Source organism: Erpetoichthys calabaricus, chromosome 17, assembly GCF_900747795.2.
Source record: "Erpetoichthys calabaricus chromosome 17, fErpCal1.3, whole genome shotgun sequence".
NCBI classification, from domain to species: Eukaryota; Metazoa; Chordata; class Cladistia; order Polypteriformes; family Polypteridae; genus Erpetoichthys; species Erpetoichthys calabaricus.
The window spans coordinates 18,221,830-18,365,850 of NC_041410.2; the positions used below are offsets into that span (position 1 = coordinate 18,221,830).

The window sequence follows — 144,021 nt, forward strand, 5'->3', positions numbered from 1 at the left end:
AATAATAATAAGTGTAAAACGAGGTAGTATAAAAAAACAGGGATTGTAACAAGTACAAGGTACAGCAAAAAAGCCTAATAAAGTTAATATATTAAATGATATTCCAAAAACTATGCAAATAAACGTATTGTTCTGAAAAAAAAAAACATATTGCTTTACTTCAATTCAATATTCAAAAAATCAAGGTACAGGTATATCTGGGACTAAATGTTTCTGAAAGCAAAAAACATTTTTTTTTTTCTTCATAAGTTGAAAACAACAAATTGGTGAACGGAATTTCTTCTATTGACAGACACAACTATTAAAGTGTCTTTTTCTAGAATGTTAGCCACATATAAAAAGATGTTATTAATTTGCTCTCAATGTTTTTATTTGAGAAAATAAAATGTAGTAATTTAATGTTCAGCTGCATTGTTTCACTATGAAGGCACTGGTGCTGTTGTCATTGACATTGTTTTGTAATGTTTTAATGTCTGAAATGAAATCAACTTAATTATTGTGAACTTTTTTTGTTGTGCTCAAATACATTTCAATTCTTGAATTCTTTAATTTTAGATTATGGATAACATATAAATTGATGACTTAATTTGATTATGTCACAGCAATCTTGACCCATCTTATTTCTGTCTTAAGTGAGCAGTTTAGATTGGAGCCTGACAAATAAAGCAGGGCCAAGATTACTAGCAATTTTGTTTAAAGATAAATTAACTTATGGCAGGTGGATGATAACTGGAGTGTATGGAGACACATTCAGGACAAGCAAAGGCCAATATATAGCAAATTGAAAATAAACAATAAGAAGAAGGGGCAGGTTAGAGTGAAGTCAAAAAATAAAATAAGGAAGAATGAAGACAGACAATACACAAATAGACAGAACATAAAAAGAATAGGCTCAAAAAACAAACTACAAACAAGGAAATCTGACCTCAAAAAACATAAAAGGTTAAGTGCAAGAACCCCTAGAATGGAAAGAAAGTAACAGGCCTTTAGAAGGAGTCTCCTGGTGTGTATGTGGCCTGAAACATGGAGTGTCATGAGGGGCTGCACTCCAATATGTTTTGTGTCCCATACAATGTTTATATATATATATGTATAGAAAAAATGTACAATTCTTACATTAGCTGCCATACGTTAAATATAAGATACATCACACTGTTAATATTACGTATGAATTTAAAATGTTATTAAAACTCAGATATATGTTACTTGAAAAAAATTAAATACTGCACTTTTTGCTGTACCTGTACAATCCCTAATTTCAACAACATAATACTAGGACACTCACACACAAAAAACTATTAAAAACAAACAAAAAAAAAGACACTGCTATGATGAGATATCTGCTATTACGTAGCTGAAGTTGACTACTAACACAAAGAGGTACTTATAGTTGTTAAATATATCGTGGGTGTTTACCAGTAGGTAAACTGAGGTAGATATTTAGCAGAAAGGATTCGTAACAGGGTCCCTCTTGCTCCAGTGACAAACAATTAAATAAAGTCAGAAATGTAACAGTCCATTTCACATTTTTGACATTCTTTGGTAACATTCAAGGTGGGTGATATTACACTAAGAAAATAAAAAAAGAAAACATTCAAAGTGAAGATACCCAATGGCCTAGCAGCCAACCTCACATGGATTCCAGGCTTTCTGAATATTTTTCTTTGTTTCACTGCTCATTGTCCTTATGAACAGACAAGACTTGGATGCCGATGGCTACTGGAGTTAAAGGCGGCATGCAGGTGGAGTACACATTTGGTTTGGTGCTTCCAAGGTACAGGATGATGGAACTTCAAGTGCAAAGTGAGGCGAGTCTGAGACAGGGCTTGGCTCATATTCTATGAAAGGCTTCAGTGATGGGGGCTCGCTGCTAGCACTGCTGCTGACTGATGACAAGTGAGTCATTTCTGTTTCATCATGGGAATATCTCCCTGAGTCTCCAGTCTCGTGGCTGCCTTCACTGTTGTTTGAATGCTCAGAATCTCCAATGGGACCAAACAAAATCTGGAGAGAAGGTTGGTGAGGAGACATAGGGGACTCTTTCTCATAGGTCAGCACAGTGTTTCCCGGCTGGTAGGCACATGTTGCGTGCAAGCTCTGCTGAGTCTGTAGATAGAAAAATAAAACATTAATAAAACTATAATCGAGAATATAAGAAAAATATATACTGTATGTCAACAAAAATGGTCCTAAAATGTGGTTTGGATTTTAACCAAATTTACAGCCAGAGTGATTTGCCTTTGTTTTGATGGGTAAACAGGAGCTTTACCCTATTACTCCCTTAACCCTAGATTTTTTTTTAAATCCATGTACTGCAATGTATAATTTATCACTAAATTTAGCAATTATAATTATACACCATCTTTGGAAGTTTTATGAATCTTTGCAAATTTTTGACATTTCATTAAATCAGGGTCAGAATTTATCTTAGCGGCACTGACTGCTCAATAGACAGGAAGCTACTAACACAGCCAAACTAACAAATTCTGGGCCAAGTTAGGGTCACCAACCTATATCTGTATTCATCTATCTATATTTACACATACAGACTTTTTAAAGTTTTTGCTTAAGGCTGATAGTAATAGATAAGTAAACCAGAATGTGGAGAAAAAAAAATTTAGAAGCCCGCAGTCATGTTTGATTTATCATTTTTTAATCCTAATAATATATGGCAGACATCTGTGTGACCAAATAACACCAGATTTTGATATTTATTTACTTCTGCAATATCCATGCAATGTTTATGGTATGTGTCAACAAGAAATTACCTTTTTATATTCAATAATTGGTTTCCCCATCTTTAATTATAAAAACTGCCACCAACTGCCTTTTGCAGTTATTGATCAATGTCTTCTGGTGAAGACATTTTGTCCCTCCACTGTGACCTGCTACACTTCAGTAAGATTTGAGGGTCTAGTATAAATCTACCAGCTTTTTAAATATTGTTTGATTTGTAATAGTCTTAAGTGTAGTAATTACTGAGGAAAATAGGTGTCAGAACCGAATGCATGAGACAGGATTTTTGAAAGCAGTACAGCCCTAAATCATTAAAGTAACACTGGTTATGTAAACCAAAACACTCCTTGCTGCATACACAAAAGGGGTCACATTACTTTTTTGTGCTATGTTCAATTTGTACTCAAAGGCAGTAATGCCATTAACATAATGTATAAGAATGCACAAAAGCGATTGCCTCTTGAAGTCAGCACTAGATGTGCAATGTGAAAGTCTTGTGTGTCCCACTGAATGTCCTCTTACCTTGCTTTTATTTGCATTTTTTCTGACTTTATAGTTGAAAGGCCACCATTTCTTTTTGGTTTGCTTATTTTGTTTGATTGGCCCAAAGCTATTGATAATCAGATGTGTCCCTCCCTAAATGATAAAAAACACAAATATATATAATTAATTAATGTTATTATCAAGCATACATGGCTGTTTACCATTAGCTTACTCTTTGCAAGACAATACTTGATGTCAGTTTCATTCTGGCTAAAATAATATTTTATTTCCTAAAAATATTGCAGGCTTTCAGATGTGAGAGAGAACAAATATGGAAGAAATAATATTAAGAACTCTAAATTGGTATATAGATCAAGTTGAATATCATCATTTTTTCCTGTGTTTTGCAACTTTAGCACTTTCAGAACCACAGGCTCCAAAGAGTGCACCCAAGCAGCAAACTTCCTAAGCTAAAAAGCATGCAAGACTACAAACAGCTCTTCTGTTATCTTTGTATCAACTTCCAGATCTGTTGCAAATGCAAAGCAGAATTTCTAATGGAGCTCAAGTAACAAGGTATGGCATTTGATGGCAGACTACTGTAATTAATAATATGTTACAAACATATTGGTACTTAGCATTGTAAACATTTCTCTGTATAAAACTGAATTTCAACAGCTCAAATCTTAGGCAGCTAAAATTCTACCATACATGGTAGACACTATACCTATAGAAGTAGATTCTAGGACCAAGGTGAAAAGAAAGCATATTTTTATAGAACTAGGGTGCTCTGCCCCCTGCTCACTTCGCTCGCCCACCCCCAGGTTTGGTTTACCGGTTATACAATTTAAAGAGACTGTTATTTTCATGGGAATTGTTACATATGCATTATTTTCACTTTTGCTTGTTCTTTATTACCGGCCCCAGGCATGGTTAAATGTCTTTCTCGCAGGACGTACAACGCTGCTCGCATTGTGAAGGGGGGGGGGCGGCTGAACGCACGCTAAGGAGAAGCGGTCGGATCATCTGCTGGCGCGCTGCATGTTGTGCTTATCATGCTGCACATTGATCATTTAAAAGCCTGTACAGCAGCTGTCCTTTTGCCACATCGTGTCTCTGCCACTCGCGTTGTGAATGGGTCAGTTTAACGCATGCTAAGGAGAAGCGGTGCCCAGGATTGGTTAAATCTCTTTCTCGCAGGACGTATAACGCTGTTCACGTTGTCAACGGGGGGCGGCTGAACGCACGCTAAGGAGAAGCGGTCGGATCATCTGCTGGCTTGTTGCTGCTGGCGCACTGCGCGTTGATCACTTAAAACCCTGTACAGCAGCTGTCCTTTTGCCACTTTGCGTCTCTACCACTCGCGTTGTGAAGGGCTTGGGGTTGAACGCACGATAAAAAGAAGCGGTCGGATCATCTGCTGTCTTGCTGCCGCTGGCGAGCTACGTGTTCTGCTTGTCGTTGTTTTAAGAGCTGGGAGCACATGAAGCGTGTCTGCCAAATGCATTCCAACAACTGCTAGGTTAGATGTCCGTGAACTTGTTTAAAATGTGTCTCACTGCCTTGTCTCGTGTGACGTTAAAGTGTCTCTAGCAGGACGTCAAATTGTCTTACAAGATCTTGTCTCCCTCCCAAGATTTTTTTTATAATAGAGTGATAACAATATTAATTTTGGTGTGGAATGACTCTTGTTCACTGTCCTGTGCTTGGTGGTCACCTATTTTATTCGCTTCTAGCCTGTAATGTGTTCAATCTAAAGACATTACAGATCTCCATGTTGGTGGTGTGCTCGTGTGTTTTGAACTAAGGCAACACCTTATTTTTTGTATACAAATTGGAAATGTTGCTAAGGGCTGCCTACACAAATTCCCTTGTCTTTCAGCTATATCCAATCCTGAGATCATGCTTCATAATCTCACAGGAATTCAGACAGCATCTCCAGGCTACACAAAAAACTTAAGGAACTTCCTCCTTGTTGGTCGGGGATGGTGGTGACAATGGGAAAAGGCTGCATTTCAAAGAAAGAAAAGAGTTTGGGATACACTAATACCACATAATGTACACAAAGATTCTTCTTAACTGGAAGAATGCCAATCCACCATCCGTAACTCAGTTAGAAAGTAATATTTTTTACTACTTCAAACTGTTCTTTTTATGAGCATCTGTTTAGAGTATTTTTCAGATTTTGGCAAGAAGTAAATGTAATTCTAAATATGCTAGGCATGTGCGCAACTTTATCTTATTAGCTGATGCATTATACAGCATGTAAAAAAATCGTTTTAGATAAGGTTAGTTAACCAAATAGCTCTCTTCATTGGGTGGGGGTTGATTGCTGACTTACATGGAGTATCTCTGGGACATAATGTTGTACTTTCTATGTTGTTTTCACTTGATTGAAGTGTATTTTATAATAATGGTTTGGTTCCTTAAATAAAAAAAGCTAAATTTATAGCTAAAGCCATATTTCTGGAATGTAATCTCTTAGAAATGTAAACTACATACATCAACTGCAACTACATTTAATTTGCTTCTTTTTCACCTGGCAATCCTTTCAACCAGATTATTATTAGCCCACAAAATTTGTTATTTCTAGAACTTACTTTGGTATCAACAAAATTTGGTGTCATCATTGGGGTCAGTGTCTCTGCATTTTCAGATGGAATTCTGTCCAAATGACTATTACTGCGCTGGATTGCTTTAATAGCAGATGATTTCCTATAAAAAAGACACAGGCATAAGAACAGCGACTCACTGATCCTTGACATTTTTTGAGGTTGAAGGACTCTAAAGAAAATGTAGTCCAACATTTTTAACTGTAGAAAATCCATAGTGACTGATGCTTTCCAAACTAAGATAAAATGTTCTGGTAAACTGTGGTAAATATATAAAGGGAATCTCAGGTAAACTCAGGTAACAGGTAAAAAGGGTAAACCAAGGTAATGGCTTTTGTACTTGTATGTATATGTAGATGTCCATAGTTAAGCTACAACCCAACTATTCACATGAGTTGTCTTGTTGGACTAGAATGTCAGATTTATTGAAATATGCTTTCCTGTTATTAAGACAGATAACTAAAATATTGTAGCTTCTTTGCAAAAGTAAGCATTAAAGTCAACAGCGGCTTTCCAGTTAGAAACTGTTCGATGAATTTTACTGTGCCAAATTGAAATAAACAGGGATAGCAATGTCAATTAGGCCCTCTTCATTGAATATTTACTGTAAAATACATTATCTAAAATGTTGTCTTTAATTTTGGTTCCCTTTGAATAACGCAGATAATGCATTGCATGCATAATTCTACAAATGCTTGACAGCAACCATTTTCATACCTGGCTTTACTTCGGAAGATCAAGATGAGGGCACAGATGAGGATACATGTTAGGGCAATGCAAACTCCAACAATAATTCCTGTCATGGACTTCTGATCCAAATGGTAAAAACCTTCAAAGTAAGCTAAATATATAATGAGACACAAATTGGGTTACTTCATCAAAGAAGGAATGAAGATAAACATTTAAAAAAGTGTGTCCACAACTTGTTTTAGAACACTGTCCAACCATCAAGGTAAGCATGTGCTACTCTAAAAATAAGTGGAAAACGGATAAAGTCTATTGTATCTGAAAGCACTCCAGGAAGCAATTAAATGTTGATTGGACAGACAAATGAAAGTGCAGGAAAGCTCTAGAGTTAAATTAAATTGCTGTTTTATACTGCAAACAGCTTTCAGGAAAGATTTTTGCCTGCTTACTGACCTTTAGCCTCTGTGCTGCCATCTGGGTGTTTAACCTTCGAATTGGCGGTTTCCCCCTTCAACAAAACTGGAAGTTCCACAGCACTGGAAAATGGCCCATCTCCTACTTCATTAGAGGCAGATATCTTGATAAGATAGACATTTCCTGGAAGAAGGTTTTCTAGCAAGGCCATGGTTAGTGTTCCTACAAAAAATAGCAAAGGTTATAATATAAACTATGTTCAATCTGCAAAAAGAAAGAACAATTTTATATAAATTAGTAAAATAATGCATTAGTGTAAGGATTTTCATATTATGGTTTACTATGCAAGAAAAAATAAATACATTTCCCTAATCTCAAAAACAGGGTAGTCAGACTGTTCAAACCTCATAAAATTTTTAAAGCTACGACTCAAAAAAGCAATAACAACTCCCTTAGAAATACAAATTAAAAATATTATCAATATTGTCCTAATTGTTGTGGTAATGACACTAAAACTAAAGTGAATTTTAACAAAAAAGTTCAAGATTCTTTAAAAATAAAACAGCAAATAGAATAACTAGCCTCAAGTCTGAAAGAAAAATTAAGTCACCCTGCATTGGACTACGTTTTTCTTGATGCCTTACAGAAAGGTTTAGAGTAATGTCCCACTAGGAGAATGTTTGAGATTTCTCATTATTATGTTTTGTAGCTTTACCATTCCTAAACGTTGAGATTCCTAAAATTTAGTTGTGCTACATGTACTACTTTTGCAACAGATCTTTAATTGGACTTAAAAATTTCAACATTTCTAAACTGTATATTTTTCATTTTACTTTTTTTTTTTTAGAAAACTATTTGTGATTTTTAAACTGTAATTGTCACTTTCCCCATGAGACATGTTCTCATTTACCATGTTTTTTTTTTTATCATTTTACTCTTCATATGAGGGAGTTTTTGATTGCTACAACAATTCATTTTTCAGTTCACTTTACTTCTGGTAGTATTGAAATTTTGTGCACTCAACATGTTACTTTTGCTATGAGACAAATTCAGGTTTCTTAACTATATAAATTATTTATTTTACCCAGTGTATAAGTAATTTAACATTTTAAAATTCCTGTGTTGGAAACTTTACTTTTTAAATGGCAAATTAAGATTTGTAAACTGTGCATTTATTAGTATTGTTGCACTTTGCTATGCACAGTTCCTCTTGCAACACTATGATGAATTCTGTTTCTAGGTTACTATTTTTTGTGTAACTGACCATCCACTGAAATTCAAGTTTGGGTTATCAAGTTTAGATACCAATATAGTTTCATAACAGTGTGACTGAGAATACTTTAATCACTCTAATGTTGGTTGGAATACTGTTAAAAAAACTACCAGAAGTGAAACACGGAAATCCAATAAGGATATGTCGCTCTTCTAATTCTTTTTTGCAGGTCTAAAAGAATTCCCATGACATTAAAAACATGATTTATTGCCAAAGGAAAATACTATGTAGAATATTTTTGGTAAAATCAGAAATGCAATAAAAAACATTGTACTGTGCAATTTATATATCAGCAGAAGCAAATAATATGAAAAGTAAAATGAGTGTAAATAATAATCAAATGCATCATTGTAAAATGTAAATAAATATGATGACCCCTCCATTTAAGAAATATATTAGTAAAGTAGACAAAAGATTGTAAACAAATTCGAGAAGATACATATTATTATTCTTTACTTATTAAGCAACCAAGGAAACTTAAGAAAATAGGGTACATACATTCTTTCATACACTCCCTTTCAAACCCACTTATTCCACTGCAGGATCATGTGGGGCCAGGGTATTCTCCAATAGCATTACGCAAAAGATACAAACAACCCTTGGTATAGTGCCAGTACATTGCAAGGGACACACTCACATATAAATACACGTACAATATGAATGGGCACCGCTTCTTGTCAAGCATAGAAGAATTACAAAAACCTACATTGATTTAATAAAAATGGATTTATAATGTACAGGAAGGTCAAAAATTATATAAAAACATACTAACATCTGTTTTGGAGATATAGTGTCAAGATTATCTTTAATTCAGATACCTTTTAAAACAATTGCGTATGATCATTTGTAAACAAAGGGAGACATTCAGTAAAATGCAGATCGTTTCAGTTGTTGTATGCCAATTCTTAAACTGTCATAGGCTTTGCTATTACATTGCTTAGGCTCATCCATTTTTGTACATTTAGTGTTTTGCATGGGCTAAATGAAGAGTATCTGAATTTTTTCTGCAAATTTAGTTTATTTAGTCTATCCTTAATACCATCCATCCATCCATTGTCTCCCCGCTTATCCGAGGTCGGGTCGCGGGGGGCAGCAGCTTGAGCAGAGATGCCCCAGACTTCCCTCTCCCCGGCCACTTCTTCTAGCTCTTCCGGGAGAATCCCAAGGCGTTCCAGGCCAGTCGAGAGACATAGTCCCTCCAGCATGTCCTGGGTCTTCCCCGGGGCCTCCTCCCGGTTGGACGTGCCCGGAACACCTCACCAGGGAGGCGTCCAGGAGGCATCCTGATCAGATGCCCGAGCCACCTCATCTGACTCCTCTCGATGCGGAGGAGCAGCGGCTCTACTCTGAGCCCCTACCGGATGACTGAGCTTCTCACCCTATCTTTAAGGGAAAGCCCAGACACCCAGCGGAGGAAACTCATTTCAGCCGCTTGTATTCGCGATCTCGTTCTTTCGGTCACTACCCATAGCTCATGACCATAGGTGAGGGTAGGAACATAGATCGACTGGTAAATTGAGAGCTTCGCCTTGCGGCTCAGCTCCTTTTTCACCACGACAGACCGATGCAATGCCCGCATTACTGCGATGCCGCACCGATCCGCCTGTCGATCTCACGCTCCATTCTTCCCTCACTCGTGAACAAGACCCCGAGATACTTGAACTCCTCCACTTGGGGCAGGATCTCGCTACCAACCCTGAGAGGGCACTCCACCCTTTTCCGGCTGAGGACCATGGTCTCGGATTTGGAGGTGCTGATTCTCATCCCAGCCGCTTCACACTCGGCTGCGAACCGATCCAGAGAGAGCTGAAGATCACGGCCTGATGAAGCAAACAGGACAACATCATCTGCAAAAAGCAGTGACCCAATCCTGAGCCCACCAAACTGGACCCCCTCAACACCCTGGCTGCGCCTAGAAATTCTGTCCATAAAAGTTATGAACAGAATCGGTGACAAAGGGCAGCCCTGGCGGTGTCCAACTCTCACTGGAAACGGGTTCGACTTACTGCCGGCAATGCGGACCAAGCTCTGGCACCGATCGTACAGGGACTGAACAGCCCTTATCAGGGGGGCCGGTACCCCATACTCTCGGAGTACCCCCCACAGGATTCCCCGAGGGACACGGTCGAATGCCTTTTCTAAGTCCACAAAACACATGTAGACTGGTTGGGCAAACTCCCATGCACCCTCCAGGACCTGCTAAGGGTATAGAGCTGGTCCACTGTTCCGCGACCAGGACGAAAACCACACTGTTCCTCCTGAATCCGAGGCTCGACTATCCGACGGACCCTCCTCTCCAGGACCCCCTGAATAGACTTTTCCAGGGAGGCTGAGGAGTGTGATCCCTCTGTAGTTGGAACACACCCTCCGATCCCCCTTCTTAAAGAGGGGGACCACCACCCCGGTCTGCCAATCCAGAGGCACTGTCCCTGATGTCCATGCGATGTTGCAGAGGCGTGTCAGCCAAGACAGTCCTACAACATCCAGAGCCTTGAGGAACTCCGGGCGTATCTCATCCACCCCCGGGGCCCCTGCCACCAAGGAGTTTTTTGACCACCTCGGTGACCTCAGTCCCCAGAGATGGGGGAGCCCACCTCTGAGTCCCCAGGCTCTGCTTCCTCATTGGAAGGCATGTTAATGGGATTGAGGAGGTCTTCGAAGTATTCCCCCCACCGACCCACAACGTCCCGAGTCGAGGTCAGCAGCGCACCATCCCCACCATATACAGTGTTGACACTGCACTGCTTCCCCTTCCTGAGACGCCGGATGGTGGACCAGAATCTCCTCGAAGCCGTCCGAAAGTCATTCTCCATGGCCTCCCCAAACTCCTCCCACGCCCGAGTTTTTGCCTCAGCAACCACCAAAGCCGCATTGCGCTTGGCCTGCCGGTACCTATCAGCTGCCTCCGGGGTCCCACAGGACAAAAGGGTCCTGTAGGACTCCTTCTTCAGCTTGACGGCATCCTTCACCGCCGGTGTCCACCAGCGGGTTCGGGGATTGCCGCCACGACAGGCACCGACCACCTTACGGCCACAGCTCCGGTCAGCTGCCTCAACAATAGAGGCACGGAACATGGCCCATTCGGACTCAATGTCCCTCACCTCCCTCGGGATGTGGTCGAAGTTCTGCCGGAGGTGGGAGTTGAAGCTACTTCTGACAGGGGGCTCTGCCAGACGTTCCCAGCAGACCCTCACAACACGTTTGGGCCTACCACGCCTGACCGGCATCCTCCCCCACCATCGAAGCCAACTCACCACCAGGTGGTGATCAGTTGACAGCTCCGCCCCTCTCTTCACCCGAGTGTCCAAGACATGTGGCCGCAAGTCCGACGACACGACCACAAAGTCGATCAATCGAACTGAGGCCTAGGGTGTCCTGGTGCCAAGTGCACATATGAACACCCCTATGCTTGAACATGGTGTTCGTTATGGACAATCCGTGACGAGCACAGAAGTCCAATAACAAAACACCGCTCGGGTTCAGATCAGGGGGGCCATTCCTCCCAATCACGCCCTTCCAGGTCTCACTGTCATTGCCCACGTGAGCATTGAAGTCTCCCAGCAGAACGAGGGAGTCCCCAGAAGGTATGCCCTCTAGCACCCCCTCCAGGGACTCCAAAAAGGGTGGGTACTCCGAACTGCTGTTCGGTGCATACGCACAAACAACAGTTAGGACCCGTCCCCCCACCCGAAGGCGAAGGGAGGCTACCCTCTCGTCCACCGGGGTAAACCCCAATGTACAGGCTCCCAAGTTGGGGGGCAATAAGTATACCCACACCTGCTCGGCGCCTCTCACCGGGGGCAACTCCAGAGTGGTAGAGAGTCCAGCCCCTCTCAAGGAGATTGGTTCCAGAGTCCCAAGCTGTGCGTCGAGGTGAGTCCGACTATATCTAGCCGGAACCTCTCAACTTCGCGCACTAGCTCAGGCTCCTTCCCCTTCAGAGAGGTGACCATTCCACGTCCCAAGAGCCAGTTTCTGTAGCCGAGGATCGGACCGCCAAGGTCCCCGCCTTCGGCCACCACCCAACTCACACTGCACCCGACCTCCTTGGCCCCCTCCCATAGGTGGTGAGCCCATGGGAAGGGGGACCCACGTTGCCTCTTCGGGCTGTGCCCGGCCGAGCCCCATGGGTGCAGGCCCGGCCACCAGGCGCTCGCCATCGAGCCCCCACCTCCAGGCCTGGCTCCAGAGTGGGGCCCCAGTGACCCGCGTCCGGGCAAGGGAAAAACGCCGTCCAAAATTGTTTTTCTTCATAGGAGGTTTGTTTAACCGCTCTTTTGTCTCATCCCTCACCTAGGACCAGTTTGCCTTGGGTGGCCCTACCAGGGGCATAAAGCCCCGGACAACAGAGCTCCTAGGGATCATTGGGACACGCAAACCCCTCCACCACGATAAGGTGACGGTTAAAGGAGGGGTATCCTTAATACACTATTTTTAATTGTTAGAACAAGTGTAATTACAAACTGGCTTGACTCTACACTGCAATTTGTGGAAATAAGTGAAGCTCAGATTTCAGAAGTCTGTTTATGCAATAATGTACCCTATAAAAAGCATGCGAGGAGAGAGGCTGTAATTGGGCTTCACATGCTACACAGCCGCACATCTGGAATCAATTATCATACAGCCCTGAAGACCCTTAGATGACAGAAAAATAGAGAAGTCCATTGAATGTGTCAATTTTACATGTGACTTGCCTTCTGATGCGTTTTGTTAGACATCAAGATGCATTGCCTTTGCAATAAATATAACAGCACTAGAGAATGCAGACTCTGCCAGTTCCAATTAATTTAAATTGGGTCATACCACTCAGCTATATCTTTCTGTATCTAACAATGTAGCCTAAAAGGGGAAGATAATTTGTTGGACAATGGTGGATCAAGGTTACTACAAATTTTACAGATCTGATGTTACATGCATGGTAATGGAATGTTCCACAAAAATCAGATTAAAAACAAGCAGTCATATTTAAGACCATTGATTATGAAATAAAACAATGAATATATCTTTTTTGTGTATTTCTGCAAAGTGTAGATTTAGCCAGGGCTTGGCATCCATATGATCAACTCAAAGAATAACAGCAAGCTATTAAAAAATATTATAAAAAAAAAACTTGTTGTAACATTTTATTTATATATGCACAATTAGCAAATAACGTAAACGCACATTTTTGCTGCCATATGGCATAAAAGCAGCTTGTAAGACCCTAAAATTCACTCTTGTCAGGAATCTAGCAGAAGAGATATAGAATCACTAAGAAAAGCAGTCAGCTAATGATAAAGGTGGATATAAATTTTGGGGTTTGTTTTAAGATTCTCAAAATAAGCTCAATGTGAGAAATGAGAAAGCAAAAACATAGGAGGAACTTCACTGTTAAGGTTTGGGGTGACTGAGTAGAGACATAAAAAAGTGGTGAAAGATGAAGTGATTATGACAACTCAGAGCCATGAAGCAGCAGTGCGAAAAATGCCGCAAATGGAGAATGTAAGTGAAGGAAGGCTCATCTGACATATCACGACTCCTCTACTGTAAATATACACTAACAGATATATTGAGTGTCTTCCACTCTTCATGCTAAATATGATAACATCCTTTACAAAAATGTCAATCAACTACTCACATTCTTCTACAGATATGCTAAGGGTTTGGAGGGCTGCAGTGTCCAATGTTTTATTCTATTCAATTCCTGCCTCTAAAATTAGCTTGCTTTTCAGTTAGATGGGCTGTTATTTCACATTCAAAAGTCGGTTCCATTTTTGTCATTCATTTATCTCAGATGGACTGTGACCCAGAACTGGATTAATTAGGATTAATAGTGGTTGGATAGATGGACGTTTCAATCTACAAATTACCAATAGTGTTTTATCGGATGTTTCCTAATTTTACTTGTTTATGATCTTGCTTTTTTATTTTCTCTAAAAGGTCTTGACAATTAAAGAATCTGACTTCTAAAGACTACACAAGTAAAAGTAACCCTAAAGTAGTTAATAGTCTTCAGAATGTATTATCGTATGCACCTGTATCTGCTGTTTGTTATTATTCAAAATATAGATAGTTATTGATTACATTTCTTGCTTGATTAGCTGTCCCTTCTCTTCTTGCATTCTACAGTCAAAACGATACTGAAATATGTGTTTTACTTTTGATCATTTAGTGTAACCTTGAGCTTAATATTCACAATTTCAAGAAAAGGTTTGTGACCCATTTGAAATTTCTGAATTATTTATTCATTACAACATGGTCCAATCTTCACTTAAGTTACAAAAAACAAACACAAACTGCTTACACTTATAACACACAAACAACTGTACTTTTTCATCTCTGTTCATTGATATTTCTGGGATTCCTTGTATGAAAAGCACTCCTCAGGTCATACCACAGCATCTCATTTGAGTAAATGTCTGAACTCTGAAATTGTATTTCTGGAGAAGTTCAGATTCTACAATAACCAAACTTTGTATACATTTTTTATGGGGCAGGGCACTTCCATCCCACACCTCCAATTGCATATCCTTAATTGAATACTTTCATTTTCATTCATTAGCCTTAAGTTTCACATGCTTTTAACAACCTGGGCAAAAAGAAGTATAATTGCTTGTGTGTTATTAGTTTAAATTAATATTATTAAGTCACCCTCTACCGATGATGTCCTTAATGGCGTCACTACTGTTTCAGAAAACTCTGCTTAATGAAAAAGTGTCACTCCTTACATGATGTTGTTGGTGTGTGAGGGTTCTGGATGTGGTGAGTTATTAAGTCCCCTTTAAAAGTGTGGGCTACATGTGGCTACATTTTTATTTCTCTTAATTCACAGACCTAAGACACATTATACAACATGTTAGGGCAATAATATGAAGACTTTGTTTTATTAATTTTCAGTATCATGGTGAATATTCATGTATTCATTGTACTCTGTTATCTCCATGTAATTCAAGGCCAATCTCCTGAACATGTGGAATAAGAAACTGTTCATTAAGTATGGAAACACTACTGTGCAGATGTACTGGGCTTCAAGACCCTATATGCCTCTCATTTACCTGACAGGTTCCACCTTGTAGCCTGTATATGTGTCACCAATGTAGCTACATTTACAACTATTGCCTCACAGTGCATGATTTTTCATTCTTGTTTCCTTTCATGAAGGTTTTTACCTAATTCATTTCTGTTAAAAAGGACGGATTATATCTTCTAAGGGTGTGACAGCAAGCAAGAGTAGGCGCTTGGGACAATGCCCTGCATTCGAATATAATTATTTTAAGACCTTCACCCTTAGATGCTGAATACCCTTGCACATGTTGAAAATAAACATTAAAAAAAGTAAACAAATCACCTTCTCTTTGAAGGACTTTCCATTCTCCAGCAATCCAAGCTTTTCTGGAGGCATAGAGTATGGTGTAGTGAGAGACGACGACATTGGGATCTTCTGGTTGTTTCCAAGAAACCAAAGCAGTGTCATCTTCTATTAGGGTCACCTTAATACCAATGGGAGGACCTGATGGAACTGGGACAAAAAAGAAAGCAGAACTAAAGGCCTTGATCAAGTACTTGATACTAAACGTTCCTCACTTGGTGGTTCCTAATAACCTTAAGTAAACTAGGCAATCATTTCTATCACATTCCTGGCTCAATCCATGTGCCTTCTTTACAGCATGGATCTAAGAGTGTTGCTTCACATTCCTGAGTTCTAGTGGAACAGAAATGGAGGTAACGGTTACATATATTTTAAGGGACACTGTTCATTATGAAGGCTTTCTGTACAGTACTTTATCACTATAATGCTAACTTTGTAATTTCAGTATATAGAAAAATAATTTTTTGTGTCAGTAAAATGCCTTGGAACAATGTTCACCATAAAAGATATTACACCAGTAGGAACACTATGGGTTTAACAACTATTTGTAGGACCTTGATTCTTTAAATTGGAATTTGGGATCAATTTAAATGTTGTTTGGTGACTTGTTTTTGTTTCATTTGTGAAGCACATTGACTCCTGCAAAACAAAAATCAGGCAAATGTGTGTTTGGAATATAGTGTCTTGTCTATTATGATGCATTTAACAAAGTCATATTTCATCTCAAAAGTCATAAAACATGAGTAAGCAAGGAAAAAGTATTAGAAAAAATGTGGGCAGAAGAGCATGACTGGATGAACTTGTGTTTTGTGTTTTATCTAAATAAAATCCTTTATCTGTGCTTTCTAGATCATAGTGTTTCTTTTGTACGTTTGTGTCAGTTTATCATCTTACCTTCTGGGAGCGTTGTATGATATACCACCGGGCTCCAGGGACTGGAAAGCTGGTCAACATGCAGACGGACGGCAAACTCATATTTTGTGAAAGGCTGCAGATCCTGCACAAGCATGTGTGCTTCAGACCTAAAGAAACATAAGGTAATTAATAGAGGAAATTCTACATCTGATGTACACTTTTTTAGAACTCTATGCCAATAAATGTGGCCAACCAGTAATATCTTTAAATTTTATACATTTTGTAACAAATAATGTTTTCCATCTATCCATTTATGATTGAATACACCTAATCCACCAATGCCTAACCCAACAGCATCAGTTCAAAGGCAGTTAAATAGAGTGCAAGGATAAAAGAAAAAAAATGTTAAAGCTCATCAGTTATTCAGCCAAACAACATTTTATACAGTGGTTTCTTTCATAGTTAGCAGTAGTATTTTTGAACGCAATTCACTTTTAATGTATATTAAAATGAGTTAAATATTTGATGACATCATAAAATCAAATATCCCCACAACCAGGTGTTGTCAGTCAGTCATTATCCAACCCGCTATATCCTAACCCAGGGGCACGGCAGTCTGCTGGAGCCAATCCCAGCCAACACAGGGCGCAAAGCAGAAACAAATCCCCAAAGCAGGGCACATGCACCCACACACTAGGGACAATTTAGGATCGCCAATTCACCTAACCTGCATGTCTTTTGACTGTGGGAGGAAACCGGAGTACCAGAAGGAAACCCACGCAGACATGAGGAGAACATGCAAACTCCACACCGGAAGGACCCGGGAAGAGAACCCAGGTCTCCTAACTGCAAGGCAGCAGTGCTACCATGTGTTGTGGGTTTGAAAAATTAAAGAAATATTAATATCATTATATGCAGTGTCATATAATGAGCTGTTCTATGAACCTCATTAAAGAAAAATCAACAATGCATTAAAAATTTACTATTCAAACAAAAATGTTTTTATTCTGTTTTATACAATGTCTTTCACAGTTATTACTCTCAAAAAAGCACTTTACAGAGCAATAAATATTAGAAAATGTTAGAAACTACTTGGGTGACAAAATATATTTTTAATCAGTTGTTCTGTCTTCATTTTAGTTCTATAAAGAACAGAATCACTTTAAAGTGCAGTTTATATTATACTAGTGTAAAAAGATTCAATTATAATGGTTTAATATTCTTTGTGTAATGCTGTTGTCCAATCTTTATTTTTTATAGCATGTTTTAAAGTCAGCACTATTAAACAGAGCTCTGAAGGGTGCAAACTTTAATACCTGCTAGCAAAACTGCATTAAAAATGGTATGCATTGTTCTACCAACAGTGACAACCTAACATTCAAAAATAAGAAAAGTGTCTTGTGGGATGTCAATATGAAGCTGACTTCCATGGTATGAAGTCTCTGGAAGGCTACTTACGTTTGAAGATAAAGAACCAGGGAAGCATTCTGAAGGCCAACAGGATTACAACGAACAGTATAGTTTACCACCTGCCCAGATGAGAATGCAGGTCTTCCCCAGTGTAGGTAGACTGATGACGAGCTGTTAGCTTTTGCATAGAGGTGGTGAGGGGGTGGTGGAGGTGGTACCATTCGGTCTCGGACAGCTATAGTGAAAGAAAGTTGATAGAAAAAAATGAATTGTCAAAGAAATGTATGGCTTATGCCATTCAAAAGAAAGTCACTGTGAAAGTATAACTATTTCTATGATAGTTTGAATATGGAAGACATTTACCTGTCCCTCAATTTGGCACATTTACAATTTAATTGACTTGAATTGAAGAAGAATAAGAAATAATACAGATAAACTAACAATAAACTTCTTTTTTTTTCACTACTAAAAACACAAGATGTCTTTAGTCTGAACAAGGTGAACTGTAATATGCATGTTTAAATTCCTGAAAATGGCATACCTTTAAATAAAATAAAGTTAAGAGTTTTTAGCACTTTTCTCAGTACTTACAGACACATCCTGGTGTGCTGACTGTTTGATCGGCTTGATAGCCTTCACCTATATAGCTGTAAGCCAAAAGTTTCACATGATACTTCCTTCTGGGGTCTAGGAGTTAAAAAAAAAAAATTACTAAGTATGAAGAAACAAAGTACATTGAAGAAAATAAAAAAAAAATCAAATTAGAATACAAAAAAGGTAAACAAGTATAATAAATCATAAAATATAACAGAAAATGGAAGTAGAAGGAGCTACAAAAGCCATGGTAATACTGAAAAAAAATCCTAAATCAAACATGGCAAGGCAACTTGCAAAATTAAGCAATTGTACATAAACTATAAAAATGCATATTTTCAAGTGTGTCACAGCAATAAGCACAAAGTCAGTACCATGGAAGCATCACTTGGGAGAGAAACAAAAAAGTTTTTAAATCAATTTTGCAAAAAAGACTAAACATATTAAATCAGTCATATAGCATGCTGACACATTCATCCACATTTACACCAAGCCAGTCTACATTTGTCAATTAAACTAACAAAATGAAATTCACAAAATGGTATGGTAAATCATCAAAAGTAACACAGCAATGTGTAAGAAAAACGAATCACTGAAAAATCAACATGAAAAAAAAAACCAAAAATGTATTCAGCGATAAGTGTAACATAATAATAGCAACAAAAAAAAAAAAGCACAGAGAACATTTGAAATAAATTCAATGTATTTTTGTACAATGTTCTTTACTGGGTGCAGGATTAAAGGACTGCAACAAGTTTATGGCCAAAATGCAATTGCAAACTTTATAACTTACATTATGTACACATATAAAAATATGCACTAGTTTAAATGTGCAGTGAAAAAAAGCAATTGCATGCTGACTGATATGAAAAGATAAATCAGAAAAAAAGAAATTGTAAATCAAGCTTACAGAAAAATGAATCAAAGGGAATATGAAAATAATAAATGTATTTTATCTACAAGTTAGCTAGGTTTGTCAAGTAAAAAGAAACAGAAGGATTAATGCAAATAAACACTGCATAATATGTATTTTATTAGTATTTCAATATCAGGTATAGACATTTTACTTAATCAGAATTGTTACCATTTACAAGCTGGTAACAATTTACAGATCTCCTTACGTGTAAATTTAAAAGATGATAATGAAAATTTAGCTCCCATGATAAAGCCACTTTATGACAAATCTTATGAATAAATGAAACTATTGCAGTTGGTTGCAAACCACTAAAAAACAAAAACTGAATAATAACAAGCTGTCAAAAGTACGTACAAGTAATTACTACCAAAAACAGATATGTAATTGATAGTTGTAATTATTAAAAACAATCTACTCCTGGTAATGTCCTAATATGTTTTTCATAATATTCACAATTTAATGCAGAACCTTGCAAAGCTGTACCATTTAATTATGTTTATAGCTTATAGTAGACATGTATGATGTAACAAAATGATTCCATGAAGTATATTGCAGGAATATTGATTTGCTATTAAACTTGAAAACCCTTGGATGCAGCGAAACACTTTATGTAGGTCTCTCCTTTATGATAAACAAGGAACCAGAAAAAAGTTCACAGCAAATCTCTCTTTTGAATACAGAAAACAATCGTGACCTCAAGCAGAACAAGACTTCTAGCCATCCTACTACTCACTTCCCAATAGTACTTTTTATGTATTTCCACCAGGGGACACTACAGGCTGTGGTGTGGCAGTCCCTGCCACTTTTCATTTATTAAATTTATTTAATATCTTTTCTACTCTTGTATTTCTTATACATAATAAGTATCTGTGCTTAATACATACCAATATAGAAAGCTGCAGGTGTTAATTTTACATGGCATATTTTATTGTAGACAAATGGTTACAAAAGCGGATATCTCTAGACTGTAGCAGGGAACAGACAGAGGTAGCAGTGTTCATGATAAAAGGCAAAAATAAAAGACGGGAATGGTGAGGACCTCAAAGAGTCGGGGCTCATGTTGCCTTTTTTTTGGAAATGAGAATGTACACTTGGACATCAAATTAAAAACAGATGCCTTCAGGGTCTTCACATCTTTATGGGCTTACTTCTCAGGTAACAAGTTGCCCGCACACACACTGATTTCTCCCCAACCTCAGACACCCCTCGTTATACACAAACTGAGAGATGTGCTCCGCCTTCTGAGAGGTACATTTCAAGTCCAAGTGGATAAAACCTCACTCTACTGACATGTTCTTGGAAAAGGTTAGGCCTCAAGAGGGTTATTTACTGGAGGAATGAGTCTAGTATCTGGATATCTTGTGTTTGGGATCAGTTCCCTTGTTTTCGAGAGAAGCTGCTTCACATTGAGAAAACAGACGGCAGTGGCCCACAATTATTGTGTGCGGCAAAAAAAGATTCCTTACAGTAAACAAACATTGAAGGTCTAATGAATTAATATAGAAACCTTGTTATTTCACATAACATTTAGATTAATCTGAAATCATATTTGCTAACTGTCAAAGTAAATAAAATCAAGGCTTATTCAACAGTATCATAATAGTCAACTGGTGCTCACCAAGTTCACATACAAATAAATATTAGTTTAATGCAATATATCTGTATTGTTCCATATGAAAGGCATTATATAAAACAATATATATTGTTATATATATATATGATTGAATGACTACAACTCAGTAAAATGTTGGTAATAATTTTAATAATTAATTATGCAAATCCTGTATTGAGTGGGTTCTGTAAACCAAGAAATTAATGATTAAACATTATTCCTGGCTTATTTTTAATAATCTGTTTCTAATAAGCTGTAATATTCTCTCTCTTTCTTTCTTTCTTTCTTTCTTTTTCTTTCTTTCTTTCTTTCTTTCTTTCTTTCTTTCTTTCTTTCTTTCTTTCATAACCTCTTGGCCTTCTGCCTACATTCTTATCTATTGTTGCACTCTGCCTGTCTTCCTTCCCACTTCCCTTACTTATCTTTCCGATCCTTTATTTTCTTAGTTCCTTCTCTTATTGCTTTTCAGCTTTCCTTCATTCTTTCCTACTTTTCATACTTTAAATATTGGTTTCTCTTTTACTCCTTGCATTTCCTCCTCTTCCCTTTTTCCACCACCTCCTAAATACCTCTTATTCATTTTGATTTCCTCCTCTTCTTTCTCCACCCTTCCACCCCATCTTATTTGCCCATCTTTCTCCTCTTCCTTGCTCTTACTAAAATGTGTTTCTCTCAATCCTTATCTTTCTATTCCCAGCTGTTTTCTTTTTTACCTTCTATCTCCTCTTAACCTTTTTCATTTCCTTCACGTTTCTAATCTTTTTCCTCTCACACTGCTATTTCTCATTTTCTTTACCTCTTCACATCATTAATTTTATATTCACCTCTAAATTCCTCCTCACCCTTCTTCTTGCTTTATCTCCTCTTCCACCATTTTTAAACCCTGGCCACTTTATTCCGTTTCCTTATCTGTCCCCTGTTCTCCTTTTTCTAGTTTGATTCTTATATTTCTGCTTTTTCTCCCAGTCTCGATCCTATCTTCATTCCTTATTCTTACCACCCTCTTTTTTTCACTTCTTCTTCACTTTTCCATTCTCCCTATCCACACCTTTCTCTTATTTTTCCCATTTCCATTTCTCTTCCTTCTGTTTTTAAGTTTGATTCTTGCTTTTTCTAAATTTATAAATTATTATCTCTCCAACTCCACTTCTTTTTCATGTTTATCTTTTTTCTCTTCCTCCTCTTCATGCTGCTTCTCCTATATAATTCTGTCTCCCCTTTACTCCTCCTCCTGGTGGCATTAATTATTCCACACAATTCAATGACTCTGCTAGAGACAATTGCAGCAGTTTTCATTCAAAGATACAAGTCTGCCAAACTCAGTTAGGTGTTTTTAGGCAACGTGTGCAAGTTTGAACATTATTTTTCTTTCATTTCCACCCTGAGCAGGATTCTTTTTTATTTCTCACTAAATATGAAAATGCACATTAAGTACTATGAAAAATCTTAATGGGATATGAGAATGTCAGATTCTTTTGGTTGTCTTAAGTCTGGGCTTAGGGCAGTAGGTCAGGGCTAGAAAATCTGAAACTGACCTGCACCCCTCCCCCAGGTTGTCTCCACACTGCCCCTCCAAGCCCCCCACCATTTAGAAAATACTTTTGAAAGGCAGATCAAAAAAATCTAAAGGAAGGTCTCCTCTGGGGCCTTACTATCTATCAGTTAGAGTTAACAAAAGAGAGACAAAAAGTCTCTTTGTCAAAGTCACATGTTCATCTTTTGCTCTCCAGTTGTATTTAGCCTTTCAAAGGCCACAGGGAAAAATAAAAAGTAAAACCCATCGTTATTCACATAGCTTCTGTCCCACTTGTAAATAACCTTTTAATTAGTAGTATAAGTTGCATCATCTTCTTAAAGCAAAATATTATAGGAATATTGTTTTTATCAAAAGCATTATGCCTGAAATATTAAAAGGTTGAATTTATTTTATTCATTTCAGCTTACAGGCACAACCTTTCTTTCATTCATAATATTAATTGCACTATACTGTTCATAAAAATTATGCTGAATTATGTCCTTTACAAAAGACACTAAGTATAAAAAATTGCAGAGATGTATCCATCCATTAATTGCCAGCACCACCTTATGCAATTCAAGGTTCTGGGGTGCAAGACAGAAATCAGCCTTGGGCAGGGCACTAGTCTATTGTATAGGAGGCTAACTCTCACACCCACACTCACATAGTGTCAAATTTAGACTCAAACACTAACATAATACACATCTTTGGGATATTTTAACAATATTGAAGTATAAGGAACCAAAAAAAAACAAAAAAAAACACATTAAATATGGAAAGAATGTGCAAACACCACACACACAGTATATCTACACCCTGAACACCGTACCTTTTCAGGTGGTAGCATGCCATTAAAGTAGTAATTTCGATTTAGACAATTCAAATGAAAAGTATAGCAGCACTGTGCTGCAGTGGTTAGTGGTTGACACTGCAGCCTTAAAGCTCCATGTCTTGAATTTGAATCCCAGTACTGACTCTGTCTATATGGAGTTTTGCGTGTTCTCCCAATGTCAGAATGTTGTTTTTTTTTTTTTTTTTTTGAGTACTTACTTCTTAATTCCACATCACAAAAAATCTACTTGTTATGATGAATAGTCACTCTAAATTGACTTCAATGCAAGTGAACATGTGTGAGTGTGTGAACGTGAGTGTGCTGTGCAATGGGCACCCCCCCACACACCCAAACCCCACCATATGGTTTGCTCCTACCTTGCACCAATACTACTATAGCAGGCTCTGTTTCCCATGACCTGAACTAGATCAATGAAAGTATGGATGGATAGAATTGAATGTAACTCTATTTTACTGTTTATTTAGTGAAATAATTGCATTATTCTGTTCATGTAAAATAATTTAGTAATGTGTTGGCACTGAAAGCCACTATAAATAAAATATTGCACTAGATTTATTACACCACTTGATTCTGATCTTTTTTCTTTGCCCTTCTACTATCTAAAAACATTAAGTTTTAGAAAGGTGTAATTGCTCATGAGATCTGATACAGATGTTCATCTTTCTCACTCGCCTTCTGTCCACTTTTGCTCTTCACTCCCAACCCCCTCACCAGGGTTTTGTGTCTAGCAGTCCAGTTGAACAGATCACTGGTCTCGTCTTTCCAGGATAAATGCACCCCCCCCCCATGCACCCCACCCCCTCCATTGCCACAGTACAATGGCCTTGCAGTAATTATGCAGGAAAGAGGCCAAGAGTACAGGGTGGATTTGACATGTGGGCCATGACCTCTGACATAGAATTTGGGCAGGTTAAACCTTACTTGAAATGAATGAGATTTGAGGGGGGTGGGGTGGGGAGAGCTTTTAGGGGCCCAAAACAAGCTGCAAGGAAAGGCAGTGTTTGTTTCAGCATCCATGCTTATGGAAACTGCTGAAAATTGCCTTGTCTCCTGTCAGATCCTATCACAGAATTTAAGGAGAATTGTTAATTAAAGTGAAGGAGGAGTCAGCAGTGGGTTCATTTACCATAACCCAAAAAGATTTACTTAACACAACGAGTTTCCTTTCTGCCTAATGGGATAGCTGTGCATACAAAGTATTAGGGCACAAGTCAGCTGTACACACAGAAACGAGTAGATGCTTGGATAATTACCTTTACTTAACTAGAACTTTTATTCTAACTATTCTCTAAATTAGAATAGAACAACAAATTTAACATTGAAAAATCTGGAACCATAGCAGATTTTTTTTCAGATTACACACTCAGTTCCTGGTGGGGACTGAACTGCTAATCTTGTGGTCTACAGTACAACACTCTGACCTCTAGAGGGCCACATAGTCTTATTTCACATAGGTATGCCCTCTAGAGGGCCTCGACTAATTAAACAAACGAGGTCTTCAAAGGATGGATATATAAAGTTGGGCTCCTAGGTTAAACATGCACAACAACTTCACACTGACTTGAACTTTATTTTTAAGTGGGCTCTAACAGCTAAAAATCACTCCGTATGTACATCAGAAGTGCCATTGCCTAAGCGACTGTTAACATTTCTTTCTTTTTGCTATATAAATAACTGAAAAATGTGGAAAAAACAAGTATGTGATAATTCTGTGAGCAGAAAATAAAAAGGAACTGTATAGATGAAAAGAAAAACTGAAGTCATCCATACAATTGTTTGAATTATATTAATCTATACATGCTTTTTCTATATAAAGCAGGAAAATATATGAAAGAATGTCAATGTGGTATCTGAAAATACCCTGCAAAAGACTGGTACTCAAGCCTTAAATAAACAAGAGAAGATGAAGACTAGACTTAGGGTGATTTTGTGACAGGACTGAGAACCAGCTTGTGTTTTTTTGTATTTTAATTTGCATGTTCCCATTGATGTCATTTTACCATCCAAAGACATACTGTGGGATAGACTGGTGACTAATTTGGTCCCTACATCCGTGCCCTGTGATGGACATTTGCTCTTACTGCTCCATATGAGCTTATCCTATAGGTTGGTGCTGAAAAGACTACTTTTAGACTGAAACATTATTTGCTGAGCTGAATGCTGCTGCACAGCACCAGAATCCGCAATTCAAATGTAAGATTTTGGCATGGTCACTGCCTGTATGGTGTTTACACAATTACCTCATGCCGGTGTGGTTGAATAAGAGTGTTCTGCACTTTGGCACCCCATCCAGGGTTAGCACCTATCTTGCACTCATTGTTTTTAGTCACCTTTATTTTTTGAGCATGTTCTCTATTTACTTGCTATTTGCAGCCCCAAACTGACTTTGCCCCCACCATTTTTTTCAACTATATTTTGTATTTTTACAAGTGTCCAGCAATCTGTAGAGTGATGGGAAACAGTTAAGATGTTAAACATGCCCTGCTTAACAGGTACTGTATATTACTTGTGGAGCACTGGTTCTTGCTAAATTATCTATTTATTTAGTATGCCATCTGTGTGGTTCAAAAAGAATATTTATTTTTATTTATCCTTTATTAAACTGGGTAATACCACATGATAATAAAGTATAAAGTGAATACCGACATGGTTAGAGTGACATACAATGGATGGAAAGTCATGATTTGCTGTAATACCTTAATTGTTAAAACATGTTCACCAGTTTACCCAGAAAAGGGTTAATGGCAGCTTTGCTTTCACCTTCACCGACAAAATGCCAAGAGCCAAAACAGGCTATAAATTTAGAGGATCACATTCTCTCTCTCTCTTTCTAGTATGGAGAATTCTTTAGGTATTTGTGGTCACCTGATTTATATGGTCTATTGACGTATCCCGTTTGACTCTGGGTCTTTGTTCTCCCCCACAAGGCCTCTGACCAAAGAAAACTGCCTGGGCCCTGGCAATAAATGTCAGTTCATTTGTTGACAAAAAAAAAAGCATAAATGGCAGCTTATCAGATTTGCTAGAGAGAATGGAATCCAAGGTTTTTGGCCATTAAAAGCTGAGCAGTTTTTTGTTCAAAAGTTGGAACATTCAATGTCCTGGAAACACCCAGCCCTTTGACATGGAGTTCAATATATTTTGGTACCAGTCCCTTAAACTGTATTTCATGAATTTGAATTAATCCAAATTAGCCTTGTGTAACTTACAGTGTCTACTGCATTTCATGAAAATCACAATCATCTTGCATTACACATCTACAGATGAAGCTTCCTTTAAAACATACATTACACAGATACTGCATTATCCATCAGTTTTCTATACTTTACATAGTCTGTTGGATTCACAGTTATTTAATATTATGTATGAGCTCAGCATGTACAGAGTGCTTGTGCAAGACACAGCAGGTTTGCACACACAAACACATGCCAAGATAAATTGGCCATTTTATCAGCATGTCAGTGAACAGTAGCAAGAAGCCTAGGCCACCAGAGAAAAACTACAAGAGTGTTACAATTACATACAGACAGAACACAGAAAGCACTCTGAACTGCCTGGGGGGTATAGAAATATGCAACTTTGGTTTCTTCCCACAACACTTTCTCATCCATTTTACAAACCTGCTTAAATATGTAAACCTATGAGAAGCACACAGCAATGCAGCTGACACACAATCTTACAAACAGGGAACAATAATCTGGCTTCATGTCATACATCCCAATTTGCCCAAAGTGAAGCAGTTTTTCTAGAAGACACTTCTTTCTGTTTCCCAATCATAAATACAGCTGGCACTTCATCCTTCATGTAGATGGAATAAATAAGTTATCCTATTTTCAGAGTTGCGGTTGTTATTCTGTAAAACATGTAGCCAAATCAGTTTTACATATTACTGCTAAATTTAAGTTCAAGGACCATTCCTTCTCATATTCCTACAATAGATATCTTTAACAAGATAACAAAATAACAATTTTCCCAAGATTAACACGAGTAAGAGCTTGTCATAAAAGTACTGTATCTGCTGTATCAGTGGCAGTATCCATATAGTACAATGTATAATTATGATGCAAGGGGAAAGAGAACTGTCTTCAGACTGGTTTCTTTTTTTCTAATGTAGCAGTGATAACTAGTTTTTGCTTGGGCTCATAATGACATAAAAACATGCAGCATATAGACTTATAATCTTATCAAACCCACTTAATCTAATTCTGGGTCATGGTATACTTGAACCTATATCTGGCATCAATGAGCACAAAGCAGGAACCAGGAGATTCATACATATCTTATTAGTTTAAAGTCACCAGTTACCCTAACCTACATATCTTTGTGTTATTAAAACTAGTGTAATCTAAAGAAAAATACATTTGTACATGAGAGGAATGTGCAGACTAACAGAAGTTAGACAGAGATTCGACCAGGACTGGAAACTCCGCAGTTGGTCTAACCATTGCCCCACTATGCCTCCCTATGCTACTATGCCACTTAGCATACTGCACATTATTTTTTGTTTTTGAGTACTATGGTATTTATTTTACATATTCAGCCACAATGGCACATTGGTTAGCATTTTTACCTTACAACACCAAGGACCTTCCAAAACCTATCCCATTTACTGTCTATGTAACATTAGCATGTTCTTTCTTTCTTCACGGGTTTGCAACAGTATTTTAGTTTTCTTTTATATCGCTCGCCAAATACTAGTGATACTAAACTGGCTCATTATACATGTATTTACCTAGCAAATAACTGGTTTCAAATGTTGCTAAGATAAGCTTTGGTTTCCGGAGTCCTTATTATAAAAATAAAAAATACACATAAAAAATCTGATCGACATACTGTTCATGTATCGTGGTAAGATGAGGAAATGAAAAGTCTTGCCAGCTTCAAGGCAGATTTGATATCAAAACATCTATTATTCATTTCAACCCTAGTGACATGGACCTTGGGATGTATCTTGATGGCCTGCTGTATATAGGAAGGACTGCATAGGGTGGCCTTCTGTGGGTGAATGGAAGACAGTTCCTGAGATTGAGGACACCCATACATGCCTTAGCCAATTGACATAATTTTTATTTTACTTTTGGGGCTGCTCAGCTTGTGTTCACCTAACTAATTAAATGTGTAGATCACTTAAAATAAACCAAACTTCAAGAAATTAACTGTTGCTACAGATAGACCTTGCATCAAACCTAACTAAACATGGGGCTCATTAGGTTTGAGGAAACTGAAATGACTATAGGCAATGAGAGAGAGAAAGAAACATCTTTGAGTTCAAAGTCTCCTATTGAGGTCTACCACAAGATTAAAATCTTTATTGACAAAATAGCCCAAAGCCTGGAGTCGGCAGACAGGTTACAAACACTTAATGCCACTATAGTCTCTCAATCTGTCTGTCAGCACGCCATCTGAAAGTTACTACATCAAGTTGTCATGAGAGATGCCTTCTTAAAATAAACTCACTTGACTTATTTCTCTTCATTGCTGGTAATGTATCTTGGAAACAGTTTAATGGAAGTGATTTATGTTAATTAACTGACATTACCTAGATTGTCCTAATAAACCTTCCACAATTGTTAATCTGATACCCATAAGTCACTTAAAAGAATGGAGAACAATAAAACTTTACTAAGCATAGTATGGGTCAGGCTAGACAACTACCGATTACTCCCTTTGACTAAGGAATAGATGTCTTGTACAACACTCCATTTTCTCCCTACGGCTGGCTCTCTTTCAAAAAAGCAAGCATTGGTTTCAGATCTCCCAGAAATTCTCACCTGTTTTGAAAAATGCAAGAACTCATCAAATTGCTGGTGAGAAGACATGTACACTTATGTCAAGTGTACACTGATTCTGCCTTTGCTGTTTATAAATTTGCAACATGCAGCACTGATATGCCTCTGGCAAATGCAATAACACTAAAGAGAATGTTTCATTAATCCTATTTAAAATGATTTTTATTTTACTATTACACAAATAAAAAATTATTGTACAAATAAATAACATTTTTATAATGTATTTAAGCTGAAAAACAATAATCTGGTATTGTACATAATTTTATACTGTACTATTAACATTTAATTTAAAATGTTTTAATTATAATCATGATTTGTAAATTAAAATATTTGCAATGTGAATAAAAACATAAAATGGATCAGTGCTAAGTACAACTGAAAGAATTGTACCTTAAGATAACTGTATATTGTATGCCAAGTGTTAGCTAGGATGCACCCTGATTTATTTGACAAAGAGGTAAGAGAATAAGGATATAGTAAATATGTTTGTGTGTTTGTCAATATTGTCAACATGAAAAAAATAAAACAAAAAAGAGGTTTTCTACAACCACTGTTGCCACATCATCCCACAGTCACATATCTATGTAATCCATCAGGCTGACGACTTGACTTCTCAAAGATCAATGATATGGTCTCTAGAATATTCATTCAATTGTTCATAATATTGATGAACATATCACTGTGTTCTGTATATAGTGTATATACAGTACTGCAGTGACAGTGCAAGTACCCCCAAATCAGCAAGAACTGATGTTTTCAACTTTTTATGGTGAGCATGATGTACTACTATCTAGTCATGAACATAACAGATATTCAGACCTAATCATCTGCATACCTGTTTATGCTGACCCCTGAAGTTTACAAGTAAACTGGACAACTGCATTTAGATGCAACTATTTGTTGTCATATATATCTTGCATATAAATATCCCAATTACTGATCACTATTTATATGTATCAATTTATATTGTAATTACTGTTTTTGTTATTATTTTACATGCACAAATCCCTTGTTTAAAGCTGCAAAAGGATGCAATGTAGCTCTCAACAAAACACACAACTTTGTTAGCTATAATGTTTGCTTTGGGAGCTCTGTGCACTGCAGCCTGCAGGTATAGTGATGTGACCCTCTGTTGTATTGCTTAGAAATAACTCTAGTTGACAATTTTAGTAAAATTTTACAAATATGACATGATGGCTGAGAATTTAAAGTTTATTTACATGTGTAAGCTGGCAGCAATGGGCATTAAGTGAATTGGGAAAACTAGCTCAGGAGGATCATGGACATAGGAATGGCAGAGACAGAAAAGAAGAGTCCCCTCCACTAAATGTCAGTATGAACAAAGAGCTGCCACTCCAAGGTAAAGACCCTGGAAATTTTTGCAATTGTTACCTGGGAATAAAGGCTTTTCAATTTGATCCCTGTATCCTTAAAAGGATAAAACAGTAGCTACCCCATTTATTTTTTTAATCTTTAACATGCATCCCACAATGATTTAAAACAAGTGCTGGAGAGACTTTTCTTTAAATACACTTCACTTTACAGTTTTTGTATTTTTGGACCCCATTACAGTAGGTGTTTTTTGAAGTTAAAGGCAAGAAGAAAGAAAATGCCAGGACTGCAGACAAAGAATCGAAAGATCATTGTCCATTTATAAGCAGAGAGCAGAATTTTATTGACACCTCTTCAATAAATCATTTTGCTCCACTCCAGAAAGGGCCACAATAAGTTCCTTTGAAGTCAAGAAAGGGATTTAACTGATCTCTCCACACAAGTAATACAACTTCCATAAATCCCCTGAAAACACACATAAAAACGTTTTGCTTATTTTTGAAAATAAAGTTACACAATTCATTTATTGAGCCACCACCATGAAGATTCTAGAGATCACAGCAATGGAAAAATGTGTGTGGCTTTGGAAGGGGTTATTCTATTTAAGTTATCACTTTTGTTCTGCTGGTTGAAATATACTGTAAGTCAACTAAGAATTTATTTTATGAGGTACTTTTCATATTGTGACTCACTGTGAGGGCGGCACGGTGGCACAGTGGGTAGCGCTGCTGCCTCGCAGTTGGGAGATCTGGGGACCTGGGTTCGCTTCCTGGGTCCTCCCTGCGTGGAGTTTGCATGTTCTCCCCGTGTCTGCGTGGGTTTCCTCCGGGCGCTCCGGTTTCCTCCCACAGTCCAAAGACATGCAGGTTAGGTGGATTGGCGATTCTAAATTGGCCCTAGTGTGTGCTTGGTGTGTGGGTGTGTTTGTGTGTGTCCTGCGGTGGGTTGGCACCCTGCCCAGGATTGGTTCCCTGCCTTGTGCCCTGTGTTGGCTGGGATTGGCTCCAGCAGACCCCCGTGACCCTGTGTTCGGATTCAGCGGGTTGGAAAATGGATGGATGGATGGACTCACTGTGATGGCCTCCCCACCAATTTATTGTTCATGAAACTTGATAAAAGAGAACCAAATATGATGGGGTCTTTTCTGGTTTAATGCATTTGTCAGATTTTCATATAGCAAAAACACCATTTTTAGAGAATCACATTTGTAAGACGTAAAAGCAGACAGTTTAAACAAATGAATCTTTGTCACACAGTTAACCAAGTATAGGATTTGAACCCAAGACCTGCTGGATGATAGTCCACCTCTTTAGTCCAGAAAGTCACACAGCTCATATGCAATGTAATGAATAGACTTCTGATACCTAAATGAAAATAGGGGATCTATCTGACTGGGTCAGTTTTTCCTCCTTTAATTGCAACAAACAAGAGTTCACTTTCATGCGTTCTGAGGAATGCTGGTTATAATGTAAATTAAGAGCTCACTTCTGTGCATTCAGAGGACAGCTCTTCATAAAAAATATACTCTGCTGCACATGATGTGAATTTACACCAGTAAAAAAACAGATATCACATTGTTCTTTTAGATTAATATTCAGTTTGAAATATCAATAATTGGGTTCTCATCAAGCTCTTTATTTACAGTTAGAGGTCAAATAAAGCCCAAGTCTGGCCTGGGTTAAATTATTTCCTTTTATTTGATTAGTGTGCAGTTTTCCACCTCTCCTGAAGAACAAGGTACTGCAGACAATGAGTAAAATTAAGTAAGAAAGAAAAGTCTATAAAATAATGCTATTTTCAATTTTTTCTTTAAACTCTGTATGTCTCACAAGCTTATTTTTAAGGAAGTGAGTTATATATAAAGAATTAGTATTACTAATTTGGCTATACTGTATTTGCATTTAGTTTTTATATCTATAACCTTCACAATCAATTTTGAGGCTAATTCTATTGCTATGGCAAAAAGCTACATTAAATGTTAAAGTAAATGAAATACTGTAGTTGCAATGGTTTAAAATTCAGTGACTCCTTAATCATTTTTGTTTTCACATCCAGAATATACACACATTCACAGCCCTAGAGTATTTTCATGATTCTTGCATCCTGAATCAAATATAAGGTACTGGCCACCTGCCTTGAGGGAAATGACTACAGATGGTCAATTGTCCACTCAGAGTAGCCAACTTGTCTGATGCCCCTTAACCTTGCAGCCCATGAATCTGTTCCAAAGGCCACAAAGCTCAACTGCTCTCTTCATTTAAATATCAGTAAGGGGATAGCTGGTGACAGATGACCTAAGGTCAAACTCGAGTTCTGGTTCACACCAGTTCTTAGGCTTAAAGGTGTCCACTGCAGCCAGCATAAGAAATTAGCCCAATTAATCACTCTCCAGCCTTTCTGTCGATATCTGGTTGTCTGGCCATTTGCTTATTGTCCTGCATGGCCAAAAAGCATTGAGATCCTCTTAAAAGATGAATGACCGCCAAGACAAAGGATACCAATTCTCCCTTTTACTCATTCTTTCCCTTACCCTCAGGCTTATTATTGGCTCTCATTTTTTAAATTTATGTGCTCATTACTAACTTAAAAATAAAAATAAAACTTGTTTTCTTTAATTTTACATTTTGACATATATGTAAGGTGGAGAACTCAGTTTAATTCTTTTAAAACTATAACTTTAAACTATAATATTTTTACTCAATAACTGCTGTTCAAAAACCAGAACAGAATAAATGCCATATATTTACCCACCTAGACCACCAATAGTATGGTGTGAATCTTTAGCTCGTAGCTCGATGGGTGCTCTCTCCTGTTGACTCTCCTCTCTGTAGAACAGCTTATAACCCTGAATGCTGGCTCTGTTAACTGGGGAAGGCTGCCACCTCACCAAGATGGTTGTGCAATTTAATGGTTCCAAATGAAGTTCTGGTGCCAAAGGAACTGTAAGAAAAAGTCAAAAGAATTATATAAATGTACTCTTAAAATACAAACATTTTAAAGGAAATGTGTTTTTGTTTTGACTTTTGAAACACATCCATTTGTCATATTTTTTGCTAGATAACACAAGTTCAGTGTGCTGAGGGTATCTTTTTACAATAGTGTGAAAAAAAATCTTACATTAAGAAAATATATTAGTCAAAATCCTATTTCTTAAATCTTATTGACTTTTCATTTTTTTTGTTAGCCCAGCTCATTGTGTTGTTAGGGTAAATTAGTTTGAGTAAACCCACCTAATTTAAAGCACATGATGGACAGAGAGCTCAAGATGGCAAATGCCTGAACTATATTTGACACATTTTTTCACATAAATGCTGTGTAACATTTTAATAAAATATTCCATGTTAGATAATCGTCAGACTTAATCTCTGGGAGCCCAGTTATGTGCGTTGCTAAAATAAAATCAAATTGAATTCAACTGAAGATTTTTTCTCATTTCTGATGATGTTGTTTGGTTAGGAAAATGTGATTGCCAATAGCACTTGTGCCGAGTAACTTTTCTAGCATGACATGCAAAGTCTACATACAACAATGACAGTTATGGAGTGCAGGAGTAACTGCTGTTTTTTTTTTTTTTTTTGTAATTGGAAAGCAAGTCTGACAGGGATCTATTTCGAACTCTATCACATTCTTTATAACCATGCTGATTGCTTATATTAAAAACATTACAACACAGAAGCATAACATCATGTTGCCTGTCCTTGTTTAAAGGCCTTACGATTGTTCTTCTAACTCAAAACCTAAGTTCCCCCACCACCCTTGTCCTCCTCCTGCTTCTCTCCTCCTCCCATGACCCATGACCTAGGCTATTCTGCTGTTGCTAGCAGCTGGGGAGCAAAGGGCACAGTAGTAACCAAACTCAATTTCTTAACAAGGTTATGAAAGTGATTTCTTCTTCGCAGATTTTCCATATCTGGATTGTCCTTTCAATTAACGGACAATACACAAGACCCAGAAAAAGTACATTCAACTTTACAAACTTAAAGACAAGGGGAACATTTAGTCAGAACCCTGTAGAGTAAGCTACAGGGTGAAATGTAGTGCAAATGTACATGGGTACTTGCCAGAAAACAGTTGGTTACAAATTTATTTTGCCATCTGTATTAAATACAATGTAATTCTTATTCATTTTCATTTTTTGGTAATAAATAACAACAAAAAAGCAGTATTTGTTATGATTCTTGTTTCTTTTTATATTTTTGCTAGCATATTTGTTTGCTAATTTATGTTTTTTATGCTATCATTTGTCTTTTGTTATGGAGAATTAATTTTTAGCATTAGCATTGGTGTCATTTTAATTGCTAATTTTCATTAAACATTTCTTTTTCTCTTTGTTAATGCAACACCATTTTCATGTGAATGCAATCGTCATCTCTGATGACATCATTGTATGCGACAGTATACAAATGGCAATGATTGCACACTGTGTTATACCTCAGGGTTTAAAACTTTGTTGCAATCTTCATTTAACTTAGCCTTTCAAAACCACTAGTGAGGTTAATGTTGGGCTCTGACTTTAGTTTTGTTAATAAAACTCCTTTTTGGGTTCTCAGCATAACTTTGATGCTCAGTTCTGGCAGTATTTTGATTTTGACCCTTGCCAATCTGACAGCGTTTTGTTTTTTTTTTTTCAGTCCTTTGCTTATGAGTTGGGTGTGGCAACACATTTTATCAGTGCATGCTCCCAACCTCTCTCTTCACTTAGCAACACCTGACCTGTTTCTCACTCACAATAACCTTTAGGTACTCTCTCATACCTTAACAGTATTAAGGTAAAAATGATGTTTAAGAAGGAAAATATAAAAAGACCATATAAGCCCATAATATACAATAATCTATATATATAAAAATGGAATGGGTGGGTCGTCGGGTGGGCCTTTTTTTCATTCCGTCGTTTTTTCGACGTTTTGAAAATGTAGAATGATTATTTGATTTTTTTGTTTTTATTTGATCGTGTCTATGTAGCCGCCGTCGTAATAAAGTATCGCTAAAATCGTCATTTATCGTAATTTATTTTTGACGTATAACGTCGCCGTCGTCGAGGTCAGTGATACCAGTGCAAAAAATCTGCTTACGGTTGAAAGACACGCCCTACTCACTGGACAGTTAAAAACACCAATCAAACTAACGATGACATCAAGTATTACCCAATCAAAAGTAGGAAAGGAGGCATCTTCATAAAATGCGTGTGGGATGATTTGCATGAGACGCTGCTTTAAAAAAAAATTGATAAAAAAAATACGGGATAAATCCCGTCCAGTATTGATTCAAAACGGGACGCGCAATTTCATTCTCAAACGCGGCACGATTCCGTATTTTAAAGGACGGGTGGCAACCCTACAGTGCCAGGTAACCACCCATACAATCACATTGTGATTCAGACTAGGAATGCAATGAATGTAATTACCCCGATCTACATACAAGGAGAAAGTCTTGCAACATTCAAAGATGATGGTTTGGGATAAGTACACCATACAACATAAAAGAGCTTATGAAGCCTTGAACCGAAAAAAGCAACATCTCAGAGATCGTAAAAAAAAAAATAGGAGCTAATGTCGTTTTACTCGCTGTAGATTTTAGTCAAACATTACCAGTTATTTCACGAGGGAGACCAGCACATCAACTGAACGCGTGTTTAAAATCCATGCTTCTCCCACGCTCGGTTATATGTCGCGTGTTCTCGGGTAGGTGCACCAAAAAATGTATACATTTAAGCATGTAATGGGCAAACAAAAAATGAGGTATACCTGAAGGCACAGCAGTAGTACTTAATGTAACTTTACTTCTTAAATGTTAATGTTTTACTGTTTAATAATTTATACGCTTCTTATATGTTGTTCAAATTCTTTTATCAAAATACCACTGACAGCGCAATGCACGATAACATCGAGTGAATACACCATACGCATCCGCCCACGGCTGCCCTGCTGTGCGCAGATAGGACTTGATTGTACAATAAAATAAAATAAAGATAAAAAGACTAAAACAATCATCACCCATAAAGCGGATAGTAGACGTGACGTACTATATGTGTACCACATTTCAAGTGTATAGGTGCAACGGTTTGCGAGCTACACGTCATTTAAAATCCTGGACAGACACACAAATTGCCACGGTAGCAAATTACAGAAGAAGATTTTACTGTTTAATAATTTATATTTATATGAAATGTGCTTCTTATATATTACTTCATATTCTCATATGATAATGATGTTAATGTTTATATTGATTTCTGTGTTATTAAAACTGCATGTATGTGTGTATATGTATATATATATATATATATATATATATATATATATATATATATATATATACTAGCAAAATACCCGCGCTTCACAGCGGAGAAGTAGTGTGTTAAAGAGGTTATGAAAAAAAAAGGAAACATTTTAAAAATAACGTAACATGATTGTCAATGAAAGCCCGTTTCACTCAGTAAGTCTTATGTGTGTGTTTATGTATGTGTGTGTATATATATGTACATGTGTATATGTAGATATGTATATATATGTATATGTATATAAATGTTTATGTGTGTGTGTATATTATATATATAATATATATAATATATATATATATATATATATATATAATATATATATATATATATATATATATATATATATATATATATATATATATATATATATATATATATATATATATATATAAAAGACAGCAACAGTTATAACAATGACAACACAATTACATTGACAATCATGTTACGTTATTTTTAAAATGTTTCCTTTTTTTTTCATAACCTCTTTAACACACTACTTCTCCGCTGCGAAGCGCGGGTATTTTGCTATATATATACCCGGCGTTGCCCGGGGCAGAAGTAACCTAATCGGTCAAACACTTACATATATACCAAAGTAAACGTAATCGGTCAAACAGTTACATATATAAAAAAAGCGAACCTAATCGGATAAACAGCTTCATATATACAGAAGCGAACCTAATCGGACAAACAGCTAATCTATATACATAAGCAAACCTAATTGGTCAAACAGTTACATAAATACAAAAGCAAACCTAATCGATGAAACAGCTTCATATATACAGAAGCGAACCTAATTGGTCAAACAGTTATGCATGTGCAGAATAATTTTACAAAGATTATGCGTGTTAACAATCATTAAAAAGAAAAGATTGAGGAACTCTTCTTCTATATGTGATGAAGCTGGATGAAGCTGACTTGACGAAGACGTAGGTGGCATAGATTGGTTTTTCTAAAACAGAAGAAAAAAATGAGTATCTATTATTATTTTAAATTACAATCAAAATGAGAACCTTGATTAGAGATAGATTATCCATATTAAAATATGTGCATGAATAAACTTTTGCTAACTCTCTAGCAAAAGTTTATTCATACAAATTGGCATGGGATGGCTTTGTGAAAAAGTAAAAATTAGATAAAAATAAATTGAGAATGCGTACTTCGATTTGACTGAGATTATCTGTAATGATGAAAAAAAAGTTTAGTATGTTTTTTTTTCCATACGGGAAGGATGTAAAACCTTACATAGGCACCCTTCAGCCCGTACTGAAGGGTAGTGTCAGATTCTTACTGACTAAAAAACACCCTTTTTATTCCACAGCTACCCCAAAAACCACTATTACGCATTACTTTCGGGTGGCAGTAGTTTAGTTATGAAACAGCTGGGTCCTGAAAAAAATCTGTCTTATTAGTGGCTTCATCACATATAGAAGAACAGTTCCTCAATCTTTTCTTTTTAATGATTGTTAACATGCATAATGTTTGTAAAATCATTCTGCACATGCATAACTGTTTGACCAATTAGGTTCGCTTCTGTATATATGAAGCTGTTTGATCGATTAGGTTTGCTTTTGTATTTATGTAACTGTTTGACCAATTAGGTTTGCTTATGTATATAGATTAGCTGTTTGTCCGATTAGGTTCGCTTCTGTATATATGAAGCTGTTTGTCCGATTAGGTTCGGTTTTTTTATATATGTAACTGTTTGACCGATTACGTTTACTTTGGTATATATGTAAGTGTTTGACCGATTAGGTTACTTCTGCCCCGGGCAACGCCGGGTATATACAGCTCGTCCTTTATACAACATATGGTACAGGGAAAATAAATGTACTCAACCAGGCATAAATCCATTCTTAATACAACATTAAACAGCAGAATAATATGCAAAAAGTATTGTATTAAGCAATTTTAGCATGAAAGCGCACACTTGTGTCTCTGTCAGTATGGAGTCAATGTAGTTAGTTGAAGCTGGCATAGGGAATAAGAAGGTAATAAGAGATTTCTGTAAGACAAGTAGCAAACATTCCCTGATTTTAAAGTTTTTTTTTGAAAGAGCTGTTTATGAAAGAAGTAATATGTTTATAGAAAGAAAAGAGTAAGCATCATCACTAGTGGTCAGTCAGAGAGAATGACATCCTTATAATGTATTTTTAAAACCTCATATGACAAAGGAGGGCAGCACTTGAACCAGTGTTTTTCACACAATGGCAGTAGGGTTTTTTTTTTGGAGCATCCAATGCAGATCTGGGTTCTCCTCCCTTTCCATTAATCCTCATTTTTTGTCAGCCTCATCAGAGAGACAGACATCCTTAAAGCAAATTACTAATTGATAAATTATATAAACATATACAGAATGCTCTAAATCTACTTCTTCTAATGTTGATCTGGCATTATGCATGTTAGGACTTGCAGGTATCTTTGAAGTACTTCCTCTGTCTATCCTCAGGTTCTTTGACCTTAGATAAACTTGGAATATAGGACTTACTGAAGGAATGGCCTGACCAGAGAAATGGAATCTGCAGGATCATGGCTATAATGATGCTCACATTTTCCTTGTTGAGGATGCTCGAATTGGTGCAGCAAATAACTCAGTTAATGCGAAGAATCTTCCAGAGGGAATGTGCTGGAATCTCTCAAGAGTTTTCAGGTGGTAAGTGTAGGTGACCAAAGTAGGTAAAAGTTTCTTTGATCACCAGAGCATTTTGGACTTTCTTTCCAATGACCAAGCTCAAATGGCTCGAACTTCTCTTCAATTTCAAGATATATCTCTCCTGAAAGATGATGCCGCCTTATTGCAATGCTTAAAACAGCACTTAAATCAACCGCTAAACTACAGATCTACTGTGACAGATCATGCCATTCAGCCATTTCCTCCATGTCCAGAAAGCACATTAAATATAGCAAGACATGATACAAGGTGTGATGCTTGTTTGTCATCCTCATAGAAGTATTCAAAATTGGTTGTAAAGGACTTAGATGCAAGTTACAAGATATGACTAGCAACACTTGGAACAAAGAAGAAATCCTACCAGAGTCGTAAATTCTAACACTGTCATCGTCTTCAAGAAGGACAACAAATCTACGAATGGAAATTACTATGGCATCACCGGTTCTAAATTTGAAAAATCTTCATATGTAAGTTGTCAGCATCCACTTGCTAAGGAAACCCTTCCCCAGTCTCAGTGTGGCTTCAGACCACAATGTGATACTACCAATACAATATCTAGGCCTTTCAAATCCAAATTAAAAGCTGAGAACAGTGGAAAAAGCTGTACACGACTTTCATGTACTTAACAAAGGTTATAGAGAACATCAGTTAAGAAGCACTCGTGAAAAACACGTCAAGACTTGGATGTCCTATCAAATTCATCACTATTATAACGCTGTTGAACAAGAAGATGACAAATAGATACAGACTGACATCATTACAATTATATTTTTATATTTGAACTCTATTTCCTAAATCTTCTGTCTTTTTCTTGTCAAGAAATATCCCCCTTTTTTAATTTATTTCCGTGTCCTTGTCAGTTTTTGAGGGACATAGTGGCCTAATATTCATTAGCAAGAAAAGTATACTGAATTTCCACTCACATCTTAGGGTTTTGTGGAATGCAAATATTTAGGTCCTATAAGCACACCAATTTATGAGGGTTACATGAAAAGTAAACTGATGATCAATTTTATAATGGCAGGAATATCACAAAATTAGTATTCAGTCACAAAATTCCTATGAAATAAAACTTTAAGTTCTAGGAAACTCAATGGGGATGGCTAGTACTGTGTTGCCTTACCAGGATACTCAGTTCAAATCCTGTCTTGGGTATTACTAGTGTAGCATTTTCACATTTTCTCCATATGAGTGTTCTCTGGGTGTTCAAGTTTTCCTCTCACATCCCAAAGGTATGTGTGTTAAATTGGCCCAGTAGAAGTAAGTATGGGTTTATGTGATGGACAGATAGCTTGTCCAGGTCTGGTTTCTACCTTGCTCTTGATGCTCCAGGAAAAGTCTCTGCGTCCCCCCCAACCCTAATAAGCATTAAGATGGAAATAAAATAAATGTATTTCTTAATGGATAAGCACACAAACAAAAATAGCAGAATGTACCTTTAATGTTGGATGCTTTAGGAGTTCGGTGGGATGTCCAGGCAGACTGCTCTCCCCATCCAACCCTTGTGGCAGCAGCTATGCGGACTAGGTATATGGTGTCTGGAATCAGAGATTCAATCAGGTATTCAGACATGCTTCCTGGGAGTTCTAGCGTGTTAATAGCATTCTCTGTGCTGGTACGAAAAGAGAGGCGAATTGCCACAATGCGGCCCCGTCTGAACTTTGCTGGAATAGGCTGCCATGAAACTACAATGTCAGTGGGACTGCGACTCGTCAAGCTGATCTCAGGGGCACGAAGAGGAACTGAAAAAAGAAAAAAAGAAAAAAAAAAAAAAAAGTAAAACTGGATTGTTAGAGCAAAATTTCACACATCACACAGGTGTAGATCCAGAATTGTACATTAGACTTGTTCAACTTTAAAATGACATTGGAAACATTGCCTAAGCGCAGAAATATAAACTATAAGAATGCGTATTTTGTCCTTATCACTGACCCACTGTATGATGCTGGCTTAATAACTTAATTAGCCAGCACCATACAACATATAAATATACAAAAATGTATACTATTAATATGTGACTTGTAAATAATAAAGTACATAATCTCACCAGTAACACGAAGTATTGCCATCTATTAGTCAATATGTTAGAATGTAAAACAAAATGTTTAACCATTAGCCCTGCAAAGCTCACAAGATAGTGTTCATAATGGATACCATACATAAAATGTTAATTAAGGAGGATTGGTCTGAAAGCTATTTTATTTAAAATAGTGATCCTTAACATTTGTGCTTTGAAGCACAGCAAAGCTTTTAAAAAGAAATAAGGCAGTACATAAGCAAAAAAAAAAAAAAATACAGAAAACATCTTTTGCCTCTTATTTCTGATATTTTGACTTATCTGGCAATAATAATGTTTACTATCTGGCTTCTGTTAATTTTTGTTTTGACTCTAAGCCTAAATAGGTATAACATGTTACATAACCACTGTAGCATAAAATCAAATTGAAAACAGCAACATAAAAATCTACAGTATTGACTGTTAACAATGGATCAAAATTTTTGACATTACTGCTTCAAATGAAAAGAAAACTCTATGTCCTTTCCCGGAATGAAATTTTAAAAATGAATAATGCAATTATTTGCCTTTCTACTTCTAGAACTGATCCAAAATTTTATACACAGGCATGAAAAGTTTCTCTTCATTATCAGAGAAACAGTAGGACAGCTACACTTGTGACATTCTGTGGCACATCAAAACATGGCATCTTTGTTAATCTTTTTTTTTTTAATTTTATTTATTAATATTATTGTAATCATTCCATACAAATACATCAATTTATACAAAAAACAACTGAAGACAAATGAAACCCCACCCTTGAGAAGGAGAGCATGGCCAAAGAAGAATTGCTTAGGGCTTTTTAATAGGGCAAAAATAAACAAAAGAAAGGAAAATAAATATATATATATATATATATATATATATATATATATATAAAATGGAGAAGGGTAAGAAATGCGGAAATAAATATTTCTTCTTATTCTAAAATATTATTGATTAGATCCTGCCAGGTTTTGAAAAAATTCTGTACAGATCCTCTAACTGATAATTAGATTTTTTCCAATTTCAAATAATATAAAATATCGGTTTCCCACTGACTTATCAGAGGAGAGTTAGGATTCTTCCAATTTAACAAAATAAGTCTGCGTGCCAAAAGTGTAGTGAATGCAATCACAGTTTGCTTGTCCTCTTCATTTCAAGTCCGTCTGGAAGAACACCGAACACAGCTATTAATGGGTTAGGAGGGAGTGTGACACCAAGGCTGTCTGAAAGGCACTTAAAAATTTTGGTCCAAAATGATGTTAATTTGGTGCATGCCCAAAACATGTGACCCAGTGAGGCAGGAGCTTGGTTGCACCGTTCGCAGGTTGGATCTTGCCCTGGAAATATTTTGGACAGTTTTAAGCGAGACAGATGAGCTTAATATATAATTTTTAGTTGAATAATTCTATTTGCGCATATGGAGCTCGAGTGAATTCTTTGCAATGCTACCTTCCACTCCTTTTCTGATATATTAATTAAGAGATCTTTTTCCCATTGTTCTCTTGGATCTTTGAAAGGAAGGGACTCTAAAAAAATTTTATATAATGCGGAAATAGTGTCTAATTCCTCGAAACTGAGCAGTATTTTTTCCAGCATGGTGGAAGGTACAAGATGAGGAAAATCGGACAGTTTCTGTTTAACAAAGTTTCTAATTTGAAGATAGTGAAAGAAATGTGTAGCTGAATTTGGAACGTAATTGTTCAAAGGATGCAAAGATATTGTCTATATAAAGATCTCTGAGCAATTTAATCCCAAATCTTTTCCAAGTATTAAAAACTGGATATATTTGCGAGGGTTGAAAGTGGTGGTTCTCCTGCAGGGGTGCAACAGATAAAAGATTTTCCATCTTAAATTGCTTTCTAAATTGGTTCCATATTCTGAGTGAGTAAAGCACAATTGGGTTATTAGTATATTTGCGATAACTTGCATTTATTGGAGCGCAGAGCAGGGAATATAAAGAAGTACTGCGGGATTTTACTTCTATTGCAGACCAAGCCTGTGTATTCTCATCTATTTGTATCCAGGTTTTTATGGCTTGTATGTTTGCTGCCCAGTAATAAAACTGAAAATTAGGTAAAGCCATGCCACCTTCTGCCTGAGGTATTTGTAGGGTCGCTCTTCGGATACGTGAGTGTTTTGAGTTCCAAATAAATGAGGTTATAGTTGAATCTAATTGCTTAAAAAATGATTTATTGATATATATTGGAATGTTTTGAAATACAAAAAAGAAGTTTAGGAAGGGGCAGCACGGTGGCGCAGTGGGTAGCGCTGCTGCCTCGCAGTTGGGTGATCTGGGGACCTGGGTTCGATTCCCGGGTCCTCCCTGCGTGGAGTTTGCATGTTCTCCCCGTGTCTGCATGGGTTTCCTCCGGGCGCTCCGGTTTCCTCCCACAGTCCAAAGACATGCAGGTTAGGTGGATTGGCGATTCTAAATTGGCCCTAGTGTGTGCTTGGTGTGTGGGTGTGTTTGTGTGTGTCCTGCGGTAGGTTGGCACCCTGCCCGGGATTGGTTCCTGCCTTGTGCCCTGTGTTGGCTGGGATTGGCTCCAGCAGACCCCCGTGACCCTGTGTTCGGATTCAGCGGGTTGGGAAATGGATGGATGGATGGAAGTTTAGGAAGGATATTCATCTTAACAACGTTAATTCTTCCGGCTAGAGTGAGATGAAGGGTTGACCATCTATGCAAGTCTTGCTTAAATTTTTTCCATACAGACGGCAAAATTTTGTTGATAAAGAGCTTTATGTTTACTTGTGATATTTACCCCTATGGTATTTAAACTGTTCTGCTATGCTAAAAGGCAGGGTGTCCAATCTAATATTATATGCTTGTAAATTCACTGGAAAGAGTATACTTTTATTCAGATTAATTCTGAGACCAGATATCTTTTGAAATTCTGTAAGTGCTGTTAAAACTGCAGGCACAGTGTATTCTGGGTCTGATATATATAAAACCATATCATCTGCATATTGAGAAATTTTCTGTTCCAGTCCTTCTCTGATACTCCCCTTTATCTGATAAGAATTTCGACAGTGAACCGCCAGTGGTTCATTGGCAATTGCAAACAGCAGTGGTGACAAGGGGCATCCTTGTCTGGTGCCACGTTCTAGCTTAAAGTAGTCTGAACAAATGTTGTTAATATAAACTGAAGCTTCTGGATTGGTATACAGTAGTTTGATCCATTCACAAATATTCGGGCCAAACCCAAATTTCTCCAATGCAGTGAAAAGGTAGTTCCATTCAATCATATCAAATGCTTTTTCTGCATCTAATGATAATAATATCTCTGGGGTGTTTGACTTTGCTGGTGAATATATTACATTAAACAGGTGTCGGAGATTGGAAGATAAGTGTCAGCCTTTAATAAATCCAGTTTGATCCTGTCATATTACCGAGGGCAGCACTTTCTCCATCCTTCTAGCTATAATTTTTGACAGTATCTTAACATCATTATTCAGGAGTGAAATTGGTCTGTATGATGCACATTGTAACAAGTCCTTATTTTGTTTAGGAAAGACTGTGACTAATGCTTGACGAAAAGTTTGAGGTAGAATTTGATTGTCTCTAGCTTCTGTAAATGTTGCCAATAAGAGGGGAGCTAGCTGAGTGGAGAATTTCTTATAAAATTCTACGGGGTAACCATCAGGGCCTGCTGATTTCCCGCTTTGAAGTGACTTTATAGCATCTAGTAATTCTGATAGGGTCAGAGGTTTATCCAGTTCCTCAGCACTTAAAGCATCTATTTGTGGTGTCTGTAATGTATCCAGAAATGCACTCGATTGTGTGTTGTCTTCTTTAAACTCAGTAGAATATAAGATTTTATAATAAACTCTAAACATGTGCATTATATTTTTATGGTCAATGATTTCTTCTCGATTCGTGTTGGTGATTACTGGGATTGCACTGCGAACTTCTTGCTTGTGGATTTGTTGAGCTAAAAGCTTATTAGCTTTCTCTCCGTGTTCATAGTAATGATGTCTTGACTTATAAATAAGTTGTTCAGTTTCTTTAGTTGTCAAGATGTTGAGTTCTGTATGCAGAGCCTGCCTTTTCCTATGAAGAGCTTCACTTGGATGCCTGGCTTGTTCTTCATCTAGTAATTTCGCTTCTTAGCTCTGGCGCTTTCTTGGTTTCTAATTTATTTCTGTGGGAAAGATATGAAATAATCTGTCCTCTTAAGAAGGCCTTTAAAGTTTCCCAGAGTGTTCCTGCAGAAACCTCTGAGGGTGTGTTTGTATCTATGAAGCAGCTGATTTGTTTGGATATAAATTCTGTGCAGTTCTCGTATGCTACTAGAAGAGGGTTAAGACGCCATCTGCGAGGTGAGTGTGCGGGGCTTAATGATTTTAGCTCCAAGACTAGAGGGGCATGGTCGGAGATAACAATTGTGTCGTATTTGCACGATTTTATCGTAGGCAGGAAATTATTATCTATAAAAAAAATAATTCTTGAGTAACTGCACTGGTGAGTAGAATGAATATGTTCTTGAGTTTGGGTTTAGAAACCTCCAGGGGTCTGATAAGTTGTGGTCGGTTAAAAACTGTGTAATTGTCTTTGCAGTGTTAGATGTCGTCCCCCCTGTCACAGGAGTCCTATCTAAGAGTGGATTTAAAACACAATTAAAGTCCCCAGCCATTATAATTTTATGAGTGTTCACATTGGGAATGGATGCAAATAGATTTTGCATGAATTCCTTATCATCGACATTGGGTGCATAAACATTTATCAAAATCATTTTACTGTTAAATAAGTTGCCCACGACCATCACATATCTCCTTTCAGGGTCCGATACTACATCTGATGCTACAAATGGGACTGTTCTGTGTATGAGAATTCCCACACCTCTAGTTTTCTTTGTAAAGCTAGAATGGAACATTTGGCCAGTCCGGTCTTTTTGTAGTCTGGACCAATCCTTGCTTAGTAAGTGGGTCTCCTGTAAAAATACTATTTTAGCGTTTAAGCCTGTTAGGTGAGAGCATACTTTCTTTCTCTTTAATTCGTGATTCAGGCCTTTAACATTCCAGCTCACAAAGTTAACTGTCCCATCATGGAGACATTGACTCTGAGTTTTTAATGTCATTTTATAGTCTTAACCGGTAGTGAGGCAGTTTTAATCTTAATTTCAAATTTCCACATGAGTTATTGCCATATAGCCTATTGTTTGTTAATCTTAACAAATTTTCAATGACACACAAAGGAAGTTGGCAATTCAAATATTACAAGCCAAGATCATTAATATTTCTTTTCAAAATCCAAGACCATACTGGCGTAACTAGATAGTACGTATGGTTTAGAAATAGTTTTGGGATTATGTTCACAAAGAAAGTTTCTAAATTATATTAAACCATTCATTTTAAAGAACATAACTGAATATTAAACACTGCTCCAAAGCATTTCCATGTACAACACAATTCCACATATCTTTCTGTAATAATAACCTGGCTAGTGATACAATTTGTTCAAGGTTACTTAAGGATCTAAAAGGCTAAGCTTGTGGACTTGTGCCTGACAATCCAAATTACATTATTTAGTAGCTTTAGCATCTATAGGACTACACTGCCTGATGGATGTGTCAGACAGTCAACCTTTAACTACTATCAAAAATTCTGAGCCTCTGAGACTGAAAAACCATTTGACTATTTTTTTCAGTTCCAGTCACTGTTACCAGACTCATATTGTAATCATGCTTAAAATCTCCTCACTATTAGATACATTCACTACAAAATAACCACCCAAAACTGCTTTCTTGTATCAGCTACTCTTGTTAGTATTTACTTGGCACAAGGAGGAAATGAATATTGAGTATTAAAAAAAGCACATACAGAAGTGGTTATTTAGTTAGTAAATAAATAACAGAAACCAAAATAAATATACTATGTCAATTTAGTCAGATTAATAATCTTCAGATCACTGATCAGCAATCATAAAGTAAATGCTGTAATGCATACTGTGCCACTGACTCCTGATCAATCTGCTACGCAACCACCTTTGATGCTGGGAGGGATGTTGATGCTTACAACTAGTGATGAGACTTGCTGCAACAAATCTTTTGGATGGCACATCATAACAATAATAATTAACTTTATCCCATTTATGCACTGTAAAATGCCCAGGGGCTTGGTTAGTTGTTTGTCCTTGGAAGTTCTAGAGGTGTACTGTCTTTAGCATTCTGTCATCTGGAGTTTTTGTATTCCTCTCCACCCTAGCCACATGACTACAGAATCTGAGTCTGAATTTTATCTTTATAGCTATTAGAGACTGTATATAGTTAAAAGTTATTTTAAGTTATGCTTAATTCCATTAGGACTATGTTTTTATTTTTAATTATGTATTTGCAATTATGTATTTATTTATTTAGAAATTGTAATTCTTTTATTTTTCTGTTAAGCATTTTGCGTTCATGTTTTGTATGAAAATGTGCTACATAAATACATGTTGCTATTTTCAGCACATTTTATGACAATACATGGCTTTTGGTAAAAGGTAAACATATTCCTCTGATAAAGGCAATAGTTTCACTTGGCTATCAGTAGTTCTAAACTTTAATTACCCACAAAGCAAAAATATGTTTAGTAATTAATCTGAGTGATCTGTGCTCTCCAACATAAAGGCTTAGAAGCTAACTACTCTTTAAGGTGCAAAATATGTGCCTTTTCCAAAGTTTGTGTAAGTATTCCTTTCTAATGCAGGAGGTGGAATTGAATCCAAAAAGTAGCAAATTTAAATACCACCCCTCAAAGAACTTTGTGAACAATGGAAATTTACACATAAAAAGACCAGAAGTAAAAATGTGTGTTGCCAATAAACACAAGTCCCATGTCCAGTGTGCTATATAAAGTTAAATAAAGAACGATAGCTCAAGAAAACCAGAATAGAAAAGTATGCTTTTATAGCAAACACCATCTTGAGGTGCTTCACAAATACAATATAATATTTCATAAATTTCCACAATTGGAACTCAGTCCGATAGACAAGTGAAGTGACACAAGCAATGCAGGACAGTGAAGTACTAATAAGGACTGAGTTCATGCCTATGTGCCTCTAAATTCCAAACCCACTAAGGACCAACTGTGTTAAATAATCAGAAATTTGGCATTACTAATCACTTTACCCCAGGTCCAATATCATACTTCTCTTACTCCCCAAACATAGTTAACCATGAGCAAGAGTTGATGACTGACAAGCCAAAAATATTTATCAGCTGGCACATTTGGCACTCACCATCTTCTAACGTGTGTTGAATCACGTGGTCTGACATGCGGCTGGCTCCCATGGGCATGTAGGCTACAATGTAGAATGTGTAATTGCTGGCTGGTTCCAGGTCGTCAATAATGTATCGGGTTGTGTCATTTCCAATAACAACTTGATATTCCTCATTATTTAAGCCTGTGTGCGACAAGAAAAAACATAAAAGGAGCAATGAGTTATTGATGGTAAAAAACAATAAGATTCTCCCCTGCCCACACCATGGTAACTATGACCACTACTCAGTGTCAGATGTGCTGGTTATTCCTTTACTTAAATGCTGTACACTGCAGGCTGACATGAAGAGTAAAGTAATGGCAAAGAATACGTGAGTAGAAAATTTTAAAATGTAAATGTTTCCTTTCTGCATACTCAAATTGAGCTTCTTGAATCTTGTTTTATTACTTACATTACTTTACTTAATTACTTACCACATCACTTGCATTACTTACCAGAAATCCTTATTAGCAGATGCTTCTGATAAAAGTCATCTTAAATGGCTCATAGACAATCTCCAGCTACCAGTGAAACAATTAATGCAATCATGTGCTATCTAAACAAGAACATTTTTTTAAATGTGTATCACTCTAACAAAAAGTTTGGAATAACCCTGCATAGACAATAAAAATCAATTTTGGTTTTTTTAAACTGGTCCCACCACAAGTGTAAAAAAAAAAAATCATATTCAAGTCATTTAGATACAACCATATAATTAATTTGTTTAGATTAACCCATATAAATGGTGGTAAGAAGCCAAAAATCTATCATTTCAGCATCAGTGGCAAGACAGTCTGTTGCAGAACATACCCACACTCACATAACCAGGACCACTTTAGAATTTTCAATTCACCTAACATGCACATTTCATGGATGCTGTTTTATTCTTATCACTGATCAAATCACAGTTCTTCCAACAAGCATTTTGCTCAAAATAGACAGGAAGCAATGGGTGCATTACAGTTATACATTTAGCAAAGATCTTCACAGCCAGTGGAGCCACAGGAAGTCAATATAGAAAAGGTATTTACCCAGTTAGGTTTTATTAATGTTGAAGGGTGTAATTATTACTAGTACTTGTAATGTGTGAACATTATGTACTTTGTAAAATTTGTAATTTTCCGTTTGACTGTAAACTTGTTACAGTTCTCTAAGCATTTAGTCATTGGAAAGTACTATGCAGAAATAAACTGAATTGAATTGAACATGTATGTTTTTACATGTTCTTGGAGGATGCAGTGGCACGCGAAGAACAAACAAAATTAAGTAACCAAGCAAGAGAGAACAAATAAATATCTGATCAAAAAATTATCAGGGGTAATACATTGCTTACCAGCCCCTGATGACCAGGGAGTAATGGGCATTATCATAAAATGGTAAATAAAAGGTGTGTCTAGGCATGCTCAGCACACGGAAAGTGTACTACATACATTGAGTACACAGTGTAGATGTCTCTGTAATAGGGTTGTTAAAGTGGGTGGCATGATAGTGCTATTATTCTATGTGAGTGACATGAAATTGTTTAAATTATCAAAAACAAAAAATCTTATGCTACTTGGAATTCAAAATCAGAATGAAACAAAATGGGAAACACTGCTAAAATTCATGGCACATTCCATTTAAAACAGAAAAAAGAGGCGGAAAAGTGTCTTCAAGTAAACTTTGAAGTAAAGAATTAAGTCATTTTCCATACTGGAGCATTCAATTCAGAGTTGGCTAAAGGAGTGTTATGTTGCGGATTAAAATTGTATTGACTGTGGTAGCAGGGCCAGGCTGGACTGTCCATTCTAATTATAACTAGACAGGGGCAGAATTAGATAAAAAAGTGGCATTGGGCATTCCTGGCACACTCAAGGTGTAACATGCATTTGCAATGAGTGGTACATTCCATTATTAACTTGTCAAAGGGGTTGCAAGGCCCATTTCAGTTAGAATGTCACTTTGGGATCAGGTACAGAGATGGCAGGAAAAATTGTGGTGACAGTTAACATTGAATAATTGCTGTAAAGCTAACATGTACTATATATTCTAATCACACGCAAAACATTTGAATTAGAATTAGGTATCTCAAAAAGGCAGTGCATTCCAGTTAGAATTAGGTTTGGTAAGCATATAGTGTGTAGATAGTGTCACAAAGTGTCATATTTAGTTAAGAATTAAGTAAAGCAATGAATGATACAGTACATTCTGGTTACAATTTGTAGGGACAACTAAAGAGAAGAAGGTGCAGCAATCTGGTTTACAGAAGGTGTTTTGGCAGAGGGAGGGATGGGATGCACAGGATAAACCAACAATGAGTTTTTGGCTATAAAAGCAACATGGCCACAAGCAGAAAAGGCTCTAATATATTGATAGCCATTGAAAGTAAATACAATGAAATGGCTGAAAATGTCTTCATACTTGAAAACATCACTGAGAGAAAAACACACAATAAAATGTATTCTATAATGAAGGAGTTCAAGAGGAACCCTCCTGGTATTTCAGAACCCTGAGACTTTTCCCTGGTTCTCTGCCTTATCACTAGCTAGGAAGCTAACATGGAACTGAAAATGTCAGTCAGGCAAGGTTCTGCCTTCCCTGATACATGTCAGGTTTTAAGAGTTAAGATCCACTGCAATTAAGGTATCTTTTTCCCACAATGGCTAAATAAAAAGATAAGCCAAACAGCATAATAATAAAGGAAAAAATTCAGATGTGAGAGTCAGTAGGCTTTGCACCCTAGGAACCAAGTTACCCAAACTATTCCATAACATTTCAGTAATTATTTACTGCTCTAATGCTGATCATTCTGATCATAAAATAGGTAATTATCAATGGCAATTGACGAGATCCACAAAAAACTGTGACACACAGACAGACAGATGCATACCCATCATCGAGATATCAATATTTTCATTATCAGGAGACCCTAAAATGTTGAGATCTGTTGAGAACAGGACACCGAAATTTTTAACTACTCTAAAGCTTTCGCTCCTTCCCCATAGATGATAGGTTATGGTGGAATGGGTGCAAAGCGAAAATACTGGGGTAAATAAAGTAATGAGATGAATGTCATAGATAGCTGACCAGAAAAAGAATGTGACCTGAGGAATCTTCAATCAGCATGCTGGTGGCACATGGCTACAAGGATGTTTGCTTTCAGCCAGGCCAGGTCTTAAAGTTCCAGTGTTAACATTCCACACCAAGACTGTTAATTGACAAAGGCAAAAAAAAAACAGCAACCTTCAGAAACAAGATGTTTAAAAGGCGCAGAAGTACAAAACTGTTTCATTTTTGACACTGCTTACAGGATTAAAAAAAAAAGAACAACTGAGCTCTCAATAATTACTAGAAGAAGTGCTGCCGTTGTCAGTAAAATAGAACAACTTTAAGATAAGAGGAATTGATCCTTGTGTTTATAAAGTCTCTGCAAAAAGCAAGACTGTTTTAGAGCAGCCAGCACAAAGCAGGGGACAAATCTGTGTGGAATGCATACAGTATGTGGCCTAATAGAAACTTTCATAACCTTTATCCACAAACCTGCTTTACCACCCTGCATGAGAACTGTAAGCAATTTGGATTGCCACTGATTGATTTCATCAAGCCACAAAATGTTACTTCTACATGCTGGTGTGCTACTGTGGTGAGACGACACACTCAAGTCATAGATCGATAGATAGAAAATGAATAACATTTTTAGTCTATTTTATTCTTTGTAAGGTTTCTTCATTTGTGTTTATTTTATAGTTTTCTATTTTTAAATATTCTGTTTTGTATTTACTTATCACATAAATATAATTCAAGGGAAAGCGGATTATTGTTGTTTGTTGGGTGTGTTAGATAATTTAACATTAAAATTTTGTCTTTTGCTTTATAAACTGTATTTGACACAGCAGGTTTAATAAGTTCTCAATGTCATAATGCAGTGTGGATTTTCAATTAAACAGTTTGTCTCTCCTGATTGACAATATAACCACAGTGAATGCACATTGGTCACAGAATTGGTCATGTTCTTAAATGCTCAATACCAACTGTCCAATCAGTATGTAGTACATCATGAACAGCAGCTTTTTAGGTTAAAGCAAACCCTCTCTAATAACAAAAGTGAATTAATTTAAATCTTGGTCCAAAAAGACTATTGTGTCCCTCTGAGGAAGTACTGTATGGGCTTTTTTTGTTATGTTTTTACATTATCCTTACATTTTGAAAAGTCCTTTTTGTCTAATATGGCATTGACTGAAAGTGTTAAGATTTGCATACATTCAGACAACGAGGAGGTTTTAACCTTTTACATACCTTTTATAGCTACTATTCCCTTCACTCTCAGCAGTAACTGCCAATTAACATATAATCAGGCGTCTAATAAGCTGGCCACTGCCGTATACAATGGATTTGTAAAGCTGTCTCTACCAAGATCCTTGCCTAGCCATTTAAGAACAACAAAAAAGGTCCCACTTCATCAAACTCAGTCGTCCTCTTAACAGACAAACTTACAAACACACAGAAAGCCAAATTCCACAATTAAATTTTCCCACATTTTTCAATGCATATGATAGCATTTTAATTAGCAGAGATTAGAAAGGTCGCACAACAGAACGGCTGATTGCCTGTTCATATTGAATTGAACAGGCTGATTTCTGACCTAGTAAACAAGATCCTTGAGGGTAAATAGAACAAGTATTGTTCAGCTGATGAATACACTGCTAGGCCTCATACTGAGGTCTAATGAAAGAAAGCATAACAGAGCACAAAGACAGCCTTCCACCCAAACCAGCGTGCTCTTAATACCTTCACAAAATCTCTAGTGTTGAATTAGCACACTCCAGCACACACTTTAATTAGCCCTCATTTTAATTAGGCTGTAATTCTTTTTCCCTTTCCTACCTCTCACCCATTTTTGGGTAGCCTCTACTCCAGAACAGAACTGTAAAATGAATGAATGTCAATATGAAAGATCCAGACAAACATGATTCTACAATCTAATATGATAAAGTGTGCCAGAAAATTAAAAACAAAATGAAAAAGAGGTATTCTATCCCTGTTGACAGCAGTAGTAACACTGTACTTCACATCTTCAAAGAATACTTTGAAAAAAAATACTCATTATGCAAGAAGAAATAAAAGATAAGAACTGCTCCTTAACAGTGATTTATTAATTTATCCATCCAAAAATGACTAAGAAATCATATGTATGCAAACACCAGGCCATTTTCTATTGATTTTAATTAGGAACAGATAACATTCCATACAGTCAAGTTAAATTTAACAAATCAAAGCAAAATTCAACCCCCACCCAAGCGAAAGAGAGAGGAGCCAGCAACCGAAGCTACTATATAAAAACAGCAAGTAAAGAAGGGCGTCTCTTCCACAAAATGAAAGCTTATTCTAAAATGTTATTGATTAGACCCAGCCATATTTTAAAAAAAGTTTTGAACAGATTCTCCAAGTGAAAATTAGATTTTTTCCAATTTCAAGTAATATAAAACATCGATTACCCACTAACATAAGAGTGGTGGTGTGGGATTCTTCCAGCTGAGCAAGAAAAGTCTATGTGTTAGTAGTGGAAAAAGGTGGTTGTTATGTAGAGGTGCAACAGATAAAAGCTTTTCTGTCCTAAAGTCCTTCCTACATTGGTTCCATATTCTGAGAGAATGAAGGGCACCTGGATTTTTAGTGTAATGATGGTAGTTTGTATTAACTGGGGCACACAGTACTTCTTTATGTTCCCTGCTGTAAGATTTTATTTCTATTGCAAACCATGCTTATGGATATTCATCAATTTGTGCCGATGTCCAAGTCTTTATAGCATGTATTTTTGCTGCCCAGTAATTAAAGTGAAAGTTGGGTATTGACATGTCCATCTCTGCATTAGGTTGTTGTAGAGTCACCCTTTGGATGTGTGGATGTTTCGAATTCCAAATAAATAAAGTTATGATTGAGTCTAAATTCTTAAAACATTATTTGTTAACGTATATGAGGATGCTTTGAAATAGGAAGAGCAGCTTGGGAAGGATGGTCTTCTTAACAATGTTGATTATCCCTGCTAATGTAAGGTGGAGGGTAGACCATCTAGTCCCGTTGTAGCAGTGCTACCGGGGAGTAAAAACTTCAAACACGTCTTGTTTCATTTTTTCGATGCAGACAGCAAAATTTTGTTGAAAAAACAGCTTCATATTTATTTGTAATATTTACCCCATGATATTTGAACTGATCTGCTAAGATAAATGGGAAGGTATCCAGTCTGATATCACATGCTAGAGAATTCAATGGAAAAAGCATGCTTTTATTCAAATTGATTTTCAGTCCAGATATCTTTTGAAAATCTGCTAATGCTTTTAGGACTGCAGGCAGAGTATTTTATGGGTCCGATATATAAAGTACTATATCATCTGCATTTAGTGATATTTTCTGTTCAAGTCCTACTCTGAGAATCTCCTTTATCTCTGATGCATTTCAAAAGTATACAGCCAATGGTCCAATGGCGATTGCAAAGAGCAAAGGTGATAAGGGGCATCCTTGTCAAACACCATGTTCTAGATTGAAGTTATCTGAAATAATGTTGTTAATAAGAACTGAGGCTTCAGGACTAGTATAAAGTAGTTTGATCCATGCACGTCTGTTTGGGCCAAACCTAAATTTGTGCAAGTGGTTATTAGGTAGCCCATTTCAACCATATCAAATCTTTTTTCTGCATCTAAAGAAAATAGGATCTCTGGAGTGTTATATATAATGGGTAAATATATTAAACAAATGTTGAAGATTAGAAGTTAAGTGTCTGCCTTTAATAAATCCTGTTTGGTCTTATAATATTACAGAAGGAAGTACTTTCTCAATCCTTCTGGCTAGAATGTTGGAGAGTATCTTAACATCGGTATTCAGAAGAGACACATAGTAGAAGGTCCTTGTTCTTCTTACAAAAGATGGAACACCATGCCAGTTTTTTTATCTGCATTGTTTCAATAAAGTATGCAAACGAGAAGCTATGCTAATGGCAATTGGGAAAGACTCATTCTGTTTTTCCTTTTACTTTAACATACACAATATGTGTTTTACTCTGGGACATCCCAAAACACAAATCCAGATAAAACCAAAATAGCTGGTTTGTTAATCAAAAGAAGAAGGAAGATGCAGTAACTAGCAAAACCGGAGTATAAGTTAAATCCAAAAGTAAGTTTGTATCTGCATCTCTGAATCAAACTGAAAAAGATGTTCATCCCCCCTTACATTTTGGACTGGTTTATCCATACTCCTACACAAGATGCCTGAAAAAACACCTATACTCATTCTCTGTTACATCTGCATGTTATCAAGACTCCTATCTCAAGATACTGCAAGGAAGCTTCCCTTTAATTCTAAATATGAAGTTAACTTCCATGAGATCCCCAAAATATTGATAAATGTTTTACATTAAGAAATACTTTTAAGAAATACAATAACAAATGCAGTAAATTAAATATGATAATGTGTATGCATATATATATAGACAAACACCATTATTTAAATCTTCCTGTAATCAAATTCTGATACTTACTGATGCTCTACTGGCTCACACCAGTTCTGTCAGAGAGTAGGACAGGTGGGTATTAACTGTAGGAACAATAACACTGTGACACTAAAACATCCTACAGTCCCAATTTCCAGATGTTTTTGCAGGTTTATGTGGCAGTTTCATTTTTGTGTTTATTCTGTATAAGATACTTTTTAAATAACAAGAGCTTCCAAGGGTTTTGAAGTGTCAGGTACTTGACTAATATGAACTGCAGTGTCTTGTGAAATATTTATCTACAGTAAGTATTAAAACTTAAATTAACCTAAATCTGCATTTTTAATTTCTCCTCCAGATTCCATTTTTAAAATTCTGCCACTGCAGATTCCATGATGTTACCGTCAGATAACAGTAGAAAATGAAAACCTCTGTACTGGTGGCTTGCCTAAGGTCGAACACAAATATTTTTCAAGATAATGTAATGCTAAATCTTCAAAGCAAGATGCTGCATTTTCAGAATAAAGCAAAAGAAAGGTCTGGAGGTGAAGCAGACAGCCGGCACACACTGTTTGCTTAGAGAATGCTGCTGTTCCCATTTCACTCTGGACGTCATTCTTCTCCCTTGACCTTTGCTCCGGCAACACACGATTGACACCAGATGGTCAGTTTCCCACATTCCTTTCTGTGGGGCACTTGGAAACCATGCACTCAGGACTTTAATGAAAAATGTTTGCCAATTCGGTGTGGTAAACATCACACAGAGGATAATACTAGCTACAATAAAGGCAATATCTAGGTTTCATGATTTGTGTTTTGTGCATTTAAGTGCTTCATGTCAGGCTCACCAATGGCAGTAGATATGGGAAAAGACATCCATCTCTTAATTGTATATAGCATATTTCAGATCTTTTTATTATATAGAGCCTACCACATAGTGCCTATTGATTCACTTTATCACATCTAACATTTATCTCTATTATACTGATGTGAAATTCTATGCACACAATACCCTTGAAAGATGATCTATAAATCAATGTACTAATATGTACAATTAAAAATGAATCCTTCCATATCTACATATTAAATATAATCTTTCTATTATATAGCACAATTTAACTCTATCAAATAATTTATTACCAACCTAAATTCATTGCTTAGGGTTTTAAACAATGGGAACTTTTCTTAAAAATACGTAAATATATAACAAAAAAAACTAATGGGCTGAATTAAACAGGTTAAGTATAAAACAAATGCCCCACTACCAGGCTCATTGTTTGTAAAGTTCACTTAAGTTAAATATTTGTTATTATTAGACCCTGCTAAGGTTTCCTTGCTGAATGGTCAATTGTGGTTATCGCTATTTTCCACCTGCATGAGTTGTATACAATAGTTGGAGATTCAACTCTATTCAGATCAGTTCATCATAAGTAATTCATCAATTTTTTACTTGGTTAATCCAATTTTAGTGTAATGGGGAGAGGCTAATTAAGTTTTTTTTCAGGAGCAGTTGGCACAAGCCAGTAACCAACCTTATTCAAGAAAGCAGTCTATTGCAGGGCAATTTAACCATGCTGGGCCAATTTAGAATTGGTAGTCACACTAATAGCTGTCATTTGGATGTAGCCAAAAAAACTGAATTATCTGGAGAAAAACCCACTGAAACATGTATACAGTAAACAATCCACACAGACAGTAACCATTCATATCCGATATTAACCAGTATTCATAATATTCTTCAGTACAAGAACAATTTGAGATGACTAAAGAAGCAGATGAAGTTAGATAGCTTGTTTGCATATGTCTTTATGTTATATAGCATCTTTAATATGTATTTGGCTACTAACTGATTAACAGCTTTACCTGGAGGGTGAAAGTTTAAAACTATGCCTCCTACACAAAAAACAAAACTAAAAGTTAAAAATATGTAAAATATAGGTAGCCTGTTTTAATGTTCACTTTATTTCCAACCATTAAAGAAAGCTGGTCTCACCATTAGGCCCTGGATAGTTTCCCTTTGTTTCCACACTAGGGCTGAGCTGCCTGCTATGTTTATTGCCATTTTCCTGCTTGCTCTCACATTACTCTACTGGGGAGCATATTACCTATTTAGTTGCTAACTCTGAGAGTTTTTATAAAACAATTAAAACTTTTCAGTAGTATCTTGATTATTCAGAAGACTATATCATTAAATAGTATGCGGTGTGTGGAATTTTTGATAAAAGCATACCGTTAACACATACCATCAGAATGTTGTTATCATGCCCTTACTTCAAAAGCTGTCAAAGGAGTGGCTGATTGGCATCATTAAGGTCATAAAACTGGAGAACTAAAGAATTAGCAGAAGAAAGAGTTGCTTTGGAGATCTCTGAGAAATACAACTATATCCTTATTGTCCCATTCAGGGTCACAGGATAAAAGAAGTCTTTACTTTTAGCTATGTCTAGTGCTTACCCTCAACATAATCATAATTTGAAATTTGAAAAGTTATCTTTATTTGTAAAAACATAGAGAGTAAACTCAGCATTGTTTGTTGGTTTTTAAATTTAGACAAGACTACACTAAAATGCAATAATAATGAGGTTAGATAGGAATGCTCCAGAGGCCTTTACTAGAATTTGTTTCATGAATCAAATTGTGCTTTCTTTCACCAAATTTAATCAAAAAGGAATCTAAATTTGTTAATGTTACTTTACAAAAAATCAGGCAAGCAATGGTTACGCATTTGAAAGTGTAGATGTGTTTGTGAACATGCATGGCAATGGATTGGCATATCTTCATATTTTAAGATTTTAATGCATTAATGCAAAACCTTTATTTTATAAAATTTCTACGCTGTTACTCCTAGGGACAAAATCAATATGCATACCAATATTCAACTTGAAGAACCTATTTTGTAGAAATTAGATGGACTGGGTTGGTAAGTGTTGTTGGGCTGAATAGCCTTTTCTTGCCAAAAACATTTTCTAATTTTATATTTAATTTTGTATTATTTTAAAGCCTTTATTTTACATAAGGGCTGAATAGGCATACAACAGTTAGATCTACTGCCTATGCATTAAGTTTCCAAGGCCTAGTTTTCTGTGTAGCATTTGTACCCTCTAACTTTGCACATTTTTTCTCCAAATATTTCAATTTTCTTCCCACATCGCAGAAACATGCATATTAACTTAACTGGCAACACTAAACTGGTCCCCATTGGTGTGCATATGTGGCTCTACTGGTTCTCCATTCCGAATAGGTTCCTGCATTGCATCTGGGACAGGCTTTGTCCCTCTGTGCAATTCTAATCTTCATTAACTGGGTTTAAGGGCATTATGTTATCTTATATAGCACCACTTGCAGTGAAAAAATAATAAATGATAAAAAGCTTCATTCACAATTTTAAAATGTAATATTTATATATATTAAAAAAATCTTTGTTTCAATTTAGTTTAACAAAACAATATATCACTTGTAAATAACTCAGTGCTTTTCCGTTAGATATCAGAGTTACATAATAATAATAAAAATAATGCATTTTATTTATAGTTACATGGCAATCATTAAAAAAATAAAGAGCTCAGAAGATATAGAAAGCCTTACTATGTAATCCAGTGCTGGTACTCGTTTACTATGGATAATATTGTAGCGTTTTTATATCTTTTTTTCTTCTTTTGATTACAGTGAACTTGAAATCGCTTTTCACAGTATTAAAAAACAATCATGCCAAATAAGTGAAGAGCCACAGAAGTACTACCTTGATTAGACCCTTGATTTGCCATTACACAACCAAAAAAAGCAAACTGATAAAACAAATTTGGTAATATGTCTACTCATCTATTCATGTTAACTCACATAATTGATTTATAGTGATGCAGGGGCTTTTATGTCTATCCTGACAGCATCAGAAGCAAAGAAGGATCTAAACTATGATGATACAAGTTTACATCTCAGGATGTTTATTCACATACACTTTGGCCATTTTAAATTACCAAATTAACCCAATATGAGCAGTGTGTTTTTCATATGTGGGAGTAAAATCAGAGTACCTAGGTAGAAATCAGATAATACTCAGGGTGAAAGATGAACATAGGCTCCAGATGCTACAAGTCGGCAGCACCAGCCACTGTATCACTATGTGTGCCTCCCATTGTAACATATATAAAATACAACCTGCAGTAGGTTTCATCAGAATGCCTGCGCAAACTGAAACAGAGTGATCTCTTTGTTATTGCTACGAAAGACTTTGTATTACTTACCTTCGGCTTTCATGTAGTGCACAGAGTAGGCAATCACTTTATGTGAATTGTACAAAGGACGGTCCCAGGCCAGCAAGATTGCTGAACTAGACACAGATTCAGCTCTCACACTCCTGGGTGCACTGGGCCGGTCTTCAGACATGACCACAATTAGTCTGGCAGTAGAGAGGATGGAGCCCTGGTCGTTCTCCGCCATACACTGGTAAATTGCATCATCTTCTGGAATGATCTGGTTTATGACGAGTTTACTAAAAAAATTAAAAGTATACAAAAAAATAACTCAATCTGGAAATGCAGTTAAACCAAATATATATAAATGATTAATCAGTTTACACATTAGCTAAAAATCTGCAAGATCTTATTTTACATAGCCCACTTCGTATATTTGAAAATGCTAAAAAATATCTTATTTTAAGAGGTAAATGTTTACTATTAACATAAAACAAATCTTCACTTTACACACTGCCCTCTCACAGTGACAAATATTTGACATGGATCAGCATATTTCAGAACCAAAGACTGCTGCTTACATGAAAATGAGTTTTTCATGTACTGTACATATTATGCAATCTTTGTTTTAAAAAGTTCCAGTCATAGTGATGAAAATATCATAAACAATTAAATCATAGAAAAATTTGACAGTATGTACCTTAGTGCAAGCTAATTTAAAGTTTCATTGTATTTAGTTGTGCTTTTTAAGGTGATTGAGTGATTGCAATGTAAGGCTTAATGTACAACTTAAATATTAATTACTAATTATCAAATAATTATTAATACCCACTTATACTGTTTACTAAATGTTCTGGATGACAGTTTTCAAGGCTTACTCATATAAAATACTAAATGTGCATTGAATGCACATTAACAACATTAATTTATTCAAATATATTTAAATAAATCTCAAACTTTATATTTTTTTCAAATTTCAAGCTATATTGCAAAATTTAACATATTTTGTAATGTTTTGTAATATATTTTAAAATACTGTATATTCAGTGCATATGTATAAAATGATGAGATACATAAATTGATGAATAAACAGATATGAATTGACAATTTACAGTAGATTGTTGTAGATGTTGATTAGCAAATACAAGTAAGTATTTCATGTATTCCGTACAATTAGAATAGTAATGACTATAAACCTATAAACTGATATAATATAGATAGTATCTTATTTGCCCCAAGGTGCAATTTAGATTCTTATAACAACCACTCTTATACACAGTCAAAAATAAAAAAGAAGACTTCTAACTAGGCTAAAGATAAGAGAGCAGTCATAGTGAAGCATCATAAAGGCATATTACTGTAGGTAAAAATTAGTCCCAGTAGCTTTTCTAGAAACACTTTTGTTGAATAATTTGTTGGATGAAAGTCCTCCATGCTAATGTCTAATAGACAGAATGCATAGCACTGTTCATAATAGTGATCAGTTTTGCCTTAATTTTCTCCTCCACTACTACCTCTAGTGTATTGAAAAAGTATCCCATAACTGAGTGTAAGTTCTTAATTCGCTTTTTGATTCATTGGACTTCCTCTCTTGCATTACTGGCCCAGCACACTACAGTGTAGAAAATTGCACTGGTTATCACAGAGTGTTAGAATATATAAAGGTTGCCACAACACAAGTTAAAGGAGCACAGTCTTCTAAGAAAAATAGCATGCTCTACCCTTTCTTATACAATTCCACTATGTTTGACCTACCTAGCCTGTCAGTGATGTGAACCCCAAGTATCTGCAGCAGTGAAACACCTCCATATCCATTCCCTGAATAACTTGGCATAGAGGCTTTTCGGTGTAGTTAAAGTCAATATCAAGTTCCTTGGTCTTCTCCACCTGATTTCTGTACTCTGTCTCATCTCCTTTGTTAAATACACCCCATTAGTGCAGAATAATCTGAGAACCTTTGCAAGTGGCATGACCTTGTGTTATATTTATAATCCGAGGTGACATGACTGTTCCTTGTGGTATTCCTGTGTTGCTCACGTCCACATCAGGGACACTCTTCATAAGCCTCATAAACTGAAGTCTGTCAGTTAGCCCATTATCTAGGGCACCTTAGGCTCATCCCCTGCATATTCCTTCATCTTACCTTTTAAAATGGATGGTTAGATAGTATTGAAGGCATTGGGGACATAAAAACATACAGTGCTACCATATGGAATTAAGCCTTTTGGAGCAGAACATAATTGCATCAACTCCACCTTTGTCCACTAGGTAAACTGCAAAGGGTTCAAGTGTTTTTTTTTATAAAAAAAGGTCTCATAATCCAGGACCAGACTCTTGAAAGTCTTCATGATGAAGGACATAAGAGCCACTGGTCATGGAGTTAGGGCATCTGCCTTATATGGAACTGGAACAATACAGGATGTTTTCCATAGCAGATAGCAGTAGCACATTCTAGAGCCTTAGTGACAGATTGAACAGGTAGCAATGGAATATACAAAGTTATACAGCACAGATCTTAAGTACTTAAGGACTACATTCATCAAGTTACATGGCTTTTCCTTAGCCTCCTTAGTTGTCTCACACTTGGTCATCAGTTATGGACAACCCATGCTGAAGGTCAGAGGAGGACTAATCACTGGTCATGCCAAATGAAATGGTAGGAGGAGTTGTTGATGCAGTAGAGATGGTGTGAGAGGACTGACCATTGGAAGAATCTGGATGTGGTGGTGGGAGGAAAACTCAAAAATGGTTTGGTTTGTTAGTTTTGTCCACATTCCACTCTAGCACCTGACCCCTGGATTGCCCTTCTCCAGGAATTATGCACGGTCCATTCCAAAAACATTTTATGTTATTCCTAGTGAATTTGTCTTCTGTTTTAGCTCTTTAAGCTTCCTACCCATCATGCAACTTTTTTCATCTCTGTACAATTTTCTTATACATGCAAAAGAAATACTGTACCATTTTAGTGAATTACAATACTTATTATGTTTTTCTTGAATCAGGATAATTCCTAGTTTTTCTTTTATAATAAATATTTTCTAAGAATCAGAATGCCACATAATGGTAATTATAATGAATAAAAAATAATGAGTTTCATAATGGATGAATGGAACATTATCCTATAAACTAATTTACTGTCCAGCTATTCAATCTCCCTTTATATATTAATTTTTAAATATCCTATATGTAGGATTTTACAATAAAGAATTTCTAACAAATGTGCCAAATACATTTAGTATTTTTGAGTGAGCCTTGAAGTAGATGTTGCTTAACTTTTGCCCTTGTTTAATCATAATGGTTACAGAAGGACATACCTGTTGTACATCTTGATACGGCCATTTGAATGAATCCTTTCACCATTTTTCAGCCAAGTTATCTTTGGTGCAGGAATGCCCTCAGCCTGACAAACAAACCGTGCTGTTCCAGCCCGAGGCCTTGTCAAGCTCTCAGGCCATTCAACGAAAGCTGGAGGAGCTGTTAAAAATAAATAAATAGATGTGAGAGAACACCACAGGTAGGAAAATGAAGGGCTCTAGAGCTGAAGGTCAAATTTCCATACTGAACATACCTAGAACAGTAAGCAGTGCCATGGCAACTGTGAAATTACGTGTCCCAGGAGTGGTAGCTCTACACACGTATATGCCAGTATGTTCCAGTTTCACATCTGAGATAATCAGGTTCCCATTGCCCATAACACGTGTGTTGAATACATCGATTGGCTTGTGGTCTATTATTTTAACAAAAACAGACAGACAAAAGTCTCTCATTTAGTTTAATGCTTCTGCAGAACATAAAGAGTGTGGCACAGAGGAACCAGTTACACATGCTAATCAAAATAAAAATATTCATATAATAATAATTTATTCATTTTAAAAATATCGTTGTATATCGTGATCAATGTAGCATTCTATTGACCATCCTGAAAAGCAATTTAATAGGTTAATAAAAGATACTCTGTGTAAAATAATGTCTTTTTTAACAGAGCAACTGCACACTGACAAAAAGCTCACCTAAACGACTCCATGAAACAATGGGCTTTGGGTTGCCAATTGCAACACACTCCAAGATAGCACTTTGATGAAGAGATGCTGTGATGTTCTGTGGTCCTGCAATGATGCTGGGCTTTCGTGGCAAAATGGCTCCTGTAACTGGGAGAAGCATGTAACAAGCACTGAACTTTATCCATTTTAGAGATACCAACAAAATCATATCAGATGATCCCTAAACCCCTCCAGAAATTGAACAGATCATGATTTAAACCCAGTATCACAATGATAACCACCACACCCCCTGCTGCCCCTCAAATTAGCAAAAAAATATTTGACAGAGTGCATTGTAATAATTTCTAATATAAAAGATACAGTTGTATGAACAAATGTTTCCAGAATGCTACATGCACCTTTTGGTTACGGGAATTGTTTGGAAGGTGCTACATAAATAACAAGAGGACACATCTGCTGAATGAGATGTATTGCCATACCTGTGAATTATGACATACTGTTTAAAGACTGACTGGCTGACTGAGCAGGTGAGCTCCCTTGTATATTGTTCTATGAGAGTACTGTATATGATCATTGTGAAGGGTGCTATATAAAGTTTTACTAGTAAGAAAAATAAACATTATTGAAAATGGTTAATGTGCTTTGTGATGGTGGCTTCTTTGACTGCTGTACATCTTGTACAGTACTAGTACAGAAATACAACTTATGACTGACACAGCTCCAGGCTAAACTTCAATTCAAACTGACTTGGTGGAGTTTAAACATTTTCCAATGCTTATCTCGTTTTTCCATCAAACATCCTAAAGATTTGTATATATGGTACTTTGCTTGGCGACTCTAAAGTAGCCAAGAATATGAGCAAGTATAAAGGTTTGGATCAATGTGCTCTACAGTGGCCTAGAGCCAAATACAGGATTGGCTTCAGCCTATTTTCCTATGTTAGTCTCTTGCTCCCTGATATTTGATTAAGAGGCTTTCAGTAAATACTGTAGATAGATGACTGAAGATTTTGGTCAATTGCATCGTGCAGCACTTTGTTAGTTTGCGATGAGAAAGGCACTTTGTAAGAAGTGATTAAATGAATGTGGTTGTTAAAACTTTTTTGCAGCATTATTTTCCACAAGTGTTACGACAGATATGATTATTAAAACAAATTGATTGAATATGGTTATTCAACATCGTGTACGCTGGTTTTATAATTGCCAGGAATAATATGTGCTAAATATGTCTGGTAATGTAATGGATTATTGACTTAAGATAGCCATTTCTTTGCAGAAAACTTTGTGATTGTACCTAATAGGAAAAATGTTACCTAAAGACCACCTATCACAGCATGTTTTCTTAATGCTTTATGCAGCCACCTTTTTTGATGATAATTGCTAGAAAAGCAGATATAAAGCATATGTAACTGAAAATAGCACCAATTTATTATCAATTATTTGTTTGTGCTGATGTTAAAAAGCAATATACAATAATCTATAAAAATGTTTTCATAGCATATGTTTTTCTACACTGTGATCAAGATTAAATTATATCATATAAATGGCTTTGGTGCTTTCAGGTAGTGCTTACTGAGAAATCACTACATACTAAATTAAAAATGTATTAATTAAACAAGATAACAGAAAAAGAATGTTAAGCCAACCATACAGCATTACAAAGGTGTTCTCCCACATGCCGACATTTTCTCCCAAATAACTCAATCTATGTACCTGGGATAACAGTGAGGGTTGCTTCTGTGCTTCTCCGCCGGTTGGCAATATTTGTGGCCACACACCGGTAATTTCCAGCATCTCCTTGTTGAACCCCATAAATCTGCAGGACTCCATTGGGCAAAACAGTTATCCTGTTGAACAAACAAACCAAATATTGCTATCATTGAAATAAGCTGAATGTGACAATTTGTAAATTATATTCATTTTGGCTTCCCTGTTCATAGATGTAGACACTACTAAGCAACTGGTCATATTTAAAAGAATACTATGGGGCAAAAGTATATCAGTCATAAGAAATGGCAGGGTAAATGAAAGACCTCTGCGGAGGATAACTAAGAGAAGAAAAATAAGGATTAATATTGTTCCAAAAGGACAATGGGATGTTTGTGTCAGATAAGATAAGGTTGTGCTTAACTTGCATAGCATGTTTGTGTGGCCGTTTCAGGGCTGGTTTGTACCTTATGAGACTCTGTTGCCAAGAAAAGGCCCAGAGAAGAGATACAGAACTAGGGTATGAGCAATAAAGAAACATTGACAGTTTCATACTGAGTAAAAATGTATGCATGATTATTTAATCTATTCAAACAAGGGATCAAGTTTAAAATTATGAAAACAGTAACTAAAGGTGAATGTTAGCTGTTACTTCATGAGGAACATGAGGTTTAAATGACAAAGATATTCTGATTCTGATGAGGCATACACTGAACAAGTGTTCTAACAGTGTAGCCAAAGATATCCACAGAAGACTCACACAGAAATTATTTTGAATAATCTATGTAAGCAATTGATTAACTTTGTTGGGAAAATTGCTTGTTCTCATTAAAACTTCCAATATTTTCTTATTTCACAATTATGGCCAATTATCATCTAAGTTATTAAATGGACATTGATCCTGTGCAAATGACTACCCATCCCAGTACCCTAGGAGTGACATTGCAGATAACTGAAAATAGGAGATTTATTTACAAAAAAAGGCAAAAATAAAGAACAACTAATGAATGTGAGTTTCTTCCCAATTGTGATTGCATTTTCATGGCTTGAGTTTAGATACACTCTAATGGCACTAAGTACCCTTAACTAGCTAAACAGTTAAAAAAAAATGTGCTTTTCATGAACAGAACAAGAAACCCATCTTTGATTATGTCAGAAAGTAACTACATAATTGACTTCAGACAGTCATCTCCTTGTTAAAACCAGTTCCCTGTGCTAGCAATTAGTTTAGCATCACTGTTACCACCACTGCTATATAAATAGTAATTGTAAAATAACTCAAATAGGATACTAAAATAGTTTTACCTTTCTGTGGACAGCGGTAGAATTGTACGATTGAACTCCCAAGTGATAATGGGTAAAGGGCTGGCACTTATCTTGCAGGAAAATCTGGCGACAGAGCCTTCTTGTACTACTGCAGAAACAGGCTGGATTTCAAAAGGAGATATGCCTAAAATTTAAAAAAAAAAAAAGGAGTGTAAAAATGATAAAATGGCAAAAACAAAAAAATAAATTGTACTTAACTGGAGGAGCAAACAATGTGTTCCACTAGCAACACCTTTCATGGTTGGTACTATGCCAAAGTTCCCTACAGACTGATCCAATGTATAATATTAAATGTTTGGTGTTTAGTGTATATTGCACTAAATATTTAGTTATATACCTTAAAGCCTATAGGATAATTGTTACCATATATATTTATTGTACTATAGTCAATTTTGTTTGGAGCATTTAACAAATTACAAAGATCAATAACTAGTATGTTCCATTTATAAATTGTATTGTGGATTAAATGTTCGTAAGTGTACACATATACAGTAAAGTTAATAAGTCATCAGATTTATTTTATATTGTGCCTTTCAGAGCCACATAAAATATCTACAGGGCAATTTAGATTTAAGTGTCTTTTATAGCCAAAGGACAATTATTCACTTTAATGTTGGGGAGTGGGGATGCACGAAGAATGAACTTTTGGGTCTGTTACTATACTAAAACTTACATCATGATACAAATGCCTATAATAAGACAGGCTCTCCAAATATGTATGAAGCTGTAGAGACAGGAAATGGATGATTCCAATCCTGGTACTAAAAGAATTAAAGGATAGTGCATACCATGATTTCTTTTGACACTTAACGCACTAAATGTTCTGATATTCCGAATGCTGAACTGCTTCTTTCAAACTTGTTACCACATATGGCAAACTCAATTAGAAACTGAATCACAGAGATTCCACTGAGCCTGTTAAACTGAAGATCAATACAAATCTTTACAATTAAAAGAAAACCTAAATCTGATCAATGGTCAAATAAATAAGTGTTATATGCTTCAACCTAAAAAAAGTAGTTAGTCTTGGTATTAAATAGACTCACTGACTAAGCTTAGTATGGATGAATTAGTCCCCTCTAGATAGACTTATTAATACCTGAAGGCACCGGCCTTTCATTTGACAAATTCGAACATTCACAAATCAAATAATGATGTGTGAGGAATGTCAGCCATAATTCTGGTATGACCCTAGAACTAAAAATATAAATATATTAATTTGTATCTACCAGTGCAGACAAATGGATATGTATACAGTATGTACACATTGTTGTATTTTATTTTGTAATTTTACTGTTTTTTTCATTTCATGTTATACTTGTAAATTTGTGAAGCTTATCCACTGAGAAGAATACTGAACAAAACAATCTTAAGATTTAATAAAAACGACAGAAAAAATATTATTCTCCATGCATTCTTTCTAATAGTTACACATTACTACTAAAACTGTTACCAATATTATTTAAAAGAAAAAAACTATTATATATCACTGATCCCCAAAAAAATACCATTAGATATACCAAACTAATAGTCAAACACAAATTACAAAACAACTACTTTTGTTAAATTCCTTGCTATTATGACACTTTATTACAAACCTATAACAGCATTAATCCCACCAAAAGCATAATTACTACAAAAATACAACCTTTAATAATAATAATATCACTGTTACTAATACCAACATCAAACAGCGGCACTAATATGCATATCTTCTAAATGAATGCTTTCACTAAAAAACTAACTGCAGTAATGCCAATATTATTATCACCATACAAATAATAATTCAATTACTAACATTACTACTGATATCACAGCAAAATACATATAACATTACTACTCCTCCAAAAAACGATATCACTAAATAAATTACCATTAAAAATGTCAAAATTAAAATAATGATTGTAGTCCTATCTAATATGGAAAGAAGTAATACTAATGGCTATGCTATTAGTATTATAAAACATCAATACCACAGCACTAATAACAGTACTTTTAATTCTGGTATAAAAATTGCTTATACATAAATATTACTACTAATAACAGTTATATTATTAATAACAATACTAATTCTACAACACAAAAAGTAATAATGCTATTGCTACTAGCAATAATGATACTATATTAAGAGCAACAATCTATTACAATCTAGGCGTAGTGGTGGCTCTGAGGCTAGGGATCTGCACTGGCAATCGGAAGGTTGCCGGTTCAAATCCTGTAAATGCCAACAGGGACTCTGCTCTGTTGGGCCCTTCAGCAAGGCCCTTAACCTGCAATTGCTGAGCGCTTTGAGTAGTGAGAAAAGCGCTATATAAATGCAAAAAATTATTATTATTATTATTATTATTATTACTAATAGCAAAAACTGATGCTACAATAGAAATAAAAATACTAATACAAACAGCCCAAGTTTACTTGTGACAATATGAACCGTTAAGTGCCATCTTGCTAGTAAAATATCATATTGCTTCCCCAGAAAGAAAAAAAAAAAAAAAACTGCGAGTGAGAGGGAATTGGATTAGTTAGCTGGTCATGGCACAACAAGTTAGAAGAGAAACACGGACAACAAAATAGTATTAGAAATTTCAATACAAAACATAGTAAATAGCAAAAATCATGGTACAATGAAAATCCTAGTATTATAACTCATACCAGTGCCAATACTCAATACAAATACCATGATACAATAACTTGCAATCTCTACTGATCCAAACCATTGACTTAAGAACCATGACGCTAAATGAAGCTAAACATATTCATGATTATAAAAAGTTTTCTTTTAGTGAAAATTTATACTGCTCAAAATGTGGTGTTTCAGTCAATAGTATAATTGAACAGTTTATATTTAATTATTACAAAGAACAAGTGTATCATTAGGCTACAATAACAAATGCATTGGCTTTAACAGTCATGTACAGACAAGCAGCAGCATTTTCAGGTTTCAGTCATTCTGTGGCCCTGTAATACAGTGCTTTCAAGTTTAGTCCTGGGGGTCCATGTTAGTTCTTTTGTTTCTAACCAAATCAGACTCTTACTTTAATTAAGCAAGCTTTTATTTCCCAGTTTCAATCATTTTTTTCTATCAAACCAAAAATTAGTTATACTAAATGTTTTATTGAATGAATGTGTATTTGATAGGTAATAATTCATTTTTTCTGCTGTCTAATATTTCGTTCTTTTTTAAAGTTATGGTTGTTTAAGCTATTTTGACTACAAGTACACAAGTAGGTAACACTGAAATCGTTGCTGCCCTTAAACCATTTGTCATTTACAATGGTGTCTGCTCTGCTCCTAATTATTTGTCAATATTTGGATGCAATTAAGGGAGCCAACATAACAGAATAAGTGAATTAAAAATAAAATGACAATACAGAGTTAATTAATTTAAAGATATGGCAAACATATATACTAAGTAGGTAAAGAAAACGGCTTGATGGATAAATTCTAAGACAGACAGCATTCACCATATTAGCTCCTACTTATGCTACAAAATAAATGTAACTGACCTGTAGGTAATCATTACCAAAGTTGAAACTACTACTGCTCCAGAATGAGCAAGAGCTTGTGATCTCCTACTTCACACAAGCAAAAGATAAAAGAGCACGGCTGTCAGTGATTACAGGCACCTATGGGCAGCTCTGCCCCTTAGTCTACCATTCAGTTCTCATGAAAGGAATATCCCATTTGCTCCTCCCTTTGCTGTGGCCCTTGTCACCTGTCCATACAATCAAAGTGATAGCCCCATTTTACTCTCTTAGATTCTCCCCAAATCATAAATCTAGAGATGAATGCGCTCTGCTTATATTATCACTCTCTTAAACACTGCCATTGGAGCCGATAGTAATTATGTTACATTGAAAGCCTGACTCAATGTCAATCAACTCTGGCCCTAATGCAGTGACTACAAACTCCATTCCCATACAATGTTCAGAAGATTTAGCATCTATGCAAACAGTTTTCATTGACAACTAAGTAGCATTTTACTTATCCTTCCTTTATAAAGCTTTGAAGTATGTTTTGGACAGGAAAACGTTTTCTTACAGCTGAGTTGTCCGGAACAATGGCTCAGCCATCAATGTGTCTCTTCAGTGAAGATATGCTATTTTTCAAACTATTATAAATGAAGAATTAAATGTATTTTTTGCAAGTGGCAAACTCCTTGACATAGTTATTATCACAATCACTACTTACACCAAGGTGTGTCCAATCAACTGTCTTAATTTCTAAAGAACTGTCAATCATAACATTCCACAGAACTTACATCTGTCATTTTAATGTGACAGCATTTCACAATTTTCCAGTAGAGCCTAACATTCAGCATGAGGTTGTCAATGAGGGTGTCAAATGAGAGTGAAACAAACAACTTATGCAAAATTTATGCCTTTCCATCTCCATTTCTTATCAGAATCCACACAGACAAAAAGGAATTGTAGGACTCACTGCAGGCCAATTTACAGTTGTCAGTTAATCAGCAAATACTGTATGCCTATTGCAGGTCAGAGGAAACTATAGTAGCCTGAACCACTGTGAAAAACAGCACAAAAATACATTTTTTATTAAATCTATAGCCTCTTTACACATTGCTACTTTTATATGGCATTCAATTCTCAAGAAGAACAGAAATGCATTCTTCAGGTGTGTATACCCTATTACTAAATTTACTAATCAGATCTTCCCAAATAATTTTGATGGCTGGCTAGATCGAAAGACTAATAAGAGAATCTAAAATTGTTATTGGATTTATCAGCAAAAAATAGTAGGATTGTGGAAAATGACAAAGAAAAATCTGGATATTTTTACACATCCAACTTACTTTCTTTCATAAAATCATCCATTCATCTAACTCACTAATTCCAATACAAAGTTGTAAGAGGGCTGGAGTCTTTCTCAGCTTAATCATGTACAAATGAAGGGTCCATTTGACAATAGGAAATCTGTCCTTTTCTGAGTATACTCATATAAACTTACACAAGTCCAATTTAACCTAGTATGTACACTATGTCTTTAGGAGCTTTGCTAATCAGTGTGCCACTGCACCCATTATTTCATTATCATATTATGGTAGTATGAGTATGGGGGAGTGACCTTATATTTAATACTAATACATAGCAAAAAAGAAAATTACCATTTTTTCAGAGCTACTTGGGTAGAAAAAGACTAAAATAAAATAATTTGAAAAACCCTAAAGATAAACATGGATAGGAGAGGAAAGAGAAAAGTAATTACAATAGTTACATTTTTATTTAGAGAAATGAAGACAATGCTTCAGGCAGAAGTAAAAGGATTTTAAAAATATAACAGTAAAGGTGTGCTTCAGGCATTAGGTGTGAAGATAAACAAAACTTACAGACCCTATTACCAGTACTACTGAAAGAAATAAGAGATATTACTTATATAAACTGTAAGGAAATCTATTACAGCAATTATCCCTCATTAAAAAAGACACCTGAAGACTGGAAAGTTGTTAATGAGATTGCATTCCACTGAAGGAACAAAATATTTTTTATATAAACTATAGCCCAGCAAGCCATATAGCTTACCCATGTTATATAAAAGTATTCAGAAATAAGTCTTTCTTGTTAAAAAACAATATTCTAAATAACAGATAGACCCAACCATACAAATCTACTAGATATTTATTACAAGGCCACAGAAGTGGAAAAAAAACATTTGTGACAGATGTAACTTGCACAATCAAAAAGAATGGGATATGTATCACAAAAAAGTCTTGTGCTAGACACTATTGGCAAAAGCAGTAATTAATGAGTATGAGAGAAAGAGTGCATATTAACAGGAAAATACTCCATATGGGCTGAGGTCATCAATGAGGTTCCTTGGGGATCTGCACCACTCTAATTAAAATTAATTACTGTATGTAGATACAGATATATTGAATTAATTGGTCATATTTATAGGTTAAAGAAGTAGCAAATACTGAGGAGTTGTAAGACTTTGGAAACACATGCCATTTAATGAACACAATTGTTAAGGACTACATGGAGGTGAAAGGAAAATTGATTATAAATACAACATGGGTAATTCTGACCTATTCCATAGTCTGGAATAGAAACGACTACACAGAGACCTTTATATCTCTTCACAGTTCACACACATTCATCTGGATTTTAAAGGAAAGTGAACTTAAGGCACAAATCAAGAAGTATATCGTTACAAAAATGGTAATGGAACCTGGGAAAAACAACTGCAAAATGCTACCCATCTTAAATGATAACAAGTTCTTGAAAGAAGAAAAATCAAACAGTCTTTCTTTTATATGGTGCACCCCTGCAAAGGAATTGACATAGTAAACAAGACAGAAATATAGCATCAGATTGAAAAGAGTGCAAAATCTGGGACTTCACATGAGCGTGAAAGAAAAATAAACTAATAACTAAAAATAAAAAAAATCATCCTCAGTGCTGGATCTAATTAAACAAAATCCTCTTCCTCTAATAAACTTCCTTCCTTCCATACTCCCTACAGTGGCTAGTTGCCTTCACTTATAGGTAAGATCTAAAACTACTGTACACTATTTTTTCTCATGTTCTCATGGATCCTAGTTATCACAATACTTGATGTAGCTTTAATTTCATTAAATGAATTTCAACACATGTATTTTCATGTATCCATCTTCTTTCCATTTGGGTAAGTGGGTAAGTACTAAGAAAGCAATAATGTGCAAACCTCTGTGTTCTTACTGTATCAATAAGAGAAACAAAACTACAGACACTCTTGTGTCAAGTTTACCCCTGGTAACTCTTTCTGGGAGCCTCATTACATATCATTGAATTACTTCTGTGGCCTGCACTCAGATATACCCCCCTTACAAAGTTTCATTTCTTAGCTTCTATGGCCATTTAGACAGTCTTCCACATGGGGGGTTAACTGGACACCTGGTGGGCTCACAGAGTTTAAGAGCTTTGAAAATGCTAACAGCTGTCTTGTGAGGAGGATGGATCTCTTTCCCTTTGACGAATTGGGGGGGGGGGGGGGGGGGGTCATGACTTAAGTAAACAGCTGGATAAAGGAACAAGTCAAGGGTGTCAGAAGCACTAAGAAATCTTCCTATTGGCCACAAACTCAGTGATCTAAATCCCTTCTTCTCCTATTCGCTATTACTTAAGTGTGATAAGCTAATAAGTTATTAAAAGGCTTAATTGCTTAGACCATAGCTTTCATAAGACACCACCATTCACTTTGCGGTTTACAAATCCAAATATTTCCAATGTGGTGATTACTCACTCAGGATTTCAAAGTCTATTATTTGTGAGAGGAGCCTGTTGCTGCAAGGCTTTGAGTGAAGGTAAAAAAACAGTATGATGGTTCAGCAAAACACAGATTTGTATTTGCCATACAGTATACTGAAACCCAATAATAAATTCACATACATTAAGTCTGACAAAGTTACAATAAAGATTATGGCACTTGGCCTTGTTACCTCCTGGTAAAGAGCCTGAAGAAAAATGTTTTTTAAGCTTTGTAAAGGTGAAAGCTTTAAGGGATTTTTATTGTTAAAATTCAGGTGACACATACAGAATAGTGTTAACTTTGATTTCAAGATGGCAGGGAAAAATCACTTTGAACCAGCTATGCAATATGTGAAAATAACATCAAAAAACTAAAGAGTCGAGTCTGGTACTGAAATGAGGGCAAAGCAAGCACATTTCAACATGATGAGCAGGAAATTATGTTGCCTAAGTTATTCTGACATAACTGAAGAGGGCACTAAAAAAACTCAAGTTTATGCTTTTTTGGGGTTAAATATATGATTGGTTGTTTGGAAATGCAGCAAGAAGGATGGATAAGTCACCACAATGCACAGACACCAACGAAGCATTAATCCCCCCACTGCCAAAGGTCAATACCTTATATCCCCTTTACAACCTGACACCCCCCACCCAAACTTAATGGCCCTAACGTAGTTCATCACACAAATCATCTTTATTTGGAAACAAGTAAAAGACCTCCATTAAAACCCTCTCCCGTTTCCTGTCTGAGGTCATATTCTTAATCAGAACATGTAAAGCGACAGAGGCTGAGCAAACAGCTACCCAAAGGTTGAGAGGCAGATAGGAAGAAAGAAAGTAACCACCGACAAGAACGTTAAAGGTGGCTAAAGCAAAGCCTAGGTTAAACCATGTTCCCCAGCTGGGAAATCCTTCATTTTCAGTAATGCAAGTCTGATCTTTTTGGCTTATTGTGAATATTGTTGTATAGAATCCCTTCATGTAGTATAGTATTTGACATGAAAGGCACCATATAAACATTGAAGCACTTCAAAAGTCCTTTCATAAATACCAGCAAGCAGAAGCACTACATCCATCCATCCATTTTCCAACCCGCTGAATCCGAACACAGGGTCACGGGGGTCTGCTGGAGCCAATCCCAGCCAACACAGGGCACAAGGCAGGAACCAATCCCGGAGAAGCACTACATTATACATCATCAAAATTTGATATTATATGTCATAATGTTTACTACAAAAAAATACTACATAAAATAAACATGGATTTCCAAAAGGAAATGGCCCACTGGGAGAAAACATCGTGGAAAGCTGGATGGATGCACCTAGAAATTCCTGGAGAGGAACTACAGTAGACATGCATGCGAAGAATAAAATTACCTTGTCTGCTTGACTCAATGTCCTACAACTGTGCCCTTCACAAGGAAAGTGAATAGAAAGTGCATGAGTAAGTTTGATTTATAAATCCCAAATAAATAGTGCTCATCATGAAATTCTCAATGTAAAACACATCATTTTATAAATTCCTTGACACAAAATGAGCTATATAAGAGAAAGCTTGACTATTTTGTAAAACTGCACTTCATATAAAGCAGATATAGAAAAAAACTTTCAATTAAAACACTACATAAACAATGTGGCGCTTCCTAAATCTCTAGAACATACTGAATGTCAACAAATACATTGTATAATTTAAACTCTTGTTTTCTGAAAATGCCTCTTGACATTGTGCACTCTTGAAAAAAGTGATACATAAAATAACGGATGAATGACAATTCACTACGAAAACCCATATAATTAAAATCATAAGCTGTTTGTCTGTTCAACAATCATGCAAAATGTCTGAACCAATCTTCATGAGAATTTGCATGTGCATTGCTATTGAACCAACTAAAATTCAGCTTGTATGGCATATCGAAGAAAGGGGTTGGGGCATAGGGCTGTATGGACACAATGTAAGCTACTATACAAATATACCCAGGTGACCAGGGTACTTCTTTTAGTCAGTCAGTCTTAAAATAACTATAAAATGACCATTGCTGTATAAAGTATTTTCACATAATCTTAATATGAAAACATGCAAAATAAAGGTTGTTTCATAATGCTTTGAAATAGTGATAAATAGTAAATATTTTATATAAGTGAAGCTTTTTAGAGTTTTCTTTATCTTTAAAGGCCTTTGATGTGATGTAATTTAGCAAACGTTCTTCACAATGTAAACACTGGCAATGGCAGTTTTCGGACATTAGTCTTGGCATTGTGTTCACTATGAAGGGCACCACATGAAAATGACTGCTTTCTTTCTAAAGCCCTTGAACACTGTGTTCATTAAGAAAGGTGCTACATTAAACTAACAAAGCCCATCAACATAGTCCAGGCTGTGAAAGATGCTTATATTACACAAAGATTGCTTTAAATCTTTTGCACATAACATTTTCATGTTCTGCTCATTGCTGTGTAATATGATGAACTCATTCTTTGTTAAGCACTTTAACACATTAATTGTTAAGAACGGCATTAAGTGTTGATAAATCAAAGTGTTCCCCTTGAAAAATCTTTCCATACTAAACATAAACTTCTTACAAAGTGAGCCAACAGGGATGGGGAGTAATGAAAGAAAGTTGGAAACTAAAGTGTCTTCATTATTGCAACATTTGCTGAAATTTAAGAAGGAAAACACATTTCACAGAGAGTGCTGCATGGTCTTGAATTCAGGGTTCTCAATGCTGATAACACTGCTAACATCAAAGAAGAAGCTCTCAGGATTTATTCATCACTTTGACAATAGTCATCGTGGGATTGCAGTTTACAGTCTCTTCCTCTTCATCCCTCTCTTGGTAAAGTGTTATATATAATATATAATGAGCTGTCAATAAATGTCTGTTTTTCTTCTTAATATTATAATTTATTGCTATCAGTAGTCTTTACTTCCTTGCTTGCCTAACAGTTTGAAGTCTTTCCCCTGTATCAGTGGCACATTCTCAGGCATTTCCACCTGCTCATATAGTTGTTACTACAGAACAGCTGGTTATATACCCTTTTTTTAAAGCCTTAGACTGAGCCAACTAAAATAAATTTTGGCATCACTCACATAAGAAATTTTCCTCTCTTGAACTGATTCTTGTAAGTATACCCTGCTTATAATGCCCCTCAGGTTTCAATATCTATATACTATAAATGGTCAGTCACCCAAAAGAGAACAGAAAATAACACTTCCTACCATGATGAACTGCACAGAACAATTCCAGTACCTCTGGCCACTATTCCCACCTTGTAATGGCTTTTCCCAAAGTGGCTCCTCATAACTCCAAGCCACATGCTAACTGAAAGACTTCAATTCACTGACCTGAGGTCTTTATGCTGGTCTATATCTCCTTGCTTTACAAATCCCTCACAAAAAGCAATAATTATGTACTTCTACAAAGTTTACAGGTTTGGTACACAGAAGCAGCTATCAAAACTGTCACCTTACACAAAAGTTAAACAAGGTCTACTGTTTGTTTTTCACAAAGTTCAGAGGACCAAATTAGTAACTTAAGAAAATGTCACATTCAGGCAGCTGATAACAGATCAGAGAACTGATAACCTGTGGAAAAGGTGAGTGGTCACATGGCAGTACTTGCAAACTACTGCAGTAGACCAACGTTGTACATTAAAATTATACTTTTTGATTAGCACATGATATGTCTACACACATCTAGTTTAAGTATGTAACATCTTACAGCTACACTTCAAACAGGCTTCTTCATCAAATCAACACAACAACAATTTTTCTCTCTTTACCAACCCAGCTTTGTCTTCTCATCTGCTGACTCCAACCTCCTGGGTGAGGGAGAGGTCCTTTTTCAAGCCAGACCAAGGAGTACATGTGCAGCAGTATGACATCCATGAAGCACTTATGTGTCAGTGGAACCTCACTAAGACAGAGTGGCTCTAACAGACGCAAACAGGGCTGCCCATGGCGACAGAAATTCTCACACTGCCCTGTGAGTGTCCAAATTGGACCTCGCTGAGACAAATGCTCCCACCCAGCATACTGGGAGAACATTTAGTCCTGGGTGGCAAATTCCACTATATTTCCCCTATTTTGGCCTCTTAAACCAGGAAAGGGAAAAAAATCAATCATCCTGGTCCATCCGTCCATAGTATCCATCATTGATGCCCTCCTGACAGGGAAAGGGAATTTTAAGCATCTTGGTGAAGGTGCCAGTACACCCATGACAACAGTTAATGTATAATACAGTATATCAGCTTATAGAGATATATAGATGGTGTCAGGTTAAAGTCTATTATATGCTTAAATAATATATTGCTGTAAAGGCTGCAGCAAAATACCTGTCAACTTCTTGACTTCTACAGGAAGTCCATAGGCCTGTGCTATCTTAATAAAGTCATTAACTGATACTTTATTACAAGATATCATTTAAGGATCTACCACATTTATCAACTGTGCTCCGTCTTGATCATGGACAGAATCATGGCATTTGGAGACATTCTTAATTAAGCTCATGAGAGATGTGTTTAACAAAACATGTCAGTCTGAACAGTGTCATAACAGTACACTAAATATATAATGGACATTAATTATATGAACACTATGTTTATGCCTATTAATTACATGACACTTAAAAGCATGTTGCGAATTCTCAAACACATCAGTTTACAAATGCATATAGCATCAAATCTTTTAAAAATTATAATCAGAAATAAACTAAATAAAAGTCTGAATGAGCATAAGTCTCCATAATTCAAAGTGTCCATAAGAAATATAATGATTTACTTCGTGAGGTAGCAGTACATAATAAACTAGTAATAGACAATAGTCAAATATCAGAAATAATAAAATGTGTGCTTCAACTTAAATGTTTAAAGTCTAAATACTTGTATTCTTGATTATAACAGAAATGTCTTATTTTTCAAACTCTGATAGAGGTTCATAGATGTCTAGATTCCTAGTAAAGGTCCAAAAACAATACACTACATGCTTCTGTTTGAAATGTGTAAATTTTAACCTTCAGAAAGTGGATCTTTGAGGGCAAGGACCACCAGTAAAGAGTCAAATGTCAAAAATATTGTCATACTCATGATCAGCAACCTAGAAATAAAACTAAATAACATTTTGTATGCCTGTATTACCGTTCACCGTTCTTTTTATTAAAAGCAGTAACTTTGACCTTGGTATCCCATTAGGGGGAGAACCCCTGAGGTTGGTTCATGTGGCATGCACAACTTCCAGGTTCTTCTGATCATTTTTGCTCAAGACACCTTTATCATAAGGGTGCAACTTCTTACACAAAATATGGTCCAAAAATGGCCTAAAAATGAGGGTTTTTTGGGTCTAAATGGAAAAAATGTGTGGGACCCCCAAAATGCTCAATGCCTTGCATAACTAGACCTTAACATGTATCAAACGGTATATCATACGTGAGTTTTTTTTCCATACTGGTGAGTCAGGAGGCGATGGAGAAAAAACAAAAAAGCTTAAGCGATTTCAATGAGGTCATAAGTAATTCTTATGAACACAAAAAGTTAAAAAAAAAAAAAAACTACCAAAACATAATTAACAAGAGAATTAAACATTAGCAGAAACTGACATGGTTAATATTAAGACTTAATTCTGACCTGCACTTTGTCACTAATCACAAAGCTGATCTCACTTATCTCCAAGACATACACAACATTACATATCATACTGCAGCATTAAGCAACTTCGTACAAAGTCTCCCCATCCCAATATCAAAGAAAATATAAAGTTCTCTCTGGTGTTAAATCCATACCAGTAGCAGGAATACATAATCTCTGTTTACACTCTTTATAATTTAAATTAAAATATTTGTTTCATTAGCACTTCCTGATTTTTTTATTCATACTTCTGCTTTAAAACCACACAGCAAGATGAAAGACAATTTGAACCCCTTTACAACAGGAAAATTAGTATAGTATCAACATCTCAATTTTGAGTGAAACTTAATGCTTCTGCATATTTTGCATTGCACGACAAAGTGCTCTCGATCTGTGCTCAGATGCACAAATATCTACGGATATAGTTTCAGCTTATTTATTTGTCTTTGCTGTTCTAGCAGAAACAAAAGTTATTTTTGCAGCAAAAAGGCGTCTCAGGGAAGAAATCCTACAGGCACATACAGACCTCTGGCCATCTGCCCTGCTGCTGCCTTTGCCCTTTGACCTGTGACCTTAGCAAATCCTGGCTCCAGTAATGCTCCATAAAAGCAGAATCCAAGCTGCTTTGCAAGGCCTTCTGGCTCCTTGGGAACTGCCAATCAATCATATGAGGGGCACTGCAGTGCATCCAGGGAGGATTCCAGAGACAAGTACGGGTTTGCAACAAATTCTCATCCCTACCCAATGAAGACAGAGAGGAACTGCAAAGCACTCTGTTGTAATCCTTTGTGCAAAGTGATAAATAGTTCTTAACTTCACATACAGTGTTAACAGAAAACTTGGAATTAGGGACAGTGTATGTGTATTCTGAAGTAATACACTGTGAAAAAAAATCCTCAGTGTCACCAAGCATAGTTCTGTAGTGCCATGGTATAGCCTCTTATGACAATGAAGTTCTGATATAAAATAAGTGCTAACGTCTTCACAAAGTCTCTGACTGTGAGACGTTAAGCTTAGCCATGTCTGTCCTGCAGCTTGCTGCTAATTTTCCCAATTGTGTGGTAACCTGAGAAGGCAAGGGCCTCCTGAAGCTTGCAGCAGAGTAAACATGGAGTCAGATATAACGTTTGACTAGAACAAAGGTTCTCTTCCGAATGTCAGAGATAAACTCTTTTTTTCTGTTACAGACATCTTCAGTACAGCTCAAAAGAGACCAAAAAAGATGTTGTTCTGATGCTTTGTTATTTCAACCAATTCAAAGCAGAAACGTAGCAATGAATAGTAAAGTCTAGAATCACACAACCCCCTTTCCACATTCTAAATAACAGAAAAAGTAAAAAGCCTGAATTGACAGGAGAACACTGTCTACAGAAACATCAACTAGCCTTCTGAAAACCTGTAAAAGAAGAAGGATCCAACCAGAGTATTTGGAATAATAAATAAGTGCATTAATCCAAGCAGCACATTGAACTTTCTCAGTCGGCTTCAACAAAATATTAATTGGTATCTTTTTGCTTTATCAAACAGTACAAGAATACATAAAGATGAAAATATATGCCAAATTGGAAATCTACAAAAAATGAATAAATAAATAAATCTGACTATTTAAGTACAAATGTGTAGAATAGATTGCTACTCACATATTTTCATACTTTTAACTAGCTTGTACTGCTTATTTTTTTATGTACACATAAATACATCCAAATTTTTATAACTCTAATCTATCCCTGAAAGAGTAAATATGGGAGTGTTCGGTGTGACAAATTAATATTCATCCAGGACTGATTCTTGCCTTGTACCAGACACTGCTGAAACAGGCTCCAGGCCTCAGTGACTCTGTATTGGAATGATCAGGTTAAAAAATACAGATGGATGGACTAATTAACAGTTTGAAATTCACAGTTCTTCTGAATACTGCTTGGATCATGATGTCAACAGAATCAATGTCACACTTAAGTTCATTTTATAAACTCTAACTTTAAGGCTTTTGAATATATTTTAATATTCCTTAAATATATATTGCATAGGTTTGGGGCAGCACTGTGACAAAGTACTTAGCATTGCTGCCTTGAAGATCTAGCATCCTGGGTTCCAAACCCTGACCACGTCAAAGGCCATATGACATTTTCCATACTGTAAGACAATCAAATGTGAAAAAGTCCAAGGGAGGTGAATACTTTTCACTAGCAATGTATTTGTGACACTATATAAAAGTTTATTTTTATATTTTTTTGCATTAAGTATAGAACAATGTCATTACATCCAATTCACTGTGTCTTTGAATGAAAGACTTTACTTGCTTGAGTTTTAATTTTCAGTTATATATATTTTAAGAAGACAAGAATATTACCCTGGCTAAGTATTTTTGAATATACATAGGATGGTCTTCACAGAAAATGAAAATTGCCACATAAAAAAAGAATTTATTTGCATCAGTGTATCTTGTAGGTACAGCATGCTCACCGCACCATGCCTGTGGATTCAAATTCCCAACCTCAGCATTTGTGTAGATTTTGCATGTGTTCCTTGTTTGTTTTTCCAAGTTTCCAAAACATGTTTGGAATAATGCTAAATGTGAACTGCACTAGCATGAGTATGCATTTGGGTGTGTGCTCTATGATGCCCCCTTTCAGGCTGGTTCTCATCTGTTACATTTTAGAGATTCCTTCTCCTCCCACTTCTCCTGCAATTTGTTTCAGCACATCTTCCCCTAGCACATGGTGGAGGTGACAGTGTTGTCTACTGGGACAAAACTGTCTTTGACCACCAAAAGGCCATCCAACAAATAACTGAGTTAAAGCATTATTTATCACTTTCCTAGAATGACACAAAACGAATAGAATATCTGCAGTTTCCACAAAACAAAAAGTATATAGGTATGCCACATACAAAGGTCGCCAAATAAAAAAAAAAAAGAGAAAATTTTTAAACATAAAATTACCAGAATTTAAGATATATAAAAATACATATAGCTGTATACTGCATTAAGTTTATTCTGATATTTACATAAATAATACAGCGGGCACAGAAGTGTTTCAAGATGATTATAATGCAAATGAATGCTCTGCTTAAAATTAAGACACGTTTTAAATAAGAAAGAAAGAAAGAACCTATCATGTAAAAATGTATTCCACAAATATATCACATCGAAAAAAATTTATTCTGCTGTACTAATAAAAATCGTAACATATAGGACACCATGCACTGTTCTCTTAAGACTTGTCATGTGTCTTACAGGAGAGGAGACTTAATCAGTTCTGTCAGATAGTTGCAACAAAATTAATAGATGGCTAGCACTGTACATAGAAACATGATAATTATTTTATAGATGTAATTGAGTTAAGTGTTTAAACTTTTTAATTTTGGATTTTTTTTTCACTCCGGAATCAGAAAAATGCGCACGCCAAGTTCACTGACAACATCTCTTTCAATGTTTGATCCTACCTTACGCCCGGTGCTGTCGGGATAATAATTCTTTGCATTTATATAGCGCGGGCGGCACGGTGGCGCAGTGGGTAGCGCTGCTGCCTCGCAGTTGGGAGATCTGGGGACCTGGGTTCGATTCCCGGGTCCTCCCTGCGTGGAGTTTGCATGTTCTCCCCGTGTCTGCGTGGGTTTCCTCCGGGCGCTCCGGTTTCCTCCCACAGTCCAAAGACATGCAGGTTAGGTGGATTGGCGATTCTGAATTGGCCCTAGTGTGTGCTTGGTGTGTGGGTGTGTTTGTGTGTGTCCTGCGGTGGGTTGGCACCCTGCCCAGGATTGTTTCCTGCCTTGTGCCCTGTGTTGGCTGGGATTGGCTCCAGCAGACCCCCGTGACCCTGTGTTCGGATTCAGCGGGTTGGAAAATGGATGGATGGATTTATATAGCGCTTTTCTCACTACTCAAAGCGCTCAGCAATTGCAGGTTAAGGGCCTTGCTGAAGGGTCCAACAGAGCAGAGTCCCTTTTTGGCATTTACGGGATTCAAACCGGCAACCTTCCGATTGCCAGTGCATATCCCTAGCCTCAGAACCACCACTCGGGATAAATTTGAAACCCAGCTACTCTTAACTTGATTAAGCGGGGTTGAGAATATTACATTATTAGGTTTACCAACATCAGCAAATCAGATTGTATTGGTGGCACGCATCGGTTTATCAAAAGTTTTAATCTATTGACTTTACAGGAGTCTTAAATCAAGTACGGAGGACGACAAAGACGGCTGCGGTGGAAAGAGGAACTGCGGTAGAGCTTAATGGCATCGAAATAAACGAACGCTTTACTATGCGCAACATTACAAAATAAAGTCTTCGACAGTTGGTCCGAGGAAGCATTGCTGCAATTTACATGAGTGGGCACCTAGACTTGTTCCGTATTCGATTTACACATCAGACAAGTTTTTTAGCATGTCCGTTATTAGAAGGGCCACAGGGACACTTCGCAAAAGTAACCCCAGCACATGCCAGAGCTCTGTACAAGTCTATTGAAAGCCAGCTAATTATTAAGCTGCTACCTAATCAAAGGAGAAGGCTGAAAGGAGGTCAGAGCTGCCACTTCATATGCAAATGAACACAAAGCTGCCTCACGCTGCGATGAAGTGTACATGAATTAGGAAACAAGCAATGAGCCAGGGGGGGACGGGAAACGCCAGAAAGGGATACCACCAACAGTAGTCTTACAGTGCTAACACGCCCTAGCCAAAGCCATTGAGAAAGCAGTGAAGCACACAAGAAAAGCAACCTGTCAGAGTTCACCGAGTTGTTTGTTAAGGGATGCTAACTAATTTTCAATTCAACGGCTAACCTCTCCGAGGCTCTTAATCAAGACCCTAGCTTTATGTAATAAGAACAAAAAGGGTCTTTCTTTAACAAATTAAATACTGTAGGTAGCTCCAGCGGAACCATACCAATCATAATGCAGTGAATCGACTATGAAAAACGCCGGTAGCACTTAACCAACAGATGTAAGTATTCAAAACTACTTTGGAAAGGCATTTCTCAAATCACATGGATCATGAACCCGTATAAACCTAGTTCCTGGTTTCTTTCCATTACCTTTTTACTTGCAAAGACGACCGTACTTTCAAAACCTAGGCGTTCCTCGCCATACACCGAAATCTTACTGTGAACCCATTAACGGGACGCGGTGACGTCACGATCACTGATTGGTTTAGACGAGATTGCTCTGCCCGCCATTTTCAAACTCTGTCTTAAATTCTTAGAGGCGTAAATCCGCCGAGAAGAGCAAAAGCGAAAACAAGGTTATACATGTATATGATCAAGCTAAGCTGTTAGGAGCAGGAATTTACTTTGCTTCATTTATGTGGTAAGTATGTAAATATCGGTATCTTCCCTTTAATGAAATTAACTAATGAAAAAGTAATGCGTTCCTGGGTGCTATGGTTTGAAATTGTGTTTCCTAGTATTAAGCAACAATGTTAATTTTGAAGATGGAACAGGTGGGGATACAACCACAGCCCATTCACTGTCTGCTGGTCATCAGGCCTACATTTGCAGAATACTGCCTTGTTAACTGTTCTTGGACACTAAAATACAAGGTTCAAATCCCAACAACGCACTCCCTGTAAAACACTCATTGTGTCAATATGGGAAAATATTTTGCACAAATTTAAATAAATAAATAAAGGTACTATGAAATGTGACAATAAATAAATAGCAACATGACATGTGAGTATAAATAACTAAATGTGTCAAAAAATATATATATCTGTTGCTAATGTTTATGTTTTTATTTAATTATTTCTTCATTAATCTTGTTCAATGACACCACAACCACACATACCATAAAATAAGGCCTGATATGAAAACTAACCCTTTCACTTGTCACGTTTGAGAAGGCAGCCTCTAGCAAATACTCTTTTTTGGTTGGTGAATTGTCTACAGAGTGGGTGAATTCTCTTTGCTTGAACTGGGAATCTTGTGGTTCATGTGCATGGCAAAGTTGCAACTGTGTGCATCAAATACAAGTGCAATATAAAGTTGCTCAGAATTACTGTGTGAAGTGTCTGCTGTAAATGTGGCACATGACAGCCAAAGGTTTACAGCTGCTCTACTGACGATTGACCAATCAAAAAACAGTACTTGTTAAAATCCACCCTGTCGGCGTGGACTAATGAAAATGAAAGCTTTTACTCTGGGCTTGTTGCGTGTATATCACTGAAATAAACAAATGGAAAAGAAATACATAAAGAAATAAGCTACAAAATATATTTCATGAGATATTTGATTATTTGTACACACATTTCAATGTTATTATTTATTTTATGTCACATTTCACAGTATTTTTGTTTATTTGCATATTTACTTTTTTTATTTCATTTGGGCTGAAATATTCATTCATATATCACTTTACCTTAGAAATGCTAGAATAAATGTACTATACCTTTAAAGTGCATTGGTGTTGTTTCAGGATAAAAGGTTCTACATAAACACAAGGTCTCATTAAATCACCATCTATGAAACTCTGTATGACCTTATCCAAGTCACTTATCTAGACTCCACTCATTTTGTAGAAATATGAATGCACTGGCTGTGCTACCCATCTAATACAGCTTTAATCTAAGTAGTTAACATAGACCTCAGTGTTAACGCAATGCATACATCTCTGTTATATGCCATTTGGTATGGGATTTGTACAAGCAGTGCTAATATTTGTGATGTGCCATTTATTGGAATGACTAACACAATGCATTTTATTAGTAAAAATGTTTGTGATGCTTCACCTTTCGGAAAGACAGAGGCAAAGCAACCAAATGGACACACAGACAGATACACGCTTATTCTTTCATTAAGGTAGATATACCTATAATGCACAAAAAAGGAATTAGTTCAATATAAAGGATAAATGCATACCACTGGTTTTACTGCGTGACTCAAAGACTCCAACATTACCTGTTGCTTGTATTATAGGGATATAGAGACAACTGTACTGTATCTTAAATCTCACTACTGTTCTTTTGTAAACTGTGAGGGACATAATGGTCCTATGCCTATAAAGCACAGTGGGAGAGGCTGTGGTACAAAAGGTGCTACGTAAAATCACGGGTTAAATCCCACATCCAATTCTCTTTGGACCCTGATCTACTCACTTAACCTACCTGATTTTCATCTTTTACTATTGTCTAAACCAGCCTAAATCAAGTTAAGGGTCGTGGAGGAACACAGGGTATAAGGGCAGTATCGCGTGCAATGATTCAAACAACCATTGTTCTAAAAGGCAAACCTGGCTACTTTTTAAGTACAACACATGCCAAAACAAATATGCAGGGAAAATAGGAGAGCGTGCAGAACAAAATTTTAATAAGTTAAGTTCGACAAGGCTCAAAGATGCAAATATAGAAGGAAACCATCAAAAACATTTATATGAAGGAAACAGGCTGACAGCAAAAATTAGAACTAATGTCACATAACTTTATTAAATACACCAGTCTGTCATAGCACACTCACCAGTTTAATTCAGTGTTACCAGATACTCTACAACTGGAATCTATGGGATTTGGGAAGAAAATCAGAGTTACAACTTCACAAATCACTTTGTCACCATGCCTCTCCAACAGAAATGTATTGTACATGTAATGCACATTGGGATTCTCAATTTTAAATTTTCAAGGCTGCTTAATGCATGAAGAAGTATGGAGGAGAAGGTTTGACACAAACCTGAACAGGATACTAGTTCATTGCAGGGCCCACAAATGCACACTTACACTGGGCCAATTTAGAGTCAACAATTGATCTAAGCCGAGAGGAAAACCTTGGAGAACCCGGAGTCTCAGTCCTTTTTACTAAGTATGGTCAAATACTTTGAGAACTAGCTCTTTATTCATCTTATTGGAAATAATTTTGATTCACAATATAAACTAAGAGTAACTGAATTCATTTTGGATGGTTTTTGGATGTTGGAGACACTAATGGCTAATAAACAAAAATGTTGGTAGTAACGTTATATTTAGTTAGTTAGTCAGTCAGTCATTTTCCAACCTGCTATATCCTAACACGGGGTGACAGGGGTCTGCTGAAGCCAATCCCAGACAGAACATGGGTCAAGGCAGGAACAAATCCCGGGCAGGGCGCCAGCCCACCGCAGATGTTATATTTATGAACATTAAAATACATAAGTACTCTAACTATGTCTTAGGAGATAATTGGGTCCTTTAGTAGCCAGAATTTTAGACCATAAAGCATATTGGGATTGCATTTGAAATAGAGCACCCATTCGTACTGTGACAAATTGTCATTACATTAGAACTACCGTAGTTTACTTTTTCCTTATTGCAGATTATCTTTGATGGAAATGTAAATTCAAGGCGGCTGGACTTTTATAAGAAATTATCTTTTTTCTTAACTTATGAAGACATCTTGCAACCTGTTCTACAAGTCACTAATGTTAAACAACCCCATGATCAACATGATCAATTTCTTTTAATTTCTTATTCTTGAGTATTTTAAATTTACCATCTCCGTCCTGAAAAGAAGAGATCTTCTGACCAGCCACCAGAGGTGAAGAATGTGATATTGAAAAGCAAAAACAAATCAATCACACTGTTCCGAAAGGGTCTGTCGCAGAGCTCACTGAGTCCGCTGACCAGCTCAAAAGGATAACAAAGCAGTCATTGCAATGAATGGCCTGGCCTCTAAGCCCAAAGGTCATTAGAAAGACCACTGCAAACATTTCTTCTCCCCCTATTGCTTAAGTTCTCAGGTTATTATAATGCCAATGAGTCTCCTGTCAGCACTTTTTTTTTGTGACTTAACCACAACCCCCCACCATGTCATTGTAACAGCGCACATACTTCATTCTGTATTCCTTCTTTCTCTAGTCATTTTATCTTTCCTTGCCTTTTTACTGTGGTTTTCTATTAATAATGAATATATAATGTAAAAAAAAATCTGTAATAGAGCTCATTATGAAATGCAGTATATACATTGCTTTTCTTGTGGTTAATAACAGTTAAATGAATAGTGCATGGGAGGCAGGAATAATTGATTTCATTGTTAGTCACAGTAAAAGTGTGCTTATAAAATCTGAACTGACTGGGATAATGCTTATAAATCAAAAAGTTTCTATGATTAAAATAAATATACACTTCTGTGAAAGGTGCTTGCTGATAAATTTTCTCTTTAACAATACATGATACAAATGTGGTCTAATTAACTATAACAGCAGTCTTGGAAGTTGTTGCATTTTAAAATGTTTTTTGAGGTCACAATAACAGTGCAAAATAAAACGAAGATGGATTAATTGACATTGATCGCTATGAAGATCAAGAAAAGAAATTACAATTCACTGATTAATTGTAATAATGATCACTTTAAATGGTGCTATTTAAAATACAAGCTGTTTCCAACAGTGGCTTCTATTAGTGCTAATAGTAAAAGGGTCTATATGAATCTCATCAAATTAACTAATATTTACTGAAATAATGATTAGAAGACAATATACACATTGATTTGTAAAGTGCTTTTTGACAGTGTTAACAATAAAAAGCAACATATAAAGCTGATTCTGAACACAGTGATAATGAAAGTGGTAGCACTAGAAGTTGCTGTATAATACAAAATGTTGATAATGAATACTGGTATTATGACCTGGAAATAAAAACAATAAAAGGATAATTGAGGGTTTGATTGAAATCAAAGGCATATGCTCTACTTTTACATAAAAGTTTCCTTAAGAGGTGGACTGCTCAGGCATTGGCCCTGACTCAATGAGTGATCCTGATCAAGTGACTTCTATTTTCACTAGTAAATGATTAAAAAAGTATATACAAATAAAAATGCAAGCTAGTACAATGGCTAGCACTGCTTCCTTATGTATCCTAGGTTCATATACCATACTAAGTAATTGTCCATATGGAGTTAGCATGGTCTCCTCTCCGACACTAAATTGGATTAAGCATATTTGAATATGTTATGTTATTTATAGTACTAGGGTGTTGTACCGTGTTAGCCATTATGAATGTAGAGAAAAGCCAAGCAAAATGACACCTTTTATTGGCTAACTAGAAAGATTACAATATGCAAGCTTTCGAGGCAACTCAGGCCCCTTCTTCAGGCAAGATGTAATCAACATGTTATGTTATTTACAAACAGTTGTTCTGTAGTCCTGTATTTGTAACTCAAGTTTGAGGCAGTTTACTATAAAAAAGTGTCATCCAAAATAAGCCAATCTTTTTTGCAGTCATTATTGTGTTATTTTAGTTCAGCCTCCGGCAATCAAGACGGACACAACAAAGAACAGAAACCTGGCAGCACAGAATGACTGTGTTGATTTGATCAGTTAGTGTAGGATAGTTAAGGCTAAGGCCACATTTAGTTTTGCATCAGTTTCAGAGAGAGAGACCTACAGGGAGGAGGACTGAAAGAAAAGAAGTAAAACAGTTTTTTTGGATTTCCACTTTCTGTAAAACTATAGGCAGTTACTAAATTCCAAGCCCTGCTTCAGTTTCTATGCGAAAGAAAATCTTCTCTGTGTGTCACCCTGTGCCCCTGACCTATGACTGCTGGACAACAGAATAACCTTTTATCTCCAGCTGACCATGCAGTTTCATTTATGTCCCATGGTTTAGGGTGGGGGAAGGGAACCATCTGGGAGGGGGGGTTGGGGCGGAGAAGGATTGGAGAAATATTTTTTTTTATAGAAATTTGGGAAAAGTATTACTATTCCAATTGAAATTTAAGTTATATCTGTGAGCAGACATCAAAGTTACTTCAAGTGAGCTAATCAAAAAAGGAAAAAAAAACAGTAGGAAAAACACAAAAAAATGAAAGTAAGTTGAATTAGTACAGAAGGTCACACTTGAAGCACTCTTGTAAAATATCCATCCTAGCACTCTAGATTTACTGTTTGATTAATTTAAATGAGTGGATCTTCTGCATTGTTTATTTTTTACTGCACAAAAAGTTACATTTAAAACTAGCTGTTGGAAGTCTCTTTGTGATGGTGCTTACATGGAAAGTGCTATGTAATCTGCGCACTTTATTATGATGTTTATGGTCAAAAGTATAACAAAGTTTATGTGGACGTAGCTTGTGATGGTACTCCCTATGTAAGGTGCTACATAAAATAAAGAGTAAATGAAAAGTTCACTATAGTGAAAGTCTTTGTGAAAAGTGTACATAATTAAACAGTGACTATGAAATATTTTATCATTTCAGTAAATAGCCATCCGCATGTCCATCCATTTTCTTAATTCCCTAAATCCATTTACAGGGTCATGGAAAGTATTTGAATATGTGTATAAATTTAAGCAAAGTGTACAAATTGTAAAGCTGTACATAGTTTTGGTTAATAAAAAGGGCACTTTATTAAAAGGAAGACCACATAAGGCTTTGAGATTATGCTCATTATATATTTTTTATATATTAGTGGTAGTGCAGTGATTATTGCTGATGCCTCACAGATGTGGACACCAGTGTTTGAGTCCTGTATGTGATCATTGGATTTGTGGAATTTGTATATTATTCCCCATGGCTCTGTGGGTTTAATTTCGGGAACTTCATATTTCTTTCCAAATCCCTAAAGTGTGTTTTAGTTTATTTGGTAATTTCACATTGGCCCTTCAACAACAGAGTGTGTATGTGAATGTGTGTGTGTGAATGGAATGCCTTATGCTCAAGGATGCTGGGATAGGCTCCAGCTCCCTGTATTCCTTAACTGGATTATGTGGCATTAAGAATGGTGTTTTTATTATTATATGCTGAAAAGACTTGTGAAAAGGAAAATGAGGATCTGTGAATGTTTCTTCATCTAAGCTATCCCTCTTTTATACATTTCGAGAGTTATGAGGGGTTATCGGCAGCACAAGTGTACATTCTGTTATAATTAATTGTGGAGTCAGCATAAAGTTAAGAAGAAGATGTGGGGTGGTCTGAGACACAAACAAAGCACTTGCTGCCTTCATTCACCCAGGACATTCAACTGTTTCCCTAGCTCAATAATTTCTAAAATCAATTTAGACAAGCTGCACATTGCTGAGTATGTAGAGTCAAAGAGGAGGTTTAAATGCAGTAAGAGGAGCATTGTTTCATTCTGCTTATAAGACCCGGTGCTTCTTTCAATCTCTTATCGTTGCAGTCTCTGTCATTAACCATTAAGAAGTACGTCAAATAAAAAATATATGTATATCTATTAGAGCATTTTTGTCATATTGTTAAGGCTGTACACAATGAGGATGCTCACGTATTTAAAGGTTACCTTTGTTTTTGAACATGTCCACACCATACCAATACTGAGCTGACTTTGAACTCATTGGAAAGCATCAGATTTGGCTACTGCTTAATTATAGCTGTCACTGGCAGATTTAATGATGAATGTTTATAGGTTATTTCATCAGGGCAATGTGCTCATTCGGTAAAGGTCAGCAGCAGTCAAAGCCAGAAGGTCCAGGCCTTAGGCTATTGATCTATACAATGAAATGGTTAGTTCTGCAAATGTACACTGGATATCTATCTTTTGGGGGTAGGCAACCAAAAAGCTTACAAATGTAAAGTTTTTTACTGATAGAAGCCATTTGATTTTAAAATACAAGTCACTGATATTTAATGGCTTAAGATCGGACATGAAAAGACTATTTTCTATGATGTTTAACACTACAGCATTATCTAAAATATTAATAATATCTGTGGAAGCTGATTTTCACAACTGGCAGGGGAAAAAATAATTTTGGTAATGCAGACCAGAAGTCATCCTTGTACAAGGAGGAAGTAAATTGCAAGAAACTCAATCACTAACATCAGGCCTGTTTAGAGTTGTCAATTAATCTAATATTCGATTTTTAGGAATGTGGGAGAAAAACTAGAGTACTTAGAGGAAATCTCATAAACACCTAGAGAACTTGTAGACCTACATAGTGAGCAAGTCAACATTTACATGAATCCGCCATGACTGTTAGGCTGCAGCATTAACTACTGTACCACTGTGATGTTCTTTAATCTTATGCACTCACAGAAGGAGTTTCTCCAGAGAGTCCTTTCACATGGTGCTTTTAAAAAGGTAGTTTTAATTTTATTAAATGCCCTTTGCAGCAGATTTCTTTATAACATGCACATGCTAGCTTAACTTTGTGTTGCTCAGTGCACTTTAAATTACATTTTTTGCAGTGAAAGCTGCTATATGTTTATACATGCCGAACACTCATTTTTTTTTATATTATGACTTTTAACACAAATATTGTAACAACTAGCTGTATAATATGTATGCAGTCAGTCTTTATTTTATACATATGCCTTTCAAAACAACACCAAATGTTTAAAAGAGAAACTTTATTTTAAATTACCTCTGCAGTGGTATACACATAAAATACTTTAATAGGCAATTACTTATCTTAATGTAGTGTATTTCATAGTACCGGTAAGTAGTTAACACAATGTACTTTTAACATTGTGACATTAGAATGTAATTTATTTAGACTTTTGAAAGCTTATTTGAGTATCTTGACCAGCTAGTTTTCCCCTGTGGATCCTGATAATTGAGCCACCATGTTTGTGTCACTTTCAAGGTAAAAGTTTAACAGAGTACATTCTAATTACTGCATATCAAAATTTCTTCATATCCTATCATTACTGATTTCCAGATTTCACTTCATTAATCTATGTGGTTTAAAATGCAGCCTACCATATATTCATCTGGCATTAAATTATTTAATTTTTATGTTCTAGTCAAAATTGTTGCTGCTCTTCATCGTGCTTAATGTGGCATGCTAAGTAAAAGCCAGCCTCAAAAATTTTACAGAATTGTTTGAAACTCTAAAATTGACACTATTTATGAAACGAACAAAACACCAAAGATGTTGTATACATGTAAAAAAAATAATAATAATAGTGCATATTTAAACCTATGACTTTTGGAGCCCAAAAGCCAGAAATACACATTGAAAGAAAGTGATTGTACAAGCCTTTCTAACATATATTGCTAAATAATATTCATAAATATTTATGTAGAGGTATGCCTCTCTTATCAATTTAATCCTCTGGTCTGTAACAAGAAGGCCAGCTGTTAAACCACAAGTCCCCCAACCCTACCCCCACTCAACAAGCAGCCTCCTGTCTTTGTGAATGGTTTGGGGCGGCAGGGCAGATAAATGCATCCGCACTTGAGAGGCTTTCCTTTGATTCCTGAGAGCAGTCAAGCAGTAAGCTGGCCTTGGGTGTACACGCCTGGCAATGAAGTGGGCTAGTATAGGTGATTGTGGGTAAAAAAGAAAAAAAGAAAAAAGTTAGTTGAAGTAAGAAAAGACAGGATGGGCAAAGTATCACTGCTGCCACTACCACTTGTGCTGCTGCTCAAGTCCTTTTTTCCCCTCTGAGCTACTTTTCTCGGGTACCTGCAAATTTTATGAGCTTCCAGACAAGCCATCCATCAGAGCTAAGTGTCCCTTTAAAATAAGCCTGTAAACTCTACAGGCTGATTTTTAGCACCTTCTCAAGTTTACAGCACAGAGCCGCACACCCCTTCAATTAATTTACTAGCTATATAGCAACCTATAAATGTGCTTTAATGCATGCATAAACTAGAACAGGACTCTAAGCTGGCTGGACATTTTCGCTAAAATGTGCAAAAACAGCAGCACTGAGATTATTATGAAGGAAATACTGTGCATTTATGTCTTGAGTTTTATATAGTGTAATAAACTGCACTACCTCATCAACCAAGACATGGGTGTTCAAAGTACTAAAACATTCCCTTGCAAAATGCTTGAGGTAGTACTTATCACATGCTGTTTACTTTCAAACAAAACTTTTAAAAAGTTATTCTTAACAAATACTGTTGGAGAAAGTAAAAAAACAAAGTTTATATGTATGTATATATATATATATATATATATATATATATATATATATACACACACACTGTGATATATACTGCACGATTAGCTAAACACTATTTTATATAATGCCTTTCATAGTTGGTGCAGTAGTGCTCCACAACTCTGTTCAAAAATCAACTGGTACATAGAAGTTCTGTAATGGTACAGCATATCTACTACCATTCAAACTATCTTAATTTTTGGTTGGCATAGTTTAAATGAATACATTCTGCTCACTATAATATCAGAATATCTTTAGATCTTCTCAATGGTGAAACAAAGCATTCTGCAGTGTAATTCACCTATACACATACTGATATACACAGTACACTGTTCATCTTTATATACTTTATATAACTGAATATCTGTCAGTCTGTTCACCATACACTCGCACACCATTTTAGCTATTAGGTACAAATTTTACAAACTATCTTACTGTGACACATTGAGTAAAACAGTGTACTCAAGGTCTCTAATAACCATCCCATGCAGTCAGACAGACAGATATAGCTTGGGATGTACATTTCATCCAATTTTTTTTTTTATACATAACACATATAATATACATGAGGCTTTTTTATATTGATTTGTTTCATGATTTAATTGAACACACACACACACACATATAATCTCAGTAGGCAAATTTCTTACAGATTCTATGCCATTTCTTACTTAACTTCCATACTATTTTGCATAGTGGTCCAGCCAGTTGATATAAACTCCAGAAATCACTAACAGCTTTGAAAACTAGTAATTCCAACATCTAAAAATGAAAGCATTAATAATACCAGTCTCCAAATACATGATCAGCTTCCTGAAGATACTACAACATACAAGTCTATTGACATTGACTTTTACTTCCAGTCGTAATATTAGTGGTGCTCTAGTAATGTTGCTGTGTAATACTGACCCACCTAAATTGTGTAATGGAAACATACTATGTATAAAGAATCTCACAGCAGTGTTAATTCAGTAGATTCCTCTGATACCCACCAACATGGCTTTGGATTTCAAACAACTATAATATAATGTGACTATAAATTAGGCTTAAGGGCAGTCACTTGAAGAATGAACTTAGAAAATCCATGCCTTTCACATAGACAGCTATATGATACTTGTTTCAGAGTGGGCACACCAAGAAATGTATTCAGAATTCAAAAAAGACAAAAACCTTGTCTAAAATAATTGGAATGATAGCTATATTAAATGTGCCAATAATGTATGTAATATACTATATTAATTTTAAATTATGTATGTAAGATATGGAAAAAGATGATCCACTGTGGCATCCCCTAACGGGAGCTGCCAAAAGAAGAAGGAGAAGATTATACTCCTAAGCAGTGCCATGTGCCTAAAGCTGGTAAAGAATATCGGTAATTGTATACCATTTAGTGTTGGATTAGTGAAAACATTTTTACTTCAGTACTGATACCAGCTTTTGTACCTTAGTACCAGTACCAAAGCGGTTCTCAAGAAAATAACAGGTAACTTCAAAACCCTCCCAATTTTTTCCAACCTCCCTGGTACGCTGTACTAAGCACCACTTCCCTCTTAATAGTGCATCAAAGCAGGTAGTTTCATTTCGTTATGTCTATAAAATGGAAGTTTTTCCACAACATACAGTAATGGTTGGGTGTTGGGGTGTATTTAGAGGGAAGCTGATATTTACTACTGATAATGAAAATCCTGAAATACTGGTACCATACTATTTGGTTTTTTTTTTTTGGCATATTGTGCAACTCTAATACCACTATTTGATATTGCACACCGTATACTGAGCACCACCACATCTTTGTAATTCAAAATTCAGATGATATTTTGACATTCAACGACATACTTCTTGAATAGTGAACAGGAGCAAAAGTATCCTGCAATGTAATTCTATAATGTATGCTGTGATATAGAGTATACTGTATACACTAGGAATCAGATTTTACATATATTACAGACTATAGTAAGAATCATTACCAAGCTGTTATGAATAAACAGATTCTGTAGTATTATTGATATAAAGTATACTGTACATTTACTGGTTAAGATAGTGCCGTCTGTGTTATTCAATTTATTCTTATAAAGTGCGCTTCCAATTACATGACCCAAATGCTATACACAAATACAGTATACAGTAGCTAACTGTATCATAAAATTACAAGCAGCTAAAAGACAAAACATAGAGTTGCAAGACTAGCATCAACTGTCATGAACATATACAAGTGATTATGCATTTAAAAAAATTACAAAATTTCCTTGTGGTCAAAATAATTTAGTTATTTTAGGTCAGCCATATTCTTGTAATTATAATATGCTTTACATCACAGTAAATGATATAGGACAAATAGCCTAATTTTCAAGTTTACCAGAAACCAAAGGATTTAAAAAGTCATGAAATAACAAAAATATTTTTTACCATAAACCACCATCCTGTTATCTGTTGCACTGCAAGAGACAGAGCCTATTCTTTTAGCACTGTGCACAAAACAGGAATCAAAGCAGAATGGGATGCCAGTCCTAAGTACACTCATGCACACGCCTATACTGACACATATGGGGTTAACTTGCCAATTAACCTAACGCACATGCCTTTGGATGTTGAGGAGAAATGGAATATATGGAGAAAAACCTACACAGAAAAAAACCTAGGCAGCGCGGTTCTCCCCGTGTCTGTGTGGGTTTCCTCCGGGTGCTCCCGTTTCCTCCCACAGTCCAAAGACATGCAGGTTAGGTGCACTGGTGATCCTAAATTGTCCCTAGTGTGTGCTTGGTGTCTGTGTGCCCTGTGATGGGCTGGCGCCCTGCCCGGGATTTGTTCCTGCCTTGCACCCTGTGTTGGCTGGGATTGGCTCCAGCAGACCAATCCCCCGTGACCCTGTGTTAGGATATTGTGGATTGGATAATGACTGACTGACTGACAAACATAGACACTGGGAGCAAGTGCAGACTGTGTACAGACAGTGAGCAGGACTTGATTTAAAACTAGAACTCCAGAGCAGTTAAGTATATGCTAAAGTACATACAGAGTGAAAGGTGTGGTTAAAAGGTCACCACTCCAAATTTTACCTATAAAACAAAAAATAAGGAAAAGGTGTCAAAAAAATATTATTTAACTGTATATTAGTCAACTGTTGCAAAGATTCTTTGGAAGTAAATTACTGTGATGATCCCCTAACAGAACATTTGGATGCTATAAACAGTGTTAAAAACACCTCTGTTCATTAATGGTACTGCAGTGGTGAAGTTGACTGTTACAGATACCTGAGACTCAACATCAGGAGTGACTTAAAATGGTCCAAACACACAGACATTTTGGTGAGAAAGATAAGGCAGCGCATTTATCATCTCAGATAATTGAAGAAATTCAGAGTGTCAAAAAGAGTCCTGAAGTCCTTCTACCAAATGGCTGTTCAAAGTATACTGGCAGGATGCATCACTGCCTTGTATGAAAATGGCTCAGAAACGGACCAAACACTGCTGCAGAGAGTTGTATGCTTCGGTGAGTGCATCATGGGGACAAACCTATATAAAACTATATGAACTGTTAAAAACTGTATAAAACTATACATAAATATATGTATTAAAAATCAATAAATCTTTATAAAGCTCCATTCATAGTGAGCAAATCTCTCCTGGATGCACTTCAGTAAAGATTCACTAATAATGTTATTCCGGACATTCAGATGAATCCAGTTCAGGGTCATAGGGGGTTCATAAATACAGACTTTGATTAATATAGTTTTATTTCAGTAATGGCATAATAGCACTCTTAACAACACTGTCTCCATAATTCTAATGCCCCGCTTTTCCTTCTGTATGCGGAGACAGCATGTTCTCTCTCTGTTTGTGGGTTTTTCTCTGGGTATGTCAGTTTTCTTCTACATCCAACAAAGATATTACTTATGTTAACTGTCATCACTTGACCTTGTATGTGCAAATGTAGTTGCACACACAAGAATACCCTGTTCCACATTGGCAACCTGTCCAGAGTTAGTTCCTGACTTGTGCTTGATGCAGCTGGGATATGCTTTTACCCCATATTGATTCGAATGGATGTAGAAAATGAAGAGATGAATGGTTTAATTTAAAAATTACAAATGTCGATAGTATTCATGTTATACATTGCGTTTCACAGGTTATGCCATTACAAAGTATTCCACACAATAATGTTTACAGTGTGTTGCCCTCTTCTGAGTAAAGTGCTTAAAATAGTGAAATCCTTTAAAAAGCGATATCAGGAGATGCATATCTGTGAAATATTCTTTACAAAATACATATAATGGATTGACAGATTTCACTGTCTTATCATTTTGACATGATGCTTGAAGATACCTTATATACTATAAAAATAAGGCAAAGCACACTAACTTTGTATATTGACACTGCAGTTAATGTAAAATAATTATCAAAACTCTATGGAATTGAACACTGAACATGTACTCTTTGGTTACTGCTGTAAGAGAACAGTGCAGTACATTGGGATAACAATTAATACATACAGGAAGTCAGGCTAACAACTGGGCTGGTTTCTTTAATGAAGGGAGAAAAAGTTAGAGAGCCTACAAAAAGAGGTAAAAGTCAGCCAGCCATCACAGGCATCCCAGCCCCCTCTACCTTCCTCCCCTTTTCTCTTGACAGACATGACTGCTTCAGGCTAATTAAGAGACTAACTGTGGGCCCCATTCTGAAGAATCCAATTTCCACCTTTTAAGGAAAGGAAATAAACAGGCAGCTTCCTGTCTGTAGCTTACTAGAAGGATTAGCAATTAACGGCTTTAATCCGCCTTTTTCTTTGTTTTCACTCTTTAAAGTTAAATATGACTTATAGATATGACAGAGGCCATCTTCACTAGTCCTTAAATGTCATTCAATAATAATCGCGTGAACAAGAGGGATACTACGAGTGTATATCAGCCTTAATCTGGTGTTAAAGAGCTACGTTTTGATGTTTGAAATATTTATTTTTATACTTGAGCCAATATGGTTGTATAATATGTAACAGTTCTTCATCATGCCCAAGGCAAGGTGATACTCCATTATACAATGTCTTGGACGTTCAAGAGGGTATGTATCCCTGTATTCACCTACATTATATACAACTGAAAAATAATTAACTTTATAAAAATATTCCTGTTCTAGTGTGGAGATGTCCCGAGCCAAAGCCATGATGGGAGGCCAGTTGATCAGATACCACACATCCATTAAAACTCTCTTTGGGATATAGATTAATCCAGGCCAATGTGCAAACTATTGAGATGGTGACTGGCAGGAATTTGAACTTAGGTCCTTGGATCTGTGAGACAGCACTTATCAATGACTGTGCTTGTGAAATAATAATAAATTAAATTTGTTAAATGTAGGTTTTAATGTCAATATGCGAGGTTGGTAAACATCATCTAATATTTAAATTAACTATTAATATTTTAAATGCAAAAGTTGACCAATGCATTTCTATGGCATTCTCATTAGCAAGTTTCCATGGATTTTAGCATGCACAATCTTTAGTTTACTCTCGGCTTACCGTACTATAGGTTACTGTTTACTTATGATTATAAGGAGTCACAAAAATCTGATTTCATAGACTGTAGTCTATACCAACACTATCAGAGACAAAGTAGGAATCATTAGTCTGAATGGAACATCACACACACCAGGTAATTTAAAAACACCAGTTAACATTACTCAGACAGCCTTAGGATATAGGAGGAAACTGAAATACTTGAAGACATCCCACAAGAAATAATCAAATTCAGGCCTGGGAAGCTATGGACCACAGTGCTGTCTTTTGTATGACTATGCCAACCTTAGACATTATACAATCAAACTTTTTGTTATAAATTTTGGATTTGTTTTGCTCACTATATTTTTCTTATTTGGGCAGAACTGGATCAATGGTGGATGCTCCACTAAGAAGTCAGTCAGTCAATACAGCCCAAGTAATGGTGATCAAAAGAATGTGGTTGAGTCCTGATCTAGATATAGTGCTTTCACATTCTCCTCATGTCAATATTGGTATTCTCCCATAGGTTAACTGGTAATCTAAACTGGCTTGCTATATGTGAAACACTGTGTGTGAGTTTGCCCTGAGATTAACTGGTGTCCTAATAAAGGTTCCTGCCTTTTGCCAAATGTGATTGAGTTAGTCTCCGTCTGCTTGTACTTCTGGAACAAGCAGATTAGAAAGTAAATGATAAACTGAAGGAAAATTATATTTGTAATATTAATAGTTTCTGTGAAGTGCACTATAAAAAAATTTAATTGTATTTAGTTCATTAGCTAATTTTAAAAAAATTTAATATTTTTACAGTTATTTATACCTAGTACTTGATGAGCATATATACATTCTTCATGTAATAGTGTATATTTTTAAGCATTAGGAATTAGTTTATGAAATTTCAGTTTACTGAATTGTATCATTAAATTACCCCCATGTTATACCAATGGTTCTAACATTCACCATTACTCAAAGCTTACAACACATTTGACTAGTGTATTGAGATAGCTAATTAGAAAGCTTAGCAATGAAAAGAATTGCACTGTAATAGTTTTGGTTTTACACGGATTTATAGACTGGACTGTTTTAATAGTCAATTTATATGTAAAGGAATTCTTATTTGCAGCTGGGGCCAGGCAATCTTTTTTCTTTTTCTTTTTTTTTTTTACTTCTATGTCATTTTTTTGTTTAGGGTCAACAAAAGCTGAATAAAGTGAAAGGCTAGTCAAACCCGAGGAATCCCCACAGTTACAAATTAGCATGAGCTCCGCAAGCCATTTCCGTCTAGCCTGTCATATCTGTACAGTTCTCTCATATATAAAGTAAAGTGTGTACTGAGCCTTGTAAGGATCTATCCTTGTTCACAATGCCACAGGCTGGCTAGTTTGTGACCCAGGTGTTAGCCAAAAGCTAAGGTTTCTCTGCATTTAAATTCAGAGAAAGAGAAAAAGTCAGAAGCACATTCTTTTGTGTCTGGCTGTGGCCTGAGGGGAGGAAGGAGGTCCCAGCAGAGGTGCTCTGATGTCCTCTTGTGATAATGCTCCTGGGCGACACTAAAGGAAGGGTCTGTTAACATATATGAAGCTGTGCATTCCAAAAGAACAATTCGTGGCAATCACTCACAACATGAAAGCCTTGGCCACTGAATGGCGGGTCATCTGCTCTTTATTACTTGGGTAACCCACATCCCGGACACTTTGTAACCTTTTAAACTTGCAAGCCACCTGATTTGCACATGAATGGACAACTTTTCTGTCACGGTGGAACTTCTGGGTTAGAGAGCCATAACTCTGGAAATTCATCTATTATCCGCCTTCTACACCAAAGTAATATCCCACCCTTCAACCCCTCCCCCATGTGTGTTCAGACACTACCTGATATCAGATAGATTAGTGAATTTGGCTTCAAGTCACAGCCTTCCCAAGAAAACAGGGACTGCTGGAGGAAAAACCAAGAGTGATAATCTTACTGTTGAAAGCCTAATACAGAGAGAGAGACAGAATTGATAGCTCCCTAATACAAACTGTGAAAAGGCTAATGCTTTATTTTTTCAGAAGAAATTAAGGAGATGTCCAAATTGAAAGCTAAATTATAGTGCAGACCTTTTAGAAAAATTGAAAGCTGTAGGAACAACCAACTAATGCAAACATTTGTCTCTTTATCTCACAGCAACATTTTGGGAACAACTTATAGGATACAATACAACTTTCTGAAAATTTGTTCAGAGATAATTTTATACAGTGAATGTTATATCGATTAGAAACAACCTATAGGAAATTAAAAATATTATGAACCCAATAAAAGCTTCCTAGAGACATTCTGTCTTATGCAATGAATTCCATATATTTTTGTTTATTAAATGCTTGGATTCTGTCAGAGATTTGTTAGACATACAGGAGTATACAGTATCTCTTCATTAAAAGGAGTTAAGAGACAACTTGCATCATTTATTACAATATGTCTAAAGAGAGCAATAGGAATTTGTCTATGAATTCTTAGAGACTTACTAGATTTAACTTTACATAATGGCTACATTCTAATAATACTGAAAGCCTTGAAATGGCTAAATGATGTTCTTTGGAATTACTGATAGCAACAGCGATAATAAAGGGAATGCATTTATGTAAAAACCAGTTGGGAGAAAATGACAGATTGTTAGACCATACTAAACCTAAAGAGATTTGAAAGCAAATGTTAATGCAAATGCCCATGCTATATCCTTTTATTTTAGCGCTATAAACCACCAAACCATCCTGTGCTGTGCTGTGGTGTTTTGTTGTGTAGTGTGGTCATTTAATGGAACTTCTCAGACAGATAAAAACTATAAACCACAAACAAATAATGTGCTCATATTAATGCTCTGAATTACTTAACAAGTCAAACACAAGTGTAGTTCTCATTTTAAAGCCATATAAAACCTTCCCACCCCTAAAACAGAATAACAATGGAAATGTTGGCATGTAGCACAGAAGTGTTGCTGCCCCTGTCAAGCACACCACTCCACCTTATGTCACTTTTTTCCCCTCTCCAGATGATAGCATCTCATCCATCCACAAATCCATAACTCCATGTTATTAGCCAGTATGTCACACTTATCACTTACTAGCTATGGTGAGGCGAGCTTTTTGGCTGAGGATTGCTCCATATTTGTTCTGGGCAAGGCACTGATAAAAACCTTCATCCGACTTGTCCCCTGCTTTACTTTCCACTTCGGCAATGTAAAGAGACCCATTGGACAAAGCATACACTCTGTCATTTTCCAATACTTTCACTCCATTTTTCAGCCATTTCATAGATATGGGTAAGTCCCCACGGGCTTGACAGTCCAAAATGACTGGATCTTTCCTCATGACATTGACATCGTGTGGCTCCTTGTAGAAAAACAGTTCACTAAAACATAAAACACCTGTAAAAGAAAAGAGAACAAACAGATTGTGAATAAAAGTAGTCAAACAGAGTCAAATGGTTTGGAGTTTTACAGAAGATATGTATGTTAATAGAATGTCCACACATGCTGTACAGATAAATGTCACAACCATGGAGGTGGCAGCCCCTGACAAATTTCTATTCTCAGTTTCAACTTTACAACATAACATTTTTCATTGGTACCTAAATATATCTAATATTACTTCTGATCCGTCATAATAGCAAAGTGCCTTGCTAATCTAACAGCTATACAAAAGCATTAAAAATAAAGTAATTAATTTCATCCTAAAAAAACTCAATGAAATGTAGGTTGGCTAAGCATTCCTCTTGTGCGAGAGAATGAAACTACAGAGAACAGAACCTCACTGCAAAATCTATTGAACAATACCCACACTAAGTAACAGGCAAATATCCTAATGACTATAGATGTAACTGTCAAATAACCTTTATTTTACATACAGTAGCGTGATTTTTGATTGAACACCATCCAAATGCATTTTACAATTACAGATATATTGTACAACTTTTTACAAAAGGAATTTTTCAGTTAGATGGGCGGCACGGTGGCGCAGTGGTAGCCCTGCTGCCTCACAGTAAGGAGACCTGGGTTCACTTCCTGGGTCCTCCCTGCGTGGAGTTTGCATGTTCTCCCCGTGTCTGCGTGGGTTTCCTCCCATAGTCCAAAGACATTCAGGTTAAGTGCATTGGCGATCCTAAATTGCCCCTAGTATGGGGCAGTGTGTGTGCCCTGCGGTGGGCTGGTGCCCTACCCGGGGTTTGTTCCTGCCTTGTGCTCTGTGCTGGCTGGGATTGGCTCCAGCAGACCCCCCGTGACCCTATGTTAGGATATAGCAGGTTGGATAATGGATGGATGGATTTTTCAGTTAGAGCACAGGTTAAGTGACTTAAGCATTAGACGTTGTGTCGTAAGTGGCAATTAAATTTGGTTGTTTAGAGTTCAATACCTTTTTCCCACTACTCCACACTGCCTGTAATACCGTATAGCCAATTATAGGCAGGAAAAATTGCATTTTAGGTCAAATTCATGGATACACCTTCACAGAATACTACTATGAAATTTTTCAAATAAAGTTTCATAGAATTTGTCTGTGTTGGTATGATGTTTGCCAATAAAAACTTAACATAACAAAGATTAAAATATTCATACAGTTTACTCATGATGTATTTGGGAAGACATTAGTTAAAATATATATTGATAGACCGACACTGATTATGAGATGTTGTTTACTATGAAAGATACTATCCACTACATCATAAAACACTAAGATATTTGTGTGTGTGTCTCCGGTCCCGCATAGCAATTTGATTAGTCAGTTTAGCTTTGGTGATGTGACTAAAAGAACAAGTGTGAGTGTGAGACAAATAAAGAGTAGTAAAGGCGTAGGACCCATGCTGAGATGCGCCTTTAAAGATGGGAAGTAAAAAAGCGGAATGGTGGTGAGCAAGGTGCCTTGAAATGCCAGAGTCTGAGAAGCAGGCTTCATTGGAACATGCTTGAAAGAGAGAATGCTGGTCAAAAGAGGTTCAGACACACAAGTATACTAGGGAAAGGCACTGAAAGCACATGTAGTGCAAGAAATATCAAATATTTTAAATGTACTCTATTAATTGGTTTCAACAGGTCACAAGGCTAATGTGAAATAAAAATTGATATCCTAATACAGATCAATTCATTTTACAACTGAAATAACTGAGAGTGCTTGCACATACACAGGACTGATGAGTAGATTAAAATACATCAAAAACTCGACATTCTGTTGTGCAACACTAATTCCAGGCACAGACAATTAAGATATATGTTCACTATGTTTCTTACAAAATATTGCATAGTCAAAAAGATGAAAATTGAATACTTCCAATTATTTATTGAATCCAGTTCTCTCTGGAATAAACTTGAACCACCCAGGCATGCATGTAATGTGATACAGTAATCATACTTGGATCTCTTGGCTTCCCTTCACACACATTTAATCAAATTATTTATGGCCCATAAATTGACTGACTGCACACTGGAAGCTCCTGCCTGCCAAAAAAATAAGTGCATGCCAAAAAAGGCAGAAAAAAAATTTTAAAATATGGTCCCTAATTATACTCTGAACAAAACTATTGGTGAAAAAGAGAAGTCATTAAACAGGAGCACCTTTCTTAAGCCTGCCATACACCAGAACTCTCCTGAAAAGATTAGGAAGTTTCATCTCTGACAGGACAGGCTAATGTGGGAGGTGCTCTGTGCAGATTTTACAAGCTTGTCAAAAGAGATCTGGAATGGTGAACACCATAAAAAGAGAGGTTTTATGAGAAATCAGTAGAAAGAGAAACACAAACAAACTTTTTTTCCTGCCCTAATATTCAGGCTGCAGAGTCTCACTCCAGTGTTCAGAAGGATCATTTGACTTTCAGATACCAGTATTCTGACCCCATCAACACTGCTGATAATCTACTTAATGAAGTAAAAAATGTCTGTTTTCTTAAAAGCTTTTAGAGGTAATTATTGCCATCAATTAACAATTATGATGGAGGCTCTCTTGTTTGTAAAGATCAGTGTATTGTGAAGTTAAAAATGACATTTTGTATATTCCACAGACAGAGTTGGCTGCCACTTCAGTCCCTGTGACCCTAAACACAAACTAAAGCAAACAGTCATCAGGTCTAAGCTACATAACATCAAACCTGCTATGTTTAGTTCAACACCACACCTGAACTAGAAATATTCATCAACAAAAGATCAGAAACATCTGGTGTCTTTTTATCATTTACACAAAAAAATGGCACCTTGGTGCTTCAAAAAGCCTATATTTGAAAAGAAAAACAAGAGTCTTACAAATAATATGGTTACAGTAATAACACCAGCCTCTCATTAGAGTCAATAATGTGCTGTGTTTGCAGTCAATAATATTAAATATGTGAGCAATTTGTAATTAATTCAGGTTAATAAAAAATATTGCTTTCAACATTAGGATATAAATGCTAATGAAGTACTATCAGAACATCTTTAAGATGCTAAACCATGATCAGAGCAGTAAAAATAAAGTTACTTGGAATGATACGGTTCCAAACAAAACTGGGATGCATTTTAGCATTAAAGGTGCTATATGAGACAAAAGTTGATGCTCATGAAAGGCAGCATATCAAATATAATTTGATGGATGAATATTGATCATATCATATTAGGGATAATTAAAATGAATGGCACTACAGGAGATAAATGTTTTGGCATTACTGTATATTGTTTCAAACACATCTGGATTGCCTCAAAGCACTGTATAAAATAAAGACAGAATAAGTTATTTATTGATAAAGTTCCTATCATGAGGTCTTGAAATGCTCTTTATTTATAAAGGCAATGCAGAAAGCTAATGCTAGACTGATATGTATAATAATGATTATAATTACAATTATAGAGCAACTTTCTAACCTATTCAGAGTGATTTAAATAGCAAGTTGGAAGCCACTTCAACCACCACCAATGTGTAGCATCCACCTGGATGATGCAACGGCAGTCATTTTTGCACCAGTACACTCACCACACATTAAGCAGTGAGAGAGATAGTTAGCCAATAAGGGACTGGGGATGATTAGGGGGCCAGAATGACCAGGCAATGGTGGGCAATTTAGCCAAGACATCAAGAAATGCTCTACTATTTTCTGAAAAAAGGGAATCTTGTTTGACCATAGGTATTCATGGTCGTGGTTTAACATCTCATCCAAAGGACTGCGCTAATTTTTACAGCACATTGTCTCTGTCACTACACTGATGCATTGCAATCCACACAAAAAGCACAGGGTAAGTGCCCCCTGATGGCCTCATCAACATCTCTTCCACCAGCAACCCAAGCTTTTCCTAAATGGACCCCCTTCCAAGTACTGGCCAGGTACACTGTAAAGAAAGGTGCAATATATGAATGATTTCCAAGTTAGACACTCAAGTCTTGTCCTTGTAATTTGTAATTACAAACATGGCACAATAAATGAACACTGGTGATGTCTAAGACGTCTACCATCTTGTACGATACTTCAGATACTACATCACATTGGCCTGACCTAAATATCTGCAGTTTTTACAGCAAGCCAGACACAATACTTATATATACAAATGTTCTGATTATATCTGGAAAATCCAGTATATCATCAGTTTTTTTTCACTCTAGTATTTTAACATTCATAGAAATCATACACTTGATGGCATAAATTCTAAGTGTTGGGCATGACAATCTGACAAAAACACCACAGCTATTATTTAATTTTTCAAAATCTTTTTTTTTTTTTTCTAGTTAAGTAAATCTTACACATGCATAACAAAGGGCAGACAGGAATTAATGTGCACAAAGTCAGCACCTAGTCAGCTTCTCAAGGTCAGCCTGCGCAACTGCGCTAAACTCACACTCATATTGTCTCCAATCCATTGACTTCTTATATCATTTTAGGGCACCCCCTCCCTTCTCATAGGCTCCGCCTCTTACCTTACAGTTGCAGTCCCAAAAGATGTGATTCTAACCCTAAATCTAAACCCGCAATGGGGTTGAAGCTGAAGAATTTTCAAGTGGGCAGTTGTATAGAACTGCTTTGAAGTACTGCCTCCTGCTGACCAAGATAACACAATGTCCATGACTGACATTTTTTCTCCCTGTAAAGCCATTCCAGTGAGAATCCCAGATATTTGGCATATGGTGTCTCCACCAGGTAGGGCTGCCTCAAATCTAACTCTGATATTAAAAAGGGAAATGGCTTTAACCAATTGCCTTGTTCTGTGAGTTTATTTGCAGTGTACAGTGCAAAACAGGCAAATCAAAAAATTTAGGCTACCTCCAAACTCCCTGAGCTCTTGTGGGACTCTCATCTCATTAGTTGGAACTACCTAGATTTCAGTGGATGACACAAGGGCACTAAAACTTTCTGAAAATCACTGGTTTGAGTGCATCCATTGGGGCCTTTTGTGGAAATGACTGAACAATAGGAGTCATCTGGAATGTATTACAAGAATCTTAAAACCGAAGATTAAAAAAGTAAAATGTCATTTCTTATTCAGCATCAAAAATTTGGTTGCAGTGATACCCCAAGAGGGAAATGAACACATCTTACATAAAACACATTCTTGAGGGCAAAAAAACTTTTGTATGACTATATGACACTTTATGAATTTTGAGTTTTAAAGGAAAATGACCCCAAAGGAATCAAAATGAAACATGTGACTTGTGTTTTAATTTGAGACACGGCTGTCCCGTTTAATGAGTGACTGAGTTTTCATGCCAGAAGAAACCAGTGCATTTCTTGAGCAGTCGCGCTTCAAACAGAAAACGACGTTTTAGCAATTGCACGTACGGTTTAAGCACACACCAGGTAAGACATTCTTCAGATACTTAAAAAATCAACCACAAAGCATGCCCCTGCGACTCATTAACTCTTTTGGCCACACCAAAAAAATATGCACATTACAGGGCTGTAATACCAAAAACGCGCATGAACACATGGCGGAATATGTTAAAAAGCAAAGCAGTTGTATGATGACAGCGAGCAATATTTCAATTAATCTTTGTTTTATATGGCGCCTTTCGCATTACCCACCAGAACAGTGCACTTGACAAAATAAACTGAACCATTCAAAACAACATGGTGAAACGCAACGAAAGATGTTTAAAATACGTAATAAATCATCTAACAAATAATTAAATACTGCTTAGAGCTTGCGAAAATCCATCCCGAATGTAAAACCAACACGATTAACGAAATGCCCGTAGAGTTAAATGGTGGTTAAGTTTTGATAAACGTGAAGTAAATTAATCGTCAGGCAAGTTTGCTTGTGAAGAAAGTACTGTACATGAAGTGATTAGGCGTCTTCACTGTCGCACGTGCTCCTCCGGTGGTGCACGGCAGGATCGTCTCACTGGTGTATATTTAGTCCCAAATCAAACTCTGATTCAGTCCATTTAGCAAGGAAGGGAGGTACCGTGAGAATAAAATGTCATGATTTGATCACTCACGTGGCACGGTGGCAAATAAAACCAACCACACTCTGGCTTCTATATTACAAAAAGAGCCCCTGATAACCTTTATCCGCGTAATTCGCATCATAACATGGCATTTCAAAGGTTTCACATCGCGTTATACATAAACTATATTACATTTTAAATATTTTTTATTCACCCAATAAATGTGTTGTGTCAACAATCATCTATTTTTTAAAGAGCAAATTCAAGTAACGACCCCAGCCCTGAACATGCTTTGGACGGGACGCCGATGCGTAAATGAAAATTGGAAACCAATTATGTTACCAACCAACCAAGAACTGATCCAAGCTTTGTGAAGCAGTACCCCGCCAAAAATCGTATAATTTACCTGTTTTTGTTATATGATAAATACATTTCTACTCTAAAGAGAAGATGGGCATTTGCATAAAAACATAACAGATTGACAGAACGAGGAAATCTGTGTTATGGAAAAAAATCAAAAGAAGAGAAGGAGCATGGAGAAGTTTACCGGATGTCAGTACACCTTAATAACTAACACTTGTTATACGTTGAGCAGTGAAAATGAAAAAGATACTGTACAAGGAACTGATTTGTAAAATTGACTACCATTTCTTTAATAGTATCAAATATGAAAACTGATTTTAAAAAAAAGTGAAGGAAACACTTTGAATAGTGTTAAGCACTGCATCCTCGTGCAATGCAGTTGATTTAGGCTATTCCAACTAATAAGTAAAACCGACCGATTCTGCGAATAACTATTTGGAGCAACTATTTCGCCAAAGCTATAAGTCCATATACGACTCGAGCATGTTTAAAACTCGTGGGATAAAAACAACTTGCTACTTTTAAGCAGTCTCACTCCACACGAGGTTACTCAAGATTCAGATGCTGAATGCAAATCTAGCTTCCGAATCTTTTTCCCGTTTGCGATACTATAAAAGAAATTCTGGTTTGAGACCAGGACATATCAAAGATACAATAAAATTCATCTGCATCTTTATATAGTGCCAAGGTGATACGGTATTTGTAGCGGCACTGCTGTAAATACCTCAGAAATCAGCAAAGGCACATGGCTAAGGATTGCGACATTGTATCAATTCTGTATGCAAATGAACAGCCTGGCAAACTCTAGGACCAAGAAATACCCTAATCCCCCCCCCCCCCCCCAAAAAAGTGCAGCGATTCAATCCTGCAGCTAATAGCTCAAAAATAAAGTAACAGAGTTACGAGGTGCCGAAGGCAAAATGACCTGGCCGCTTACACTACGGACCCATTCATGGCAGACTAATTCTCAACTCGGGTCAATCCAGTATAAATAAATCCACGTGCATCACGCACAGATCTTACAAACTGTGACGATCGACTACTGTACGTAAAGTTAGGTACTGATGAGTGAAATCCCGAAAGACAAAAAGAAAATTCCGAAAAAATCAAAGACTGGGAAGCGCGAGTGTGGACAACAGATGCCCCGATCACTGGTCAGTGCGGCCATTACACCATCGCTGGACAGAGCACAATAAGAAAGCTCGCAATCACTTTAAAGTTCTCTCTTTGAAGTTTTTAGATGCATTTTTTTATTATATCCAAAAGGTTCCGCAATTCTAGCGTGTATTCAACCAGGAATGCACAAGCAGTTGGTCATCTACGCTGGACATAACAGACCAAATATTCGACCACGACTAAAGGACATGTCCGGGGGGTCAGCTCATCTCACAAAAAGAAAGAGTCCCGTCTTCTTAAAATAGCCTTCAAAAATCACAAATTCTGTTGAACTTACCAGAAACTGGAAGAAGTACTGATAAATACAGTACTGGAGGACATCTATTCCTTTTAAAATACGCCATTTATTCCGATTGTTTTTGCATGCTAAACGCGGCCAGCGCTCCCCTCTCACTCTACTCGTCACTAATGCTAACACAGTCTGAGGAGCGCGCCGGCCACCGCACAGGGACCTGTGTTTCTCCGCGCACAGACACTACCCCACTTTACGGGGCTGGGCGGTGATGCGGCAAGGCAGAGTTCCTCCGCTAGCTCATGGGAGTCGCACAACTTGCACATAAAAGCCCGCAGCCTTTGACCTTTGAAAGGCGAACGGCAAATTATTGGAGTTTTTCTAGAAGGCAATGGGAGTTTAAAGCGCATCTGAAGTGAATTCCGAACCAACACACTAGTCTGGAAAGGTGCATGCAAGTGCCGGTGATGGAAAACGTATAATTTCATTTATGCTGTAATTTCTAAAACTCTGTCCGATTGTGAAGGCTATTCCAAAAACAGTCTGCATTAAGAGTTGCAAACCATTTTTAAAAACAGGTTGGAGGAGTAATCAGTTCATATTAGACAATCATACACAGTATACTGTAATTGTACATTAAATCAAATTCATTTACAAATATTACAATGTATTTTGAAACAATAAACTTGGTCACTTAGTTGAGGATGTGCTTCTGTTATACTTGTAGTGTAACATAAAATTAAACAGCTCAAGTGTTCTCATTAGATTTATTAATAATACCACCTTTGTGGGCTTGATTAACAAATGATAGATGGGACAATTTGTTCCCTTAATGCGAGTATGGACGTCAGGAGGCAAACTATACAGTACTCTCAAATTTCAACAGAGGGGATGTAGTGGTTAGGGTCTGCAGCTTTAAATTTCTTGAAGTCACTGACTGAAAACTGTCAGAGGACATACTGTAACACATCTTGAGTATCATCAAGAAGGCGCATCAATGCCTTTACTTCCTCAGATAGCTATGGTAAACCTGATTGTCACCAGTGTCATCACGTATGATGAGAAATAAGCATCTGATTTTTTTATGTGATTTTTTTTTTTTTTAATTAAAACCTAGTTGAAAATGTACATCCTTTAATCCATCTACAATATATGCTTGTTTCAGTTCAGGGTCACAGGGAGGCTGGAGTCATTGAATGTGCTAAAATAATAATGTCATGTCATTTTCTAGCTCACTTAATCCAGACCAGGGTCATGGATTGGTGGATGGAGCTTATTCCACCTAACATAGGACACAAGGCAGTAACAAACCCTGGACAGGGTGCCAGTCCATCGAAGGGTGAACACAGACACATTTGGGCCAAATTAGCATCACTAGTTCATCTAACCTGCATGTCTTTGGACAGTGGGAGGAAACTGGAACAACCAGAGGGAACCCACCAGACATGAGGAGAACATACAAATTCCAATATAGGCCTATATATATATATATATATATATATCTCGGGAAGAGAGACGAGACGTGATTTTCTCAGAGAGACACTTTCACATCCCACGAGACAAGATATTTTGTGCCAAGAGATTTAACCACGCCTGGGGCTGGAAAAAAAAGACAAAGAGCAGATGACAAAGTAGAACGTTGTAAAGAATTCAAAAACGTTGGTGCAATACACATGCAGAGCAAGTTAGAGATAATGAAAGTACGAAAATTCTAAAGTTTCAAAAAAATGATAGTAAAGATTGCATTAGTGCAAACAAACAGAAATTATTACTCAGTGAAATAACGGAACACCGAAAAGAGATCGAATATATTGTTCGGATTTCAAGTTTAAGTCGGAGACTTGTATATCGCCTAAATCGTGTTGCCATCAGGGAAAAATAGTGTTTCTTCCCAATGAAAAGGCGTATCTGCGAGAATTAAAAGATTTGTTGTTTGGTGAATGTGAAATCCCGTGAGAGAAAATTTCAAGCCCCGCAAGATAAGACTTTATGCAAAGAGATTTGGAAAAGTCCTGCCCACATCTAAAACATTTACAAACACACACACGGTTCAATCATTTCTCATTTGTGTGAATGCTATTGTCAGAGACCGTTCATGTAGAGAGAAACAAACGATATTCACTCACGAGCAGTTATACGTTGTGTTGTCACGGTGTAATTCCAAACACGGAATCAAAATTCAATGTGATATTGACGAAAAGGTAAAAGCAAAAAGAGATCGAATATATGGACATAGGTGATATGACAGAAGTATGTAGATATTGTTTGGCTTTAAACTTTAAGTCAGAGACTTGTAGATCGTCTAATTTGTGTTGCCATCAGGGAAAAGTAGTGTTTCTTCCCAATAAAGAGGTGTATCTGCGAGAATTAAAAGTTTTGTTGTTTGGTGAAAGTGAAATCCACAAATGCGAGCGGCAGAGACGTGAAGTGGCAGGCACGTAGTGCAGGCTGGGAGGTTGGAGGGCGAAGCACGCAGTATACCCCTAGTATATGTATGTATGTATGTGTGTGTGTGTGTATAATATATATATAATATAATATGTGTGTGTGTGTATATAGATATAGATATATATAGAGAGAGATCCAAGTGATTTAAGTTCACAATGATGAGTAGAAGTAGACCTACGACAAACTTGTCTGGCTGCAGACATGCCACAGTTGGTAAATTACTTCATTTTAGATGTGGTGGCAGTGCTATATATGATGTTTTGTGTCATAGTGAGATGAACGGCTGGCATAGTCTTTTTCTCTTTTTAAGAATGATTTACGTTAACTTGTTTTTCTGCCTTGCCTCAGTGTTTTTGCTCTTTGTAGTCTGTGTATCACCCTCCACCTTCTTTGTTTATTCCTGTAGCATGCATCTCCAATTTTGGATTTTTACTAAGCAATTACTGGTTTACCAGTTTCTGGCAAATCATGTCTGTGCAGTAACAAAGTGCAGATATAATTAAGCAGAAACTGGGAAACTATGTTAACTTCCATAGGTAAATAGAGTTGGAAAGCCTTCCACAGATGGGTACATTTGGTGTGTACATCACCAATATACAGACGTCTAAAGTCTCCTTTTGGTGAATGTCCAGTATGTGGCAAAAGGTGAACAAGAGTGTTACGTATACAAAGGTATGCAAACCTTTCCTGAATGTGGACATTCTGTATTTGGTTAAAATTAACACCTTCAGGACACAGACTTAAAGTCTTTCCAAGCAAATTGTAGCAATCACATGTGAAATGGTAGTTCTTAATTATAAAGTTCAGGGCTGATCAAGAATTTCCTCGAACGGACTACAGATTTCTGCCAGTCATTTTTATCTAGCACAAAGAATATCATCCATATAGAATATGGATGGATAGATAGATAGATAGATAGATAGATAGATAGATAGATAGATAGATAGATAGATAGATAGATAGATAGATAGATAAGAACAATACTGATAATTTACTTATGCAGTATACTTTAATTTACTGAAGTAGCTCAAAGAGCTTACTTTTAATAGTACTTTATTTGTCCCAAGTGGAAATGTAGATTTTCACAGAAACTCAAGGAATATTGTGACAAATAGCAACAAATCCCAACACACTAGAATAACAAAAAGGAAGAAAATAAAATCTTCATTCTTCTCCAAAGACAAAGAAGCAGTCACAATGAGGCATTATAAAGGTATAATGTTGTATCTTTGAAGGAGTCCCTGTTGTGTTTCTTGACTCACTTCTGATGAATAATTTGTTAAACACCCTCGTAAGTCAGAGAAAGGATGTGTAGCATTGTTCATAATGGTAATCAGTTTTTTCTTCATTCTCTCCTCTACTTCTACCTCTAGCAGATCAAGAGTGTGTCCCACAATTGTGCTTTAATCAACTTGTTGATTCAGTGGATCTCTCTTCACCCATCTCTTACAAAGACCCCCAAGTACTTGTAGCAGTGCAACACTTCCACATCCACTTCCTGAGTAGTGACCGGGTGTAGAGGCTCTTTGGGGCAGCAGTTCCTTGTTTTTGCTGATGCCGAGTTGCAGACAATTTTCTGTTCTTCCCCTGACTCCTATCCTCTGTCTCATCTGCCTTGTCAATGCATCCCATTAGTGCACAATCATCTGAGAAATTCAGCAAGAGACATGACCTAGTTTTATATTTATAGTCTGAGGTGTGCAGGGTTAACAGAAAAGGTGACTGGACTGTCCCTTTTGGTGCTCCAGTGTTGCTAACACAATTCTTCATCCTCACAAACTGGTCTGCCAGACTGCAAGTCCATTATCTAAGGCAACATAGACTCAATCACATTCGTACCTATGAGCTGATCTCAGATGGCTGGATGGCATTGAAGGTTCTGGATAAATTAAAAAAAACACAAACATAATCATCACATGGCTGCCAGCTTTGTGGAGCAGACAGATAACTTCATCTTCCAATCCATTCTTTGTCCAATAGGCAAACTGCAGTGGGTCCAAATGTTTTTTTCACAAGAGAACTTGTATAGTCCAGGACCTCTCTCTTAAAGGTCTTTATGACATGTATGTAGAAGACCACTGGTCTGTAGTCATTTGGACATTAGGATGTGATATATATTGTTATTTGAAACTTTTTACTACAAAGAATTTGTTTAGTTTTAGTGATTTGCTCATGCAGCACACAGTAAATTTAGGTATACTGATGTGTATAAAATCTCTTCACAATAAAGGATTTGGTGAACAGCAGAATGATCTATATTCAGCTTTTCCTGGCGAATCTCAGGATCACTTATACACAGGCAGTTTGGGTATGAATAAACATGCTGCATTTGGAGGACTGCCAATTTCCGCCAACCATCTTTGTGCAGGTCATAAATAACTGTCACTTTTACAGAGGCTAGCTAGCAAAGCCCTTTCTGAAATCAGATTTGCAGCATCTGGCAACTGGCATACTCCCAGCTTCCACAGATCAATTTAGTTAAAGGTACTTGAAAAGGAATTTGCCATGGATAGACAGTACATTTGACAGTTAGGAGAGCAATATGACAGTGGCATGGATTGTAAGGCCATTGGTTCACATTGATGCTACTATATGAAATCATAAATATCTCACATTTGTCTAAATTAATTAAAAACAAGAGATAGAAAAAATCTATAAAGTCAACAATCTCTTATTTAAAGAAATTATGTTGCATATCAAATGATATTGGCCTGATGGAGTTTAAAATCTTCTGGATCAAATGAGGTAATACAGAATTTGGTCACACTGATACAATAGTATTTTATCCATCTTAGATGGCAGTATAAACACTTTACTAATGCATACTAAGCTAATGTGCAAAACAACAATGCACAGAAGGACTTACTGAATAAATAATAAAACTCTTATGGCATTTTCACACCATCACTCTAAACTCACGCTCAACCACAGCATGGGAGTTGATGTGAATTCTACAGAAGATGTAGAAGCTTTTGCAAGTGTGACCTGCACTTGGTGAGATGGCGCATGCATGCACTTTTAAATGTATTTGGCGCTTGCACGCACCTCACTTCTCATTCAAGCCAAGCAGACTCAACTTTGTGGTACATGCACATTGTACGTTCACACAACGAGCTACTCTCCTGCTCAATTTGTGCCACAGCTGCACTTGACTACACATCCGTCTCGGACAAGACCTGTCCTGGCCCACTTAGCTGACACCTCTGTAAGTTCACCACTATAGTAAAACTGCTAGGGATTCTTCGGGTTGTTTTTTTATGACCACACACAGCTAGTACAATATAAGAGATGAATCTTTTCATACAATAAAGGAGCCGATAGAGTTGTTTTTTTTTATTTTGTAGCACCCCTGGTGGAAGTAAAATGGGCTGAACAGTACTTAAGGAGCCAAATGGATCGAATGAGCTGCTTTGTTATACTATATTATTAGTTCATTAAACTAAAAAAATGTATAATTTTTTATTTTATGAAGAGTATTAGCAATCATGTGTGCTTTAGTTCCCCTTCTTTAATACTAATGTGAATTGTTTTATCTTGTTCCAACAAGTCAACCTATGTGTTTCTGTCTGTTGACCAGCATAGGTAAGTCCTTGAAAAGTTAGATTTACTGGGATCTTGGTACACAAGTTGGTTTAAGATCAAAAATTGAATTATTTTATGGTGTACATGAAAACTAAGCAGAAATACAGATAGGATCACAAATCATGCAGAATTAGTAGATTGAACAATGAAAGGTGTAGTTGTCTAAACCTTTTCGAGAACCATTCTGTTATGTATTGTGAATAAAATGGTTAAAATCGTTCCCACAAACTATTTATTAGCTACTGGTGACAGTGAATGGAAATCATTTGGAAGTATCAACTTCAATTTCCTTAATATGAATGTTCTATTTTGCTTTTCCTGGCCCTTTCACTAAATGTCTAACATTCACAATGAATTATGTAACCCTTGTGATTCAACTGACAGTTTAATCCAAATCTGAACAAGAAGAAAAATAAATTCTCATTGTTACTTTCCAAAATTGCTTAAAGTTGTTGGTAAGCTGTCTGGAATCTTGCATACTTCTGCTTGTTCATTTTTAACTGTAACTCTTCAAGTACATTTGTGTAAGGCTTAATTATCTACTATAAACTTTAAAAGCCTGGCTAGGCTCTTTTATTACATTTGGTTTTTGTAATTTGTTGTTTTAATCTAAAAAGTAAATATTTTTAAAATCACTGCATTTTTTTGTTATGCAAATCTTTGTCAGTTCCAGTGACTTTCCAAATCCAGTTATTTCACAGATGGCTCATGGAAGCCACACTGCCACCTCTGTCTTTTCTTTTTCTAGCTATTGAATGCTTGAACAAAAGTCAGGACATTGGAGGCTATACGTCTGTGAAAAGGTGTGTGGACTGTGTTGTTCCTTCCTGTTATGTACATCCATCCATCCATCCATTTTCCAACCCGCTGAATCCGAACACAGGGTCACGGGGGTCTGCTGGAGCCAATCCCAGCCAACACAGGGCACAAGGCAGGAAACAATCCTGGGCAGGGTGCCAACCCACTGCAGGACACACACAAACACACCCACACACCAATCACACACTAGGGCCAATTGAGAATCACCAATCCACCTAACCTGCATGTCTTTGGACTGTGGGAGGAAACCGGAGCGCCCGGAGGAAACCCACGCACACACGGGGAGAACATGCAAACTCCACGCAGGGAGGACCTGGGAAGCGAACCCAGGTCCCCAGATCACCCAACTGCGAGGCAGCAGCGCTACCCACTGTGCCACCGTGCTGCCCCTGTTGTGTACATATAATTTATTAAGTAAATATTCACAAACAATATTCTGATTTTTTGTTTTGTACAGATCAGGTCAGGTAGTTGGAACACTAAACATTCATTTGGGTTGTCACATCAGGTACTTGCAAAATGGTCTGCTCGAAAAAACCAAAATTGAAGTATAATAATATAACATTTCAAATCTGCTTAAATTTAATTAAGGATTGTGGAGAGCATAGCCTATCCCTGGCAACACTGGGCACAAGGCAGGAAAGAGCTCTGGATGGGGCATCAGTTTCTATCGCATGTAGAAATCTGAAAGAGACAAAATTGCTCAAACCAATTGCTAAAACCAAAAAATATATTAAAAACTATTTGTCTTCTTCATATTATCATTACATAGTTGATTCATTGATTTAGAGAGATCCCTGTTGTTGTGTCTAATAAATTATGTTAAGATACAATAATGCATAAAAGTATTCTTCCTTACTGATTTCTTCCTTCAGTGTCAAAATTTTGCAATAACAGTTTTCGAGTCTTCAAATAAAATCTAACATTAGATAAAGGGCACCTGAGTGCACAAATAACAGTTTGCTAATTTAAACTTATTTCATGTATCTAATAAACAAAGTTATCCTAGACCAACTGGTACTGTGTGAAAATATTATCACGAGTTAAAGCAACTCACTGCGGTGGGTTGGCACCCTGCCTGGGACTGGTTCCTGCCTTGTGCCCTGTGTTGGCTAGGATTGGCTCCAGCAGACCCCCGTGACCCTGTATTCGGATTCAGCGGGTTGGAGGATGGATGGATAAAGCAACTCAAATATAGTGTTAATTAGGACCAGCAGATTGAAGTTGAACAACCTTACACAATATAAACCTCAAGTTAAGCTTCCAACAGAAAGATTCAACATGTACACAATTCCACAAGCAAGGGAAAATTTTGAACTGATTGGGGTAAAAAAGTTTTTCATAACTATGAATCTGGAAAGGTCACTGAAGCTATTTCAAGGCTCAAGTACGCCTTCTGTCTATAAGCGAGAGCTATAATCTGTAAAATAAAAGCACTTGGAACAGTAGTGAATCTTCCAAGAAGTGGCAAGCCTGCATAATTTACACTAAGAGTGCCATATAACATCATCCAGGAAGTCACAAAAGAACACCCAGGCTACTGCAGGATTCTCTTGCTTCAGCAAAGGTTCATGACTCTGCAATCAAAATGGGTTGCACTGAAGAACAGTGAGGTGAAAATCAGTCATAATTAAGAACAACATAAATACTTGTCATTCATTTGCCAGGGAACACCTAAATAATTCTCATGCCCTTTTGGAGAATTTTCTACAGAGAGATGAGGCAAAAATGGGTCCTATTATGTCTGGTGTAAAGCAATCACAGGATTCCAGAGTAAGAACATCAGTCAAACGTGGTGGTGGTAATGTGATGGAGTGGAAGTGCTTTGCTGTTGCAGGACCTGGACAACTTGCCATAACTGAAAGAACCAAGAATTCTGCTCTGTATCAGACATTTCTTACGCTGAGGTGAATCATGCAGACAATCATCTGTAACACACAGCACATCTACATCACAATGACTGAATATTAAGTTTTGGAATGGCCTTGTTGAAGATCAGACCACAAACCCTATGCAGATACTGCGTCAGGACTTGAAAATAGTTCATATTTGAAAATCTACCTTTGCCTTCTGTATTAAAGCACTTCTGAAAGGAATTCCACAACAGAAATGCAAAAAACTGATATTGACTTCTCAGAAGTGCTGTAAAAAGTTATCAAGCATAAGGGAACACATTTTTTAACACATTTATATGATAACAGTAGAATAGTTCTTAATTAAATACAACTAAGCTAACAAGAAAAAGTGTTATTTGTTTAATCAGGTGCCCTTTAACTTTAGATTTTGATTGAGGTCATGAAAACATTCAATGTCAAAGATTTGTAATAATAGAGAAAATGAAGAAGGTTGAAAATACTTTTTCATGACACTGTAAATAGAAAGACAATTTTTAGTTTTCATTTTGACATAAATCACATCCCACTGACAAATAATAATAATAAAAAACATCATGTGCAATAAAAACATGATAAACAAACATTATGATTTTAGGCATATAACTGTCTCTAACAAGTGACAGATAGACAAGCATCCATCCATTATCCAACCCGCTGAATCCAAACACAGGGTCACGGGGGTCTGCTGGAGCCAATCCCAGCCAACACAGGGCACAAGGCAGGAACCAATCCCGGGCATGGTGCCAACCGATAGACAAGCATGAATATGAAAACTCTACAAACAAAATGAACTGGGCTAAAAACTGATCACAGGTCCATGAAACTTTGAAGCAGTAGTGCAAAGCATTGTGTCACTGTACTGCACATTACTTTTACTATCAACAACAGGTCAGGTCAGGTTGGGGAGCATGCACTGGTACAGCATGTTGCCACGCCCACGACATGACAAAACAGCTCAGGATCCTGGTTGGCAACCCCCCAGGCAGACATACAGTCCAGTCCCACCCTCTAGAAATGACCATTTATCTGTCGCAGGCAGGTGTTACGTGGGAGTCCCTTTGGCCTGGTCCAGCCACTCGGTTCCTCAGCAATGAAGATCCTGTGAGCTGGATCAACCTCGCCACATGGCCGTAGTGCCGTAAATGATGCTCCCTTACAGGTAATGTGCCTCATTTGGGACAACGTGTGCAACTGCTTGTTTGACACAAAGTCAAACCAGCGGTACCAAAGGCATTCTGTCTTCGTCTCTGGTCACTGGATAGCATCCATGTCTCGCAACAATATAGCAAGACAGGAAGCACTAGGATTCTGAAAACTTGGACCCTCGTCCTTTTGCAAGGATATTGGGAGCACCACACACCCCTTTCTAGTGACCTTATGACCCCCCCCCCCCATGCTCTTCCAATCTGTCTACTGACTTCATAGGAAGAGTAATCGGAGACATTAATGTCTCAATGCAGACAAGACACAGTGCTGATGGCTGTGCCCAAGAGGACTTTAAAGGCCTGGATCTTGGTTTTTATCCAGGACAATTACAAGCCCAGACACTCAGACTTCTTGCTCAGTCTCTCGAGAGCCCCAAACATAGCCTCCATTGACTCCACGAAGATCACAGCATTGTTGGCAAAGTCAAGATCAGTGAATCTTTCTTCACCAACAGATGCCCCACAGCTGATGGACCCCACAACCCTGCCCAACACCCAGTCCATGCAAGCAATGAACAGAGTAGGAGCAAAAACACACCCCTGATGAACCTCAGAATCAACTGGGAAAAATGCAGAGGTTCTGCCTCCACTCTGCACAGCACTCACAGTACCAGTGTACAGGGCAGACATGATATCCAGCAACTTTGGGGGGATCCCGCAAAGTCTCAAGGTGAGTTGAACATTTTACAGAAATCGACAAAGGCTGCAAAAAAAACTCTGCCAATATTCATGTTTGTGCTCCATGGCAGCTCTCTGTGCAAGGATGCAGTCAATGGTAGACTTCTTAGGCGTAAAACCAGACTGTTCCAGTCGCTGGTAGGTGAGCAAGTGATCACAGATCCTATTGAGGATGACCCTAGCAAGGACCTTACCCGCCACTGAGAGCAGTGTTATTCTCCTGTAGTTGCAGCAATCCAGGCAAACACCCTTCCCTATCCAGATAGGCATGACAAGTCCTGTTTTCCAGTCAGTTGGGATGACGCCATATCTTTGGACTTGGTACTCCAATACTGGTGGTGCGGTGAAGGAGACTGATCTCATCCTTGTGGGCAGACACTAGAGGCTCCTACAGAACTACAGGGTCTACAGAAGTGCCCAGTTTGTGAATTCCGACCACAAACTTGTTGTTGCTACTCTGAAGATCCAGCTTAGGTCCAGTAGGCTACCACCTACTCTGTGAATGAGGCTGGACCTGGGCAGACCCCAATATCAGGCTATTTTTTTTTCATTAAACAACACATTTTTATAAATGTTTTATGTAGTTAAAATGTTTATGTAATTAAATATATATAGGTGATTACAATAAAATGTTACATGATAGGAAAATTTAAAGTTGATTTTTTTGATTAACAGGCCAAAATCCATAAGATTGCAAAGCCTTTGTTGTCCAGTATTAAGTGTTTAACAAGATTGCATAAGGAATTTTGGGATAATGAGAAAGTCATTGTTAGAAGATGTGTCTGTAGTATTTCAAAGATAATTCTATATCAGACAATTGTTGTGCTGTGGCCAAAGTTGTTCTCTCTAAAGTCATGCTTTCTGCCCAGGGAAAAACATATTAGTCTGCATATTGCATTTTGATGTTACATTCAGAATGACCACCTATCGTACACGTATGATGATGATGACGACACAATGTTTTCACCATTGTAAATGCACATTTGCCTTAAACCTGACATTCCCACACCCTCTACTCATGGGAAATATCACTGATTTGATAGATGTATTCTGCATTGTATTTTCCCAAATACATGTTATGACATACATACTGTATAAGATATAAGAAAAGGCATAGAGTTTATGATCAGTGATAAAGTCTCAAGTGCCACATACTGCAAATGTTCTTTTACCTCTTTTGGTAAAAGTTGAATGAAGATCAGTGATGTCAATGAGATTAACCTTTAGTAAACAGGCACCTTGTGACCTTTCAATGTAACCTACATGAACAAGGGAGCAATCAATCACTGTAAAGTATATAGTACATTTAAGTGAATTAATTGTCAAAAATGTATATAATGTTATGCAATTAGATAATGTACCTTAGTTATATGTAATATTTAATTTATATAACTTAACCACTGTTTAGCAGCTGGTGGTGAATAACAACTGACAAGTCTTGTTCTAGGTGTGAGCTAAGCAAACTGCAGCAGTGAAGTCTCATGTCTGTGACAGTATGAGCAGCTTTAAGATGATGAGGGAAAAAATACACACACCTAAGGATATGAAGCTTTTGATATGACATACAGTATAATGACTTCAATAAGCTAATAACCAAATTGAACGTTCACATCAACTTTTAAATATTGGACAGGGGTCTCCTGGTCAACAATAACCATTCTAGGCTCCCGTGTTAAGTTCCTATTTTTATTTGACCCTCCTTCCTTCGGGTGTGTTCAGTTGCCTTTATGTAGACTTTCACCCTATGATTCCCTTGCTTATGTATTTATAGCAGTGGTACCCAACTCCAGACCTGGAGGACCACAGTGGCTGCAGGTTTTCATTCTAACCATTTTCTTAATTTGTGACCTGTTTTTGCTGCCGATTAACTTCTTTTGAATTAATTTCATCAAAGGATAATCATAAGATCTATCACTAAGACCTCTTCCACTGGTACACAATGATTACCCCTTTTTGTGGACTCCAGAGAATGTTCACCTGAGATAACCTTTCATCCACCCTGATTTAAGTCTATAGGTTAATAAGAGAATATGTAACCTGGAAAGCCCAGTTTGTCGCACACTCAGGATCTTTCAAAGTGGATGACAATGCTATATTATATATGGAATAGCTGGAGAATTATAAATATATGTGTGTAATATAATATGAAATTAAACAACCCAGCCACAGGGGATGCACAAACCAGTGTGTTTCTTTCGTGCTAGTCCCAAGCCCGGATAAATGGGGAGGGTTACATCAGGAAGGGCATCCGGTGTAAAATTTTGCCAAATCAATATGCGGACAACAATACAAATTTCCACACCGGATCGGTCGAGCCCCGGGTTAACAACGACCACAAACAGTACTGTTAGCCAACAGGGTGCTGGCGGAAATTGGACTACTGTTGGTCGAAGAAGGAGAAGAAAAAGGAGAAGACGAGGGGGGGGGGGGTGTCTGTAGGCAGGAGGAGAGGAGGAAGGTAAAGAGAGTGGAACTGAGGGTAGGAACTTTGAATGTTGGCAGTATGACTGATAAGGGGAGAGAGTTAGCAGATATGATGGAGAGAAGGAAGGTTGATATATTGTGTGTGCAAGAGACTAAATGGAAGGGGAGTAAGACCAAGTGGATCGGAGGTGGATTCAAATTGTTCTATCATGGTGTGGATAGGAGAAGAAATGGAGTAGGAGTTATTCTGAAGGAACAGTATGTCAAGAGTGTTCTGGAGGTGAAAAGAGTGTCAGACCGAGTAATGATTATGAAGCTGGAAATTGGAGGTGTGATGATGAATGTTGTTAGTGCATATGCCCCTCACGTTGGGTGTGCAATGGGTGAGAAAGAAGATTTTTGGAGTGAGTTGGATGAAGTGATGAAGTGTACCCAAGGGACAGAAAGTGGTGTTTGGAGCAGATTTCAATGGGCATGTTGGTGAAGGGAACAGTGGAGACGAGGAGGTGATGGGTAGGTATGGTGTCAAGGAGAGGAATGAAGAAGGTCAGAGGATAGTGGATTTTGCCAAAAGGATGGACATGGCTGTGGTGAATATGTATTTTAAGAAGAGGAAGGAACATAGGGTTACGTACAAGAGTGGAGGAAGATGCACACAGGTAGATTACATCCTATGCAGAAGATCTGATCTGAAGGAGATTGAAGACTGCAAAGTGGTGGCTGGGGAAAGTATAGTTAAGCAGCATAGGATGGTGGTCTGTAGGATGACATTGGAGATCAAGAAGAGGAAGAGAGTGAGGGCAGAGCCAAGGATCAAATGGTGGAAGTTTAAAAAAAGGAAATCTGCAAGGTTGAGTTTAGGGAGGAGGTGAGACAGGCACTGGGTGGCAGTGAAGAGTTACCAGACAGCTGGGAAACTACAGCAGATATAGTAAGGGTAACAGTAAGAAGGGTGCTTGGCATGACATCTGGAAAGAGGAAGGAGGAAAAGGAAACCTGGTAGTGGAATGAGGAAATACAGGAGAGTATACAGAGGAAGAGGATGGCAAAGGAGAAGTGGGATAGTTAGAGAGATGCAGAAAGTAGACAAGAGTACAAGGAGATAAAGTGCAAGGTGAAGAGAGAGGGCGAAAGCTAAAGAAAAGGTGTATGAGAGGTTGGACACTAAGGAGGGAGAAAAGGACCTGTATCGATTGGCTAGACAGAGGGACCGAGCTGGGAAAGATATGCAGCAGGTTAGGGTGATAAAAGATAAAGATGGAAACATACTCACAAGCGAATAGAGTGTGTTGAGCAGATGGAAAGAGTACTTTGAGAGGCTGATGAACGAAGACAACGAGAGAGAGAAGAGGTTGGATGATGTGGAGATAGTGAATCAGGAAGTGCAACGGATTACCAAGGAGGAAGTATGGACAGCTATGAAGAGGATGAAAATATCGAAAGGCCGTTTGTTCAGATGACATACCTATGGAAGCATGGAGTTGTTTAGGAGAGGTGGCAGTGGAGTTTTTAACCAGATTGTTTAATGGAATCTTGGAAAGTGAGAGGATGCCTGAGGAGTGGAGAAGAAGTGTACCCTGCCGATATTTAAGAAAAAGAAGGATGTGCAGGACTGCAGTAACTACAGGGGAATAAAATTTATGAGCCACAGCATGAAGTTATGGGAAAGAGTAGTGGAAGCTAGGTTAAGAAGTGAGGCGATGGTTAGTGAGCAGCAGTATGGTTTCATGCCAAGAAAGATGCAATGTTTGCTCTGAGGATGTTGATGGAGAAGGAGCTGCATTGCGTCTTTGTGGACCTGGAGAAAGCATATGACAGGGTGCCTTGAGAGGAGCTGTGGTATTGTATGAGGAAGTCGGGAGTGGCAGAGAAGTATGTAAGAGTTGTACAGGATATGTACGAGAGAAGTGTGACAGTGGTGAGGTGTGCGGTAGGAGCGATGGATGCATTCAACGTGGAGGTGGGATTACATCAGAGATCGGCTCTGAGTCCTTTCTTTTTTGCAATGGTGATGGACAGGTTGACAGATGAGATTAGACAGGAGTCCCTGTGGACTATGATGTTTGCTGATGACATTGTGATCTGTAGCGATAGTAGGGAGCAGGTTGAGGAGATCCTGGAGAGGTGGAGATATGCTCTAGAGAGGAGAGGAATGAAGGTCAGTAGGAACAAGACAGAATACATGTGTGTAAATGAGAGGTAGGTCAGTGGAATGGAGAGGATGCAGGGAGTAGAGTTGGCGAAGGTGGATGAGTTTAAATACATGGGATCAACAGTGCAGGGTAATGGGGATTGTGGAAGAGAGATGAAAAAGAGAGTGCAGGCAGGGTGGAATGGGTGGAGAAGAATGTCAGGAGTGATTTGTGACAGACGGGTATCAGCAAGAGTGAAAGGGAAGGTCTACAGGACGGTAGTGAGACCAGCTGTGTTATATGGGTTGGAGACGGTGGCACTGCCCAGAAAGCAGGAGACAGAGTTGGAGGTGGCAGAGTTAAAGATGCTAAGATTTGCACTGGGTGTGACAAGGATGGATAGGATTAGAAATGAGTACATTAGAGGGTCAGCTCAAGTTGGACGGTTGGGAGACAAAGTCAGAGAGGCGAGATTGCGTTGGTTTGGACATGTGCAGAGGAGACATGCTGGGTATATTGGGAGAAGGATGCTAAGGATAGAGCTGCCAGGGAAGAGGAAAAGAGGAAGGCCTAAGAGGAGGTTTATGGATGTGGTGAGAGAGGACATCCAGGTGATGGGTGTAACAGAACAAGATGCAGAGGACAGAAAGATATGGAAGAAGATGACCTGCTGTGGCAACCCCTAACAGGAGCAGCCGAAAGAAGAAGAAGATAATAATATGAAATTAAACATTTTATGAAGAAAGCAATTTCAGAGTTTCAATTTTAAAGACCTGAGCAACATCTGGTTATTTTAGACCCATAAAAAGGAAGTTAAGCATCATTTTATAATAACTTTAACAAAGTAAGGTTAAGTAGACAAGTATTCAGTCTATAGAGCACCTTTCAACATGAGTACAATTACAACGCATTTTACAAAGGAAACAAGATTACAGTGCAAATCAAAAATCAATAATATTTATTTTAAACTGTACCTTTCACAGTGAGCCCTTCAGAAGCATCAACAACCACTGAAAAAAAACATTGGAAGCTATAGAAGTTAGTACAGTAGATTATAAATAAATTATTCATCCATTCGTATATCCATTTTCTGAATTCCCCTTGTCCACCACAGTATTGCAAGTCCAGATTGGCAGAATTGGAACTGGGTGGGACACCAGTTCATTTCAAGATTCAAGAGGTGGCAGGGGTTCCTGTAGCTGTATGCGTGTAGCCATAGTCTATAGGTATTTGTGTTTAAAAACCACCTGCCTAATATTGTGTAGGTCCCTTTCATGCCACCTAAACAGCTCTGACCCATTGAGGCATGGACTCCAAAAGACCTCTGAAGGTGTCCTGTGGTATGTGGGACCAGGATGTTAGCAGCAGATCCTTGAAGTTCTATAGGTTGTGAGGTGGAGCATGGATCAGACTTGTTTTTCTAGTACATCCCACAGCTGCTTGATCAGATTGAGATCTGCAAAATTTGGAGGCCCCGTCAGCAACTTGAACTCTTTGTCATGTTCCTCAAACCTTTTTTGAACAATTTTTGTAGTGTGCCAGGGTGCATTATCCTGTAGAAAGAGGGTGCTGTTATCAAGGAATACCATTGCCATGAAGGGTGTACATGCTCTGCAATAATCTTTACGTAGGTGGTATATGTCAAAGTTACATCCACATGAAAGCCAGGACCCAAGGTTTCCCAGAAGAACATTGTGCAGGGCATCACACTTACTCCACTGGCTTGATATGTTTCCATAGTGCATCCTGCTGCCATCTCTTCCCCTGGTGAACTACACACATGCAACTGGCCTTCCACATGACCTAAAAGAAAATGTGGTTCATCAAACCACCCCACTTTCTTCCATTGTTCCATGGTCCAGTTCTGATGCTCACATTGCCATTGTAGGTTCAGTCAGCATGTAGATGTAGGTCTGTAGATACGCAGACTCCTACACATCAAGCTTTGATGCACTGTGTGTTCTGACTCCTTTCTCTCATGGCTAGTATTATGTTTTTCAGTAATTTGTGCTAATTAACTCTTCTGAGGGATTGAACCAGACAGGCTAGCCTTTGCTATCCATGCACATCAATAAGCATTGGGAGCCCATGACCCTATTGCTGGTTCACTGGTGCTCCATCCTTGGACCATTTTTGGTAAGTACTATCCACTGCTTATCATGGACACCCCACAAGACCTGTCGTTTTAGAGATGCTCTAACCCAGTCATCTAGCCATCACAGTTTGACCCTTGTCAAAGTCACTCAGATCCTTACGTTTGCACATTTTTCCTGTATCCAATACATCACCTTCAAGAACTGTCAATTCACTTGCTGCCTAACATATCCCAGTCCTTAACAGGTGCCATTGTAATGACATATTCAATGTTATCCACTTCACCTAATAATAATAACTTTATTTATACAGCACCTTATCATACATCCATCCATCCATCCATTTTCCAACCCGCTGAATCCGAACACAGGGTCACGGGGGTCTGCTGGAGCCAATCCCAGCCAACACAGGGCACAAGACAGGAACAAATCCCGGGCAGGGTGCCAACCCACCGCAGACCTTATCATACATTAACATGCAAACCAAGGTGCTTTCCACAATTAATCAACAAAACCAAAGATATACCACAATTACTTGGATTATTATCATTAATTAATACGCTGATAATTTCAAATAAATATAAGAATACTAAATACAAAATCAACCAGGTATTAAGCAAAATTTAAACCACTAAAGTGCAGAACAAACCTTTACTCTTATCAGAAAAGGGGTTTCTAATTAAAATCAGACCTAATTAATATATATAAAAATAATAATATACAGTATATATTGTATAGATCTACATTTTACCTAGGCATATGTACATGACAAACCATTGACTGGAAATAGTCTGATGTTATTAAAGTTAATGAAAAGATACAAAAACAAATAAAACAGTCCATAGCAGTTTAAGTGGATTTAGGATGAAGTTCTTGATTCCTGAATGTGATTGTCTGAAAAGCTGACACAGAGGAGAGGAAAACAAAAAACTCCTATGATAGGCCATAGGAGAAAAATAAACCTCTGGTGGGCCGTGGTCAGAAGACAGAAATGAGCAAATCAAATAGTTAGGTCTGATGGTAATCAGTTTCTGCATCATGAAAGTCAGAATGACCTAGGCCAGCTGGATGCCCACCCTCCACTGGGCACAGTTGATACAGTTAGCACAGTTGATAATGAGGTTTCCAAGTCCTCCAGTACCCCAGATGACTGCAGAATAAAGCACTTTGAGCAGGCATGGGTGGTGCCACCAAACAGGATGGGAAAAAAAAACTTTAAAAAAAGCAATGAATTAATGCTGGGTTACTAAAGCATCAAAGAGCTAAACTTATAATCAGATCACTATATTATATGATTACTGGAAAGCCAGATTTAAAAAAGGGGTTTTAGAATTTTTTTGAAATGTTCCACAGATTTGGCCTAGCATATTTCTATTGGTAAATTATTCCACATTTTAGGTGCCTAAGTAACACCTGTCAGTGGTTTTAATGTTGTGGTTGATCAGTGTATAGTAACTTTCATAATGATCATCATCCCAAAATATCAAAGAAAGCAATAGCATCACAAGAAATTAAATTTTATGCTTTATGTTGCCTTTCACAGTCAAAAGGTACCTGACAAAGTAATTTTTCATGATCCCGGGTGAAGTCAGTAAAAAACACATATAAACAGTTGTAATGTACTATATGTATATCACTTTGCATTAAAGTGTCTAGTAAATAGAGAGCCTATAAATAGTATTCACCACCTGCATGATGAGCATGAACTCAAGCCCATAATTCAACTCTTCACTTAAAGGTAATGTGCTTCTGTCCCACTGGCACTCTGGAGTTTTCAAAATTCTGACAGTGTGCTGGAATTGTAAAGGAATCCCCACAGATGAAAGGTGGGTTACGTTACTGGGCTCTTCTCTCATTGGTTTGAAGATGGCTAGCAGTGCTTATGCAAACCACTTTAGGATGTTCTTAATCATTGAAGGCACAATACAGAATTAAGAATAAATAAGTGAGCAGCTGAGACAGTATGGTGGTACAAGTAGTTAGCATTGGCACGTTACAGCTCCAGATCATTGTCTCTGTGAAGTTTGCACACTCCCTTCATGACCATATTGACTTTTCAACCGTGCGTAATAAAAGTAGCCGCCCCCTTAGGAGTTTCAACATTTTATTATTATACAATATTAAATCACAGTGGATTTAATTTTCCTTTTTTGACATTGATCAACAGTAAAATGGTCTTTACTGTCAAAGTGAAAACTGCTCTCTGCAAAATGGTCTAAATTAATTACAAATTTACAAATATGAAAACACAAAATAATTGATCGTCTAAGTATTGGTTTTAGAAGTCACATAATTAGTTAAATGGAGATCACTGGTCTGGAGTTTCATTGTAGTATACATGCCCCTTTATCTGGAAGGTCCAGCTTGTGCTAAGTCAGTGTGGTGGCCTAACCTACACAATAAAGACAAAAAAACACTCCAAGCAACTCTGTGAAAAGGGGATTAAAAAGCAAAAGTCAGAAGATGGAGACAAGAACATAAATCATCCACTGAGAAATGTAAAAAAATATCACACAACTGCAAATCTGCAAGAGCAAACTTTCTACAAAAACTGAGTCACCCTGCAAGAAGACGACGAGCAAGGGAGGCCACCAAGAGACCTATGGAGTTACAAGCTACAGTGTGTGAGATTACAGGGGCTGGGCAGACAAATATTGTGCCCGGGTGCTTCACCACATGCAGCTTAATGGGAGAGTGGCAAACAAAAACAAGCACATGCCACCTCAGCTAGAGTTTGCCAGAAGGCTCATGGGAGGCTATGAAGTCAATTAGAAGAGGTTTTGTGGTCTGATGAGACAAAAAATGAGCCTATATCATGTTTTACAACTACATGTTATCAAATGCACCCCCACCGTGAAGCGTGGTGGCAGCATCAGTCTGTGGGGACGCTTCTGTGCAGCAGGAACCGAAAGGCAGCAGAACTTGCTCCTTGGAAGAAGATATGTTTTCAAGCAAGACAACAATCTCAAGCATAAAGCCAAAGCTACACAAGAATGGCTTCAAAACAACCATGTTAGTGTCCTGGAGTGGCCGGGTCAGTGTCCAGATCTCAATCCATCTGAAAATTTGTGGCTGGAATTGAACAGGGCTATCCACTCATGATCACCATGACACCTGACAGAGTTTGATGAACAGTTTTGGAATGAATGGGGAAACATTGCAGTGTGCAGATGTGCAAAGCTGACACAGAGAGAGAGGGACGAGTGCACACAGACTCAAGGCTGTCATAGCTGCCAAAGGTGGATCTACTAAATATTGGCTCAAAGAGGTAAATACTTATGCAATTGTTTATTTTGTGTTTTATATTTGAAATTAATTTAGATGTCCCTTGCAAAGATTTGTTTTCATATTTACATCACATCAGACCAGAATATAAAACAATGAAGGGAATGCCATTTGGAGTCAGGTACACTGATGCCCATGATACCACATAGTGTGTGTCAAGAATTTTGGCCTAACATATCTCATTTGAATATGTTTCTGTCTTTTGGGATTATGGGAGTTCAAAAACATAAATACAAGGACTTCCTGTGGATGTCAGCTACACAGCTCAGCAGATTATTTATATGAGCACATTCAGATATGGCCTTCATCCTGTAACTGATTTCAATTATCAATACTTTGCTCCCATGTTTTCCAAATATAATTAGCATGACAAAACTGTATGTTGTGGCAATAGCCAAATGGATGGATTTCTCTCCATATGCTAGTTGGGGATCACTTGTGCTGTGTGAGCTGGCTTTTGTGCACCACAGGGCAGGAGGTCTGGTGACCGAGCAGATCGATATTGACTAAAAGTCATTATCATGTTATGAATGTCCAGAGGCCTCCTTTGGAAGGGGATCCGGTAAGCCACGTCTTTCCTGCTTTTTGGGAGGTGTCATCCTTAAAAAGGCCCCATTTCGCCTGACCCTCTGGGCCACCTTTGTTGCCTCTTTGAGACCGAGTGTCTGAAAGGAATGATGCGTGACCTATAACCTAACCCCTGGGAGGGTGGTCTCTGAAAAGCCCTGCAGGACTCTATTTGGTGGGGGATGGGCTAAGCCGATGAGTGAAGCCAGTGCAATTTTTGTTTAAGGGTTATATTCTCCCTTCTGAGTGAATGTTAAAGGAAGAGTGCGTTTTGAACAGTTTTAAACTTCAGCTGAAGTAGATCTTCAGTTTGTAACGAGTGGTGGGACTCCCTGTCCCATATTGAATTTTGCTTTATGTTACCGAAATGAAGGAGGTCGCATATCTAACGTCAGCGTAGCTGTGCATCAGATACACTGATTTTATAAATTATTAATTAAGAAAAATGGAAAAATACCTCAGGCATCTGCCTACTCTTTAGGAGAAGAGGAACAGAGGCAAATGATGGGTAAAATGTTTAACAGTAACATTGTTCGGACACTTTTTACAATAATAAAAAGCTGCGATGGCATATTGTGATTGTTTACACATCAAATCAGCTTGAAAATGCTGTGAGGTCAGTGTGCTGAGTGCATATTACTGAAAGATTTATCAGCAACAGCAGCTTTAGCCAGGTTCCTTTTCACTCAACGACATTTGTTTTCTATCCTTCTAATTCCTAATACCGTTTCAGAAATGTCAAAAGTTTTTTTACCAGCCAGAATCAACCCTGTGTCCTGGCCCATTCTGAGTCCCCTGTCTCTCTGCCTGTCAGCATGTCTCCAGACCCATTTGAACACAGGAAGAAGATGGAAAATTAAAGCATGGTCCATGTACTATGGGGGGAGCACACACTACTGTGTGGTGTGACACGCAAAATTGCGTTTGGGGAAACAAAATTGGGGGGAATGAATTGATTCTTAAAATTAGGAAAAGTGCCTTATGAATCTGAAATGTTAACATTTACGTGGACTCTTAAGTCACTGTGGGACAGCTGTGCTCTTCTTTGCATATTTACTCCCCCACAATATTTAGAATTTCAGATCGATACACTTGATGGATGAAGGCAGCACAATAGGCCTCCACCTGTTATGTGTCCGATGGTCAGTTTCAATACTCAGGCCTACAGGAGAGGTTGGGCTTTGAAACCACAATGTCCTGCCCTAAGTAAAACTGCAGATGTTTAATCCTTATGCAGTAACTTCTCTTTTGTGTTGCATATTCTTTAAAAAAAAAAAAAACTTGTAGTAAATTTAGCCCTACATAAACCTATCTCCCCTTAATGGTTCTGTGAGAGTCTATCACTTGGGGCAGTTACATTACGCATATACCCCATGTATTTATTTTATCATTTTTTCTTAAGCATGGAAATGCTGATCCTCTGTTCAGCCTGTCAGCTTTCATTCACTATGTTGCCTGGCTGTAGATATTTGCCAAAGTGTAGTGTGGCAGACGACCAGGAATCCTACCCCACCAGGACACCTGGAAGAAGGCACCGTGCTGCCCATGTAATTACAGCATTTGCATATTAATAATTATATAATAAATAGACCTATAGATACCTAACAGTATCTTTTTTTTAATTAATTGTTGAACAGTTAACAGTTGACAACAGAGGAGATCAGATATAACATCTCATGGAAGGCCCTTGTTATGAGTCAGGGATCATGTGACAAGAAGGAAAAGGTAGCAGAATATCAAAGGACCAACTGCAGGGTGAAATGATCTCACCAGCCACCAGGAGGCACTTATGTCTATAAAGGTTTGAATCCAAAACTTTGCTTCTAGTGCTGGGCCTGTGCTATAAGTGAATTTGCTCCCAAAATGGACTCTTTGGGAAACTGGGGTACAGTGTTTTCAGATGTTACCAATAGGCAGTGAAACATGTACAGGTAGAGAAAAGCAATTCAGGGGCAGAGTTGTTTCCCAGTAAGGACCGTGAAGTGAGAAAACTGTCATAAGGACTTGGCGGTAAGAGATGAAAACAATGAGGTTTGTTAAGAAAACATCTCAGGTTTTCTGCATGTGTGGCAGTCCAACTGTGACAAGCTGCCACTCTTCATTTTGTGTCTTTTCTGCCTCATGAAGCCTCCTTTGTTTAAGTAGATTTGGTGATCCAGTGGCTTTTATTTTCAAGATCTAGGAGAGTGAACCGATTGATTTGCTTGACAACTATTACAGCCAAATATACCAAATATAAGGAGACAATTAGAATTATTAATTGTAAAGGGGAACAGAGTGGAAAGGGAGTCGGGGTGACTTCAGTGTTCCAGAAATCAAGAGTCCAAATGGAAATCAAACCTGAGCTACAAACCATTCTATAAGTGAAACCGTAAAAATCACATTTTGAAATAAATGGACTGTAGACAAAAATATAAATAAAAAAAAAAAAAATAGTGGGACACCCAGGGGTCAAAGGTCATTGACAATATTTTATCATTACATCAATAGTCTTTCTTTATTGCTCTATAGATTTACATTTAGAATTCAATGACTCAGCAATCCTTTACTTCAAAGTGTACAACCGGCGTCATCAAAACCCCCACTCCATAGCCAAAATAGGACAAATAAACTGCAGTTTTATTTAATTTTTGTTGCAGCTTTTTATAGATGACAGTACCATGAGAAGGGGGGGGGAATGGCATGATGGGATTTGGATGGAGTAAAAAAGTAAGCCATATAAGCCACAATGCCTTGTGCCAGTTTAAGCTGTTAATGGTGCTATACAACATAAAGATTAACTTTGCATCCTTTACTATTAGCCATTTCATAATTTACATAATCTGGTATATAAAACTGGAGGATTTATATTCATACCACTAATAATGTCCTTGTCATCATCTCTGGAGCTCTTAAAAATGCTTCTCCACCTCGGCAGTGCCCTGTACGTGGAGCTGTTTTATTAAGTAGATCTTTGAACCTCCATGATGATAGAAAGCCCATCTCTTTCTCAGATGCATTTTAGATTTGCTATCCCAGTAGGTGTTGCTATTTTATCGCACTGGTTAGTGCTATTGCCTCAAGGATCCGGTATCCTGGGTTTGAATCCCTTACTTGGTTATTGTCAGGGTGGAGTTTGTATATCCTTCCAATGTATCAGTCGGTCCCCACCCCAAGATGCTGTAAGCAGGTTAGGTTAATTAGTGACTCTAAATTAGCCCAAATGTAATGGAGTGTAAGTGTGTGTGTGCACGCCATGCGATGGAGTGGCACCCTGTCCAGGGTTAGTTTCTGCCTTGTACTCTTATGCTATCTGGGAAAGGCTCCTGGTCTGAATTAAGCAGGTTAGAAAATGACATGACCGGCCCCCCAAGATAAGCGGTTTAGGTTTATTGGTGACTCTAAATTAGCCCAAATGTTACTGAGTGTAAGTGTGTATGTCTTGTGATGGAGCGGCACCCCATCAAAGGTGTTTCCTGCCTTGTGCTACCAGGAAAGGCTCTGGCCATCCATGGACCTGAATTGGATTGAGACCGTGTACTGTATATGTGCACAAATACATTTGTACATGTCGCACTTATATATCTCACTTAATTGTTCTGATGTTTTCTCCATAACAGATGTTTGTTTCTATGTTTTGTATTCATGATACTTTATCTAGTGTCGCTTTCATTGAATTCTTGTTGACAATAATAAAAGTAATAATTTGATGTTTATGTTAAAGTGTGTTTTCATTAAACATTTTGTTTGTGGACTGTTGGCTACTGTTGTACTAAGGTTATCTATTTGCATTAATGTTTTATTTGTATGATTGTTCCTAAATCTTCTAGGACAGGGGTGGGCAAAGTCATTCCTGGAGGGCCGCAGTGGCTGCGGGTTTTTGCTCCAACCAGGTTGCTTAATTAGAAAACAATCCTTGCCAATAATTACATTTCATGGCTTGTTAGTGCTTTAACTCTGCTATGTCAGGTCATTCTCATATCCTAGATTTTTTTATCCATTCTAAGGATATCATCCAAATACTTTGAAGTGTAAAACAGATGGGTAATTCTCAGTCCTTCACTTTTTTCTCTTCTCTTTCCTTCCAAGCATTTAATTAAACCAAATAGTGCACGATAAATACACACAGGTATAAAGGGTAACAAGCAAAATGGATAACTGCTGGTTTCTTTTGTCATTTGCATCTTTTTGCTAATAAGGAGCAATTAAAAACTGAGAATGCAGCTGTTTAAGACTTAAATAAGCAATAAGGGTTCAAAATCTTGACGACCGAGGCAAATAAAATGAAGCACAAGTGTTACTTGAGCAATAAGGGCTTCTTATTAAGCAATTGGGTTAGAACAAAAACCTGCAGCCACTGCGGCCCTCCAGGAATGACTTTGCCCACCCCTGTTCTAGGACACTACATAAAAAATAATAGGAACCACTTACACACATTTATGTTAGCTGGAATGCCCAGTGGGGGGCCGGGTGGTCTTTTGGTCCAGAAACCCCTGCAGAATTTGTGTTTTTCTGCAACACCTCACCTTTGTATATTTTTCTTATTTTTTTCTGTTCTCCATGGCAATCTGCCCATAGCATTGGACTTACCATTACAGACTTATAAACACATCTAAAAATAAATTCTCTACTTATCTACTGTGTTATGAAAGTATATAGTTACTATTCTGGGTTTGATATTCATTAATACTTTTTGTTATCAATTTGTTTTTCTTTTCCTGAAAGTTTTGTTTTTGGTTTTGATTTCTTATGTGAATTTCTTATATGCTATAGAAATGAAAATGCTGTTGCTGCTGTTAAATCAAATTCCAATCAACTGAATTTTTTATGGCAATTCATTATTTACTATTTAGTCTACTGTGACAGAGTTTGCAGTGAAAGGCACCACATAAAAGAATGATTTCAATAGCTAAGGTGGGCTGCACAGTGGCAAAGAAGTTAGTTGTGCTCCCTGTGGTCCATTCACAGCTAGGTCACCATTGTTCTTACTTCTAGGTGTTTCAGTTTCTGTCCACTTCTCCAAGATGCGCACATTAGATCCATTGGTCGCTGTAAATTGAACGCAGTACGAGTCATTGAGGATATGTGCAGGAGTGCTTCCTGTGACAGACAGGCACCCTTTTCAGGAATGGCTAGTGCCTTGTCTAGTAGTGGCTGTAAAGGAAAGGCAGCTTCAGAAAATGGATGATGGGTGATTATTACAAGCACTGCTGAGCACTTTATACATTAGATAGGTAGATTTGTATTTGTCCCCAGGGGGAAATTTGGCTTTTTTAAGCTATTTAAATAAATAAATAAACATACACACTTTGGTTATAAAAACAGACCAGAATGACTATAAACTATGACTTGGCTGTTATGCAGACGTATTGCTGTTGGTATCAAGGAGCCCTTGTATCATTTCTTGACACATCCATCCATCCATTATCCAACCCGCTGAATCCGCACACAGGGTCACGGGGATCTGCTGGAGCCAATCCCAGCCAACACAGGGCACAAGGCAGGAACCAATCCCAGGCAGGGTGCCAACCCACTGCAGTTTCTTGACACAGCTTTTGTTAAATGATTCGTTGGCTGAAAGACCTCAGTGTTAGTGTGTCAGAGAGAGGAAGTGCAGCCAACTTCACAACCCTGGACCTACTGGAAGCTGTTGTGGAAAAGTGGATGATGGCAAAATTGGATGCTGTCATGAAAAATCCCCCCTATCCCCTCCAGGAGGTGCTCTCTAGGAGCACTTTCAGCCACAGGCTCATTCTACTATGGTGTGCTAAGAAACATCTCTGGGTGTCTTTTCTACACACTGCTATCAGGCAATTCAATGTCTCCACCTGATGCAGTCATTAAGTATATTTTTATTTTTTGATTGATTGATTGATGATTGGATGTATTCTTGTTTTTTATATTTCTGCTGCTGTATGCATGTGAATTTTCCCATGGAATTAATAAAGATGGTCTAATCTGATCTAATAATTAAACTCAATTTTGTTTTAACCTTCTCCTTTGCTACTACCTTCAGAGACTCCAAAGTATGTCCCATTATTGACTCACAGTTTTGAAAACCTGGGTTCATTTCTTGTCTGGAAACTGTAAAATGGACAAGCCTGAGGTAAAATAAGTCATGTACGTGAGCGAGCCTTATAATGGATTGGCAACCCATTTGGGATTCATTCCTGCCTTAATTCTTCTGCCGATAAAGTATGCCTCAGATCATCCTCAATCCTATAATGCAAGTTCCAATACAGAACATGGAGTGATGAATGAATGAACAAAACAAGTTAGAAACTAATTTGACCATGTTCTTGTGTTCAATGATTATGTCTGGCATGACATCCTCATATGTGGACTTATTTAATGTTTAGGTGTGCATGTATGGTATTACGCACAACCTGAGCCACTTTATGAACCATTTGCACTATCTGCACTATATGTATATTGTATTTAATGCTTTCATACTATACATTTTTCATTATTTTTTATGGTATTACTAGCTGTCCCTTGCAGCTCCAGCAGCATAGTAGTGAAACAGAACAAACTATAAAAAAACAATAAAAAAAAAAAAAAAATAATAATTTGTATTGAAAAGAATTTATATTGATAGCTTTTGTATCTGAGGGCTTCTTGATCTACAATATTTTTGGTTTTGCTATCAGGGTTGAGAATATAGCTGTGATCTGAAAAGTTGGCAAGGTATCTCTGGCCCAGTGGAGGGTCGGTACACTCCAACATCAAATGGGAGAGCAGCCCCCGCATGGAGAGAAGAGCATGTGGCCATGAAATCTCTGCCAATGAGCAGCCACCCTCTAAAACACATGTAGCCGTGTTCTCTCTCTGAAAAACGTCAAATGTTACTCTTTAATAATCTCTAGATGATAATGTCTGTTGAACAAACGGGTATCGCTAGCTAAGCGGAGGCAGGGTACAGTCCAACACATGGCGAGAGGCAGAGCAACTTGAACGGAGGCTGGCACGTGAGTGAGGATGGCCCCGCCTGGTTCCCTACTCCTGAGGTCCCACCTCCCCATCCCCTCACCAGCAGCCTGTCTCTCAGATTTGTGCAAATAAATTGGTGCCGCAACTGAACTATAATACTTTGCGCAAAGAAGAAGTTGCAAAATCAACTGGAATGTTCAAGCAAATTAGAGAAAAAAACCCGATCTAAATCCATTAAGTAGTTCTCTCGTGAAAAGTGGACAGACTGGACTAGACAGTTGGATTATATATATATATATATATATATATATATATAAGATTATTATTTTTTATCATTTTATAGAAAGATAACTTTATGGAGGATTTGCATATTGAATCTCATTGTACCATACTATGAAAATAAAGGAATTCAATTCCATTCAATAGAAGAGAGCACATGTTTACAGATAATTATGACTGACTTCTAATTCGATTTAGATTTCCAAGAACTATCCTCTTGGAACTGTGCTGTTAGAATACTAGGATGTCTACTTGATATAATTTTTATTATGAAATGCATAAAAGTATGTATATTACATTTTAAAGATAAATTGCTAACTTCATTCAAATAATGTATACTGGTAATAGTTAAACATGCGGGGGCAACTCAGCAAGTATCTTGCATGAAGAACAAACAATCCCTGGATGGGGCGCCAGCTCATCACTACCATTGCAGCATCCTTTTCCCACATGTTTATAACATTCTTTAATGCATTTCATCATAAAAATATCAAGTATACATTTTATTATTCTAAAATATTCCTTAGAGCTGTAAAATCATGAATGTATTTTGTGTGGCGATCACTGCCTGTGCACTCCTGTTGGCATAAGAGAAAGTCTGTTTAACAAGCACATAGCAGTTAAATGAGTTCACGCTTTTGTTTTCAGTCGGCTAGATTACTGTAACGCACTCCTCTCAGGACCACCAAAAAAAGACATCAATCGATTGCAACGAGTGCAGAATGCAGCTGCTAGAATCTTAACTCGGAAAAGAAAATCCAAGCACATCTCTCCAGTTTTAAGGTCACTACACTGGTTACCCGTGTCATTTAGAATTGACTTTAAAATACTACTTATGGTTTACAAAGCCTTAAATAATCTCACACCATCTTGTATTTCAGAATGTCTTACACCTTTCACCAAATCCTAACCTTAGATTTTCAAATGAGTGTCTGCTTAGAATTTCAAGAGCTAAACTTAAAAGAAGTGGTGAGGTGGCCTTCTGCTGTTAATGCACCTCAAATCTGGAATAGCTTACCAATAGAAATTCACCAGGCTAATACAGTGGAGCACTTTAAAATACTGATAAAAACACATTACTTTAATATGGCTTTCTCATAACTTCATTTTAGTTTAATCCTGATGCTCTGTATATTCAATTAATTATCATTATCATTCCTGGTGGCTCCATAATCCGTACTAACCCCTACTTTCTCTTCTGTTCTTTTTCCGGTTTTCTGTGGTGGCGATCTGTGCCCCCACCACCTGATCAGGGCACCGTGATGTCCCTACATTGATGGAATAAAGGCCAGACGTCCACATGACCGTCATCATCAAGTTCTTCAATGTGAACCCGGAATACCATGAGGACTGATTGAGGTCATTTTTGTTAGGTAGAATGCCTAGAGGAGGCTGGGTGGTCTCGTGGCCTCAGAACCCCTGCAGATTTTATTTTTTTCTCCAGCTGTCTGGAGTTTTTTTTTTTTTGTCCTTCCTGGCAATCAGACCTTACTTTTTTTTCTATGTTCATTAGTGTTCCCTAATTTTAATTCTTATTTATTTTGTCTTTTTTCTCTTTCTTCATCATGTAAAGCACTTTGAGCTACATCATTTGTATGAAAATGTGCTATAGAAATAAATGTTGTTGTTGTTAATGACTGGGTCGGTGAACACATAAAATATGAAACATTTAACACGCTACTTTAGTTATGATGGGAACTGAGAATCTCTAGTAAATTAAACATCAATATTAAAATGAAGCTTATGACATTCTGCTTTAATGACAAAATAAATTTGTCCTCACAGGTGGCACAGTGGTAGCGCTGCTGCTTTGCAGTAAGGAGACTGTGGAAGATTGTGGGTTCGCTTCCCGGTTCCTCCCTGTGTGGATAGCGCTTTGAGTACTGAGAAAAGCGCTATATAAATGTAATGAATTATAAATTACAAGATTAAAGTTCACTAATTTCCACCTTGGGACAAATGAAGCTCTATCAACAAATTATATGAAACCTTTCTTCACTGTCTGTATGTAAGATATTGTAACCAATAATATTTGTAAAACAAAAAAAAAACAAAGAAAAAATCAAAACCCTTGGTCACATTCATTTTATGTGTTTGCATGTCATAACGTATATAATTTCCTCATCAGAGAAGTATATTTTTATTTTTCTCTACTCCCCTGACATCTGACCACAGATATCTTGACTTTTATATATTAGTGTTTATATAATAAGTAGTTACTGATTATAACACCTTTCAAGCTACTCTGTTAACGGTATCCGTTTATGCATGTTGGTCATGTACACAACAGAACATGGTGCCTCCGGCCTGGTCATTCTCCTTATGCAGAGTGCACATTCCCCCCACGTAGTCCAGCTTTTCTCACACAGCCCTACAGACTGGTTAAACTGATGCTGATTCCAAACTGGCACCATGTGAGTCGGCTCTGCATTGGACTTCATACTGTCCAAGTCTTGCACCCAGCTGCACCAGGATAGGATTTGAATTATGTAACTTTCAACTGCATTGAAAGTATGACGTGCGATATAAATAAAATACTATTATTATCAACTGTAAAAGTCAATAAATCTTTAGCTATTGCATCCTAATAAGGTCCTTTACAATGCAAACAAGATTTCTGTGAATCAAATTTGCATTTATTACCTCCCTCAGTTTAAACTTCAATTAATTATAGAATAAACAAGAAGGTAAGAGCTTGTTAATCAGGTTTCTTGCACAAGCCTGCCACCTGGAGGCTAAATATGTGAAATGTCCCAGGTGGTGGAGTGAATAAAGTACACTGAGCCACTTACTGGCAATTTATACATTTCTACTGCATGCATGTCTTTCATTTTCACTTAGTTTAACAATTCATAAATATTTAAAACATTTTCATGTTATTAATATCCTTTCAACAAAACATTACAATGGCAATTAAAAGGCCGTTAAATGGAAATATTGTTTAATACTCAAAAGGAAAAAGTGAATATTGAAAAATGTTGTTAACCCTAGAAACAAAAGGCTTCATCATATCTGCTGTAATACTTTTATAAGCTTTAATTTATAGGTGGGTCAAAAACAGATGACTGTTCAGTCTTACACTACAGACATTTCCATCAATACCTTGTAGAAATTTGAACTTTCAATACTTTCCTTTCAAGTAATACAAGGGCCTGAACCTGACTGGAGCCACCAGACCTTCTCGTTTTCCACATGCAGTCCCAGATTTTAGGAATTCATCTAGAATCGTTTTACTAGACTATGGGACAGTCATGTTGATCTCAACACATTGCCACTTTTAACCAACTTTAGTTTAAAGTCGCACTGTCTCAGCAGATATAACAAAGGCAAGCTCTCCAAAATTATTCACGCAAGTGCATTTCTCCTTCTCAATATTCTGTACCCATTAGTATCTGACAATATCTTTTATTCGGTAGTTTTAACTCTGGCCACCATAATTCCTACCCATATTTATCTACTGCAATGAAGGACACAAGTCATGAACGTATTGAATGGATTGTAATCTTCAAACAGTGTGCACATTGGAGGATATTTGATGAAAATAGGGGTTATATTTACAAGCAACACTTTGAAATTCTGCTATCATTGCAAGAGGTTCACCTTTTAGTAGTCTGCAATTAAAGTGAGATGACGGATAAACTTTCCTGATGTTTGGGTAAACTTTTCATCTCAGTATTTTGCTGCTTCATCTGCATGTATTGCTCCAGCAGACCAGCCACTGCAGACATTTGCCTAGATGTGTGTATGGACATGTCATTCTGAACAGGATGCCCGACTACTGCACAGTGGTTGCGCGTAGCACTAACACACAAAGATGAAGAGGAAAGGCAAATTCCACTTCAAAGTCGCTCCAAGTCTGAATTCCGTGAGCCGCTACATCTGCTCTGAGCCTAAGGCCTGTTACACTGAGCATGAGAAATAGACGACTCTGGAATTTACACAATCGTGTATTTTACGTATTTATACATGTAATATCAAGTAAACAATTTGTCCCTAAATTTAATTTTGATATTATTTGATTAATGAAGGCTTCAGTGTGTGTGTTTTTTTTTTAACTGTGTTT

General features: G+C 37.0%; 1 protein-coding gene across 1 annotated transcript; it reads right to left on the reverse strand.

The window, feature by feature from the left end:
• Window positions 1-477: 477 nt before the first annotated feature.
• On the reverse strand, window positions 478-111,816 carry LOC114668121 (protogenin-like). Its single transcript, XM_051920490.1, has 20 exons — window positions 111,688-111,816; window positions 103,601-103,903; window positions 67,324-67,468; window positions 66,025-66,158; window positions 64,322-64,459; window positions 63,880-64,038; window positions 63,626-63,785; window positions 60,363-60,610; window positions 48,639-48,803; window positions 40,815-41,120; window positions 33,182-33,370; window positions 18,410-18,505; window positions 17,867-18,053; window positions 16,448-16,575; window positions 15,533-15,703; window positions 6,972-7,154; window positions 6,549-6,672; window positions 5,820-5,934; window positions 3,259-3,372; window positions 478-2,106 (listed from the first exon to the last, which is right to left on the reverse strand). Exons 1-20 carry the CDS (start codon window positions 111,752-111,754, stop codon window positions 1,726-1,728), a joined length of 3,513 nt encoding a protein of 1,170 aa, XP_051776450.1. The 5' UTR covers window positions 111,755-111,816; the 3' UTR covers window positions 478-1,725.
• Window positions 111,817-144,021: the final 32,205 nt, after the last annotated feature.

Coding starts and splice junctions, on each gene's coding strand:
- LOC114668121 (XM_051920490.1), bottom strand. CDS start 111,754: ATGGCGTATTTTAAAAGGAATAGATGTCCTCCAGTACTGTATTTATCA. Junction 64,039..64,321: donor TGTTTCATGGAGTCGTTTAG/GTGAGCTTTTTG, acceptor TTAAAATAATAG/ACCACAAGCCAATCGATGTA. Junction 16,576..17,866: donor CTGGTTCTTTATCTTCAAAC/GTAAGTAGCCTT, acceptor ATGTTTCTTTAG/GTCTGAAGCACACATGCTTG.